This window comes from Vigna unguiculata, chromosome 1 (assembly GCF_004118075.2).
Source record: "Vigna unguiculata cultivar IT97K-499-35 chromosome 1, ASM411807v1, whole genome shotgun sequence".
In the NCBI taxonomy this organism is placed as follows: domain Eukaryota; kingdom Viridiplantae; phylum Streptophyta; class Magnoliopsida; order Fabales; family Fabaceae; genus Vigna; species Vigna unguiculata.
Genome location: NC_040279.1, coordinates 40482546 through 40603783, shown reverse-complemented (window position 1 = coordinate 40603783; position 121238 = coordinate 40482546). Strand labels below are relative to the sequence as shown.

Here is a 121238-nt window from a genome sequence, read left to right as displayed (position 1 = left end):
GGAAGTAGGTTGAAATATTTAAGGAGAAAATTACCAAAGTGGAAGCACAATTAAGTGATGTGTTAAAAAATACCTTATATTATTGTTGAAAAGAAGATATTCACATGTTTGCAAGGTTCACGTTCGATATGACAAACATAATCATGATATTTTAACCTATATAGATTGATTATTGATTCCCACATCAAAAATAATAATTCAAAAGAAGAAAGCTCGACAAAAGAAAAAAGAAAAGTTTGTAATTGAATAAACTAAGAAGTTAATTTCCTCTTTCCATGGTCGGGAGATACAATATCTTGATTGACAAATATAACTAAGGTTAAAAAAGCCTAGTGAGAAGTAGAGAACTGCTAAAGTCAACCATTTCACTTTTACACACAAACTCATCATCATTATATATGCATCTTTAATTAATAGGTTTTTCTCTGCATTTTTATTTACTTTGTGAAAGCACATGAGCTCATTTACTTTGTGAAAGCTATTCTAATTTATTTATTTTTGACTCATTGAGTATTTCATATGTGTTGTAATAGGAGTCACGACGGGATGACAAAAATAATTTTAAAATACATATGAGTCACCATAGTTTATTAAAGAAAACTACAGAAAAATCTTGAAGATTATAATCTTTAAAACCAAGTTTGTGTTCAGGATTCGGTTATTGTGGAAAAGATATTATAGTACCCAAAACGTCCGTCCAAAAACGCTTTCTTTTAATTAAATGTACAAAATTAATATAATTTTAAAAATATTTGTTTTGTCCAAAAAATCAAACAAATAGACAAATAAAAAATAAACAAAGAAAATATTGTTAAAGTTTTTATTTGGGTCACATAAGGATTCAACTTGCTCTTACGTATCTTCCTTTACCCATTAGCAAGATATATGTGTGTCATTGCAGACACCAAATAACAAGTCTTTACTATTATTTATTTAACACTATAACCAATGATAAGGAATCTTAAGTGAGATAAATTTGAGGACAAATTCTCTTCAAGAAGGAGGGAATGATAGAGGACTACCCTAAGATTTCATACAAGAAGAACTTGAAGATGGACCTTTACAATTTAAAGGACCTATGACAAGGGCAAGGAGCAAGAGATTGAAAGATGAAAACTATTCAAGGCTCCTCATGCTATAAGCAATTTAAAATTTAAAGAATATGAAGATCATGGCTTGAAGCACATTTGAAGGATAGTTTTTAGGAAAATTAGTTTATGTTTTTAGACTTTGGGTTTCCTCTTAGAAATTAGTTATGTTCTATGTTTTGAGGCTTTGGACTTTCTTTTATAAATTAGTTTATGTTTTTATGTTTTGGGCTTGTACCTTCTTGTAGGGTTTTCAGTTTTCTTAAACTTATGTGCCTATATATAAAGGTACCAAAAACAATGTAGACATTTTTAGTCATATATTGAATTTGATTTCATTAAAGAGAGGATTCTCTTTATTCTTGACTTAGGCCTTCGGTTCTTATCAAAGATGAACATCTTTGTGGCGAATATTCACTTGACTTATCAATCTGCTAGATTGTGGTATTCTCAATCTCTGTCTTATTTCACCTTCTTCTCTGATTTATTCGTGTCGTGCCTCTTGAGGATTCAAATTCAGAAATTACCATACTCTTTCCTGGATAAGATCGTATCAAGCAATTTTAATAATCTAAATTTGTTAGTTAACATAATAAACCATTTATATACTAATTTACTAAATAAAAAATATTGATTATTAAAACAGTTACTAAATAAATTTATGAATAAAAAGTTATAATTGATCACTAATTATTTAGAAACTAATTTAAAAATCAATTCTTTTGGTAACAAAAACCTTGGTAGCTAATGTTTAGTGACTAATTATAATTTTTTATTCATAATAGTGACTATTTTTATTTTATAAATTGGTATCTAAATTGACCATTTTAGTGACTAATAACTTTTGATTACTAAAATTGATTATTAATGAAACATTTTTTTTTTGTAGTGTAAAATATAGATAGTGATACTTTGACCCACTTTTAACCTAGCATTCCAATCAACCTTAGATCATCACATCCAACTACTACAAAAAATTAAATATATATATATATATATATATACATATATATATATATATATATATATATATATATAAAACTTTGGAGTTTGTGTACATGGATGAAAGAAAGAGAACGGGACTTTTTTTATAAAATATGATAAGTAATTCATGTGATGCAAATGAAGAAAAAGATAGAAAAGAAACATATATAGCATTTAATTAAAATAATTCTACTTGTGAAAAACATTAATATTAACATATTATTAAATGTGTCGTTTTTTGTTAAATATTAAAAACTTAATTAAATTCATTCAAAGAACCTGTTGCAGAAATAAATATTTTTCCACATTTTAAATAATTATCATAAAGCTTTTTTAATTACTGGAAGAAACTAAAGAGTTTTAATTAATAATTCATTAATTCATACATTTGAAATAAGAAAGTCCTGTACCGTTAAATTTACACAAATGGTATATATTAATGTATTAAATTTTTTTTTTTAATTCAATAGTTTCTTCGGTTTTCTTCAGACAATCAGTAATATTATTTGAAATTGTATAGATAATTAATTAATGTATGGATAAAATTATCTTTTCCCATGTGAATTGTCTGAGTCAGAATGAGTGTGATACTTGGATAATCATGCACCTCGGTAGTCCTTAACCCTGCATATAAATTCACTCTTCCTCATCCTTCAAAATTATAACTTCTTCTCTTCTTTGGTGTGGTATTCTCTTCTGTTTCACTCTTTCCCTATTTTCTCTCCTGTTCGCTCTTCTTTCACTCCACATTTCAGTGTGTATATTTCTCTCAGTTTCTGCAAATCATAGTCTCATGTATTTGGCATGTTGTTTTATGTGAAAGTAGTTATTGATATACATTTAATCTATAAGTAAACATTGCAGCAAGAATATGCTATAAAAAAATAATCTATGTCAAACACCATCACCTGTTCTTTCTTAATCGTCTGTTTGATTATGCAGTATTTTTCACAAACTGTGGTTTAATGAAAATATTTGTATGTATTGAAGGAACGAGCAACCGATTGAAGCCCTAGAGGTGATTTGTGAACAATTGTGTAACAATGCAATTCGGGTTAATGGGTCCAGAAGAGCCAGACGAGAACTTAATCTCTCGTGGATGCATCACCGTGCAGTTTAGCTTCCACATGAGTGAACTGAGCTTAATGGAGTATGAAAACGAGAGGAGAGTGAGAAGAGTGAACGCAGGGGCATTTACCCTGAAAACAATCAGGCAGATAAATGCTCCCATTCTTGCTCAAATTTGCTGTGTTGATAAGTTCAAGTGGCCTCTCACAAAGGACACTGTGATCCTCCGAGTCACCGCTCGAACTTTCGTCATTGCCCTCCCTGGCCTCTTGTACGCCCTTCAGTTTCCCGGTCTTTGTGATCGTGAACGCCTCAGAATCCTTTCATACCACTTCAGGGAAAGTGGTCACTACCGGGATCTCAGAAAACTGAAGCTAGGTACTCACAATGTTATATATTACTGTTTTCATGTTTGTTCCGAATCCTACAACGTATTAACTTGTCTGAAACTTCATAATTGGTTGTTCCATGCAGGTGGATATTCCCAGGAGTGCAACACTCCGGGAATGCTGGAAATGTTGCGGCCTCATTTTGAACCCATAGCACATGAAGCTCTTCTGGAGGTAGGGCACATCCCTGGGATTTCGCGTTTCTGCATGAGAGAGCAGAACTCGAGCTTCCTAAGGGCGTGTCGGATGTCGGTGATGACGAAGGTGATAATGGAAAGCATGCGGGTGAAGATGATGACAACGAGCCTTGTGGACATCCACGATCCGGATCCGGACCCACCCGAGGAGGAGCAGCTACCAACTAGAGCCTGTGCTGCGGCGAGTACCTACACTCGCCTTGTTGATGCTGCTGAGTACGCTTGCCTGGTTTGCTGTGGCCTTGGTGAGCGGCTGGAGAATGTTGAGTCACCTCTTCGGTTCGCTTCGGTTGATATTGGGTTCAAGGTTTGGAATCTGAATGAGATAGGGCTTTTAACTTTTATGTCTCGCTTTGAAGCAGATGTTAAAGAGGAAGTGGAATATGTGACTGCCCAAGAAAAGTGGTGGAATGACATGGAGAAAAGAGTTGAAGGTCGAGGTTCTGCTCGAGGCAGGGACGTGGGAAACTCCAGTCAAGGATGAGGTTGAGTTTATGTTTGGGCTAGGGTTTGGATTCTCGCATTCGTGTGCTCAGGATCATGGATTAGGATCATGTTGTGTCTTTATTTTTATTTTCTGTATTTTAATTTTACAGTTGTAATAGATTAATGTCCTGGTTAGCCCGCATCTCATCTTTTGTCATAGTTTTCTTAATCATCTTGAAAGTCGCAAATATTGTTTTGAGGTTTTCAATTGACTTGTTTATCATCTCCAAAGATTGTCATATTGATTCTTGAAGATAAGAGAGGGTCTTCTTATACGATCCTTACGAGGTTCAAGCTCCCATTTCACCATCGTAACTCAGCAAAACTGATAACAATTGTAATACGAACTACCCACTCTAAGCTATAATAAGCCATGGAGGAAAATAGTTCTTAAAATTGTAATATTATTCCTACAAATTTGTTGAAAATCCAAGTGTAAGTCTAAATTCCATAATAAGTAAAAATGAGAAAGTTGAACACTATATAAAAATAAGGATCTATAAATTCATCACTTTAAGGTTCTGGGTTGAGCTTATGTGTGGGTTAGACTCATGTTCATTAGTGTTAGATCTCTCTGGTGATCCTCTCTCAAAAGAGACCCAATAAAATTACACAAGAATGCTTATGGTCTTATTTTAAGATATTAATTACAAATTGACAGATAACAATTGCCATTTTTCTCTATAACTATGCTAACAGACCCTTAATACCACATCTTCTTGTAAAAAATGAAATATATGTAATAAAAAAATATAATGATTTTTAACATAACGAGGGTTTTAAGTGAAAGTTAGAAAGAATATAAAAAGGTTGAGATTACATATGATGAAATGATTATAGGGTTTAGGGTTTACAAAACAAGGCATGAATGGAGATGGAATACTTTGTTTGTGGTCTATGAGTAATTCTTGATATTTAATGCTTATAAATTTTATTTTTAATTTATTGTTTCAAATGTTGTGGTGATCACCTTTGATTTTACTTCATTTTGTGATTTTTTTTCCATCTGCTTGAGAGATATATTTTAAAAGAAATAGAGCGAATATTTCTGAAAAAAAAATTCTAAACTACAAAATTTTTGTATATTTTTTTATCCGCAATAAAGAATTAATAATATTTAAGGAGGAATTGGATTGTTCCGACCTATATATATATACACACAAAATTATATATAATTAAAGTGTGTAAATACGTAAATCCCACCCAACAACCTATCGTTGAAGTGTGTATAAAATTTATGTCGTGTTCTTATTTTTCAAAGTACCGCTGCACTTGATAAAATTGAATCAATCAATTTAATGAGCTAAAGCGTGAGTGGTATTATCTATTTTGGAGTGATTGAGTTTCGTCACAGATTTGTCCTTAGAAGGCAGTTCAGAGAGTAGAGGGAATAAAGGAATATTTAAACTGCGCTTGACCTCGATTCTTAAGCAATGTGAGACTTATTGGATATACCGGAACAAATATGATGAAGATGCTGCATAAATTTCCATTGGATCAATATAAACAATAAATGAGATACGAGTTAAACTCACATATAAAAAATTGACACAATTTTAACTCAAAACCTTAAGATAATAGTCATCGTCCTTATATGGTATTCAATTTTACTCGATATGAAACTTTAATTTACAATTAGATTTCCAACATATTTAATGGAATTAAAATAGTTAGTTGTGTTGCATGTGTACGTAAATACATTACATTATAACCCGATCCGCTAAATCTTTCATAATAAACAAATAGTGCAAAGAATAAGATGCTTGATTAGATAACAAGATTGTGAAATATTTAATAAGCTCAACTACATCAATAATGTCATCAATTAAGTCTTTTAACTCTATAAAGTCTTGTATACGAATTAAACGACATCTAGTATTTTATGGTGAATCATATCCTTAAGTATTATTGATCTTTTTGTTCCATTTAATGAATTAACCATACTCTTCTACCACTAGTAATATAATATATATATATATATATATATATATATATATATATATATATTGGAACATTAGGGGTGCTCCAATCCGTATACAAATATAAAAAATTTTCATAATATAGTGTACCTACAATACAAAATGATCGGTGCATTTATAAGTCAAAAAATCCTAACTTATATTCGTCTATCAGGACAGTCCAATTGTAAATTCAAACACCATATATAGCAAGGTTGAGTCTAATTGTAGTATGGTCGATGTAATGTATCATGTTCCCCCACAAAATAATCTGCCTAATTATGCTTTGCATCATGTTCTGTCAACAAGTGTCTGCAAATATGTTTTAGTTCTCGCAGGTGTCTATGTATGCATTGGTCTATCAACATTCCTCTTTAGATAATGTCCACCACAACCAATTACCAATGTCTTTAATCTGTATTTCCTTATATGCTCATTGCACTGCTCAACCATCAATTTTATCTCGATGGGAAACACAAAATTATAGTAAAATTTCTTAATGAGCAAAAGTTTTGACACTGATAGGTAGAGTGGAAACATAAAACCATGCATATATTATACCTAAGAATCTAATGATACTTTTCATGCCTACAGTCGCGATAATCCCATGCTACCTTATAGATTTTAGGCATGATAAAGGATTAAGACACCAATCAGAGTAAGAAAATTGTGCTTTTAGAAATTTTGTAGTTATCCATTCCATTCCCATGTTTTCAATTGTGCAACAATGAACATTTCTATTTTGTCGACCGTTCCACCACTAAAAATAATATTATTTCTTTGTTTCTAGATAACCCAAATTAATGCCATCCACACACATTTCCATGCATTATTTTGTTTACCATCTAGACAAAAAAGATAAAAATGATTAAAGTGTTGTCTTGGCATGAAATGATTGACATCGCTAACATCCACCCATTTGTTGCACATGTTCCACATCGCCATGGCCACATCACAAGTAAAAAATAAATGACTCTTATAAACTATCAGTTATATTTATTTCCATCCTACCCAAATTATCTTTTGTAGCAACTTTGTTCAAAAAAACTTTCCAAAAAGCAAAATGTTAAGAAGAAGGAAGAGCTTTGACTTTTCAAAAATTGTCAAACTCTATTGTTTCTTCGAAAATAGTGACGTCTAACAATTTTTTATAGATTGAACTAACAATAGTGTATGTGAATCCTCGTCTACCAATACCCAACAATCATCATTCTCCTATTTGAGAGTTTTAGTTTCCAATTGTTGCTTCAAGACGGTTAACTTATAAATACATATGAGATCCTAGCATTTTTAATTACCTTATATTTTTTATAAATTATATGTTTTGTTGTCATGCATTATTATGCACTATCCCTTTAGTGTATCCACATATGTAGGTCTCATAATTGTTTGTTTGTGTTATACGATTGTGAAGACAATTTTGTTTTTGAGGTTATTGACACTCATTTATTATCTATCGTGTTCAAACCTTAACGAATTCGAAAAGCTATATCTTATGTCAATGTGCATATTTGTTTTTCAATACTGAACATATAACTGGTGACAATTGATATTTGATATGCAATTTTTGCATGACTTAAATTAATTTCTTCAAATATTATTATTTTTTATTCGTTTGATACTTAAAAAATATATCATTCAACAAAAGATATTATTTTTCAAAATTATAATATAAACTAATTCAACCCGTATAAGAATGGATTAAATTAAATTTGAATTTAACTTAAAAAGAATGTAGAAATTCAACCCAATCTGTAAACACCCTAAATTTATTAGAGTACACATTAAAATTGTACTTATAAAGTGAAGTACATTTGTCCCTTAATAAGTGACACTTGTTTCTTTATAATTGTTAATATATATCTAATTTTGGGCGGTGGGTAAATCTAATCTCATGTTCAATTTTATACTGTGAAACAAAAAGACCGTGTTGTATATATGATGGTCGTAACGTGCATCAGCGGAATATTGTTTATAAAGAATAGCATAAGCATCTTTGCCCACCAATCTAATGAAATATTGTTCTACAGAAAATTTTACATGTATTTCTTATACTTAATAAAAATATTAATATTCTTACTTTTTAGTTAATTCATTTTAATTATTTTATATTTTAAAATAAAAAGTGTTATTTTATTAGTATTGAGTAGAAAACGGAGTGATTGTGTATCATTGATCCATAACAAAAATAAAATAAAATACTTGTTAGTGTTTTATAGACAAGAAATATAGATATGTAAATAAGATTTGTAGTACATATGCACAGCAATGAGGCTTTTATTCTGATCATACATAAAAAGCGCCAAACCGATCTTTGACACAACACGTTAAACTTTGTGACATGCATGTTACAAACAGCTCAAAAGCACAAGCTATTAACATTAACAGTGTTTCGTCCCTTCTATATAGTAACTAAACAGTGTTTTCTTTTTTTAGTTGACCTAGTGAAACAGACATTTAAAAGTTTAATAACACATACAAGATGTAGAGGATAAGGAAAAAACATATAAAAACCATTTATGCCCTAAAGACATTATCGGTTGTTGCTCCTTGTTCACTACCTGGATGTACTTTGTTCTTCCCCACACCAGAACTACTCACCTTTCTCTCTTCACCACTCACCTCACCTCTTCGTACTCTTTCCTCTTCCATTCTCTTCATCTTCTCCTTCTGCCTCTTCTCCAAAATGTAAATTTCAGCTGAACGTGCTCCAATGGAAGACATCTTAACTATATTGTCTGTGAAACACAAAAGAGTTGGCTAATTAGTACTCAGAAATGGATGCTCTGTGAAATTAGCATTGCCAAAGACGGTATTTATAGGAGTTGAAATGAGTAGTCACGTTCATTTCTCTAATGTCCTTGAGGTTGTGGCATTGCTTTTTCAACCAACCAAAGGAGCAATAATTTTCTTAATTTCACACACACTAAAATAATAGAATGCCATGCTGTCATCATACTTTGCATGGAAAGAAGTTTTGGTCCGCGCACCATTTTGATGTGTTCCAGACATTCTAAATATAAGATAGACAATCTTAAGGTTCCAACTGCGACAATTTGTATTTATATATTGTTGAAAATGCAGATTGTGGTCTAGGGCACACAGGAAGTGGATTAAATATAAAATTTCAGAAGTGGGCTTCTTAGTAGTTTAATTAGTGTGGCATCCCAACATTAACCACTATTGTCACACAGATGACAAGTCAGCTTCAGATGATAATATATTCTGTGCAAGAATAGTTGGATGCTGCACAATCACACCCATATTGCGTTGCATGCTGCTTACTATACTCACTTATACTTAATTACCTCCAAAATAAATTGACCTATAATATTCTGCTTCCATTTCAAATTCATTGTTTTATTATCAATTATTAGATTTCCAAGTTCATATTAATTCGTTAAAACTACTGCTTTTATCAGAAACCTACTGATTTAATGGAGAGGGAGTTTGGATTAGGTCGAAGGAGAAACGAAAAGGTTTTGTTTATTAATTAGTAGTAGTATAGTACATACACGGTACACTTTAATTGATAACCACTAATCGTGGAAACTACTTATGTGCAGCTTTTGTATAGCATTTTCATATAGGATTTTAATATTATGCAGTGCACCAACTAAGCTTTTAGATGAACATTATTAAACGTATATCTTAAAAGCATAAGCCATTAACTGACAGCGAGGTTATCGTGAGACCAGAAGCTGCATTATGGAAATAAGCCGAAACTTCTGCTTTCGCCAATCCTTGGAATTGCGAAACCATGTATCGGAATAAGTAATTAGTTTATCTTTCAATCCACGAACACTTTGAATATTCATGGAATTCCTGCTTGTTTTAATTTAAGTTCTTCTTTTTCTTCTGCGACTATTAAATAAATTCTATCATATAATATAATTCATGCTCTCCATTATTAGATCAACTCATCGTCTATAAGATTGGACATTATAATTAATGTGTATATTTTTATATATTGGTGGAGTTTACTTAAAACTAAAAATAATGTCCTTTTCTACCCATAGGGGTACTGTATAAGAAAACTAGAGTCAATATCACTTAACGTAATACTTATTGTGAGATTTTCAGGCTTTCTTTATATGGAGGGATTAATCCTAAAACTATAAAGTTTATTTGTCTCACTTATTTAAGTGTAAAGAAATAAAAATGAATTTATGTGAAAGAGACTCATTACTTAAAATGTCAATAAATAAAGAGAAAAAAAACCATTTTATTTTTCACATTTTTACAGCAATGGCTAGGAAGAATCATGTATATCACACAAAGGATAACAAGTTTTGTTGTTTAGGAACATGTATATTGGTTTTAGGAATGTTGTATTTAACTCTAAAGAGATATTTAGTGTGACCCAAGTGAAAGTTTTGGCATAGTTGAAATATAAAAGTATAAATATCAATTTTTCTTTTTTTGATTGGTATCTCTCCCACATTAAGATCCATGAACATACACAAAATCTCTATGATAGGAGTAATATATATGAAGATATGAGAAACAACTCTTGAATCTATAACCTAGACTTTGGTATCTAGAGTAACTGAGTTTTTTGCTTGCAGGTGCAATCTTAACAAACACATTCTAGAGTGGAGTTCATGTTGTTGACTTGTTGTCAAGGGATTCATGAGAATATTTATCCCTACAAATTTACAAGAGTAATGCACAAAGGTACTATAGGTCCCTACATTGTGCTGGAAACATAATACAAAAGCAAAGTGTGAAACAATAACCTCGTGAATTCACTCTAGTCATAAAACACTAAGTAGAGTTTTTTGATAAAATTTATAAGGAGATTAACATGGTTTTGGTAGGTAATATTGTTTGATTGTATTTGGATATGTAGTGAAAAACTAAATATATTCTTTGTAAAAGAGTTAGAGTACCACAAGTGCTCTACAATCAATATATTTCTTTGTTGATAAAAAAAAGTTTTGATTGTCGTAAGAATTATATTAGAAGAGTGTTGAAGAAATTTTAAATGAAAGAGACTAAGGTGATGCACACTTGTTTGCTATTCATTTTAAATTTACTTATAAATAGGGTTTACAAAATAAAATTGAAAAATTATATGTACAGATAATTTCTTGCACGTCTTTATAGTTGATATTCTTATGCATGCAATCATGTGCATAAGACCAAATATACCAAACATTGTTGGAAGTGGTAGATTTCTATTAAAACTATAGCTTTTGAATATTGTGAAAATGATTTTGAAGTATTTTCATGATACTACTAGTATGAAACTTTGCTTTAGCTATATAGCTAGAGATATTGATTCCAATAAGTTCAATTCAAGTATTTGATTAATTTTAAAAGATAGAGGTCTTTAATAATAATAGGAATTGACATTACTTAAGCGTGGAAGGAGTTTACAAATTCTTATATGAGCTTAATTTTACTCTCAAGAAAAATATGTATTATGTAAATAGTCAATATATTGTTTATTTTAATAAGAATTTAATTTTTCCTTTAAAATACAAGCTTATTAATGTGAGAAATATCATTGTATATAAAATGGTTTAAATTAGAAAATATTCATGTTAATCATAATAAAGATGATATGATAACTAATGTATTATCTAAAGAAAAAAATTAAAGTTCGTTATTTGATCACCGATTTAGCTGGCATCACCACATAGCTGTGAAGAGAGGATATGTTAGATATTTGTATTATTTTCTTGTGTGTAGAATATACTCAAAGTGGAATGGAGTTAAGTTAGGATTATGTGAGAGAGACTTGTTACTAAAAGTATAAAAACAAAGAGAGATATAAGAGAGAAGAAAACAAAAATTCGGCATGTCCACACCAAAGTATTAACTTTAAAATTTCATCTAAAAATTAATTCACCGGTATATTAGACTAAGTATTTATAACAATTGAATTGTCGAGTGAAAGTATGTATTAGAGCTGTCAAAACGGATAATCTCGTCCGATCTGGTTCGATCTACCACGGGTTGATAATTTAGTGAATCAACCCAATCCGGCTCACTTTTTAGCGAGCCAAACAAATTCAAACCCAGTCTGGCCCACCACGGGTTGGCTCACGGGTTCACTTAATTAAAAAAATATAATTTTTTTATTTTTGTTTCCAGTCAAAACTAAATTGTAATTCTAATTAAAATCTTAATTAACTTTAATACAATCAAAATACAAACCAAAATAAAAAAATACAAATTATTTATGTGTTGGATAAAAAAAAATCTAACATGACCTAAATGTAAAGTCCAACTTAATAAATAAAAAATAAAAAACACTTGTGTGACCGTTTTATCTGCGGGTTTATGAGCCAACCCGACTCACTACAGGCTCAACCCAGATGAACCGGATTCTAAATGAGCCGGGTCAAAAATCAACCCGTATTGAAATTTGTAAAAAAATTTTAACCTAACCCGACCAAAACCTGTGGTGTGTCAGGTTGATCCGCGGGTTCCAACCATTTTGACAGCTTTACATGTAAAGAGATAAATGTTATTAGTAATATTAACTTTTCAAAGAAAAATGGTTTTATTAATAAGGATTGTTAATTGGTTTGTTTTAACTAATTTTGCACGGTGAATTTGTTGAAGATTTCTTGTACAATTTATTTTATCGTATTTCTAATTCTTTGGTATAACTCGTAGTTTTTATTCTTGGATTGAATATATTAAAATGTTTTATCATGTTATATTTTACTTTTGATTTCCACGTGAATTCTTGTAAGTAGAGAGGAATTTTATATTATTTGTTATTAAATTTTTTATTTTAATACATTTTTCATTCCTATTGATATTAAAGGGATGTTTAAATAAGTTTCTCTAGCAACTTTAGATCAATTCATAAGTTAAAATAATTTATTTTATCGAAATATTAGTAACATATATAAAAAAAATTCACTCTTTTTAATGTATTTTGTATTATTAATTAAAAATTTACTGAAAAAAATGAGATATATGTATCCTATTCATTATTTAATTAATCTCATTAATAAATTTTAATCAATAATAAAAAAATTATTTTAAAAAAAATGTTTTACAAATATCATGTGTATACTCTTCAACTTTGAAATAAAAGGAATGTGAAAGGTAAACAAATACGATAAAGGCGATATAATAAAAAACTATAACATGTATAAATAAGAATAACGTCCACTCATTTTGGATAGATGAGGCGTGTTTTTTTTTTTATCAATAAAAAATAAAAATAATTAATTTTAGGGATGTTCTAACCTTTAAACAAAAGGTGCAAAATCTATATATGCTTACAAATATCAAATTAATATATAGTTTTCTTATACTTACTTTAAAATGTAAACATGAACTACATAAAAAAATGATAATTTAATTATCACAAAATATTTTTACACGTGTGTGAAGGCTTTCAATTTCGACAATGTCTAGCCTGTAATAATATCACTTATGTTTGGTAACTGTATTTTTTTCTTTTCTTGCAGCAAATTAACGGTTCTTGTTAATTTACGAATAAATTAAATTAGTAGAAAAAGTCAACATGTGGTGTGGTTTACATTAAAAATGCGTAAAAATTTAACAGTTGAGCAATTATTTTATGTTATGGAGACGTACGTATCTACACTTCTTATAGAAATTAAACGTCAAACAACACGAAAAAAATATGAAACATATTTAAATTAATTACAAATATTGAAAGTATGTAGAAAAAACATTCTTTCACTCTCTATACATTAGTTGTTGACTAGCGCCACTTGCCACCAATTGTATCATGTGCTTCTGACTAAGTCCAATTTTCTAAAAAATACAAAATATAAAATTAAATAGCCTTATTATAGATTGATGTGATTATTTGTTTTTGGCAGCCCCAAGACTCCAAGCAAGGATCAAGAATGGATGCATCTTATCCTCCCAACATGTTCCGTGTAAGCATTCTTCTCCTTTCGGTTTTTTTTTTTTTTTTTTTTTTTTTAAGGTTTAAATATATTTTTAATTTTTCAAAACTTTTAGTAAAATTTAAAATAAGTTTTTTTTTTCAAAAATTTTGAATTAAATTAATTTCTTATTTTTAAGTTTTTTAAATTATATTTTTTAAATTTATTTGACATTTCAAACATATTTTTCAGATAACATTAAAATAAATGTGTCAAACAGTATAAACAAACTAAACTACTGTAATGAAATATGTTTAAAACATCAAATACACTTAATCAAATTTAATTAAAATAACTAAATTCATATATTTACATGATTGAAAAATTAAATTAGTTTAAATTTTTTTTAAAAAGAGACTAATTTTAATTTTTTATATAAGTTGAGGGAAAAAAATATATTTAATTTTTTTTTAATGACGTTTTTGGCTGCTGAAGACGTGTTTTGCGTATTTTGTTTTCTACTCAGAAAATTGAGATATTTTATTGGACAAAAATGCCACCCAACAAGTCTTTTTCTTCCAATATTTATATTACAATGTCGTAGTTCTTACTATATTGATATAATTTTGTCACTTAATTTGACCACCTACACATTCCAATTTCCAATTCTTGTTTTCCTCAAACAGCGTACCGTTTTTATTCCTAGTCATTCCAATAATTTTATAATTCTATATTTGCATTTTAATAACATTTTCTCCTCCGTCATTTTATAATTTTTTTTTCCTCGTTCACAATCAAATTACCATGTTTTAGTTTTACGGTATCCTGATATCAAATTTATATTACTATTTTTCTACATTTCATCACGTTATATTCTTCAGCAATACAAAAAGACACATCTGTGTAAATACTTCTTAAACTCAACGAAATAACATTGTGGTTGCAGTGAAGACAAAAAGAAGTTGCTGTTACATATAAAAGGGAAAAAAAGAACAGGATTTGTGCATTAAAGAATCGCTGAGTGCATTTAGCAGGAAGCATGACACCTCTCTCAAAGCTCTTTCACAAGTTGTGCGCCGAAATTATAATCCTATTAGCATCCCTCATAATAGAACTCATCATTCTGATTCAGAAAGTAAAATCATCGTCACGCGCAATCAGCACCCAGCAGTACCTGAAATTGATCGAGAAGAAGAACCCCACGATCTGCTACACCAAAGGGTTGTTGAAGGCGGAACAGGGTGGTGCAGAGTGCAGGGTATGCCTGTGCGAATTGGAGGAAGGGGAGAAGGTGAGAAAGCTGCAATGCCGTCACATGTTTCACAGGGATTGTTTGGACAAGTGGTTGCAACAGTATTGGGCCACGTGTCCTCTTTGTCGGAAACAAGTGGTGCCGGAAGATCTTGTGTTCAAGCACCGTCAGCATCAGAATCAAACAGAGGCAGGTTTTGACGGGAATCATGAAGACAACCTTCCCTATTTTTTATCAGCATTTCGTCGTGGCAACACTCTGCACAGATATTTCTGAAAATTTTACCCAGATTTCTCCTCAACTAACTCATTTTTAGAGATCCAAATTTGTTATTCTTCTTCCTCAGAACAATATTGTTACTGATGTAAACCCTGTTTTATGGAACATGAATATTAGAACACCGATTGTACCTTTCTTCTGTTTCTCTTCACTCTTCTGCTTCCTTCATAACAAGGATACGTTTGTTCGACAAAAAAAAAAATAAAGTTTAAGGTTTATAATTTGTTGATCTAGAAATTGTTATGAAATTTGTCTGTGAGTGGATGAATTTTGGCACCGAAACATAAGATCCAGAGATTGTGGTGGAGGAAAGGCAAGTTCTTTACCACTTATAATTGGATGGTCAAATGAAGTAGTGGAGAAGACATTCATGCTTTAATTTTCTGGTTATGGCTATCTATTCATAATCTACAAGGACCTTTATTAGTATTCTCATAAATTGCTTATTCAATAAGCTTATGGTTCCACTTCTAGAAGCAAATTTTTTGGATTTTTAAGAGGGAAAGAAAATTAAAATGAATAAATTTGAAAATATAAACGACTTGACTTTGAGAGAGAAAATAAATTTTGGCATAAAGTAATTAAATTGAGAGGGAATACAAAAAAAATCTCTGTACTAAAAAATAATTACTGATATAAATTTCGTGCTTTAGAAAAAGAAAATAAATTATTAACATAGCATTGAGAAAAATAAACTAAATTAAATCATTATGCCTTTTATCTTCTGACTTTAAAGAAGTTAGTGGCTGAAATTGTAATCATAAAGCTAATGTTTGGCCACCAATGGATTGTCATCCCAAACCACGTATATATCGATGAATCATTGCCTCTTTTAGAGTAATGAGTAATTAGGTTTAATAAATATTCTAGATATTTTTTACATGTATTAATCTATATCTATAACAACAAAGATGATTTCTTTTTTTTTCCACGTTTCATAATACCAGTTTTATCTTTAGTTATTTTAAAAATTAATTATTTTATAAATAATTTACTTTTAATCATTTTTTACAAATTTCTTTTGTCTTAAATTATTATTTAAATTTTCTTTTTACATATCTTATTTTTCTTTAATTTTATATTTAACAACTATTTTAAAAATTATATATTTATTATTGATCTTAAATTTTTTGAAAATTAAAAAATGCGAATACACATGCACGACAACGCCTGTGTATTCGCTAGTTGTGCCTAATAATTATTTTGAATTAAAAAACATAAACATTTTCTCAAAATAAATAATGTATGTTCAGTTATTAATATTTTGTTAATGTGAAAATGAACCCTTCCAAAACCCTACAAACAAATTTCATAACTCTTAAATATTAGGAAAGAAATTTAACTTTTCCTTTTTAATTGTATCTCTAAATCAACTCGTAACTCCAATAATTCCAATAATGTACCACAAGATAAATAATACATAAAATAATTTAATCACATAAATACAATAAAAAAAGCTAAACAAATGTAAAAAAGAAAAAAAACTACTCAAAGTACACCTAACAGGTCAGTGTTGATGGAAATTATTAGTCTTTCTTTTCTCTACCAACTTAATTAACTGTTGATATGATAGGATGAACTTGTTAATAAATACTCACAAACAGAAAATAAAATAAATGCGTTTTTTCAAAAAGTAAAACTAATTTATGAATAAATTAAAAGAATTTTAAAAAATTAGTATGCTTTTATTCACAGATGAGATGAGATATAAGCTAATTTAACTTTTTAAAACAATTTAAAAAAATGATCTCATTCTTTGTTTATTAGAAATAAAAGTTGGCATAGGTGTGATGTGTTGTGTAGAAGAATAGACGTGGCATTAATTATTGAATGCAGTTGAGAGGTAGATGAACAATTTCAACATCATAGGACACAGAGATGCATCAAATCAAATTGTGTTGAAATTGTTCTAACTTGGTGGGACAATTGCCTGCTAAGTTTCTAACAACACTCTCTCACTTTCACGTCTAAATAATTTCAACACATTTTTACAATTTTATGTAAAAACCAAGGTTTACTCTTAACAAGTGATATAAATATTTTATTATTAATTATAAAATGTTGTTATTTTTCTAAAATGAGTTACAAATATTGTCTATAATTACAATAAATAATTACATTTTTCTCATTTTCCTCTTAAAAATATTATGGAGTTGAACTCTTCTATCTTCAAAAAAAAGTGTATACAAGGCAAAGAATAATCATTGAATATAAAACAGCAACGTGGACCTAATCCAATAAGCCGACACCAACATTCAATAAAATGAATCGGACCAATGAGAAAATTGTGACGTAAACTAAAACAGACTAAAATTGTATAAATTGTATTGTATGTGGTATTAATCGTTGTGACAGAGGTTAAGTGGATCGAATGTTTCGGTTATAATTGGATTATTACGTTTGAATTTTTGTTAAGTAAAAAAATTGTACTCTAATTAATATTTATAACTTTTAGTCTAATAAAAAATGTTGAATCCTAATACATTGATATATTATAAACTAGAATATTTTTAAAGTGGTAATTATAATTGAAAAAAAAAACGATATAATGGTAGTGGTGTTATCTTTGATTCCAGTTTTTATTGATGTCAATTTGAAAACATTTATTCTTTTTCTATCCTACTAAACATATAATAAATTAAAGTAAAGTAAGTGGATTTTATTAGTATGATATATTGGCAGTGGTTGAAATGGTAGGACAACCAATCGATGTGACAATTTACTACTGTGGGTGAATAATTGATTACAAAACCTGCAACACTATTTCTACTCCACCAACTAATCACCACGTATTTCAAACGCAAATTTTTACAATGTTAATTAAAGGAAAATTACACAAAAACATGTTCAAAACATGTGTTTTAGGTTGTTCACCCTCGTTTAGCCTGTGTTTATATCCACTGATGTCAAAGTGGTTTTCTTTACTTCTATAAATTGAGTGATTTTGAGTGATAAGGATGGAAAGTTTATCTTTTTTCCAATCATATGATTTTATTTCTTCTCTCAAGCGGAAACATCGGAAGAAATAACAAAATTTACGTTCTTTTTGTTTTTGTTTTAAATGTTCTTTTAAATTTTATTCAAATTCGTTAAAAAATGTTACACAATTAATTCTTTTTAAAGATATATGTTTCGAAATTTTATCTTATTCTTACTAAATTTGGTCAAACAATCTGTGAGAGCTGACAATATTGATGATGTGTTTCTTCACTTATAAAGATTTTGATGGTTAAGTAAATAAAAAGTTTTTGAGTGGGTATACGAATAAAAGTGGTTATAAACAATAATAATATCATAAATATAAGTTGAGTAAGTACACATACTTATTTAGAAATTTAGGTCATAACTCTTGATCAAGTTATGGTAGTTAAACTATAATTGACTATATACACTCGTGTTAAACGAAAGAAGTAAGTTTTTTTTTTTTTAATTTAATATAATATGAAATATATATTTTGGTTATTTAAAAAAAATATTATTATATTTTTTCTATATATCAAATTAATCATATTTTTACTGAAATCCCTTCACTTTGGTACAAATTATAAGGGATAAAAACACAACTAAGAAAAAGGGTGAATTGATTGAAAATTATTATTTGAGAAATTCAAAGAAAAATAGTAGAAGAATTCCAATATAATGGTTAATGAGCATAAAAAACAACGATGATAATAAGCAAAACCAAAAGTCAAGAACGGACGAATTATTTTAGACTAGATCGTTTTTTTTCTTAAATCTACATAACTAACTTGTGAAGCAAAATTTTTTAATATAATCTTAAATTATCCGATTACAAGAAACGTCTTTGTAACTAAAACAAGATATATAAACAATCCTCTTGAAACATTTTTCAAGAAAATTTACAAATGAAACACTCAATTGTCTTCACTAACTGGTGCACAAAATTTGAATTCAAAAATAAAATAAAAGAAATGTATCACTTGTACCGTGATTGATTTAGAGCGAAAACTATAGCATGATCATGAGTTTTGATGAATCTTAAGCAACTATTTTTCGAACAAGATATAATGTGTAATGCTCCAAAATAATTTCTTTAGAAAGCCATTGAATTCTTTTGAAAATATTGAAAAAGGTGTTCTACTAAAAAGAAATTTGGAATCAACATAATCAGATTATTTACTAATTAAGGGTTTTTTAACATATTTAGTAGCATAATCAATTATTATCTAAAATAATTAATTATTTTTAAAATATGTGAAAATCAGATTTTAAACAACATAATCCATTATCTTTTATATTTTACAACGTCAGTGATTATTATGCCCATAAAAAAACATAAAATGAATTTTCAATGCAAATACACAGTCAAACTAACATTTTTCACTTTTTACATCTTCACAGTCGTGTAAGTGGAAGTTATTTTTGACTTCTGAATTGTGTATTTTTAATTTCTGAATTACACAATCCAAAAGTTATTTGATTTTTATACTGTAAAATGCAAAAATCATATTTTACTTTTAAATTAAACAATTTTTTAAAAATTATATCTATATAAGTAAATAATAATAAAAATCTATTATAATTTAGTCATATTTTGCAAATAATCAATTTACACTAAAATGCATATATGTTACCATATGACTGTTGAAAAAATTCTTTTTTATAATGTTAGAGGCACATTCTAAGCGTGAAAGTGGCTCAAGTTAAGGTGAGTTTAATATAATTTTTTCCTCAACTCAATCAAATTTAATTTGGATAAGTTAGATTGGGTTTATCTTTATTTATTTTTTATTTGTTTAACAGCCGAACTTAATTTGTAATTTGGTTGTGTTAGATAGGAACGGAAGGTTAAGTAATTTTAAAAAATCATTTACCGAAACACTTCTAAATAAATATTTTGCTTGTTTTTTTAATAATTATATGGTAAAGACTATTTATAATAGATACATAATTAATACGTTAGATAAATAATATTTTTAATATATATTTATTATGCAGTTAATTTGTAACAGATTTAATTAGATTTGAGATTCATGAATCTATTTCCCGTTCAAAATTTAATTGAATGCGCCTAAATAATACTCAAATCTTAATACTACATAAGTTACGTTTTCCAAAATAGGCCTATCCGTTAGGGCTCAATAAATAAAAAAGATTTTTGTTGGTCTTCATATCATTATTAAATGGGCCGAAAAGCCCAAATAAAAAATAGCTTCGCAAAGGTAGCACGTCAATTAAAAAACTACTGGACCTAGCCCAAGAAATTTAGATAGTTATATATATATATATATATATATATATATATATATTTCTTGATGAAACCTAAATAAGAAAATTTAAATTTTAACCTTTTTTTGAATTGTATATAATTTGAAAGGTTTTTTTTATACTTTCAATTAAATAATTCAGAAAAAATTAAAATGGAAATTTATGTGTATGGAGGTGCAAGAAGAAACAATTTTAAAACAGGAAGGCCCACTGAGAATCTGGAGATCAAAGCTAAGGCTTAGCTATTTGTACCTTTTATAATGCTAAGTTCATATCCTACAAATCTTGTAAAATATTGTTGACTAAAATGTGATTCCTTTGCGACAACAAGAAAAAATAAAGTGTTATTTTGTACAATGCCATGGAAGTGTGTGAAGCAATAAATTACTAAAGGAGATTAAAATTCTTCACAATAAATGGTGGTAGAAAAAGTTTTATTGAAGCAAATAGATACAAAATAAAAAGTGGTACAAAAAAAAAAGCCATTGTTATCATCATCTACACTTATTATTTCCTTAAAAAAGTGACGTGCATCTGTTCATATGCCTTTTTCTATAAGCATATTTTAATAATGAAAATTAATATAAAAAATTGGAGTAAATTTTTATAAACTAAAATTACATTATGCACAAGTTTTCTTTAATATTTTAAAGGAAATTCTATAAATTAATTTGAATACACGAATATATTGATTTCATATTTCTTCTCTAAATCAACCTATCTTATTATTTGCTTTTACTCATAAGCTAAACAGTTAATTAAACGAAAACGAGCATATCGTTCGGAAAAATGTTTTCACAAATGTATTTTAGAAAACACGTAAAAATGAAATAATTCTTTTCGTAAATTAAAATTAGTTTACCGATAAGTTACCTTACAGAAGATTTAAAATATAATTTATAATCAGAAATGAAGTAATTTTAGTTTACAGATTTGTTTCACATTTTGTTGATACATGAAACAGCAAGTAAAAAAAAGAAAAAGGATGAGCGGGGATTTTAAAGCGGGAAGAACAATTCCCTTTAATTCCATACAATATACAATTATGCACAGCAACACAAAGAAAAAGGAAGATTACAAAAGCAGAAATGACCAACTTGGAATTCAAGCAGAGAAGAAACTGTTAGAAGCAGCAATGGCGATTTGGGTTTTAGGTTCCCAAAGCCGTTTCATAAATTCCTGCTTCTGAACCTCAATTTTGTCCTCCGGAAACGACGATGAGAAAGAAGAAGAAAAAGAAAGGGTGTGAAATTTGGTGGCTGGGAAAGCTTCTTCTCCTTTCTTCAAACATTTTGTTCTCCTCTCGTATTCCTCCGCTACCAACATGGCGATATCAGACATTGTTGGTTGTTGGTTCTTTCTCTCTCTATCCCTATGAGGTTTGTTTGTGTTTTTTGTGAAATCATGTTTAAAGCAAATGTTATTTATAGTGAGAGACTCACCACGCGTGGCCGGTCAACACTTTCAGATAAGGCTCACCCAATTTTTCTTATAAAGTTATACATCATTTTATAGATATTCTTAGAATTATATTTTCCTCCATTATTTGAAGGATAACTTTTTAATCGGATGTTATCATGTATATATTATTTTCTGATAAAATTCATTAAAAAAATAACATTAGCAATATCGATATTTATAGTGGTTTCTTATAGTGGGGTTGGATCATATGTGTCCTTTCAGGATTCCGAAGACTTTCAGAGGAAATACAGAGGACTAATAATGGCCCTTCATCCCACCAATTATTCTATTCATCGTCAGGGCAGGGATGAAGCAACACAATAAGAACAAACAGAAAGAGAAGCGAGAAGTTAAAATTAATTAGATGTTTTATGCGATTAAAAAAATAATTTTATAAAGATGTTTAATTGAATAAAAATATAAATAAAATAGTTTCAAAAGCATATTTAACATTTGTTCTATTACAGCTCTAATTATTGTTTCCTTAAATTGATTATTATAAATAAATACTTTTTGAGGTGTACTTTTATTTATAGGAAAGTTAAATCTAGAAAAAGTAAATTAAAGTTGTAATTATGGAAGGAAGAGTTTAACATAAACTATTTGATTGGTGTGGTCGGTTTGGAATCAGAAAATGACAGTATTGAAACGTGGGACACGTGTAAAATACATGGTATAGAGACGGTATGCACTAACGTCCAACATGCACATGCCCAAACCCGTGTCTGTGTCTGCTTTTGAGTTTTTTCATAATGGATCATTGTTTGGAATCCTAATACCCGGGCCCATTTTAATATGTACGTTTGGATGTAGAAATAACTAAAAGCAATAATTCAGTAAATCAGATTATATGTTGAATACTTTTATTTTTGTCAACTCTATTTTCTCAGTGTAAAAAATAAATAATAGAATAAACCAGGAAAAGAGAGTATACTGTAACGTCCCATTTAATTTAATACGTAAAATTAAAGAAAACGTCACGTGATAAAAGCATAACAACGCGGTCCTGGGGTCCTTAATATCACTCCTACAAAACTAGGCATACCACGATGCCAATGAAGGTGGGATAGTTGTTTAACTAAAAGATTACAATCCGACAACCACGAATACAGGGGCCATAGCCCTAAAGAAAACATGAAAGAAAGAAGCGCGAGATCTAGCCCAGGTGACTAAGCTGTTGGATCATCGTTCCCTTGCTGGCCACGTGAACCTCGCCCATCTGCTCCCATCAACCAAGTTGATGATCATCGCAAGAAAGAACAGCCACATACATCACAACATTACAACAAAACGGGTAAGCTAGAGCCAATCAACATATTCAACATGCAATCAAATATATTTTCATCATCTCATCCACATAGCAACCAAACATGTTATGACTCTTCATTCAATACACTACGACTCGACTCATCCGGATACGTATAACTCGGTCGGATTCAGCGGATGCTTGCACTTGTGTGGATACCTCTGCTCGAACCTGAGCTGCTCGATCCCTGAGCTTTGTAATACAAGTGTTATGATGAATCAAAATCTCTCCCACCACAAGGTTAGCCCTTAATGAGTTTCAGGCCTCCTGCTACTCCCACCACAAGAGTCAGTCCGCTCTAAGTGAGACTAACTGGCTCCTCGGAGCGTCAGGATGCAACCTTACCTTGAATCCTTACCTAGTTATACAGATGGGGCACCACCATGGACACCCACTAGCAGGGGCCATGGAATTACGTCCCGACCACTGAAACGCAACCCCGGAGGTCTCACCTAGAGACCCTAAGGAATTACACGCTGACACGGACCAACATTCATAAATCAGCAATAAGCGAATATTAAATTATATTTTTCAATTCCATCTCAACCCTTGAAGTTCAATCCTCATATCAATCACCTCTCAAAATCCATACCTCTGATCATCACCTCCCCGATGAGTCTGGGGTCTAGTTTCATGTTTATACCATGTTCCTTTAGTTTCAAACCACACATTCATTTCACATGTTAAGTCTCATACCAACCCATTCATCCACAATTCATGAATCATGCCAAAAATATGTTTCGTACTCCATTATATACGTGTCCATCATCACACAATCATACCCAATCAAGACAGATCACTCGGGAAACATCAAACGTCCAAAATATAGCACAGTCTCGCCCAGCATCTCGCTCAGGCTGAGGGGTCTCGCTCAGGCGAGACGTGCTCGCTCAGGCGAGCCTCCCCCTCGCCTAGGCGAGAGCGCCAAAAACAAGGGCATGGGCAACACGGGATCTCGCTTAAGCGAGATCCCTCTCGCTTGGGCGAGTTGCCTGCTCGCTCAAAAGTTGAGCGAGCCGCCCGGGCGACGTTTCGCGCAAAAAACTTAGGCGAGCTCCCTGTTTCATCTCGCCTAGGCGAGATTGACTCGCTTGGGCGAGATTTACAGGTCTCTGTTCTTCACTGTAACAGTCATGCATATCCAATCAACCAGGCATAACAAGCATTTAATCACACCAAAACGAAGGATTCATTCATGAAATCATTAACTCACTCAAGAATAGCCAAGACAACACCTAAAATACTGGAACCCTAACTTCCCGTACCTGGAAAAGGGTTAACAGAACCTCGACACGGGACCTCGGAGCACAGTAACTTGGAAGGCGGACTTGCAAAACTGGCGAAAACAGCGGAGGACACGATTATTTTCGTACTTTAATCGGTGGAAAACGAATGTAAACCTCATAAGGTAAGTACAGTAGGTTAGAGTTACTTACGTGGAGCAGAAATCACTAGACGAGCTCTTGGGATGGACTGGTTCGAGACGAAGAATCGGAATCCTAGCAGAGGGGTGGCGGCTGCTGGGTTCAAGGCAAGGCAAGATCCCTGAAAATGTAGGGTACCCTAGGTTTAGGGCAGACCTAAGGCTTATATACTATGGGCCGGTCTTTAGGCCCAATACTGTAGGGCAGCCCACTAACTTTTGGGGCAGGAAAAATGGGGCCTTACATTCTCCCCAACAAGAAAATTTTCGTCCTCGAAAATTCATCGATGAGATAGGAAGGAGCTATGTTCTCCTTATCTCCTCTGGAAACCACTACTCAAACACGACATATACAACGACTCCCACACCTATAGTCATTGGAAACTTTGCCTCTGTGCTAAGCGACATGCGTCCAACTATGCAAATTAAATTAGTCACTACTCGAAGCACTCCAAATCCTCCAACCTTAAAAATCCGAATGCTCCTCCATGCATGCCCCTCTAACTTGTATCTAACATATTGACTCTCTTTCTATGCGTTCTCTGCTACCTCTTGTAGGTTTTTATCAACTTCTCAGATGACCTTAAGTCTCCAACCAAGGCACGCTCGTATCACTTCACATCACCTTGTTCACTCCTTTATGCATCACTCCACTGACTTGATCACTCTTGAGTGTTGGCCTACTGTCACACCATCAACACTTTTGACCACTTTTATGTATATTGAAACTCCTACATCTTCTTCTCATTTAAACCTTCAACTGCTTTCTTCACCATATCGCATCGGCATCCTATTTTCATCTTTAATCCCCCCCTAACTTATAGGCAACATTCCACAAAACCTCAGGACCATAACTTTTATTGACTTCAAATTTCTAGTCTGGTTCGTACCACGCAACTTCACGATACACCTCAAACTAAGATATTCCGATTTGGTTTTTCTCAACCTTGTTGAGAGGTTCACTAGTGCTAATAAGATGACGAGACTAATGAAATCCCCTCACACATTCTCTTCCCAACCCAAACACTTATGGTTCTCTACCAACTCTCACTCTTACTTCGTCAAATCAAGGATCCTCAATTCCCTTCTCTGACCAAACACCTACTCTCACTTCCTCACCTCCAAGTTGGCACCCTAACTTAAGATCATAACTCAAACCATCCCCTACTTCTCTTGCACAATTCTCTTTGAGCAACTTCATAATTCTAACTTTAACTGGTAACTGAACATCCTTAACTAATACTCATAAGAACGACACCTTTGTTGTTCACAAGTAAGATAGTTCTTTCCACACACCTTTTACCCCTCATAAGTATCACTTGCCATCATCCCGCTGCGCTACTCTGATCACCACAAAAAGCCACTCATTTATTTACTCAAAATGATGCCCCTTTCATGTCTACCGTGACAAGGAATCAATCATCACCGAGAAACCTTCTTCCAAAACTTCTATGCAACTTGTAAAATCATTTGGACTTACCTCTTTATAGTCTTAGCGTCTCATTTTCGCAACATTGCATCCACCCTTCCTAACTATGCGTCCTATTAGGCACTTCATCCTTTGTCAATACCCCTTTCTTGCACATTTTAAAGACTCTGTTCGCACTTGGATACTCGCCGTTAAACCTTGAAGACACAGCTAACATGTTTGAGATTGCCTTACCTCCATCATGTTTTCCTCTCTATACGACCATAGGTCCGAAAAGTCAATCCTCCCTTATCTAACGTTTTTCCTTGAACAATCTATTCCACCACTACCTTTCCTTTGATGTTCACCAAATCTGCTGTCATCATTGTGGTCGTACTCAGCATAAGCCACTACTCCTCCGACATCTCCTCTACCTCCGTGTTTATTTCAGACTCGCTGTAGAAACCATTCCATTAGGGACTATTGTCTCAAGTTTCCTCTTCAGGCACCAATGCAAAGGGGAATTTTATCACACCAAGGTCAAAACTCTGGTACTTGTCCCACAGTACGTCCATAACTCCTTTTCCACTGAGATCCTCTTCGTCTATCATCGACTTTCCCTCGTCAGATGTCTTTGATTCACGTGAAGCTTTGTCTCCACTATTTAGCTTGGTCCATACCTCACACGCCACCATTGAATCATCTCTTTTTAATCCAAGAACACTACCTCGTGGGTTGTCCAGCTCATCAGGATGAGATTGAGAAAACAACTGATTCACCCTTGAGACTACGTCCCAACACCGCATAATTCAGATCGGATTTAAATTTAAATACTTTGATCATCCCGAAGGCACCATATCCTCGAGCGGGTCTCCACTTGGTCGCAATTTTAGCAAAACCATCGTCTCCACCTAAGTCCTCTCTTAAAGACAACCATGACTCCTTTACCATACCGACGACATCAAAAAGTACACGACCTCAAGAAGATTGGTCCTTAGTCCAAACATCTCTCCTTAAGGTGCATCTCTGTATGAGATTCTTTCGTGCTAACCTCTTTAGCATCAATTATCGTAGACATCGTGTCAACCACTCAAAACTTCTCTTTTCATTTCCCTTGTCATTGTGTTATGACATCAGTTGGGTTGTCCTTCCATACGAGAATAATCCTTTAAAGGCTTGCCCTTTCTTCTAGTACGTGAAACCTTTCACTTTATACCCAAGGTCAGATGTCCTACTCATGGGAACTACTTTCCCCTTGAAGCATCCCACTCACAAATTTGGAAATACCCCTCACTACCTGCTGACTATTAATCCTGGTATGAATCCCTTATGCCACTTCCTCCCTATCCATCAATTGTTCCTTCCCTTACTTTGGAACGTCATCTTTCCTGGCTGACCAGTAACCCTCATCCATCCCAGCCTCTCATTAGAGGTTTGCCATCTTTTGCACTTCTCAATCTCCTCCTCTCTTACCCTTCTTGTCGCTAAGCAATTCCTCCACTTTTAGCAACCTCAGATTTGCCAATTGTTCCTCTTACACCACTCCAAGAAGCACTAGATGTGACCATGTGACTATATTCAATGACACTCCATCTAACACCGTATGCATTTTCATAATTCGGAACCCCACCATCGTCGGGGTGTAGAACCAGCTTGATTTCCTCAAACGACGTGGCACTTGCATGCACTGATACTCCTTAATGTTATTACCCTTTTGATTCACTCTCTTTAGAAAACTTGTAGTATCTTTATTTTGGGAACTCTAGCATATTCTCCAGCTTATTAGTCCAAGACGTTAAATCTCAATTCCCTTATCTCTGTAAATACTAGACACAAAGCACAGAGGCGCAGCAAGACAAACTAGACCATACCCAGCAACAATCTATCACTTACTGACAACGAACCCCTTTTTGTCTGTCGCCCCTATTTCCCGAACCATCAGAATTAAGAAAGGAAAACAACCTTTAATCTAGTCATGAGTGTGCACCCTCATTACTCTATCAAGGCGTCTTCTGTTCCTAAACTTTTGGTTTCATTGACAAACTCGACTAGACATGACTACTTACGCCCGCAAAGCACGATAAACCCACAACCTCAGGTCATCCTAAGGACGAACTGCTCTGATACCATAAATGTAACGTCCCATTTAATTTAATACGTAAAATTAAAGGAAACGTCATGTGATAAAAGCATAACAACGCGGTCCTGGGGTCCTTAATATCACCCCTATAAAACTAGGCATACCACGATGCCGATGAAGGTGGGATAGCTGTTTAACTAAAAGATTACAATCCGACAACCACGAATACAGGGGCCATAGCCCTAAAGAAATCATGAAAGAAAGAAGCGCGAGATCTAGCCCAGGTGGCTAAGTTGTTGGATCATTGTTCCCTTGCTGGCCACGTGAACCTCGCCCATCTGCTCCCATCAACCAAGTTGATGATCATCGCAAGAAAGAACAGCCACATACATCACAACATTACAACAAAACGGGTAAGCTAGAGCCAATCAACATATTCAACATGCAATCAAAGATATTTTCATCATCTCATCCACATAGCAACCAAACATGTTATGACTCTTCATTCAATACACTACGACTCGACTCAACTCATCCGGATACGTATAACTCGGTCGGATTCAGCGGATGCTTGCACTTGTGTGGATACCTCTGCTCGAACCTGAGCTGCTCGATCCCTGAGCTTTGTAATACAAGTGTTATGATGAATCAAAATCTCTCCCACCACAAGGTTAGCCCTTAATGAGTTTCAGGCCTCCTGCTACTCCCACCACAAGAGTCAGTCCGCTCTAAGTGAGACTAACTGGCTCCTCGGAGCGTCAGGATGCAACCTTACCTTGAATCCTTACCTAGTTATACAGATGGGGCACCCACTAGCAGGGGCCATGGAATTACGTCCCGACCACTGAAACGCAACCCCGGAGGTCTCACCTAGCGACCCTAAGGAATTACACGCTGACACGGACCAACATTCATAAATCAGCAATAAGCGAATATTAAATTATATTTTTCAATTCCATCTCAACCCTTGAAGTTCAATCCTCATATCAATCACCTCTCAAAATCCATACCTCTGATCATCACCTCCCCGATGAGTCTGGGGTCTAGTTTCATGTTTATACCATGTTCCTTTAGTTTCAAACCACACATTCATTTCACATGTTAAGTCTCATACCAACCCATTCATCCACAATTCATGAATCATGCCAAAAATATGTTTCGTACTCCATTATATACGTGTCCATCATCACACAATCATACCCAATCAAGACAGATCACTCGGGAAACATCAAACGTCCAAAATATAGCACAGTCTCGCCCAGCATCTCGCTCAGGCTGAGGGGTCTCGCTCAGGCGAGACGTGCTCGCTCAGGCGAGCCTCCCCCTCGCCTAGGCGAGAGCGCCAAAAACAAGGGCATGGGCAACACGGGATCTCGCTTAAGCGAGATCCCTCTCGCTTGGGCGAGTTGCCTGCTCGCTCAAAAGTTGAGCGAGCCGCCCGGGCGACGTTTCGCGCAAAAAACTTAGGCGAGCTCCCTGTTTCATCTCGCCTAGGCGAGATTGACTCGCTTGGGCGAGATTTACAGGTCTCTGTTCTTCACTGTAACAGTCATGCATATCCAATCAACCAGGCATAACAAGCATTTAATCACACCAAAACGAAGGATTCATTCATGAAATCATTAACTCACTCAAGAATAGCCAAGACAACACCTAAAATACTGGAACCCTAACTTCCCGTACCTGGAAAAGGGTTAACAGAACCTCGACACGGGACCTCGGAGCACAGTAACTTGGAAGGCGGACTTGCAAAACTGGCGAAAACAGCGGAGGACACGATTATTTTCGTACTTTAATCGGTGGAAAACGAATGTAAACCTCATAAGGTAAGTACAGTAGGTTAGAGTTACTTACGTGGAGCAGAAATCACTAGACGAGCTCTTGGGATGGACTGGTTCGAGACGAAGAATCGGAATCCTAGCAGAGGGGTGGCGGCTGCTGGGTTCAAGGCAAGGCAAGATCCCTGAAAATGTAGGGTACCCTAGGTTTAGGGCAGACCTAAGGCTTATATACTATGGGCCGGTCTTTAGGCCCAATACTGTAGGGCAGCCCACTAACTTTTGGGCAGGAAAAATGGGGCCTTACATATACCATGTCATGTTAGGAAAAATAGAGCATAAGTAAAATAACGATAAAATAAAATCACACTAGTGATACTAAACCTGGACTCTAAAATGTTGGTTTTTTGGGATTGCGAATAAAAAGATAAATAAAAAATATTCCTAACAATTATAAGATGAATTTCATAACTGAAAATCAAAAAATATACAGAAAGTATAATAATAGACAATAAAAAATATAAAAATTTAGTAGGGCATATAATAAAAAAGATTGTATAATAAATAAAATGAGGAGAAGAAACAAAAAATGCGATAAAAGTTTTAAAAAAACGAAAATTATTTTAATTGTATGATGGTCATCTTCCTTTGTTTTAAACGTAAGAAAAACGTGCCCCCTTATCATTACATTACAGCTTTAGTTTCTACCAAAATAGTTTTACGCGTCAATGTAACTCGGTGGCTATCTGTCACGTGCGCAAAAATATACACGTGACTATCTTGTAAACTATATCCGAAAATAAGAGTTATTCTGAATTTTAATCTGTTCCTATATACTGTCCGCGTAGAAAAGTTATTCAGTCACCGAATGAGTCTTTAGGAAATCATTGGTTTGTTACAAGCTTGTATAAAACATGCAAGACCAATGTACTAAAGCAGCTTTAATTTTAAATAACTTCAGCTATAAAATTAACAAAAGCCGCATGAAGTAAAACGTAAAAGAACAAAATGGGAAAGAATGAACTGTTGAAATAATGAAGTTTTAGGTATTAAAGAAGGATAAAGTATTGTATCTATTTGTACTCATAATCCCAACTACATAAGAAAATCATTCGTGAAATATTAAGAAACACGAAAACCAAAGAAATGGAGAGAACTAATCATCAGATATAATCTAAAACTCCAAGAATAAAATAACGATCCTGAGAAGACAAGATATACAAACAAACTCCAAAATTATCAATTTAATCTCTCTTTGTTGAAATGAACAGCGTTTTCGTATGCTTCATTATCAACTTAAGAATGATTAAAATGACGTTATCGCCAGGTAGATGCCTTCCATTACGTGGGACAACAGATTAAACAGAAACAGAAAACGTTGTAGACTAAGAAATAAAGTTAAAGAAACTACAATACTGAGAAAGAGAGTGAAACCAAACATCTTTCCTTGTATCACGGAGCAGTTGTAGGCATGAAATTTTACCGTTAGAATTATTTACAACAAATGCAACAAGCAACCAATAAAACATGACTAACCAAGCAGCAACGCATCAGGGAAAAGAAATGGCGATGTACCTGTAACCGGTTATCGGGCAATCAAGAATCCTCTTTCATTTTCTTTACATAAGTAGACTGTAGGCGTGTGTCAGACATTCACAATTTTCCACATATCAATAGTTCAGCATAAGTGTACAACTCTAGCCAAACTGAATTGAGTGGCTATTACACAATTATCAATTAATAGCAGGTCTTCACGAAAATGACCAGCTTACCAAAACATGGGAGAAGGCCAATGTATCTCTACTGTCATTATTGTCATCAAGTAGATGACTGGTGACTCTTACAAACTCACAGTAGACCCAATGTTTTCAACTGCTGAACATGCTCGGGAGGGAGAGCTGGGGGAGACCAATCAGATCCTGTCAGCTCTCCATCGACGTCTTCAACCACATACTCCTGAGATGAGAAGTGATAATAATTCATAATCAACAATTCAATATGATGTCAGCTTGATCCAGGGCATCATGATGTTTTCATAAAACACGCAATTAACACATGGGATTATTGGTATTATTCATAAATAAATTATAACTAATCACAAATTGTTTGTGGTCATATATAAGCCAGAAGATGCTTCACTACTAACCGCTCCCCGGTTCCAAAACCTCACCCACACAAGAATAGAGACACAGACACGATTAAACACATTTTCGAACAAAAACACAACACATTTTCGAACAAAAACACAGGACAGCACAGCTTGAACATAGCATGTAAAATAAAAAATTAATTTTTTACAATCCCATAACAAAATATTTAAAACATAAAAATTCAAATCTTCATGATAAGAATTTTGCTATTTTATATTTTATGAAGTAATGATAAGGGTCTTTAATAAAATCAAGGTTTATTGGACATTGTTCACGTGATTACATTTGAGGTATTGTCTCACAATTTTGTCTTTAAGATATACTTGATGAGACAAGGGTGTATATAAATTACCATTGACTTTGACTTCTAAGATATAGGAGACTTTTCCGGTATTGTGGAACAAACCCTAAATTGAGTCTAAAGGGCTAGAGTGGTCAGGCTCCCCCTATCTAAAGCATCAATGTTTTGACTTAAAGGTCTAAAACATATAATACCTCAGATGCAATAATACTAATGTGTCCAACGAATCTAAAGTGGATGGAACATTGATATGCCAAGTAAAGGGGCCCAAATTTAGCTCCCTAGCCTCAACAAGGAGGCAAGTTCTAGTACACCCGAAAATCTCACCTCATTTAGAAGTCAAAGCCAATAGTAGTCACACACAGCCTCCTCCCATGATCTACTCAAACTTATTTTAAGGACAAAACTATGATAAAGCCAAGTCTGAACTCCAAAGCATACAATACTAGGATGCAGTGACCCCTAATGAGGTCTAAAAGCCAATAGTAGTCATACACACTCTCCTTCCATGATCTACTCAAACTCATTTTAAGGACAAAACCATGATAAAGCCCAGTCTGAACTCCAAAGCATACAATACTAGGATGCAGTGACCCCTAATGAGGTCTAACGAACTTGTAGTATTCAGAACAACTAATTAAATATTTTTGGTTTTGAAAAGTAACAATTAAGAGGCCCAAAATCAGCTTTAAGGCATCAAGATACAAGACATAAATCAAGCCAAATTACTACAGCCATTTTAGCAACACACTCATACAAAATGAGGGTTGCAACACACTGCCACATACCCCAACATGTCGCCACAGTATCTATGTAAGAGACATGTCCAACACTGGTACATCAGCCTTGCTGTCCCACCAGTTATTAGTAGTGTCCCAGCCCCACCCTAGCTAAATTATACAAGCAATGGAAGAGTAGGAAAAGATTGCATAATGCATGCTCATATGTACTTGGGAGGGCTGTGTGAATGAGACTGAACTTGGGGGATTGGTTTGTAACAAATGCACACAGCAGGTGCATTTTGGTTTGAGAGCAGACTCGGAAAAATGGGGAAGTGAAACAAGCATTTGAGCAAGAGTTTGGAAAGGAGAAAGTAGACCAATTGAAGAGTCTGTCATATCTGTATTTTTCTCACCTATTTTTATACAAAATTTAAAAATCCCATCAATATAATACTATCATATAAGTAGCAGCAAGGATGGATATTAAGAGTGTTTGGCAGTAATTTCCAAATAATGATTCCACTTTTCTATCTATCATTTATTAGACAACAAAAAACTCTTTTCAATTCCATCACAAGTTTACAACAGCTACATAATAATGCATTATAAACGTAAGCTAGTCGCTGAAATACATATACGTTAGCAAAACCATCAGAAATGCCTCGGTCAATATGGCTCTAATGCAAGAGAATCTTAAAAGCAAAGTCAATTATAAAACAATAAAATTTTACAGTTAAGTTTCTTGGCTATCCCATCCCTAATAAATGTTTCTGTGAAGAAATCATATGGGGCTTAAATGCTACAAATTAAACCAAGCCACAGCTAAAAGGCTAATTGTAGATATTGGTTAGTAATTAGCATGACTTTTCAGCTGAATTGCAAAACACTTTTACAGCTCATATAAATACACCAAAGGCACAAGAGAAGATAAAGAAAACCAGACATACCTTTGTTAACATCCTTTTTGCAAGTATGTGATAATGACGTTGCCATATCCGCTGACCTACCATGGTAGCCACCAAAACGCTGTAGAATATCCCAATTACAGTAAAAAGTCCCAGAACAACCAAAGCCATTATGAATAATAATGGTAGCCCAGCTTCCCCGGCACCACCCAAACAGCCACCACATTCAGTTGCCATGGTTCCACAACTCTCAAAGCAAGTAGTGCAATCAGTCCACATACAAAGAGTGCCTGGCAAATGACAGTCTGCACAAACCCTGCAGCAACATCATTTGACACAAAAGTTAGACGTCCGAATCACAAACTCGCTGCTTCATACACAACATTGCAAATTCCTCCATTTTCAACTTAGCATAAGCAACCATGAATAATTAGCAACGTAATTTTATACGTCTTCGAGAAAAAGTTCTTAAAAGAAGGGTCCGCAATATGGTCTAAAATAAATCTTATATATTGCACTCCTAGCAAAGTTTTTGGCATCCTAAAATGAAACAAGAAAACAAGCATTATAATGCAGCCCTATGAAGATGCTGAGAGTTCCATTATGTGTTCTAACAATGACAGAGGCTTGTGAATAGGTAAAATCAAGATTACTACCCAGGTTGACAGCAACAAAGACATAACTCTCTACACGGCTGAGCTAAATCATTGCGAACTCTTCGATCATAACAAGTAATGAAGCACCCAGAAAGACCAAGCAGTGCGAAAAATAATAGAGCTCCTGCATTAGAAATTACCAACAAAAAATTAACCAAAACCAATATCTTTTTGACTTTGGAACAACGAAATTGAACTCAAGGCAATGGAGTCAAAGTAATTCGCAAAAAACAATATCGCATTAGCATTTGATGACACAACTAGAGTTAATCGTAATTTACCACATATGTAGTAAAAGCTCATTTCACTGTCAAAACCCCAGAGAAGACGAAGCCAATATTGCTGGTAACCATCTATTAGATAAACCAAATATGCCAGTGATGCAATGACCTGCATAGGTAATGAAGGGGTTGAATCAGATCACCTAGACACACTCACAAAGTACAAATGGACAAGTATATACATGGCTAGACAAATCGAAACAAATCACCTACAAGCTGGACAGACAGAAAAATAAACAGAATGTCTCTGGTGACAAAAAACCGAAATTTCAGGGTCCGCCATTTCCTATCAGCAGCAACATGAACACGCAAATGGTAAGGAGCCTTGCATGTTGTACAGTGAGCAAAGGCAAACCCTTCCTGCAAAAGAAAAAAAAATTAAGTAATGTATATTTCATAGGTAAGCACTGTAAACTACACCATTTTACACATGGAACTGTTGAGTACAGGAAAAAAAAATTCTGCCACTTAAAATTGGCCACACTTGAACAACTAATGTTTAAGCGGTTGCATATCATAAAAGTACAGATTATTGTCAGAGCTTTTCATAATACAAAATATCCAGGTGTTTCTCCATCTGCGGTTAGTACTTTACACCATACAATACACCAAGTGCACTGGAGGATTTTTTTTTTTCAAAGAAATAGTTCATGGACTACAGGATAAAGACAAAAAAGTTAATTCTAAAGATAATTAATTGGTTACAATATCAAAATATCATCAAAAAAGGGAGAATAGAGTGGAAAACTAAAGATAGCCACTAAACCACGATGTGTCAATGGCAAGAGATTCAAGAGCATGAGAAACATGTTAAAGTCATGGAGAGTAAATCAAAACTGTAAAAAAAAAACCGGGTAAAATAAAATAGGCAAAAAGTACAATTATCACCGAAATAAATGAGTGATGGGTAGCCAACAGACACAGTTATAACTGAAGGGAAAGAATCAAAAGAAAACCACTGAAAGTGACATGAAATGCTGCTAAGCCAACCACATGCTAATACACACAAATTGGAAAATATAATGAGACCAAATCAACAAATGTGAGCATAACAAAAATCATTGGCTAATTGATTAATCAAACAAAAGGTTTACTAACCACCACAAAATCCTCCAGTAAGTTTAGCATATACACTTGCTTCTTGCCACGCTTACTAACATTCAGACAATTATCATCACCTATAAAGTTGTAATGTAATGTAATAAATCATAAAACATTACCTTAATTGCTCGCCAATGATCCAAACATTCTCGGTGTACATATTTGGATGTACCTTTGCACTTACAAGGGGCTATGAAATCTCTACCTGGGTAAAAAAACGGAATGCAGCTGATAAAAGATATCATATACTCCAAGAGTTGGGGATCAACATTCAATAATGAAGCTCACATTAGCAACCATTCTCGACATATTTGCAATACCCCACACATGGAACAACAATAACAGTCCAAGAGCAACTACATACATAATTGCTAAAATAACGAAATTCAAATTCCAACGAACAATGATGTAAGACAGTACTGAATTACTCAAATTCAATAATTAATTACTTTCTCCGTATAATTGACCCAAAATGGGCAGAGCTAGGAGAATAACGTGCCTCTCATCAACTCACACGATTCACGTTTTTGAAGTCTGAATTCTTAAATCAATAAGTAAAAGCAATTTTAAGGACAAAAGTAGAAAAAATCGAAATTACAATATAGAGTCCTTAGAATTACGAAGTGATTGATTCTCACTTCTGAGCACATGAAAGTGCAACTTGCCAAAACCTGAAATCGAAAATCGAAAAGGAAAAAAGTAGGGAAGTGAAATTACCATCGGTTTCGAGACAAATTCGGCATTGGATTTGTTCGGAGGGACCAGCTTCGAGGTCGATCTCGGAAGGGTCAGTGAGAGGAAGGGGAGGGACGAGAGGAGAAGAGTCTGAGTGATCGGCCATTAAAATCCAGAGGGTAGAAATGTCAAATGATAGATGCTGAATCAACTTTTCTTCAGCGAAGCCATAATTCTAATTCATAATCCTTAGCTTAGATTACAATTTAGAACTCAGGAGAAGAAGAAGAAGAAGAATCTCCCTGATCCTTCTCTCTCTCTCAGACTTAGAAGTGAGAATTGATTTTTCAAGTGTTCGTTATCAGCGTAAACAAGGTTATGCGTGAACCGTGAGATCGTGAATTCCCAAAACTAGCCATTGGATTTGGGAATGATGAAATGTTCATTTTCATTTTTATTTAATTTAAAAAAAAAAAAACTTAATTACACGGTTCACGGTTTTGTTATTGTAAAAGTATCAAAATAATTATAACTGCAAAACACATAAATCAGGTGTGAGATTATTCCTATTACATCAATATTATTTCAAATTAAAGTTTTTGAATATAAATTTTCATAAATTGAAAGATAACTTTATCAGAGCAATACTATTTTTAATCGGCGTCAATGCTAATATATATTTTTATATTCCCATTGCATACTGGTTGTTTTTGGTAGTAGCAATTTAGCCCTGAGCGTTTGAAGAGAAGAATTATTCCTGGGCTTAAACGACGACTTCAATCGTTTGGGCTTCAACCATAACTAGATTCTGGGCTCATTACAAATCTGTCTCTGAAAAATAAAACTACATTTGTTTAACGAAAATAATTCTGATTTTACATTTTTTTTTGTTTTTTATGATGAATAACTTGTACGACGCTTATGTATAAATTTATTTTCATAACAAAATTCTTAGTTAATAAATTTCATTAGCACTTTCTTTTTAAATTAAGATACTAATGTCACAATTGTTGTTAAAAACAGTCATTGTTTTTTTAATTACATGTCATGGTAATTTATAAAACAATACCAAACGCATTTCCGTAACAACTTCTACACACACACACATATATATATATATATATATATATATATATATATATATGAGTGTACACTCACTTAATAACTTGATATAATAATGTTAATAATATTTATTTTATATTGTGTTCCTGTCTTGTATTGTATGTTTCCTCTTGTGATGATCACCTATTCGGTGGGAGGAAATGTGGTTGCAGTGCCAAAGGTGCTTCTAGAGGATGAAGAGTCATCGTTTTAGTGTTGAGAAGGAGGTTTCCAGTGGGAGCTTTAGCAGTGGTCAGTTTAAGTATAGAGTTTATTAGTTTAGTTTAAGTGTATAAGTGATATATTTTTATAGTCATATCTTTTGTAAGACTGTATTAATATATTGTGTACACTGGATTATCTATTTTTGAACCATGATGAAACTCCCTATTTTTATTAGTTTTAAGCTACTGAACTTAGGATGTTACATATATATATATATATATATATATATATATATATATATATATATATATATATAATTTATTAAGCTATTAGAAAATATAATACACTATGATTTTGTAAAACAGTACACAATATATTTTGTTGTGATTAAATGGTTCAATCTACAAGAAAAATCGATATTACTGACGGTCAAAATCCGTCGATAATGATAAAAATTTGTCGTTAAATTAACATTACCAATGGATCATCGACAGTCAAAAATCTGTCAGTAAAATGCTTGTCGATAATTAATTTTACCGACGAAAATCATGTTCCGTCGGTAATTATCAATGAAAAAATTCATCGGTAATTATCAACAAAAAAATCCGTCGATAAATCTATCGGTAATTACATATGCAAAAATCCGTCGGTAAAATCTGTCGATAATTATCAACCGAAAAATCTGTCAGTAATTACTGACCGAAAAAATCGTCGGTAATAACCAAAAAATTCGTTGGTAAATTTGTTGCACTGTTCATCTTCTTCCTCCTTCCTCTTTCAATTTTTTTTTATTTTTTTTCGTGGTCACCGTCGCTGCCACCGTCAATGCCGCTGCCGCCATCGCCGCCGCCGCCACCACCGCCGCTACCGCCGTCTTCTTCTTCTTCTTCTCCTTCTTCTTCTCCTTCTTCCTCTTCTTCTTCTTCTCCTCTTTCTCCTTCTTATTCTCCTTCTTCTTCTTCTCCTTCTTCTTCTCCTTCTTCTTCTCCTTCTCCTTCTTCCTCTTCTTCTTCTTCTCCTCTTTCTCCTTCTTCTTCTCCTTCTTCTTCTTCTCCTTCTCATTCTTCTTCTCTTTCTCCTTTTTTTTCTTTTTCTTCTTCTTATTTTCCTTCTTCTTATTTTCCTTCTTCTCTTCTTTTTCTTCTTCTCCTTCTTTTTCTTCTTTTCTTCTTCTTCTTGTCTTCTTATAAGGAGAGATTTGGGCGGGAAAATTTTCGCTTCCTTTACCGACGAATTTTTTCATCGATAAATTTTCGATAAAAAAATTTGAATTATCGACGAATTTTATTGATAGAAAAATTCGTCGCTAAATAAAATTTGTATTACTGACAAATTTTTGGTCGATGATTAAAGTTTGAGAATCCGTTGATAAAATCTGTTGGTAATTCAAATTTACCGACAAAAATATATTCGTCGGTAATTTCAGTTTTTTTTTTTTGTAGTGAATTCATATTTGATATATATCTCTAATTATATTTTTATGAAATTTTAAACAATAATATATAAAGTAATAATTACACGTATATGAAATATGACTAAGTTAAAACCATAAAATCTTATTATCAAAAATAGAACTTAATCCTAGTGTATTATTCTCAAAAATATGCGTGGGCCTTACTTCTTGTTGTAATAATAATTCAAACTAAAAAAAGTTGTCGTTTTGAAAAATTGACTTGATTCAAGGTAAATTGATTAAAGTATGCTCTATTTTGAATTAGGGTTCATCTTTAAAAGAAAAAATAAAACGTACAAGACTCAAACTCTTCCTTTTGTCAAGTAACTATAATGTTTTAGTTTTAACAACACAAAATATTAAATAATTTATTGTATCAAATCAAGATGGAAAAAGGTTCACAATGGTTAACATAAAAAGAAGGGGACAAGGGATAAGGTGGGGTTACTCGAAACACTTCCGCATGTGAACTATTATTTAAGGAAAGACATAATTGTTGTTTTTATTTACTTATTTTTTAAAATATAATTATATTTCGAAATGTGCCGTGTATGACGTAGTTTATTTTTCTTATATATAAAAGAATCTGTAACAAATAATAAATTATAATTTTTTTCTTAAAAGAATTTGTATCTTATATTTATATCTTTCCTGGCACATGCTATTTAAAAAATAATTTAAAAATTTTCAAATTTAAGTTATCTTCACGTTTTAATAAACTGAAATGTAAGTTTATTATTGTATTAATTTATTTTAATTAAAAAATTTAAATTTTTGTTTTGATAAATTGTATCAATAAAAATAATTCTTATTTCTAAGGATTTAAAAATATTTAATTTAAAAGTAAATTATTTTTCTATTTAATATGATAAAATATTCCTTGCGACGACTAAAATATATAGTATCTATCCTTCTGATACATTATTTTATTTTCCATCTTTTTATAAAATTCTCCAATGTAATCCTAAATGCAGTAACATGACTGATTGAATAAAAGATCTCCCAATTCTTTAAGCAGTCTTTATTCTTTAAATAAAGAAATAAAAAGATGGAGAATCAAATAAAAAGTGTTTTTTTTTTCTACAAGGATCAACCAAAAAATGATTCCTTTAAGTATCGGTTTATATATTTATAAAACATATAAGGTTATTCTGTCTAAAAAATATATGATCGTTCTTAATAAATTTATTTTTCATTAAAATTAAATAAATAATCTCAATAATTATTATATTTTTTTCATTAACTTCTCTATTATCAAAAATCATTTTTTTTAATATTTATCTAATTATAAGAACAATTGCTTTTACACGTTATACTACCATGCGCCTTTTGAGGAATTTGCTTATTAATCAATATGATATAGAATTTTATTTATTTATTTATTTTTGCAATTTCTTTATTTTTTTGGGCACATACTTTGTTTCTTCTGATGCCATTATTCTTTAAATATTAACTTTTTTATGATTAAGAAAACAAAAATGTTAACCAATTAAATAATGAAAATATACGTGTAATACCAAGAATAAGACTAGTTTGCATCATCAAACTGAAATTGTGTTACCAAACATGGTTGTGTGATATCACTTATAACATTAAAAGAAGATTCAGTGACGCAAGAAGAAAACATGATCCATAGAACATAGAAGCAGCCATAAAAACACAATTCTCCTCCATAATCTGCAGCATGCAAAACTTTTTGTTTACGTGAACATATCTCAAATTGCAAGTGTCTTCAACAAATCATGAAAGTAGTGTTAACAACCTCTTTCATTTTTTTTTTCCTTTTTCTTTTCGTAAACATGTAATGTTCTTGTCTCTTACTTTATTTATTTTTTTGGTGTTTGGAAAAATACCCAACTTGAGATGCTGCTGTTTGAGAATCTAAATTCTTGCATAATATAGGTGAGAGGCCCCAATAGCCATTCTTAGTGCAACCCACTTTGTTTCGATTGCCATTTGGAATAAAAAAAAAATGCCAATGGTGTGTTTGGTTGACCTATCATTTTTCATCATTGATTATTCAAAGAAAAAAAATATATACAGAAAATAGGGAATATGGGAAAGAAAATCAGTCGCAAATGCACCCACCACTATCATTATAGCTTTATACACATCATTTGACACCGAGACCTAATTGCACACAATTATTTAAATTTATCGAATCTTTTTTAAATTATGTCTTCTTTTTGTTAATCACGTAATCCAATTCATATCCATTGCTTATTGATTAGGCTTCTTTTTCCTTTTATAATTACAACAATTTGTCCTTTTTTTATTATTAGAATTATTCAGTTGACGACGCCATTGTACCTTACAAATGCACGAGGCCATTGTCCCTCACAACAAGTACAATGGTCGACCCTTCTGCTTCCATGATTGTCTCTTGCCTTTTCCAATGCACGTATGGTTCATTCCTTTCAAATATATTTTAGAATAAATTAGTTTTTTTTTTATATGTATATACTAACCTTTTTATTTTGTTTAAAAATGTTACATAAATATTTTCTATTATTCGGATCTTATGTCCACTTATATTATTAGATTATTGTATTTGAAGAAATGGGTAACTACTAGATCCCAATAATTTAGCAAGAGTAGTAGAAGTTTCTAGACCCAAGACAAAATGGGTAATTTTGACTAAAGGGTGTTTCCAATTTTACTTGAAAATTAAAGTTTTTGTAGGGTAGTGTAGTTTAGGGATGTCAAAGCGGACCAGGTTTCGTTGGGCCGACCCGTCGACCCGCCAATCCGCTAAAAGAAGGGCGGGTTGGGTTAAAAATTTCAACCCGTCAACTCGTTGTAATCTGGTCCGCATAATTCGCCAATTTAGCAGGCCCAAACGGGCCAGTCTGTCCTGACCCGCTAATCCTTTTTTAAAAATTTTATGTTTAAAATTAAAAATAATTAATTAATAAAACTTTTTATATTATAGAAATAAATTTAATATATATATATAATAAATTTATAAACAAAAATTTTAAAAATTAAAAAAAAAAGAGACGGCCCAGTCTGCCGACTTGTCAGCCCGCCCTAAAAAAAGACAGATTACAATATCTAACCCATTTATTAGTGACGAGCTAGTCCAACCCAGTTCGACCCATTTTTGACGGGCCACGGGCGAACCAGACTGACCTGTTTTACCACCCTAGTGTTGTGGGTGGCTTGGATCTTCATTTTACTGTGTTGTTTTCCTTTGTGGGATTAGGATCTCTACATACACTTTGTGTTTGACACTATTGAAACTTTCGTTTTTGTTTTATTTAAAGAAAGTGGTGGCGCAAGAATAAAACTTTTTTTTTTCATAAATCAGTAATAGCAAATGTCATGGTTTTCCCTTCTTTCTCATCCATTATTTTCTACTTTCTCTTTATCCTTTCTTTGAATGCATTAATTCCTCATTATACACTCACTCACATTCCTTTTTCTCAGTTTCACTTTTTCTGCCCTTTCCTTCATACACATTAACCTCTACCAGTAATCTAATCCAACAATGGATGGAACTAAAAACAAAATTAAACCTTCAAACTAATAAATATATTCTGTTTTATTTTCATAAAAAAAAAATACTAGTATTATCGTAAACTTTAAACACGTTTAAAATTCTCTCTAACACAGTTTATTATAATATTACCATTAGAATGTCTTTATTTGAAGTGTGTTCAAATTTCTTTACATGTTGATTAGATTTATTGATAAAATTCAAATTTAAAATCTTTTTTAAGATTCCAACAATAACACATAAAATAATTTAAAAATACACAATTTCGTATGCAATCACCTCAGCATTTTCTTTTCCTTAATTAACAAGTTATTAATTCTTTTACTTTGCAAGTGAATACCTCTCCTAGTGCAATTTCTGACTCAGGCTTCTCCATATTAACCAAACTCTAATAAACAATCTCCACTGTCATCCTGCCAAATTATTTCCACGGATTCTTAACTCTTTATTTCTTTCTCCGCACTAAATTATTTTCACAAATATATATGATTAGATGTAAAATTATGTAAAATTGATACCATTGAACCCTTACCACTAAATCAAAAGTTATAGTCATTAATCAGAATATAATTTTTTTTATTTAAGAGTGTAACCGCCAAAACGTTACACTTAGCCTTTGTCACGATACAATTAATGTTATCTACAATAAAAAATATATGATACAGACAGATAAAAAGAGTGTGACATTGGCAATGGGAGTAAATAATTTATATATTTATTGATAGTTTTTTTTTAGAGAGAGAAAATAGAGAAACAATACAAATGAAACATGAGTTATATATATAAGGGATTAACATCCTTTATATTAGGAATTCAAGTGTGAGTCTAAGTCCCACATTGACTATAAATGAAAAAGTAGAGTACTATATAAGGATAAAGATTCATAAACTTATTGTTTTAAGATTTTAAGTTGAGAATAGTGTCAATGTCTTATATGATTAGACTCAAGTTTCATTAATAAAACTTCCTCCTTAAACCTAACACCTGGTACCAGGTAAGTGTGTCCTATTAAGATGAACGACATTACGATAAGGGAAGTGATATTTATTATTTCTAATACTAAAATACCAGATAAATTAAAAAGAATTTTATTTTTCTTATCTGTTGACTTGTGGGAAAGATTAAAGTGTGATTGATCTCTTCCAATCTTGTCACTAGTAAAAATCAAGCAACAACAAAGAGAACAAGTAAAAGAAAATGGGGAAAGAAAAAAAGTATGAATTGTTAGTTGAGGAATGTTGGGCCTACTTGTGCTGTTAGGCTTGTAGAGATATTGTTAGAACCAAAAAGTGTGCAAAAGTAGATTTGGATTCTCAAGTTTGGAAAGAAGGGTTATTTTAAAGTGGTAGGCAAAGGTAAACTTCCAATAAATTAAACAAAAGCGAAAGAACCTTACCAAGGAAATGACTCACTTGTGACTAATTATTAGTATAGAAAAATATAGAATTGATTATTCAAAACATTAATGTAAAAATTTTCAATTACTTTTTTGGGGTTACTATTATTATCACAACAGTGTAAAATTTACATACATTTAAAATGAAAAAAAGTAAGAATATGTTATTAAAGTGTGGATTCAATATTAACTCGGTAAATTTTTGGTTGTGGTAAAACAAAATTGCTAATTTAAAAGTAATGGAAAACTAATAAAAATTAAAACCCATTCTTTTAACAATTATTCCTACGACGAATTAAGTTTCTGGGTGTCAAGCTGTACCTGTCAGACAAATTATCATGTTCTTTTCGTTTTATTAGCAACAAATTTCTAATGTCACTTTTCCTTTTCACCTCTTTTTATGATAAAGTTGGTAAAAGTTTGTCCAAGCCAAAATCGTAACGAAAACTTGTATGGATATGGGTCTAGAATCCTGCAAATTCACGGAACCGACAACAACATTTTTAATAGTCTCAACCATTATTCTTAATGATTCTGGTTTATGTTTGGTGAATACGAGAATTTATACATGGTTGGAGATAAAAAAGAAAAAAAAAAAAAGAGTTGATCCCATAAGAAGGGAACTGAAAAAATGTGTGATGATGGTGATCCTCGTCCCAACACTATCTGAAAGGGCAATATGTAATATGTGACACAAAATAGGTCTGTGGTTTCGAGTGATCCGTAATTAAAATATCGAATGAAAAGACAAAAGGGACAAAGAATGACATGTAGATAACAACTTAGGGACCGAGTTTTTTTGAACCCTTTTGTCTCAATGCAAAACTTTGTGCGCGCTGCATCGCGAACCATAATCTACATTTTAATTAATAATCATATCCTACACGCAACACCCATCATCGTTCGCATTCTAACTGGTTAGTTTTTCACCAAACAAGATCGTGTAAAAAAAAAAATTAAACATGGAGAAACTATTGCATAACAAAATATTTCTCAGGTTGTGCTCTTTCCATATAAAAAAAAGATGTGGGTCTCATGCTCATTTCATCTCTGATATATGCTCACGTCATTTTACAATAATATAAATATTTGTTAGAAATTCAAGTGTGAATCTAAGTTCTATATTGGATAGAAATGAGAAAGTGAAGCACTATACAAGGATAAAAACTCATAAATCCATTATTTTAGAATTTTGAATTAAGAGTGCTCTCAATGTCTTATCTTATATGAGTAGGCTCAGATTTCATTGGTGTTATATCTCCTCGTGAAACGTCTCTGAAAATTGAAAGATTGGTTGAGAGGGGTTTCTTTTGTTTTCTTTTCTTTTTTATGAATTCATTATACCACTAAAGTGTTCTTTTTTTTAGTGCAAGTCTATTTCATTTTCATTATTATAATGCCCCTTTCATTTTTTTTATAAGCTCATTACATTGCACGCAACGTAACTTATATAAGATTTAAATACCGTATAAAAATAATATTTACTTGACAAATGTGTATTAAATTATACATATGCATTTAATATTTGGATGACAATTGACATGTGATATTTACCGCATTCCGTAATTGGAACTTAATTATTCCCAAATTATGATACAGGAGTTTAAAAATATTTATTTTCTCATGTAGAAATATTTTTAATTACAAAAACATTTTTATTTTAATATTTATGAGAAAAGACACGATAAGAGAATAGATTTCATGAATAAAATTATAAAACACTAGCAATAGGTTTGGACACGTACCCATTGAGTAGGGTATAACATAAGTACGGATTTATTTTGAAGGCTGAATCATGATTCTAAACATTGCTTTACGCATTGATGTTAAGTTAAGAAAAAATAAAATCTTAAATGCGGATATTCGTATATGGATACCTATCTACCATTCCTAATTAACAATAAGAGTTAATATAACAGTTTAATAATAATAACATATTTTTGTCGCAAATCTCAAGTTTAAGAAATGACACAATTCTTATTCTGAAGACAACTTAAATCTGAAGACTTCTAATTAAGTTAAAATGAATTAATGATGTGGATTTACTAATAATACGATATATGATTATGGAGGATGGAAATGATTAATATTTGTGTTAGAAATGCAAGTGTGAGTTACATTGGTTAAAAATGAGAAAGTAAAGTACTATATAAGAATAAAGATCCATGAATCTATTGTTTTCAGGTTCTGAGTTAAGAGTGATGTAAATATCTTATGTGGTTGGGTTCATGTCTCATTAGTGAAACTCCTTTATAAACCTAACAATTTGTTGATTAAAAATGAAAGATTAATATTGTAAGATACTAGAATCCATTTAAAAGATGTATTTTTTTTTTCATGTAAGAGGAAGAATTGGAACATCTAACAGCATTTTTAAAGGAGAAAATTATCCTAAGATGTGGCAACATGGTGGTAGATAGGACTAAAGATTAACGTTAAAGAAATGAAAACGAATGAGTTAATGTGGTAAGATGGTATGTTAGTTGCATTCGATGCTCTGATTTATTAGGCAGAAATGCTTTTGGTATATTTATGGTGGAGGTGGTGAGGTCAATGGTTAAAAAAGTAGAGTGGGATGCATCGAATCAGAAGGGTAGAATAGGGAGAAAAAAAAACATGAAATCACAATTATTCCAATTCCAACAGGGAGAGACGTGAGGATCTGCCAATCCTATTTTATTTCAACAATAATCTAAACTAATAGTGCTAACAACCATGGGATGCATACGTACAAATATTCGTATTAATTGGCTAATAATTTATACGTTAGGGTTTGTGTGTGTATAATGTAAGACATGAAAAAAAAAATTGAAATGATTAGGTTTTGTCCAATCTGGTGTGAAGGTGTGACGTCTTCTTCTACTCCAAACACTCCACACCACCCTTCGTTAATCATATAAAACTCATAATTTCTTGACTTTCTAAAATTGTTGGTGCCCGCATTCTACCTTGGTTATCATTTCTCACAAATTAATTTCGTGGATGGTGACACCAATAATACCTTATAAACCGGATAATTAAATACAAAAATAGCAAGTACATTAATTAATTATTAAATATTTAGATAGAGTGATGGGTGTTGATAAACATTCCGGTGGCGGTGGAACAGTAACAGGAACAGGAACAGGAACAGGAACAGGGTTGAGGTCTACCTGGTGCGCACATTAGCGATAGTGGAAACATGACGATGAGTGTGACACTTGGGTTGTGAAATATATTTGACTCTCTGTAGATCAACATAAGCAAGCAATTAGTAATTAGTAACAACAACAACAACACACACAAAAAGAAAAAAGAAAAATAAAAAAGGTTCCACCCTCTAATAAGAAGGCACAAAAAGTCGTCTCTTTCAATTTTATTTGTATTTGTACATATACATAAATAATGTAAGGGCATTTAAAAATGGGGGGCTATGTTTGTGTATGTTTTTTTAATATATATAATTAAAATCGAAGGAAGAGGTGTGTCTCTGAAAGCGTCGTCTTCCGAACTAACAACGCAATGATGGAGTGATAGGAAGGGTCTAGCGTTCTGCGGTTCTTCACCACGCCATGCTGGCATGAGGATTTTGAGCGGGAAAATAATAATAAGACAACGTAAATAACGTTTCTGAAAGTGGCTTTATAACAAGGTTTGGCTTTTTGGATTTTGTTTTTTCAGTTTTTGTGGATAATTGAGTAACTGTCGAGGATGGGAATTGGTACAGATCAAAGTTTGTTTGTTGTACTTTTCCAACTCAATATTATCATGACATCAATGGGTGGAGGAGATACCTGGGGAGATTGATGACTTTATTTATCTTTGTTTTGAACTGCTATGATTACCGGTACTTTCTTCCGGAGGTTGTTAAAACTTTTGTTGCCTTTGGGAAAAGGGAAAAAAGGGGGCTACGTAGGATTTGGTTTTGCGTTCCTATATTTGCGAAAAATGATGAGGTGGTTTGTTACCTTATTAATGGGAAAATCGTACAATAGATTCTTCTGCATAGGCGCTGTCTGTGGCGGTTGTCGTGCAAACGTGGATGAGGTGGAGGAAGGAACTAAACTAAAACACGGTTTAGTTAAATGAATTATGCGACTTTTGTGCTTCTCTTTACCTTGTGATGTCTGGTTTTTCTTGAGATTTATGGTTCTGTATGTTCCCGTGTGTTTTTAGCTAGTAGTTAAGGAATTTTACTCTTACTTCTGCTGGTTTAAACAGTGCCAACTACATAATCTACTCTTGTTCTACTTCCTGCTGGTGCTATGATGTAGGATTAACAGAGTATGAACTGGGTATTAATCTTTGAAGTAATAACGGTGTTTGGCTTATAATCTTGAATGCATTTTTTGCTGTATAGGTATACGGTGAATGGTTATTCTTGAGTTGTGGCAGTGATCGATACTAAGAGCATGAATTCAGCATCCCCACAGTTCGTTTCCTCGAGAAGGATGAGTGTGTACGATCCAATCCACCAGATTAGTATGTGGGGAGAAGGCTTCAAAAGTAATGGTAATTTAAGTGCATCCATGCCTTTAATAGACGAGACAGACATGAAGTTAGATAGTCAGGTGCGAGTCCACTACTAAATCTGTGCTTTGTTTCCTTGCCAAATACGAAGGCTTCTTCTGCCAACTAACCAAATTTGTTTGTGCTGTTTCATACCTAGTCAGAGGATGCTTCTCATGGAATACTGGGAGCACCTAATAAGTACGACCAAGAAGCTAACAAGCCTACTGATAAGGTAAGACCGTGTTTTTTTGCCCCTTCTTTCCCCCAAACAAAAGAAAAGAAACAAGGGTTATTTCTTGGTGGTGTTTTGTTACTTTAAACTTTGTGAACTCTGGTATACTTCCTGCAACTGATTTGTCAGCTCAAATTCCCTGCAAATGCAGATGTAGACAATTTTGAGCAATACAATTTCAAATTTCTTTCATCGGGTCATTTGTCTAGGACTAAATGTTTTGCATTTTAGATACGTTGTCATTTTGAAGGCTCAAGGTTTGTTCTGTAGGGTGTTGTTGTATAATGCAACGAAGTATTATTCAAGCCTTGAGTTATTGGGAATGTTTTGGCTCAGCCTTTTCAGTTTTGTTTCCTTTGTGTGAGTGAAAAGTTTAGTCCTGCCATTTTGAACTTTGAGGAATCTGTATTCAAATTGGATCCATACTCTCTTTTATGCCCGTATATGGTGGAAACAAATAGGAACCTAATATGATGAAACATGCAGATACAAAGACGTCTTGCACAAAATCGAGAGGCTGCTCGAAAGAGCCGTTTGAGGAAAAAGGTTTGCATGTTTATGCATTGATGGATTGTGGTATTTGGTATTAGAGACTAGATACACTAATGTTGGTGTTGTTTCTGATATTGCCCCACAGGCCTACGTGCAGCAGTTAGAATCAAGTCGTTTGAAGTTGATGCAGTTGGAGCAAGAGCTTGAACGTGCAAGACAGCAGGTGTGGGGAAGATGAGTTAATATACTTTTAGTTTCTCTAATGGATCACATTACGTTGATCATCGACTTTCTTCCTTTGCCTTTCTCTTTAATATCTCGATGCAACAAAACTGCAGGGAATGTACATAGGTGGTGGGTTGGACTCTAATCATCTGGGTTTTGCTGGATCGGTAAATTCAGGTTGGTACTGCAACTATATATTTCCCTGCACAATAAATTACACATACATCTTCTTTTAAAAATATTATACTTATTGTATGTTGATATTCCTATGGCATTGCAACTCCTGAATTGTTCAGAAATTTTCGTGTTGTCATGCAAGATTACCATAGATTGTTATGGTTGGTTTGTAATATTGTTCCTAGTTTGCATGAGTATCCTTTCTTCTTGTATTAGAATCAGTTTTCCAGTCTGTTCTTGCATTCTAATAATACCATATTTGCAGGAATTACAACCTTTGAGACGGAGTACGGACACTGGGTGAACGAGCAGAATAGGCAAATCACAGAACTGAGAAGTGCTTTAAATGCTCATATCGGTGACATAGAGCTGAGGATTCTGGTAGATGGTATGATGAACCACTACGCTGAAATCTTTCGCATGAAATCTGCTGCTGCAAAAGCCGATGTGTTCTATGTCATGTCTGGTATGTGGAAAACAACGGCCGAAAGATTTTTCCTCTGGATCGGAGGCTTTCGCCCCTCTGAGCTTCTAAAGGTGACGGTTCATATTTAATAAATGCAAGATGTATAAAACTTCATTCCTAGAATGTGTAGTATGGTTGTTGCTGACATTTTATTTTAATTGCAGGTTCTTGGGCCCCTGATTGAACCTCTGACAGAGCAACAACGGTTGGATATCTATAACCTTGGACAATCATGTCAGCAAGCAGAAGATGCCCTGTCACAAGGTATGGACAAACTCCGGCAAACTCTTGCTGATAGTGTAGCAGCTGGACAGTTCATGGAAGGAACGTACATTCCACAGATGACTTCTGCAATGGAGAAATTGGAAGCTCTGGTGAGCTTTGTGAACCAGGTAATGTTTCTGCAGACAATTGTGTAACTTAATTTGTAGTTTTCTTCCGTTGTTAATCCATTCCAGAAAACAAACTACTCTAGGACTTTAAGATTTACAATTCTCATAATATAACAATAGGATATTAAACTGAACCCGGTAAGATATCCTATTAAATGCTGAAATGCGTTCTTTAATTTCTCTATCTCCGTTTGTCAATCTATCTATTTGTCTTTCTTTTTTCTTTTACACTTTTCTTGTTCTTGGATAATCATGAAAGAACTTTATGATCAGAAAGAAAACCTAATCTCTTTCATAAAGCAACATTCCTCAAGTTAGTTTTGATGGATTCATAGTAATATTTCACGAATCATATAATAGAATTAATTCTATAAGTTTTTAAAAAATTTCCTTTGTGGGAAACAATGGTGTGTGTGAAACAGGCTGATCATCTACGGCAGGGAACGTTGCAGCAGATGTCTCGAATACTTACAATCCGTCAGGCTGCTCGATGCTTGCTTGCTTTGGGAGAATATTTCCAGCGCCTGAGGGCTTTGAGCTCACTCTGGTCTAACAGACCCCGTGAACCTGCTTAGTCTCATAAACAAACAGGTTAAAGGAGCCAAAACTTGTAACATGAACGTGATGTGATGATGAACAACATTGGTCAGTTTCTTTGGCCAAGAGCATCACGTGAGGGTCCAGGTTGCTCACATTTTTCCTGCAGTTTTGCGTTATGGAGAAGCTGTAAATACCACTGCTCGCTCATTTTATGCATACCAGTCTGTAAATAAATTAATTTTGGACGCATGGTGTATATTGGATTGTTGCAGAATGAAATATTTAGAATATGCCATGAGCCTGTGTGGAAGTTCGTCATGTAAAATTCATATAACGTTACTTTGTTTGCTTTTCAAAATCAATCCACTTTTAGACTCTCTTAGTGGACATAGTTATTTTTCTGATGATGGAGAGTGATTTGTTAGAAATATCAGTTAGTCTGTGATTGGTTTTATTAGTATGCTGTTCACTCTAATAAGCTTTATAATAAGAGTATTTATACAGTTTTGTTGTATCTTTGTTCAATCAACTACAGATGGTACTCCTTTCTTCTGCATCCACACCAAAATCTGCACATGAGGAGGCATGTCAGTGAACTTCAACAAAGAATCTGGACTCTGCATCATGGTTAAATAGCCAGAAAGAATTGTGTGTACCGGCATCATTGTTGGTGAAACACATTGGTGACTTAATCCTGAAACATTTCCATGCATTAACTAGAATACCGAGATCTTCAATTTATAGGAGTAAACAGTTTCTATGTTTGGAAGAAATCTTGGAAAAGAAAGTTTCTATGCTATTACTTTTATGCAACCAAATTCATTACATCTGAATTTTTCATGCATAGCTACTGTTTCAGCCTTTGCAGGTGTCTTCTCTTTTTTTTCCATCGGTGACAAACAGTTTCTATGTATGTATATAATGAAGCATGCATATAGGTAGCAGAGAAAAAATTATGATACAAGAAAACTGAATGACAAAACAAAAAAAATAAACGAATATTTCGGGGATGTAAAAATCAAGATAACATACTGTCATGTACCTGCATCAGAGATCTCAAACGCTGGAATCAAGTGAGATAGTTGTTTCTCAAGCATAAATAATTCATAAACTTCAGAAAGTGTACGTTGTCGATACCACTTGACCATGATTACCCTGTCAATTATCTTTCCGTTAATCTTTCAAAACATCTTTTGCGAATAATTAATACAATAACTAGTTTTAAATATGAAGATTACTTTTATTTTTATATCAGAAGCAACTAAATGAAACCTCTCCTACAGTATGGTTATGGTAAGAGAAAATATTGAAAAGCATAAATATTCTAAATTTTTGTAACTCATATTTGTTGATATACAAGAAGCGATGAAATCAATTCCTGCATTTCGACATTGTTTATAAATTGAATTAAATAAAAATTATGAATCTAATTAAATTTTTTATAAGTATTAAATAAAAAACAAAAGATTTTAACCACATATAACAACTGGTCTTAGTTTTCCTTAAAAGAAAACTAGTTTTAGTGTATTCTTCGATTCAATTTTCAGAAAGAAAAAAAATACATAAAACTGAGAGAAAGGTTGTCATATATCTGAGAAAACTTTTGGTTAATGTTGGATTCTCACAGGTTTTTGGTAGAAGTGGAACAAGGAAGGAGCAAGAAACTTTTTTCTTTTGACAAAAACATCATCACCAAAGTCCTTTGTATGGTCGAGGTTTGTAATCAAATTGCAGAAGCTGAAGCCTCCGAGAAGTATCATTGTCAGTTGTTGCACCTGAACTCAAACAAGAAGAACAAAAAGCCTTTTACAAACATCTATGCTTTCTCTTCACCATCGCCATGTATAAACCACTTTTAGTAAACACTACACCTTTGTCTGAAAAACTCAAACTTATCTGTTTTGTAATGATATGCATGGCCAGGCCTTATGATTAACTGACCTAGAATCTTCATTGTAAATCGAGCGTTAACTTGGGATTAGCTAACTCTTAAAAAACATTATGCTGAAATTTGTTTAGTCATGTAATTAACAATAATCCCATGTTAAATAACTTTACAATGGTGTACTGATGGAATTAACTGCAGGAACAGGAGTGTGTAAACCAACAGACAGAAAAACCACTAGAAAAAGTGCAGGGAAGTTGTGGAAACCTGAGATACCCGGTAGTATAATTGTGTAGATCTTTTATTTCAACCGTGGAAATACAGAAAGCAGTGAATTATGAAAAGGACAAACTACGATTGCTTAGATGAAAAAGAGATATCACAATGTCAATGAATTATCTCAAAAGCCTGCAGGAAGACCACCCTTTCTTGGATCACTCACTGCCACAAGCCTTCCATTTCCATTCTCTTTACTTTTTCTTGATGACACAAAATCGTCTATAACAATAAATTGGCAAATAGTCCCACCGGCAAGGCCCTTTAGGACATGACCCTTACTTATAAGGACTTTCCTGATATCAGCGCTAAGTTCAAAGTGGTCACCGCTCACAGTTGTCCAATTCTCATAGTTAACCACGTTAGGAATTAGCTGCATAAAACATGGGGAGTTTCTCAGTTAATCAGTGATGGAAATGTTGAGACAAGTATGCAGTCAAAATCACAAATGGAACAGTTTATTGAAATAGTTTACAATTTATATGTAAAACAGTTTAGACTGATATACTGTTGTTTTATAGAAAAGTAGTTTATATCAGTTTGTGCAAAGAATTTAAAAGTTTAAGATACCTGATGATAGACCCTTGGAGCCGTTACAGAAGAAAAAGGATCGAGTCCTTTACCGAAGTGATTCAAAAGAACCTCTGAAGTTCCACCAATAATGAAAGCACCTCCACTTGCACCTACTACAGCTTTTAGCTTCCCATTCTGCATGGACATAGTAAGAAATCATTGCAAGAGAACAATGAGTACCTTAACTGATAATAATGAAACATTTCAAAACCACATAGATGATAATGTGGAAAAAGATAGCCAAATTTAAGAGTCAAGGATTTGATACCTTGAGGGCAATAGTTGGTGTCATGGATGATAGTGGCCGCTTTCCTGGCACGATGAAATTGGCCGGAGCTGGCGGTGGAACATCCTTGGAAACATTTATAGGCATGGAAAAATCATCCATCTCATTGTTCAGTACTATTCCAGTACTTGGTGAAAGGATCTTTGAACCAAAATATGCATTTACAGTAGTAGTCATGGAAATGGCATTTCTCTCAAGATCTATTACACATAAATGACTTGTACCATGATCATGAATTTGATTCCACCTGCCAAGACAGTTAAGCAAAACTTAGAATTCTGTATCACCACAAATAAATTTAGTTAGAATATTAATTTAGACCTTGTTTATTTGGATCTATATATATATATATATATATATATATATATATATATATATATATATATATATATATATATTCAATTTAGTGACCACACATACAAGCATTTTCAAATGTGAGGCTTCTAATAAACGTGTGAATCAACCTCCTTTTCACATAGTGTAATGTGAGGCTTCTAATAAACGTGTGAAGATTGAGTGCATTACTTCACTTGGCTATTAGAACTCAATCACATAAAACATTAACATCACTTTCAACTCAAAATTTTAAACAATGGATTTATAAGTCTTCATCTTTATATAATGCTTTATTTTTTCGTTTCTATTCAATGTAGGATTTAGACTCGCACTTAGATTACAGGTCAAATGCCTAAAGTCAACCCATATAACAATTATGGACATCTGCTCAATCAAGTTGACTAAATGCCTATAACAACTAAAGCCAACCAATTGATCATGAAACTGAAATCATTGAATCTTTCAAAACAAGATTGTCGAGCCGCGCATGTTATGATGCATTATTTGCCAACGGTTGCTGCATTTGTTTCCGTCATTCATTCGTAAAGCTGAATGTTCCTAGTGTATGAGGAAGAAGACAAACATGGAGTCTGAAGAATGTCCTTAACTAGCACAGGCATGAATGAAGCCTTGTGAACATTAGTGTAAATTCAAGGAACTAAGGAACTTACTTGCCACCGTAATGACTGGAGTCAAAAGTCTTATTATCATTGATGTCATTTTTCATCTCTTTAGCAAACCAACGAGAAAGCATATCAGAAACAACCCCAGTAATATTTACAAAATCAGGATCACCAAGATTCATTCTCACGGCAAATACATGTTTCAGAGCTTCAATTTCACGATGGACCCCTAGGGCACCAGAAATGCCAGAAGGGAGTTTATATTGATCTAGAATGTTCAGCAGCTGAAACAAAAAGATAACATTGGCTAAATGATTTAGTTTCCTATCGATGAGATCGATATAAAGAAAAAGAAAAGGAAAATATTATTAACAAGAACACCATTGCAGTGAAGCAGTTAAACTTACGAGTATCATTGGAGGTCCACCTGAAGGGGGAGGCATGGCAAGAAGATTTAGTCCAAGAACATTAGTAGATAAAGGTTTCTTCTGTTTAACAGTGTAATTTTTGAGGTCTTTCGTGCTCAATATCCCTCCAGCATTCTGAACATCCTTAACTAAATTACGACCAATCAATCCATCATAGAAGGCTTTTGGACCAAACACAGATATCGCTCTGAGAGTGTCGGCTAGCTTCTTATTGTAGCATGTGTCACCTATGTTCAAGAGTTTTCCATTTGGTGCAAATATGCTACGAAGACCCTTGTCTTGCAATATATCTGACTCTGTTGCCTTCATCTGCATGTGCAGGTATGCTGATATTTGAAACCCACGCGCTAGTTTCTCAGCTGGATTTACAAGCCTTATCCATGGAAGTTTCCCATACTGTTTCCACGCCTCGTGAAGCCCAGCAAGTTCTCCAGGAACTGCTACAGAGAGACCACCTTTGGCCTTCAAAGTAGTATTTCCACCATACATATTCTGAAAAATTGATATACTAACACACCTTAGTACTTGTTTTTAACTGTTATTATGAGATGAAAGGAATTAAAACAAACAAAAACATAAAATTGAGACACTTTTTGTTTTCTCTCTCTTTTTCTTTGTCCTGCAACAAATTCATGAATTGAAAGTATAACCTTAGAAGCAAGAGCAGGGGCAGTTTCTCTCATATCAAAGGCCTTGGACACCCCATTAGCCTGCCTGAGAAGCATAAAGGCTCCACCGCCGAGGCCACTGGAGGCAGGACTCACAACCCCCAAACAAAGGGCGGCGGCCACCGCAGCATCCGCAGCATGTCCTCCTTCTCTGAGAATATCCTTCCCAATCCTTGAACATCGACGATCATCAGTGGCAACAGCTCCATTGCGGGCATAGATCACCTCTGCGTTAACTTTTTTGGCATCAAGGTTTGAAGCATACCCCAAATTCACCACAGCAACCAAGGCGATGACATGCCATAACAACACACCTGCAAAAGTTGGCATGTGTGGTCACAGAATTTGATGTCGGAAATCAAACAGTGGCTGCTGACTTTTTAAGTATGAAGCCGAGAGTGAACGCTGCTTCACGTTCACCTCAGCTTTTTGCAGTTGGATGGTAGTGACTCTCTCACACACAGAGGGACGTATTTGTGTTCTATCTTCTGTGAAAGCACAATATTTATAGTGAAAAAGGGAAAGGACCAGGAACTGACGTTTATTCTTGAATGCTTACAGTTACCATGGTCCATGGTTTTCTTTCTCAAATTTCTAATTTAGGTAAAAAAACATAAATAAATGAAGGTTGGTAAGAGCTTGTAATAGGAACATTTTTCCAAACTATTCTCAATCAATATTTTTAATAGACATAGGATCAGAACAAAGGAATGCGATTTATTTCAACGTTAAAGCTGGATGTGGTATTTGTATCAGAAAAAATACCACATCCGTTGAGATATTTTGTAGAAAAAGAAAGGGTCATACACCACATCCGTTAAAGAGAGTTAATACATATTAAATTTTATAACATTTTTATGATTAAATTAAGGGTTAAATATATTTTAAATTTTTTATAGTAAAATTTAGAATTAATCTTTTATCAAAATTTTTATTAATTTAGTCTTTCATATCTAACAACAGATATCTTAAATCCTACAAAATTTTATAGTTAAATATGATATTAAATAAATTTTAACTAAATAATTATTAATACGGTTTTACTTTATTTAAAGGATAAAAATGTTCATAAATATAATACAATAATATTTTATTTCATATACACCAATAAAAAATTAAAAATAAAAAATAAAATAACAATATTTAAATTGTTAAAAAATTAAAATATAATAAAACTTGAAAAAAATTAGCAGAAAAACAACAAAACCGAACATCTAAAAATTTACAAAAATAAAACAATTAAAATATAAATTAAATAATAAAATAATTATATTTTAACATTATTAAAAATTTAAAAAAATTCTTTTTTTTTACAAAAATTAAAAACCGTACATTTCAAGTCTTCTTTCACCGAAAGACCAGGCAGCACATGTGTACATTCTCTTCTTTTTGTTCTATTTTTGTTTCTATTTAATGCTTTCGTGTTTGTCAGACTTAGGTTTCACCATCTCGACTACACCTGTTTCTATTCAAATAGTAAGTTGTCAAATTGTAGTAAGTTGTGAAATTGTAATAAGATACTGCATATTTTACTTTATATATATATATATATATATATATATATATATATATATATATATATATATATATATATATTAGATTTTATTTTAATTAAAATTTATTATGTCAGGAAGATGAAAACTGTAACAGAAAATATTCTTAATTCTAATTAAATTTAAGCATCCACTAAAAGAGTCAATTGGTAGTGCAGCCAAAGAAAAGAGTGAATTTTAATTGGGTGGTATCGTAACAATAAAATAATTTTGTAATTACATTAACTTCTTATTATATTTAAATTTTAATTAAGCTGAATCCATTCATCTAAAAAGATGAATAGTGATGCAATCAAACAATAATCTAAGTTCGTTTGAAAATATATCGGGTCTGATTTTTCAACTCAAACTTGTCCAAATTTTGAAACCGGGTTGGGTCGATAGATAGAATAGTAGACTGTCAACACTTCTAAATCTAAATAGTAAAAATCTATCAGAAAATGCCAAAAAATAATTATTGTTTGTGTCACACTTAATCGTCTCAAATAATTTACAAATTGATATTTAAGATGATTTAAGTATTTTTTATATTTTATTTTTAAGAATCCGAGTATGAGTCCAAGATTTTGTATTAGTTAGAAATGAGAAGGTAGAGCGTTATATAAGAATAAAAATTCATAAATTTATTATTTTAATGTTTTAAGTTGAAATTTGTATTATTGTCTTGAGTTCAGATTTTATTGATGTTTGTCCTCCTCAGATGCTATAGACATAACATTTACTTTACTGTGTATCTCAAAAGGTAGATGCTTCTTTGAACATCTGATTATTAGATTGTTTTGTTGAGTTAATGTTAAATAACTACAAAAAAATGAATGTTACACAAAATGTGAGGATACTGGTGAGAGTTATTTAATAAAAAGTGAGAGGGGTTGTTCAAATTATAAAATTATATAAGTAACGGTGGCCTTCTCTTATAATATGTTAATACTTAAACAAAAAGAGATGCTCCAAACATGTTATCTGATTCTTCTTCCAATAATAAAAGATACCTTAGAAGGAAATATCGTTCTTCGAATCTATTCACGCATTCAACTATCCAAATTATAGTGTTGCAAAGTATTCAAAAGGCATTACAATGAAGTAGTTTAATTTCCAATCATAGCTCATTAATATTGCATATTTTACCATTATACGGCAAGTCTATTAAATTTGGCTAAGATAAATTATAATACCATATTAGAAAATTAAATTAAATTAAATGTATATTACCTTTAAAAAATCAATTAAAAACATAAAATTTATTATTGTTTGATATCATCCTTTATGATTAAAGGTATAATTAAAGTTTGAAAGCATATGGTTTATAGTTATTTATTGAGAAATAGTAATTGAGTTGGTTTGAAGATGAGTGGTTCTTGAAACAAATGGCACGTGTAACTTTAATGAAACAACACAAACACCCAAACGCATTATAAAAAGTGCTGAAGTGGGTCCACCACCTAATTCCCAATCATTTTTCTCGTCAAACAAATTATAATTATCGCCGTTTCTTGTTTAATTTAATTAAGTAATGGTTAATAAGTAAAAATAGTTTATTTAAAAAATAATTGGATTTGAATTTGGCTGCGAAAATTTTATTTTCAGCTGTATTTCGACTCTACCCTTCAACAAGCTGTTTTTATATAAGAAAGAAAATAAATTTACTCAATTCTTAAATTTGGAGTACTTTAAACTATTTATTCACAATTGTTTATTTTATAATTCTATAATAAAAACATTTAATATCATGTGTTCCTTCATTTTGCAGTTGTTTAAGATTGTGCAATAAAATGTTATAGCCTGAATGAATCTACCAGCTGTGTGGACCACTTGTTAAGGAACTCACCCAATAATTAGTAATTAGATATTGACATAAAATATTTAATAATTTTTATTTCATAACTAATAATTTATAATCCGTATATTACTAGTTAAAGCTTAACATGTAAAAATGGATTTTAATAATGTTTTACCAATTTTTTTATTCTTTAAATGTATTTATTAAAAAACTAGTGATGACTCAAATTATAAATGTTAAATTATTTTAATAATTTAAATTATTAAATAAAAAGATAGAAATAAATCTATACCTATTAATAGAAAATTTACTTTTAATAGTTGTTAAGTAACTATCCTTTAGTAAACTCATTTTATTACCAATTTTATCATTATTAAAATAAATTATTTTATTAATCAATATTATAATAAAATCCCTCGTAAACAACTATTTTTAATAATTAAAAGTTGTTGGTCACAATAGTGATTAATTTATATGTCAATTTAAAAATAAAAAATTATTAATTACTAAAATAATTATTGTTATAAATAAAAAATATAATTATCTCTATATTGATTTTTAAAATTTAGTTATCAAGATTTTAGTTACCAAAAGAAATTGATTACTAAACATTAATTACCAAGATTTTTATACCAAAAAAAGTAATTTTTAAATTAGTAGCTAATTAATTACTGACAAATTTAGTAATTTAATAATTAATTATAATTTAATATTTATAATAGTGATTATTTTAATAATCAATAATTTTTTATTTTATAAATTAGTAATTATAATATATAACTTTTCATTACTAAAATTGGTTGTTAATAAAACATTTTTCTTGTATCGTAAAATTTTACAATTATTTTTTAATATTTTTTATTATGGATATATATATATATATATATATATATATATATGAAAGTACTTTATTTATATTAAATAATAAATATATTACTTAATAAATTATATTTGTAAAAGTATAATTATATTAATTTAAAAGAATTGTTATCTTAATTATACTAATTAATACTTTTTATTTTTTTATTAAATTAACTATAGTTAATTGCAAGATTGAAAAATTTTAAATTTAAATTTCTTTTTTCTAATAACATAAACTGAAAAGTACATTAAACCTAATTTGTTAGGCTGGATGAATTTGATAGACCGTATCATACTCTATGATTCACGAGTAGATTTTATCCCAATAAACAAACAGTTGACTGCTGTATCATTTTTATCAAAATAATCTTGATAGTTTAAATAAAAAAATAACAACAATTGACCTGGGAAGGGTTAAACTAATATTTATTTTTTTCAATTTTCTGGAAGATTGATAAAAGTATAATGTTTTGTCGATAAATTATTATTAAAGTAATATACTTTACACCCAACTAACACTTCTCGTTGAAGCTAGTTCATTCTGAACATGTTACTGCTACTCATTTTCTCAACTCACGTAACTGTAACACATGCAGTGATCAGTTCTAGAAGAATAAAAACATAACTGTATCATTCAACATCGGCATTAACGAAACAGTTCCTGAAAGCTGCAAAGATGAAAAAGAAAACTGACACGACAAATGTAATCTCTTTATTTGATTTATTAGTTGTTGTTAAAAAATAATAATAATAATATTATTATTATTTATTATTATTATTATTATTATGTGTACTCAATATCATCAGTGTTTTGGAATAATTAAAAGGCCATCCACTTACTACAAGTTCCATTGTTCAGCAATGCACGAGATAACATTGGGATATTTCTTATCATAAAAATAACTGGGTCCACACTTTCTTTCTCAAATAGACTATTTATCTATGGAGTAAATTTTAATTTCCAGAATACTTATTCCCAAATGAAAAATTTATCACTCAAAAAGGTAACTTTCTCAATCTTCCTAAGCAAAACTAAATGTTATCAAAATCTATTAAAAGAAGGGTGTCAAAGTTTGAAGTTTCTGTACAAAAGGGAACATTAAACATTAATTGCATAAGCGGGTAAAAGAAAGTAATAGGTAGAGCCGTCAAACTGGATTATAACCCGTGAGCCAATCCGGCTCATCACGAATTTGGGTCGGGTTGGGTTGAAAAAATATTACAAATTTCAGTACGGGTTAAAAATGAACTCAACCCACTAAAAACCCAGCTCATTCGGGTTGAATCCGTGATGAGCCGGATTGGCTCACCAACCTGCCAATAAATTTTAAATATTAAATTAATATATATATATATATATAATATAATATTAAAAAAATAAAACCTTAAACCTAAATGTTATTCTCTTTAATTCACCATTGCACCTTTTTGTTTGTTGCTGTCGTCTTGAAACCGCTGCTTCCAGACTTTATATTATTTGATTGTTCATTCTTTTCACAGTTCTAATATCTATCTCATCTTTCTCTCTCACTTTCACTTCATACTTTATTTTGTTTTAAAGTTATGCTACTTGACATTTTTGGTTGTTTGTTTATATAGTTAATGTTTATGGTGATTACGGAACAAAATGAATTTTGAAACAGTAGATGATCAACGTGTTAATGATAATTTGAATGATTCTTTGCCACCAACCGTAGAAGAGATTGATAATGAGGGTACAAATTTTGGTAGAGAAAGTAAGAGACCTAGGGAAACTACTTCTAAGGTTTGGGATCATTTTACAAAAATTGGTATAAAAGAAGGTAAAGAAAATGTTGTGGATTTATCCATTCAAGACTTTAATACTACAATTTGATAAGTGACAAGAATGATTTTATGTTAGATAGTAATTTATATTTTTGTGATTTTGGTTTGTATTTGGAGTTTAACATAATTTGGGATTTTATTTGGATTGTATTAAAATTTATTTAGATTTTAATTAGAATTATAATTTAGTTTTCTTGGGATTGAAGAAAAAAAATTGTGTGTGTTTTTTTTTAATTAAGTGAGCCAGTGAGTCAACCCGTTTAACCCGCCAACCCGTGGTGGGTCGGGTCAGGTTCTAATTTTTTTGGTTCGCTAATAAATTAGTCGGGTTGGGTTGACCCACTAAGTGACCAACCCGTCGCGGGCCGAGCCGGGTTGAATCGGGTGACCCGTTTTGACAGCTCTAGTAATAGGTGGTTAATTGTTACTCAATTAAAATCTAAAGGAAAAAACAAAAAATATAAAAGCAATTCATATATTGTTTCCAAACAAATTTATTTGAAATGTTACATTCAAATGTATTCACAAAGAACTTAATTAATCTACTGATATTTTTACAAATAAATCAATACAAAGAGAATAATTAGTTTATATTAAAGCAACCTTTATTTTGTTTACATCAATTATTTTATAAATGCCGATGAAAATGAATAACTTTTGCATATTATATATTTATAAATACTTTTGTGAATTTTGCTGCTACTAAATTGAAAATAATATTCAGATAATTTTAGACTAAAAATTATGGACAATTTTTTTCATTAAAATTGTCTATTTAAATTAATTTTATAAAATAAAATTCTAAACTAAAAAAAAAATAAAAATCGGTTGACTAACTTGTCATCTTCTCAATCAATCCTTGAATGAGACGGTTTGAGATTTTTAACTCACGGATTTTGACAAAATATTGGGCTCACAATATGTTATTGTCCAAATATCACAGACATACACTAAAGTGGGCTTACAGGTTTTTTAGTAATGATGAAAGCCCAATCCGGTTGAAGCCCAATCTGATTAAAAAACATATTATGAAGTATGGATAATTTTAAACTTAAAATTCAAATTTCAATTATATTAGCATGTTTATGATACTTCGCAATTATATTAAAATGGTAAATTTATGAGATATAGATATTTTTAGGGAAGTTTATGGTGGAAATGATAGTGATACTATTAATCATGAAGAATAACAATAGCTAATATAGGCATAAGTCAAATTCATGGAAAAAAAAAAATCTTAAATGCTATAGAAGATCAATTACCAAAACAATGTTAATATTGTTTTATCACTTGTATATATAGCTCTTTTCGTTTCTTATTCTTAAAGCACATTTTAACTTTAATAAAAAAATATAACAATTTACCGTCAATCTAAAGAATAAATAGTAATAAATTAAAAATAGAAATCCAAAAATTGGCCTTTTTATTAAAAGTGTTTTTTTTAGTCTAAACAAATATGTTTATTTAAAATTACTTGTATTTTTTTAAAATTTGTAAATGAAAAACGTTTTTATAATGTTACAAGGTAACCGTGTTAAACATAAATTTTAACTGAAAATAAGTATTTTTTTTACAATAAATAGACACATGTCAAAATTCTATTCATACAGAAAATATTAAAAATAAATCTCTTTGATAATATTACTTTAGCACCATCAAATTCATTTAATAATCATATCTAAAATCATAAAGACGAGATAAAGTAAAATAAAAAAAAAATTATAATGTGTCAAGAAAATGAGATACGAACTACCTACGGCTTAATTCAATGGAATTATATATTTCCTGGGGTCAGTTTCACCAAATTTTCTAAATGAAGAAGGATTACATTAATAGTGACAATTCAGAGTTTCTTGATGAAAATAATAAAAATATCATAATCTCTTCCAAGGACTCAAGGAGAATAATAAAAGTTGCTCTTAATTTTATATTAATTACCATATCATATTTATACGTAACCACAATGCACACAAATAATTAAAAAGACAAAATAAAGTAACAATCACGTCATTTTATTAAAAAAATTAAATAACTGAATTTCAATTAAAGTATATAAAAATGGTGAGTATTTAATAGATTTTTTTTTTCAAATAAAAAGTTAATTAAAAATATTTTAATTTATCTTAAAAACTTAATTAAATTTATTTTTTATTGTTAAAATAGCCTAATCACGAGTCGTAAACAATTCTTAAATTATCAAAATGTCTTTCGAATGATAAAATAGTGTGTACATCTATAAATTTGTTGTATATGATATTTGTAATAAACAGATTCTACATAAAACATTTAATTGGATTCTGAGCATAGTTAAAATTTTATCCTAGAGAAATTTCTAAAAAATAACCCTCCAGCATTTAGAATACAAGCTACGAAGCCTTGCATGATTTTCAGGCAGCGATCGCTATCCTTGTCACTTTTTTTGGCATCCTAGTGTTTATAGAAAGAAGAGGGGAAGTACAGAATCAACGAGGTTAAAGGCATGGAAGAGAGAAAGTACTAATTAACACAACTATATATATATAAATTGTGAGGATCTCTACAACATTAAAACAATGCAGAATAACAAATTTCCAACAATCAATTAAACTATAACTAATCCGCACCATGGCTTACATTTACGTTCCTGATCATGCTCCCAAAAGGATAGCACCATCTAAACCCATTGGAACATTTGTGTTTCAAAGGGTGTGAGAAGGAGGGGCTTCTTCCTTTGTCTCTGAAGGAAAACGAGGGCGACGAAGAAGGTGACCTAGAAGACGTTGGTGGTGAGTCATGATGAGACTTTCTTTGCCCTAAAATCCTTGGAAAAATGGTTGAGAAGATGTTGTTGGGCTTGGAGGTTGTTCCCTTGGCACTGTGTGAGTTTGAAAAATAGGAAGGTGGGGGTGTGAGAGGTGGTAGAGATGTGTGAGACAAAGGGTGTTTGGGGGTACCAGGTTGTGCCTCCCAGGTGAAAGGAACAGCAACCGAAGTTTCTCCGTAATAGAAGATCCTCGAAGAGGAGTTTGGGGTGGTGGCTTCCTTCGCCATTAGCCTCGAGAAAAACCTATCATCTTTTGTTATTCTGAAGGACATTTTGGATGAGTGATTGTTCGCACCCTCACTCAACATTTTGGTGGATAAACTCAGACACAAGTGTGTGTGTTGTGTTGGCTTAAACTCAGATCTAAATGGCTCAAGATCTGAAAAGAGAGTTATTTTCTAGCAATGTTATGCTTGGTTTGCAGGACCCGACAGTTGAGAAATATAAAATTGAAGTGTTCACGTTACTCAACAATGAAAACAACTAGCTTCTTCTCCTACTTCCTGACAGGATCATTATTTTATTCATAATCATTGTGAACTGGACACCTAGTTAGATTTTTAACTATATATACAAAACTGAGGTATATATTTTTTTTTATTAAAGAGGATAACATCTTAAAAAAAGCTACGTATATATAAAAACTTTTGTATTCATTTAATGCATATATAATTTCTTTTAAAAGTATAATAAATGTTAGTATAAAGTATTTGAAAATGAAATTTTTGAAAGGACCAAATTAATTGCGAGTATATTTAATGGCTTATATAGAGGGCAGACAAACCATAAAACCTAATACAATGGGTAGCTGCACAATTGTTTTTGAAAGCATTTGGACCATAGATTTTGGGATTGATGAATATTATGGGAGGCATGCATTTACAAGGGCATCATTTATCACCCGAAATAGTTGATGTGGTTTGAAGGAAGGAGAATCTGCGAAAATTGGTGATGTGATGTTGGACACTAATAAATGAAACAAGTGACAGGAAGTGGGGCTGGGACACTCAAGGCAGTGCCTACACTACACGTAAATGTATAACATTGATGTTTTGGCAAAACCTAAACATTATATTAACTTTTCCAACATCATTGGTGATTTGAAGAGTAGACATGTAAAGTGAATGAAGATAGGATTAGCGTAAGGGTGTTTATGTTACAGTGAAATACATGTTGTGGAAGATGGAAAGTAGTATAGAATGATGGATATGGAGGAAGACGATGATGAGTTGAATAGAAATTAACAAGTGAAAGTGGTTAAATTATGAGAACAGACAAAATGCGAGTGTATTGACGTTGTACGTAATATTGTACTGCGACGTGACATGGTCATAAAGGGTTTCACGGTTTCACACCATGCACAACACAGACATCAGTTTAATGTGATACAGTGATTGCTGTACCTGTTTTAATGTTATTCAAACTTGTCAACTTTTCATTCTTATTCACAAAAGGATAAAAAGAACAAAGATATTTGGATTAAATACATTTTTGGTCGTTAAGTTTGAATGAATTTTGGAATTAGTTTCTCTTTAAAACTTGATATTAATTTAGTCATTTATTTTTAGAAATATGTAGGTTTAATCATTCTTACCAAATTTTGTTAAGTTTATTTGGCATTTAAATACATTTTATGATAATATTTAAGTTAACATTGAAGCGAAAATATGTCAAAATAGTGTAAACAATTCAAATACTATCATGAAATGTGCTTGAAACTTCAGATAAACTTAACAAAATTTGGTAAGAAGAACTAAATTCATATATTTGTAAAGATGAAGAACTAAATTGGTATCAAGCTTCGAAGAGGGACTAATTCCAAAATTTACTGAAACTTGAGGGACAAAAAACATATTTAACCCAAGATAGTTTAACTCACCTTTTTTATCTATTTTTAACCCATTTCTTCAATTATCATTAAATCATTTATTTTGATTCTCTCTAGTGATGTGATGTGATGATCTAATGGTGATTGAAATGGTGGATTAAAAGTGAGTCAAAAAAAGTGGGTTAAAATATCATTGTCTTATTCACAATGTAGAGCTTCAAAATAGAATTTATATCCAACATGAGTTGGTTCAGTAGACATATAGTTAGGAAAAACCACCACGTTCTCGAGGGATTGTCCGTTATTTTGTCACGATTGATATGAGACTTATTGGATATACCGAAATATAATAAAAGTTATATATATATATATATATATATATATATATAAATTAATTATATTAAAATCAATTATTATTTAGAACCCTCCGGGCCATGGGGTGTACAATAAATAATAAAAATGTGTGTGTGGCATTGAAATAGATGAGTGTGTATAATAGAAAGGAAAGGGGAATTGCATAGTCTGAGCAGAGAACATAATATTGGGAGTGAATGCAGAGACCCCACTGAAGCAAGAATTTGTTTTTCTTCCTCTGCGCGACAAGCATTAATTATGTGGCAGCTGGAATATCAAATGTTTACTTCTGAAAATTCCCATGTTACAATTTTGACGCTGTACTGTGCCCAGCATCATCAATTAATGCTAACCTAATCCCATGATATTCAAAATCATATAATCGACAAACGTAGTAGCTTTCTTCATCGCTTTATTATTGTTATTTTGGTCTTTCTTTTAACTATCATGGATTGTTTTATTGAACTCAACTAAATCAGTTTTTGTTGAGGGTTTTGGATTGTTTTTAAAGGCATAAAAAAGATGAGAAGTGTCTTTGGATTTAGTTAGTAATATGGATAGACTCCCAGTAAAAAATCATGTTTGATTGGATCGACCAGTAAAAGAATTGTTAGTTAATTTTGTTGGTCTGTCTTGCATGATATTTAATTCACTAATTTGTGAACCAGTCTTCATAAACAAAATTTAAAAAACATAATACAAATATTGCATCAATAATATTACTGTTTTAATGTTTCACTTGCACTACTGCATGAGTTTATATTTGACAATAAACTTGAGATAGGTGTTTCAGAGAAAAAATGGAGTGCGGGAAGCAGTAGCCTTAAAGCTATAAACGATGACTAAAATATGAAAAAGGCCCAAATATAACTTGAAATATATATTTTTTCACATCCAGAAATTCAAATTTTTTATCGGATGTTGACTTCCAGAAACACTTTTACCTGAATTAAATTTGGGAGTGCAATTTATATATTTTTTCTCTAATGATAAAAAATATTTTTAAGTTTTAAAAATTTTTTGGAAAGGCAGAAAAAATCTTGGAAGCATAGAAAGAAATTTCCTAATGACAACTTATATATAAAAAGGCTGAAAAGCTCTTTTGTAAGGCTGTGATTTTTTTTCTATATCTCATATAAAACATTTCTCATTTTATTTTTTTTATTGTATAATCCAAAAACATATTTTAAATTTCAAATTAAGTAATCTGGAAGTTAAAAATGATTTTTGGATTAAAATCATTATTTAGAAAAACATTAAAATTATATAATTCAAAAGTTAAAAAAATAATTAAATTGCGTAATTCAAAAATCAAATAACTTCTAAAGTTAGTTTTAACTTTCAAGTTATGTAATTTAAAAATCATTCTTTTACATGTTTTTTTAAATTACATTAGCTAAGATGAAAAAATGAATAGTTAAGATTTTATGTATAAGGATGGAAGAAAAAAAATATGGAGATGCAGAAAGAACTACCTATAATGGGTTGGTGAAGATTAGTCGAACATAGGCTACCCATAAAAGAGTGGCATGACATTATTATTTTATATTCATACATGTGTATGTAATTGGTTTGGTTTATTTTATAATGGAAACTTTATTTTTAAATTTCGGTTTATAATAATAAAAAAATACTCAAAATATAAAACTTTAAGGCTTTTTAGTAGTCATTCTAAAACATTTATATTTATATTACTTGTTTTAAATTGTAAAACTTTAAAAGAGTATTTGGAATAAGATTTACATTAAACATAGAGCAATAGACCATGATACATATTTGAATTCGGAGTTAAGTTTCTCTTCACTATACAAGTGATAAAGTTCATTTTCAGTTATCCAAATTAAAAGCACCAATAATTATAGCTTTCAATAAATATTACGATATTCCATGTCGTTTCCCAACATCTCAATTTAATTTTAATAGCCATAAAAGTTGAAAAAATAAGAAAAAATTCCTGAAAATCATCACTCACCATTACTAATTAACTTGTTCATAATACATTGCATTGAGTTACATCATAAGACAAACTTAAAAAAAAAAAAAAAACCTCAATACAATCTAAACGTTTTATTTTATAAAATTATTATTTTCTATTTTATTATTATTGTAGATTAACATTAATTAATAAATTATATTATTTATAAATATCAATTATATTGCACAATTGTTATTAATTTATGGATAATATATATTGGGTTTATCATGAACTATTCGGGTTGGATTGTTCAACGAACAGTGTGATGAACTTAAGTATTTAAGAACTTGTTGAGATGTCTTTCGTCTCTACTTGTAAGGATATAAAATTGATATCCCATTAGTCAGTTTTATGAGACGAAGTAATATCACATTTGTAAGATACGTTCTTGGATAACCTCCTACCAGAAAAGAGAGCAGTATCATTTCACACGTAAACAACTTCTAAATCTTTCATTAATCAAGTATAATTTTTCATCTATATTGTGTTCCTAATTATTGTTTAGGTACACTTCCACATTCTACTATTATATTAGGAACTGCTCTTAATATTTGAAAATAATTGATTATATCGATGATTTGATGCATCTCATGATCGGTTTAATATTCATAACCTAACAATTGGTATCAGAGCCAAGGTCATGAGTTCGATTCGTAGTGGACAATTGTTAAGGGGAAGGTTGTTGTGGGTTGCACAATTGTCCTGTGGCGGAGGCCAGCTGGTCAGGTCACAATCGAATAAATCGTGACACTTGGGCTTGTGTTACACTCCTAAATAAAAAGAGTTGCGCCTTAACTAATTGATATAATTTTTGACCTAGTAGTGAGCACTCAGTCCTAAGATCCGAAAGTATATAGTATACCATTAAAGTAAATAATATTTAAATTCAATAAAGGACAAGGTTCTTTATCTCCCAATCAACTTCATGCAAATCTAATCAAATTATCAAATATTTATTTTCTTGGCCAGCCAACTTGCAACACTGCATGCATTTTCCTTTTCCCCGCTGAAAGAGCTAATCATGACAATTATGATGAAGAGGTTATAATAATATCTTTTTTATTTTGTTATGCACGTTACCTACTTAAATTATTTTCTCTGCTTTGGTAAAACGTGTTCGATTCATGTTTCTCTTACTAAGTGGGAAAAAATGGTAAACTAATTATTAGAGACTTCTTAAGTGATGATTTATCATCATTGAGCATCAAGATGCGATTCTTTTGCACTCTCATAATGAAAAGTTTGGTAGTATATGGAACAACTGTATAAGCTGTCACGCGTTAATTCATAAAAATGTATATTTATTCACACCATATAATTGTTAATAAAAGGATCCAATAGTTTAAGATTTTAAGAAATTTGAGATTCAAATATCGGTAATATTAAAAGGATATTACCGATAGTATATAACCTATGATCCATTGGCACTAATACTTATATCATGTATTCATATTTCTAATATTTTAATATATTTTATCGATATTTATCAATAATAATAATAATTTATAAATTTGTATTTTAAAAATGTTCAATACATTTGATTTTAATTTAGATTTACACAATAATAATAATATTTATCATGTTTTTAATAATTTTTATATAATTTTTAATATACAGATAATATGTATACTTATATCATGTATTCATATTTCTAATATTTTAATATATTTTATTGATATTTATCAATAATAATAATAATTTATAAATTTGTATTTTAAAAATGTTCAATACATTTGATTTTAATTTAGATTTACACAATAATAATAATATTTATCATGTTTTTAATAATTTTTATATATTTTTTAATATACAGGTAATATGTATCGTATCTTATTATTTTAAAACAAAATGTACCGATATAAAAATAAATATTAAATTGATACACAGTATAAAATATAACGTATCTTTTTTCTAACTGAATACACGATTTTTTTAAAAAAAACTGAGGAAATAAAATGATGAATCATAAGTACTGATTAATTACAGTTTTTTTTTTTCTATTCTAATGTTATTCGTAAACTTCTCTCTAGATATTTGAATCTCAATTTATTATGTCCGAAGTTTTAGACCCATCCCTTTTTGGAAATTTTGAATAATAAATTTACCATTTTAACGAGAACTTTACTGAATAATTACTCTATCTATAAGTTGGTTTTATAGATTCTTTTTTTGGGTAATGAGGTTTTATAATTATGGAGGCATGCAAAAATGGTAGTTACACGGCAAAACAGAAATGAGATAAAAATTGTTATTTTGATTTTTATAATGGATATGTTACTTATATGTTTATTTTTTTTTATCGGAATGTATTTAGATATGATTTTTTATAAAAAATATCAGTTAGATATGATTTAAAGGATTAGTGACATATTAGTCACATATATTTCTTGAAATCCATATTTATCTTTTTGACATATTTAGCAAGTACGTGAGAACATTTTGATAAATAAAATAATGATATGTTTAAAAACTTTTATTTTTTTAAAGCTGTCATGTTTAATGCCTTTTTAAATTGTTAACTGAACACATTATTGTGTCAAATTTAGCTTATTTAAAAATAACTTTTATTTGTTCTTAAAAACATATTAAAACTGATTAGTTTAGCAAGTGCTTTAAAATATTTAAGCTTATATAAAGAGCTTTAGTTAACACTTGTTTTTATTTTAGAAAAGTACTATTTTCATTATATGCTAGATATTTATATTATCTAGTCATATTTCATAATAAAAGAAATGCTTAAAAATATTCAAATAGAAATAGAACTATATAGTTGTTTAAAATAGTTAAGACATATCTCATTTACTTTTTAAAAAAGTATTGTACTGATCAGTGAACTTTAAAGGATAATATAAGTAATTTAATATTCTATCTCTATATTTATTTAGATTTTTTTTTATAATCGATATAGTTTGTTTATATTTTCGTAGTATAATTTTTAACCTGAGTTTAGTGACTTTCCGTACTTTGCATTTGTTTATTTTTAAAAAATTTTAATGTGATAACTGAAATATTAAAGTTAATAATAATGTCTAGAATATCTTATTTAAAAAATAGGTAAGAGATATTATTAGTCATGAATGAGAGAGATAAATATGTTTTCGATAAGTATTTTTCGTAAGTGTTTTTGAGATTTTTTAAATATTATAAAATAAAATTAAGAATTTAAAAAATTGATATGGTAGAAATTATTCAAATTAACTTGTATAGAATCTATTTTTAATTCATAAGAAAACTATTTAAAATTTGTTCTGTTTAAAAGTATCTGTTGTTGTTAGACCCAGGACGTGTTTGCATAGATTTAACTTTACCTATATGCACTGAATCCTGGGTACTCTATTTTAAGCATAAAAATCTAAAAACTTTTCTTAAAGCAACAATTTCACTGTAGCCATGGCAATTGGGAATGCTTTTACTGCGTGCGCACTACTGAAACTAATCGTAGCAGTAACCAAAGCGAGTTAGTGCTGGTGGGTCGACCGAAACGTCGTCGTTTCGTTCGGTACCACTTCAAACCTTTTCCCCGCTAAAAAGTCAATCACAACGCTTTTCTGCGCCAATCACGCTCCCAGTCAATCACCAACACAACGACCTCAATATCCTTATGACGTGTCACTCCCTCATTGGTTATCACTCGCACCAACCAACCACCTTAAAGCGCACCACCATAACCCATGGTTCTCAGCCCCACCCTATCATTCAACGGAAAAAGGAAAAGGTCCCTCGCAAAAGCGTCCTCTGCAACCCTTTCCTCTTTTCCTTTACCCGTTTGGCTCACCGAGTCGCGACTCGGCCACGCGACATAATCATCACGCCCCTCCTTCCATTTCCATCATCCTCGGATTGCATAAATTCCGCAATGGGTTCTTCGCGGAAGTCCAAGCTTCCACAAAGAAACAACCTTTTCGCGTCTGGGTTTTTTCCATGCTTCTTCTCTGAAGCCCGCGTTTGCGTTCCTACGCTTTTCTTGTTTTCGTCGAAATGGCAGAAACTCGAGACGCCGCCGCCGCCGCCGATGGGGTGCCCGGAACGCCCGCCATAAGGGAAGTCAGACCCGAGGCGGGGAGCCATGGCGGAATCGGGTCGTGCGGAATTCGGAGAGTGAATTTCCGAGCGGAGATTGACACGTCACCGCCGTTTGGGTCGGTTAAAGAGGCCGTGACCCGTTTTGGAGGTAGCGGGCCTTGGATACCGTTTTTTGTAAGTGTTTTGGTTCTATTTTTCTGCACCTTGGACTCGTTTTCTATTTTTTCATTTTAGCAAAGTTCTTACTAGAGTAATCGAAGTGGTTGGTTGAATGTTCAAAACTTAAATTCAAAATTATTAATTAAACTAGATTAATCGTGCATCAATTGATATATAAGTTCTGAATAAATCCTATTAAAATGAATTTTTGTATTTGTGTTTTACAAGATGATTTTTTACTTATACACTAATTTTATATTGCTCTGAATTATTTCATTTTTTCTTCTTAACACTAGGTTGTTGAGCATATTTTGTCATTTTGACAAAACATAAATGAAGATGCCTAAGTATTTCTGATGTTCAATTCAATTGATAAATGCCTAAATTAGTTTTTTAGATTGTAATTCATTGCACTTCAATACGAAGAATTAACAAAACTAAAGGAGTTCCTAAAACTAATATTCATCATTCATTTTTATCCAATTTTGAATGTGATGTGAGACGTGATTTTAGTATAATATGAATATATGAGAATACATGTCTAAAGATAAAATTAACAATAAATAATTAGATGTAGGACTTAAATAACGTGCATACACCTTCAGATTCTTTTAATGTACCTTAAAGTTAGAAAATTGTGGACTACAATGCAGCAGGACTACAATGCAGATTCAAATTTTTGAGTAAACACTGAGAAATTGTAGTATTTTTTTAACAAGTTTTTATTACGCGAAATACCAAAACTGGTATTCTAGTTAAAGAATAATGCAAAGAGAAAAAAACTTATAAGCATTTTGGATCTAAGTTCTACTCCTTTATTTATTAATGTTAGAAGACAATGAGATGCTTTAATTATTTGGTAGAGAAATTTGGTTGCAAGGTTAGTAGATTACTAATGTGTTTTAAGTAGGATAGTTCTTTGTACATTCATGATACATGCCCTGTGTGTTAGTTTACTTTCTGATGTAGAAGAAGATTATCATTAGCAGAACAGCATTGAAGATTTTGATATAAAGAAAGTGGAGGAACAGGCAGCAGAGTTGGAAAAGGATTTGATTGTGAAAGAACTTGAAACTCTTGACGTGCTGGAAGAACTGGGAGCTACTAAGAGAATTGTGGAGGACTTGAAGCAGCAATTGCAAAAAGAGGCTATGAAATGTTTTGCATCACGAGATGTAAATTCATATGAACAAGTTGGAACTCCCATTATTAAGGAAATGGATAAGGAAAATTGTGGAAACAATCTGAATAATCAAGAACAGATGATGCAAATTCCAAGCCCGTGCTCTATCATGTCATCATCACCTGATATGATCCTAATGGAGTTGAAGCAAGCCAAGTTGAATTTAGGCAAAACTATAAATGAACTTGGGGTTATACAATCCTCTGTTGAGTCTTTGAATAAGAAGATGAAGAAAGAGAAAATTTTTCTGGAGAGGACACGGGAAAAGCTAGCATCAAAGTTTGCAGCAGTTTCTGCTCTGGAGAGGGTCCAAGAGCAGACAAAACTAAATCCAGCAGCATCTCATGTAGAATGTGGCTCAGGTAACCCTACTAATACTGTAAGAAATCTCAATTCTGATTCCGGACAGTGCAATAGAATGGTTGAAACTAGAAGATCTGAACCTTCAAAACCCTTAAGTGTGTATGAAGAATATGGATTCAGTGTTAAGACTGCTGAGATGAGGTGGCTCGCTGCTAAAAAGATGGAAGAAGCTGCAAAAGCAGCAGAAGCTATTGCTCTTGCTGAAATCAAGGCTCTATCTAATGCTGACAGATCTTCAGGATATGTTCTGCCAGAGCCTGAGAAAGTCACTTTTGCTTTTGGAGATCGTTCTCCCCTAAACTCCAAGGCTCAGATACCAGAGGAGTCAACTTTGAAGAAGGTAATAGATGCAAGGTTTCAAATTGACGAAACAAAAGTTTCTAAACTGAGTATTTTGAAGAAGTTGGAGGAAGCAACCGAGGAAGTTCTACACAGCAAAAAAGTCTTGACAGATGCTTTAAACAGAGTTGAATCTGCAAACAAAAAGCAACATGCTGTTGAAGAGGCTCTGAGGAGATGGATTCCAGAGGATGATCTTAGAAGGTATAACACTATTTATTGTAACAAGCTTAATCATGGTGGAATCTGTGAAGATTCTGTGCATGATGATGTAACCAGGTCAACTCCAAAGGCAACATTAAGACCCACAATTTCTATGAGAGATGTACTTAGCAGAAAACAGGTTCCCGAAGGACATGCTACAAGAAAGGAAATGGAAGAGCACACTGAAAGACAAAAGGTGGCGTTAAGTCAAATGCTTGAAGCATTGAGGGAAGATCTAACTCTTCCAACAAAGCCTGAGAAAGATGGGAGCAATCAGAAGCAGTTCATGCCACAGAGGAAGAAATTTGGATTCATTCAAATATCACTCCCCCCATTGACAAAACCAAACAAGAAAAGGACATAAATTTCGATCCTCAATCCCCATGCTGGTGCATCTTTATGTTCCCATGTCATTCTTTATTGGTTCATGTTATGTCTGGTTTTGTAAAATATGTTGTTTGAGTGATTGGTTTGTAATTCTGTAGCTAGCTTTGATGGAGCTAGTACATTATATTATTTTGCTTGCTTGGATGCATAGAGTCAAAGTTGGATCATATTTGAAGATTTTATTATTAGAAGTATGTTCTAGCACCTGGTTTGTATCAGTATATAAGTTTAATAATTGTTGATTCAGAAATGTTGAAAAACGCTTTTATTTTCTTAACACACTCTTTCATACTTGTTAAAATTAATTAAAAAATGTTAAACTAAGAACAAAATTCATATAATTTACATTTTCAATAAATATTAATCAACAATATAGTATTTAATAGTGACCGGACTGTTCCTTGCATTTTTCTATGTTGAGCGGGGTACATTTCTTTGTCCACTATAGTTGGTATTCCATGTCTTTTTTTTTTTGTTTTTTATTTTTTAATTATAAAAATGTCATTAGGTTTTTAATTTAATATCAGTCCTCATAGGAATCATTAAAAACAGTTACTTTATTTTATTTTTTCTATTTTATTTTATTGCCAGTGACTGAAATGATATATTTGACATAGATTTAAGAAATTAATGAAAAAAAAAAACAGAAAAGAAAAAGAGTAGAAGTTGAGTGGAGATATTCTTTGGTTGAAGAGATATGATATGAAAGATAAAAAATTAGAAAGTTATTGTTTTAGATTGTTTAATTTTTTAATAATAGTAATTATTATTATTAAATCTTAAATACATTTTAGTTGCGGTAAGATTAGTGAATCTTGATTTTAGTGTTTATAGTTTTTTAAACCTCTGTAAAAATTTAAAATAACTATTTCTACTCGTTATGAAAATGTATAAACTTTTGTTTTAGTTTTTGTAAAATATAATTTTTTATTTTTATCCTTTTTAAATTAAAAAAGTACTAATTTTAGTCCGGAATATTAGTTTTTAAATAATAGTTATTTTATGAATTTTAAGTACTATTTTGCAGTGTCACATATTTATATTATATTACAACACTGCGGTGTCATATCATGATTATTTTTTTTGCTTAACCTTGAATACTATTTTTTTTAACAGAAGCAATTAACCAATGTTATATAATACTAGAAATTAAAAAAAATGATTTTTTAAGTTTTAAAAAGACTAAAAGAATGAAACTTTTTATAAGGATCAAAATTAAAAATTTCTCATTTTAAAATATATATTTGAGTTTTATTACGAAAACTCATCTATTTCTATTTAATTATTTTTATATTTTTATAATAGGAGAAAAGTAACCTTCTTAGTCCATAATCAAATTATGTTATACTAAAAAATATGGTATTCGTAAATTTAAAAAGAAAATTGTACATTTTATCACTCAGTTATTTTTTTTTATTTTATGATCTTTTTTTGTCTTAACCCATTTAATCATCAAAATTTTAAATTTTCACAATTTGTAATGGGTAGATATTGGGATGAAAAAATATAGAAAATACGGCGAAATCAAAATAACATCTTTTGAAAGAAAGAAAATACATAGTTTGTTTTTGTGTGTGTCATTTCTGGTCGATGGAAAATTGAAAAGTTTGATGCAGTATGCGCCAAATATAATAAAGTTAAGATAAATAAATCATATAAAAGGAATAAAAGTAAAATAAACAATATTAAAGCAATTGGGTAATGATAGCAATGAAAATAGTTGCTTTCTTATGAATTTTTCTTCTGCAGTAGCACGTATCCAAAAATAATCGATCAAATAGATACTCTATCTTTTATTTACCGATCTACTACACTTCTGAAAATGATTAAAATTCGGTTCCTGAAAAATCGAATTCTCACTTTTTTTTTTAAATTATCAAAAAACCAGTCAGATTCAGTTTCTGGAAAACTGAATTCTGGATTTTTTTTTAATTTTCGTTTTCTTCTAAGAAAACTAAAATTTAATTTTTTATTTGTTTAGTTTTATTTTTTATAGAAAAAGAAAAAATTAATTGTAGGAATTATAATAAATTAATTTAGTAAAAAATTGTAGGAATTAATGTAACTTTTTAGAATAATTAAATATTGAAAATATATAATTACATTTGGGTTAAATATGTTTTTGGTCCTTCAAGTTTCAGCGAAATTTGGAATTAGTCCCTTCTCAAAAATTCTGACCAATTTAGTCCTTCATCTTTCAAAATGCGTGAATTTAGTCATTTTAATCAAATCTTGTTAAGTTTATATAACGTTTCAAGCGCATTTCATGATAGTATTTAAATTATTTACATTATTTGACATATTTTTGCTTCAATGTTAACTTAAATACTATTATAAAATGTGCTTGAAACGTCAAATAAACTTAACAAAATTTGATTAAAAGAACTAAATTCACGCATTTTGAATGATTAATGACTAAATTGGTATAAAGTTTTAATGATGGACTAATTTCAAAATTTATTGAAACTTGAGGGACCAAAAACATGTTTAACCCATTATATTTTGAAATAAATTAAGTTGATTTGAAATGTGATTATTAAAAATTATATGTTAAAATAGAGAAATAAATAATTGATTGAAAAGTTGTTGTTGATTGTAAAAAAGATTTGATTATTATTTTGTTTTGGTTGAAAGTTTATAAATTAGGCATCCATAATTGTAGTTAAAATTTGATATTAAAATTTAATGTGTGCAGTTTTAAATAATTATTTTTAGTTTGAATTATTATACAATTAAATATTTTTCTCCTTCCACAAATAAATTTCAATCTATTATTTATTTTTTTATTTTCAAAATATAACTTTTACTTATATATACATTTTGCATGTCAAATAATAAAAAACTTAATTTATTTAAAAATATAATTATATATTTTTAAATATTTAATTATTTCAAAATATTAAATCAGTTACTACATTTTAAAATATGTTTTCCTTCCCTCTTAATTAAAACAAATTTAATAAAAATGAAAAAAAAATGTAATTCAAAATTCGGTTTCTCAAAAATTAAATTCTGACCGTTTTCCAAATCATTTTCAACATGAAGGTCAAAATTCGATTTTTCAAATAACGAAATTCAGTTTTCCAAAAACTGAATTCTGAACTAATTTAAAAGGGTGTTACTGCCGCAAATATTAGAAACAGTATGTTAAGTGGGAAAATAAAAAGAGTAACAGTGCTATTTTGAAAAAAAAAAAAAGAAGATCATTTTCTTATCCGGTGAAGAAGTGGAGCACGTGAGATGTCACGTGAGTAGAAAAGCAGGAAACAAAGGAAAATCCAGGAGGGTGCAAAATTGAGAGGCGGAAGGTGGCTTAGGATCAGAATTTAAAACATTAGGATTTGGATTGGGAACAGACACAAATCATATAAAGACTGAAACAAAACATCGTCGTCATCATCTTCTTCCCCTCTCTTCTGCTTCCGTAACATTAACGTTGCTGCCGTTTATCCCAAAACCATGGACTTCACCACTTTCGCAAATTCCATAGCTTCTACTCATGCAATTCCTCCAACACACCCTTATCGCCTTCAACCCTCTCCTTTTCCTCCCCACCTCACAGTATGCGATTTCCCCTCTCTCTCTCTGCTTCTCTCCACGTATATTCACGTATGTATTTACTGCTATTTTGTTTATGTGAGTTCTTATTTTTCTTTTGGAATTTTCAGAATTTAAAGCGTTCGGGTTTGGTTAAGAATCGGCTAATTGCTCGTTGCAGTTCTAAGTCCGATGAATTTGGCTCTGTGAATGGGCTGCAATTCACACCCAATAAGCTTTTCGTGGAGGAGGTATCGATTCTACTCATTTCATGTTAATTCTCAAGTGTTTTAAAAATCATCGTATCCATTTTTTTTCCTAATGTTCTACACCTAATCGAGATTCAGGGTTTTTCTTTTACGTCTGGCTAGCACTTCGAGCACCGGTTAAATAGTGTTTTATGTTTTTGGATATACGGTGTGTTTAAGGAGTTTATTTCGGCCTCTGAAAGTGGTTTTCCGTTCTTGAACTTAATTTATTAGGGTTCTCACTGAAGTTACAAAAAATGAGTTTATTAGGTTATTTGTAAAGCGTATGAATGAGCTCTTATTTGACAAGAGTATTGGAATAAGGGTTTATTTGAAAGAGGATATCTGCAACTTAATTGGTCTTATATTATGACATAAACACTTGTGCAAGAGTTTGAATGACCTTATTAACATAGCTTATGATGTCTGTAATGACTTAGAAAATATCGTACAGCGTATATAAAAACAATTTAATCCAATTTCCTCCGCGTCAGTTCTAACAACTTAAGCATAGTTGCTTATATGATAAGCACGTATTCAGTATGCCCTTGATGTTTACCTACGTGCCCAAGTACTCAATACTCACAAGCTCTTCTTCTGTAAGATTTATCCAACGAGTACTTAAATTGTTTACCAGAGCATGTTTGTTATGAAAAAGGTTATTGTTTTATAGCTACTTTTTATTTCGTTTTCATAGGGCAGGTCTTTTATATTTACACTTTTCATTTCCTGTCTATAGTACAAAATTTTGTTGGAACAGTGTGTTTATCAATTTAAAGTGATTGTAACTTTTCTAATTCGTTGTTTCCTTCCAGGCTATTGGAGCTGAATATGGGGAAGGCTTTGAGACTTTTAGGACGGATGGACCATTAAAAGTTGATGTGGTAAGAAATTTCTTGTCATCATAGAAATTTCTAGTTTCTCTTCAGATTTTACTTCCTTGCCTCTTTGTACTTATGTGATGCTAGTATAGTGTAATTTATGACTGAAGGTTGACAATTCTATTTGAAAATAGGACTATTTGAATGACAAATTGCAAGATGGCTTTCTTCACCGCATACGGTATGCAATGAAGCCAGATGAAGCTTATGGTCTAATTTTCTCTTGGGACAATGTGGTGGTAAGTACTTTTAGCTCAAGTTTGTATGTTTTATTATAATTTTTTCTTTTCTTCTCCTTTTCTGGGTTAGAATAAACGATTCTAGAACATTGTCTTTACTATAGTATTTTTTATCATGTTTTAAAGGGTTAAATAATGGTAGTTAGTTTATGAAATTTATTGCAATTACGCTGAAGATATGTATTTACTAATTTCTGGTTGGTAATTGCATGTGGGAATGACTGCTATGACCAAGTTTTGGGAAAAATAGTGCAGGACCTTACACTCACTTAATATCATGCAACCGGTTCATTTAAATCGATTCCCTGATAAATGCATGCACTTCATTTCAGGCTGGTACTCGAGCTGTAAAAAGGAAGGCGTGGGAGCAGCTGGCCTTTGAAGAAGGTATGTTAATTGTTATACTTCATTACTTTGGAGCTTTAGATGGGATAATCTTCAAAGATGCATGGTCTTTTAGACGGATGGTATAAAATAGAAACAAAAGGACACGTTCTCCATTAAATAATGGAGCAACTAATAAAAAAACTAATAAATAATCATTCCTTTCTTTAAGTTTAGATATTCAGTTGATATATATCTATTTGGGAACACAAATTAGTAGCAAGAAAAGGAAGATCTTTTAAATTAGAATTTTACATTATCAACTCATCAATTGTTGTTTATAATGTCTCCTCTTCATTATTGGTAGATGTTAATGGTTAGTGCGGAAGATTGTTGCAAAATTTTTTGAAAAACTGCTGTGGCATAACCGTCCCTGGCAGCCATTATTTTTAAATTACTTGAGTAACTACGAACTTTTTAAATAACAGAAACCTCTTGAATACCAAAATTTGCTTTAGTTTCCATGCTTCTGTTACACCAACAGTGTAACAAACACCGCTCACCTTTACCTCTTTTTGTGCAAAGAACTCCCACTCTTCTCCAACAATGTCTCCGGTGGTGCTCACTATTAACCTATTTTATTACTCTTCACCAACAGTCCCAGTGTTTTAAATCTCATATATTAGCCTGTACCATCCAACTGCAAAAATGCCATAGCAATATATGGTATATCGTGATAGTTGTTTTTTCTTTATTTAATTTTTGTATGGTTTATTTAATGTATACTACATACATACACACATACACACACACACACATAGATATATAAATAGAGAGAGAGAGAGAGAGAGAAAGAGAGAGGACAGGGATAGATTCTAAGAAATGATAAAATTTACTCAAAATTAAAAACATTGATATTTAATAATAAAAGATAGGAATAATAATGATATTCTATATCCAAGTCTTCTTTATCATTGTTACTATTATTACATCTATACATTTCGGCTTTCAAAATTAAAACCCCATAAGTAGCTCTCTAGAAGGACCCTAATGTCTCTGTTCATAGGGACTTTTTTGGAAGCAACACATAGTACCTTCCTTGCGCCACTTTAGCACACTCAACCTTATGCGTTGTTTTCTATGTACAACACCTATCTTCACTTTTCATTGAATGTTTAATATGTCTTGTATTTGAAATATGAATATCTTTTGAATTTTGTTTTACATGTATGTTTTGCTTTAGAGACCTATGACTTTTTATTTTAATTATGAACATGTCATGAATTCTGAGTATTTATATACATATAAATACTCACGTGGTTCTTTTACCTACACAATCTTTATGCTTTAGTCCCTATACTGAAAATGACTCATTTAGTCTTTTTGAAAAAATAGTTTTTAATTGGTTTTAGTCCCTGTTGTTTAGAATTAGGGTTTAGGGTTTTAAAATGAGTAGTTTCTAGGTTTATGGGCTAAAATGTAAAGATTGTGATGGTACAAGAACCAAATGAGTAATTAAACCTAAAGAACTCATAATAATAGTCATCCTACTATGGACTATCGCACCATAGCGTTTCTTGAATTGACTTCTGCATGCTATTGTCTGACATTGATAACTGTGATTATCATATGCAGGAAAGGATATTCCGGAAGAAGGTGAGATGCACAAATTAGTGTTTTATACAGGTGCTGATTATGTGTTGCGTAAGGTTAGTTTGCCTTTTTCTTGTGGTTTGTTGGTTTACACAGGCTTTCAATTATGAAGACATGCTTTCTTTAGAGATAGCATCATCATTAGAAGTCTAAAACATTGTTCTGAACATTTTTCTTCGCTGATTATCCTCCCTTCATTTGCAGTTTTTTGTATCAGATAATGCAGAGGAGGAGCTGAATAGGCTAAAGTTGAGGTTTTCTCAGATATATTATGATAATCTTCTCCGAGTAAGTTGCCTTGATTTATTCTAATGGCTTTTGTTGAGGATTCAGTGGGATAAAACCTGACATTTCTTGCTTGTAACTTTGTTCAGCTTGCCAAACCAATAGATGGCCTCGAAGACTGGTTGGAAGCAGTATATACAGCTCGCATCCCCTGTGCTGTGGTTTCAAGCCTTGATAGAAGAAATATGTTAGAGATTTTGGAGCGAATGGGGCTCAGCAAGTATTTCCAGGTTGGTTTTAAGAATAGTTTACAAGAAATCAATTTTTGCCTTGTTTCTCCAATTGAAAAAAATCAGTGGTATGCATAACTAATTTTGCTTGAAATATGGTTATACGGGAAGACTGCCAGGTCTTATTTCTCTCAGGCTGTCATGGACAATTATAAATACTGTGTAGCTTCATTTGCAGTTTGACTCATGGTCAATAGATTTTGAAAAATACTGTTCACACATTCTTTAATTAAGAAAACAAGCAGTTTGTTTTTGCTGCAATTCATGCTCTAGATCCATTACAGGGAGGACGAATGCTATTAAGGCACTATTATTGGGTAAAATCCATGTTGGTTACAATCCATATTGTTCCTTCACTTCTATGTTGTGGAACTTACGTGACTGTTACCCCCGATCATAGTGTTGTGCTAATGTTCCTCTTGAGGGAATTAGGGATACAAACCTTCATTTTGTGGGTAACCCCAATTTGATAACTTGGCCATTTATGGCTATATTTTGACCTATTTTATGTGGTAGATATAGTAAGTAATATTATGAATAACTCGACATGATTAAACTTTTCCACTTGCTGATTGTCTCATTTTATTTGCAGGCAATTGTGACAGAGGAGGATGGAATGGAGTCAATAGCTCATAGATTTCTGTCTGCTGCTGTCAAGGTACAGATTATCCATATGATTCAATTTTGATGAAATGATTCTGCCTTGAAACTATTACTATTCTATTACTACATATACTATGGTTTTTTAACATTTACTACATAGGTTGAGTGGTATTTTAGTTTTAAAAGGTTGAAACGTTGAGTGCCTTTGCTTTAATTTTGTGGGGTGATATCTTGTGTATTTTATTCTTTTTTTACATTAAGATCCTAAAATCATCTTAGTAGAACATGAAAAATTCTGGAATCATCGTTGCTAATTGTGTGCTCACGATAAATGCTAAAGGTCCAAAGTGCAAATAAATATGGGAATGTTTAGATGTAGCATTGCTATTATATTTAGGGTTTTTTAATATCCTGCAAGTCTTTCGTAAAATTCTCATTCTTATTACAATATTATGCTAGCTATTGACCTGTTTGCCTATTCCCTGCAGTTGGATCGTAAACCTTCCAAGTGTGTGGTTTTTGAAGATGATCCTAGAGGAGTAACTGCGGCGCACAACTGTACAATGATGGCTGTAGCATTAATTGGAGCTCATCCTGCGTGAGTAATTCACATTTATGCATAATAACATAGGATGTTGTACCAAAATAAGATTTGACGAAAGGTTTAAGAAATGCACATTTCCAATTTAGTGTTTTTCATATGCAAACAGTTATACTTTTCAGTAATTTAAATTTTCTGATGAAATTATTCGTTTAATATTTAGAAACTGATCGATGTTGAAAACCTGCAGGTATGATCTTGGGCAGGCTGATCTTACCGTTGGTAACTTCAGTGAACTTTCTGTGATCAACTTGCGAAGACTATTTGCCAACAGGGGTTCTTCATTTATGGACCTGCAGAAGCAGATCATAGAGAAAACTCCTCCCAAAAGGAAACTTACAATAGACACCATTTTTTAATACATTTTCCTCCTTTTGCTAAATTTCCTTGTAATTAAATAGTTATGAGCTCGTAATTTTTTTTATATCCAATAAAATTGCGATCAGTTCGATCTGATTTTTCACCCCCTATGTTTTATTTCAATTTCATTTTTGTTTTCACTTATTATCCTTTTCTTTTGGTATGTTTGGAATCAAGAACAAATGGTCACAACTTCCCTCAGCATAAGATTGAGAGGGGATTCAACTTAAAAGAAATTAGATACTTTGGCACTTAAATAATTTGGATTAGCCGCATCAAATCCTAGTTAAAAAAACAATTGTAGAAAGATAATGATGAAGCCAACAACAACCATTGTTGTTTCTTTCATATAAACCAAAGTTCCAATTTCATAAGTAAACTCATCAGCATTTTCTCTTCCAAACACGATTTTCCATCTTATAAAATCTCCCAAACTTTGCTCTGTTTTCAATAACCTATCTGCTTCTAAATTTTGTATAATATTACTAGTCCCTAAATACTTTTATCTAAATAACGGTTTGATGAATTTACTTATTAACAACAGCGCGAAAGTAAATTTAGTTGGTTTAAAAATAGAACTGGAAAGCAATTCAAAATAAATGAACTATAGCCGGCCCGTTTTGGCCTGCACAGCTCTTGGTTCATTAAAAAGGAGTTGGACCGGGCTACTTCACCATTGAAAAACGGGTTGAAATTGCAACTTATCCCACCATTTAAAAAGGCCCGTTTTTATATTTTTGTATAAAATTTACTTATATATACTTTAAATAAATATTTATAGTATATTTAATTATATAAATATTTTTTAGCTTAATTTATCAATTCACATATTTAATTGAATAAATTAAAATAATTATATTTGCATGTTAAATTGTATTATTGTAACTAATAATTGAAATTTAATTTATAAGTGTATTTAAATTATAATAATATTGTATATTTACATTTATATAATAATATAATATAGAAAAAAATAGTTTTTTTATTTAAAAAAATAAAAAAATAAATAAAAATAGTCTGTAGGCGGATTACTTCACTTTTGGTCTGTTAATTTGATGAGTTAGACATACCGAACTAAAATATGTTGATGAAATAAAGATTCTAGTATTTAAGTCTAATACTTTAATTATATTTAGGTCCAATATTTATCAAGAAAATTAAAGATATTGTTTTTATAAAAGTGCTCTTACGTGATTTTCAATCAACCTCCAACTTAAAAGTCCTAACTTTAATAAATAAAAAAATTATTGATTCATCGAACACCAATTAGCATACTCTATTTTTATATTCATCCCTTTTAGATACGATGTATAATTTTTTTTCTCCATTATTTTGCAATTGAAGTTTTCAAATTTTACAAAATCTTTAATTTTGTATACATTTACTTTTAATTCTTATCCAACTTAAGGATTAAAGTAATTAATTAAAGTATACACTAAATAAACATTTGCAAATTAAAAAATGAAACTAAAAGTTACATTTTTTTTCTAATACGAAAGTCGCCTATTATAAATTAAAGGAAAAGAAAAACAGAATTTATCCTTTGTTTGCTTTTATTTGGTTAGGTAATTGTACATGTGCTTATTTACATTTTATTACAAAGAAGTTTGATATAGCATAGGTGGAAGGGGAGTGTGTGTACTGTCAGAAAATTCCATGGAGAAGTTGGTGACATGGCAAAAGCGCAACAAATTGAGGATTGCAATTGGTGAATCAACTCTCCATTGCTGATCTCATTCATTTCCTTATCTTTCCTTTCTTCCCTAACCATATCACATCCTTCAAACTTCAATTTCTCTGACATACAACTTTTCAGCTCCACTTCACTCTGCAATTCAATTCAAAAATGTTGTGCGTCAACACCGCCTTCACTTCTTTCATACCCAGAAAACCAACTTGTGTTTTTCCCTCCAAATCAACCACCTCAATTTCCTGCACCCTCCAAGGTATTATCTTTATTACGATCCACTTATTAGGGTTTTTCATTTTCAGGGCATTTATTGTGCAATTTCATTGTTCTTCTCGACATTTTCAGCTTTCCACCAAGACCCAGATAACACATCGTTGACCTTTAACTTTTGCCCCCCATTTAAATGCTACCGATTTTTATTTATTTTTTTGTTATATTTTAATATCCCTGAACTCGTAGTTGAGGTTTTTTTATTCCTTCTATTTTGCTATGAACTAAATGTTATCGTTATTACTTTTTCAATTCCGTGCGAAAATGCAGTCGTCTCGTCGTTTCTGGTCAAAGCTCCAAACCCATTCTTGAACTTTGTTATCTGATTAATGGATTTTGTTTATGAGTTCTGGAAATCTTGTGCAGGAACCGTTGCTGAACCAAAATCTACAGCTGCTGCTGAACCGCTTTTGCTTAATGCAGTTCGTGGGGTAGAAGTTGAAAGACCACCGGTTTGGCTCATGAGGCAAGCAGGGAGGTACATGAAGGCAGGTTCATGCAGCTTTTTGTGATTTATGGCCTACGTAAAACTTAATTGAAGGTTTAGGGCATCCTAGTTTGGTATTTGGTGTCATAAATTTCTGTATATTGTGAAATTGTTTGTGCAGTGGTGTTATCTTGACTTTGAGAAAATTTGTACAAATTAACTTTTGTTTACACTAATTTAAGGTTGCCAGAAGCTGATTCATTTTTTCTTCTTATTTTTTTCTTGTAATAAGTACTTATGGATAAGTTTATCCAAACAAGCAGGTGTTAAAGGGTGTGTTTTTGTTAACTCTGTCACTTTTTAGTTACACGCCTCCTCTGAAACTAAACATAGCTAGCGGAGTGTCTACAGTTTCCAAAGTTTATCTCCATTTCAGAAATTTTCTGGACTTTTTTATGATGATCTTAGCCCAAGAATTTGTTTGAATTGTTTATGATCCATGGTTATCTGCTTCAATTGTAGATTTAAGTCCAACAACTATCATGATTTATGTTACTAAACCTAAAACTAGTTGGGTTCTTGTTCTTCATGAATTGAGTTTGGTGAGTATGTCTTCTTTACAGAAAATGAATCTAATTTGCCGATTTTTATTAACCAGAGTTACCAAACCATATGTGAGAAATATCCTTCATTCCGTGAAAGATCTGAAAATGTCGATCTTGTGGTGGAAATTTCCCTGCAACCATGGCATGTTTTCAAGCCCGATGGAGTAAGATAACACTCTGGCACTCATTAATATATCTATGTTATCACATTTTTAATGTATTGATTATGATTTTGTTGCCATTAATAATTTGCTGGGCACTGATTCTGTGACAGGTGATTTTATTCTCAGACATTCTTACCCCACTTTCTGGAATGAATATACCCTTTGATATTGTGAAGGGTAAGGGTCCTGTCATATTTGATCCTATTCACACAGATGCCCAGGTCAATCAAGTGAGAGAGTTTGTTCCTGAAGAGTCAGTTCCATACGTTGGTGAAGCACTGACAATATTGAGGAAAGAGGTCTGACTGGTCCTATGTTCCGTTGCATTTCTGCTTTTGTTCGTTTTACACCCCACTTCCTTTTTATAGCTGAAGCATGCATGTTTTGTCCAATACCAGAAGACAGGAAATTCTGTATATTTATGTGATTAAAAAGGAATTCTCTGTATTTTAAGAATGTTAATTGGTTGGGGGCTGTAATAGCATGGAATGATGGAGAAGAGGTGATTAGGCATACGTCACGTGGTACTAGGGGGAACATATAATATTGAAAACTCAGAATTATATATTTTATTGAACTGTAAACCTTGCTGGTGGTATTAATATACTGGGTTAATCTTCATTTCCCGTTTGTATTATAAAGTTGTTTTATGTAGTAGTAGAGAATGGAGCTTCATGGAGACCCAAATATCTTGTTATTGTTGCTTTATCATTATTCTGTGTCCTATTGATGTATTATGCTCTAATGTTTTCCCATATCATTCAATGAATGCTGAACTGTTGATTGCAGGTGAATGATACAGCTGCAGTTCTTGGTTTTGTGGGGGCACCGTTTACTCTGGCATCATATGTGGTTGAAGGTGGTTCATCTAAAAACTTCTCAAAAATAAAAAGATTAGCTTTCTCTGAATCCAAGGTAATCTTCAGCCATCTTCCCTTATCATTCAAGCTCACTAAAGTTGTTGCCCATGGAAACTCACTCACATTCTTATGTTTTAAATCGTTTTCTTTTTCAGCATTTTGTATCCTGAGATATACTGATCAATCCAGATAATCAGCAAATCCTTAAGTTGGTCATTAGTTAGAAAATTAGTTCTGGTTGAAATGGAAAGAAGTTAGCACGGTTCATGTTACCATATCTGTTTAGGTTTTTCTTCTACTCTATTTTGTGTGTGCATTTCCAAAATGAAATTTGTTCATTACGATTAGAAATCAGTTCTTAATACCAGCTAAGAGGGTAATTAATCGATAATAAAATTTGCACTATTTCTTTATCTCGTTTCACTATAAAACTGTGATTTCTCCACAGATCCTGCACGCTTTACTGCAAAAGTTTACAACGTCAATGGCAAGATACATTCAATACCAAGCTGATAATGGAGCTCAAGCTGTTCAGATCTTTGATTCATGGGCAACAGAGCTTAGTCCAGTGGATTTTGAAGAATTCAGTTTGCCTTACTTGAAGCAGATTATTGATACTGTGAAGAAAAGCCATCCAAATCTCCCCTTAATCCTGTATGCTAGTGGATCTGGGGGCTTGCTTGAAAGACTAGCCTTGACAGGGGTGGATGTAATTAGCTTGGATTGGACAGTGGATATGGCTGATGGTAGGAGGCGACTGGGACCAAATATAGCTGTCCAGGGAAATGTGGACCCTGGTGTTCTTTTTGGTTCCAAAGATTTCATCACTGATAGGATAAATGATACTGTGAAAAAAGCAGGTAGAGGGAAACATATCTTGAATCTTGGTCATGGAATTAAAGTAGGTACGCCTGAGGAGAATGTTGCACATTTTTTTGAGGTTGCCAAATCAGTCCGATACTAACCAGCCAACTATGATTAATTATTTTTATTTATCTTTTGTTTCTCTTCACTATGTCTGTTTGATTTTGATTCTCTAGTGCATTTTTTCAGAATAATTACATATCTGTCATCTAATTATGAATAGAAGCCAGGGACATGAACAATAATGTATGTACATTGCTTATACTTCACAGAGTTAGCATATCACAACACGAACAAAATAACATTTAAATAAATAAAAGCTATCAGTTAATCCATTAAATTGTTTTAGTTCAAAAAGTACTGTATCCTCTTAAAGCATTTGATTGTTGTCCAAAGTAGTTCAATTGGACCATCTAAACATGCCCAATGTGAGAATTAAAGGCTGGTTCGGTTCCAAGCAAATAAGTTGAACTCTGGTTCATGGATTTGCATAACCAAGTAAAGATTCTGCATCCTACTGTTTTACATAATTCTATCAATCAATTTGTAAATGAATAAGTATTTTGAAAGTGTTGTAGCTCCATGCCAACCAATAGGGAGCAGCATGTGGTGCAAACTAAGCACATATTGAGCCTCACATTGGTGTCTGGGTCCTTCAAGGAATTTGGGCTTGGTTTTCTTAAATTGAATCTAACAGTGTAAGTGTTGAACACTACACAAATAATGAGAAGATTTCATCTTTGGTAATGTTGATGGCTTGCTGATGCAATTATATAAGTGAACTGTAAAATGTTTCAAAAGCCCAGAGTACGTCAACGTGATCTTGGGTAGGAATACGTTGTGTTGTGTTGTATCAAACACCGTTGTTCCATTATGAGATTGAGGTGAAGATGCTCACACTTTAATTTTAGTGGTTCACTTTTAAGGTAAAAGTCTCAGGATTAAATTGGTGATGCCGACTAATTTAATTCATACCAAACATTCAAAACTACCTTTAATACATTGCAAGGTCCCATTAACTAGCTAAAATATTAACTTCATCAATAAATATATTGAAAAACCCTGATAACCAGCTGAAAATAAACCTCATGTGCAGTGCTAAGTGCTGATATTAACAGCTGCTTGGGAGATTGTTTGAAATACATCGTTTTTTTTTTTTAAATTTGTTTTCCAACCTTCAGTGTAGATTTTGAAAGCAAATTTGCCATTAAGAAAAGTTTTATTTTTCCAAATTAAATTATACATGAAATATCAACACAAATCAATTGCACGAAAATCATTCCATAATATGGTTTCTTAGGTTTAGCATTTCAATACTAGAAATATTTTTCAAAATACATGTGAGAAAAAAAAGGATCTAATAATGTTTTTTAGTTTTAAAAACTTAAAATACCTTTTGGAAACTAAAATCAAGGCCTTGATCTCTATCATAAGCGTACAAATCTATAATTGCATTTGAGAGCTTTAAAAGCTTATCCTTTAGAAAAAAAAAAAAACTTGGTTCCTAATCGAAAAGCTTTCGGAAACACGTTTTATTACTTTTTGTTATGAGAAAATTGATATACTTCCAAACATGATGGGCATATGAGCTAAACTAAAAGGTTTCCCATGAGTGAAACTTGTAAATACTTTATGTAAACCAATGCTTATGATATGTATAAAATGAGACTTAGGTTATTACATGTCACATGAAATGTCTTATACATGGATCTTAGATCATGTGATTTAATCTAAAATGGTTCGAGAACACCTTTTTAATGAAATGATAATAATGTCTAATTCGACAATATTGATCACATTTTTGAAAATGTTTTCCTTTATGGAGAAATATATTAATTGAAAAATACCTCAACAATGACGAGAATTATTTCTCGTAAATTCATTATTTATTATATATGTTTAATAATATTTTCGCACTTTTCTTCTCGAAGGAGATTATCGTGGCATTTTCATTGAGTGTGTTAGATACATGATAGTAAAATATATCCGTTTTGCAAGTCACGGAAACAAAAGGATATAACCTATTTAGAAATCTTAAAAAAATTTGAATAACTCATGTTGTCTATCCACAAATATCTTATATTAATGGGGATTGGGTAGGTTGATGCACTTTTTTCATGGGTGCAAACTTGTTGGATTGGCGTTTTTATTAATTGAAAAGGTACTAAAAGCAAAGAAGTGAAAGAATTAAGCTACCAACATTGAAGAGAAATACACACATACGTGGTCTTTAAGTTATGTAATAACTGATACAACGTAATATGATACCATAAATCAAATAAAGTGATAACCGATAAGGCACCAAATCCAGATCAGATACATGTAAGCACTGGTCCCACTTTACCTTCAACTACACCAAAAATTCAAAACCAAAGAAAACAACTCAACCATATTAATGACACCTTAAATCAGACACTGAAATTTTGAATTTATAATAAAGTCTCTAGTGTATATTTTTATATATAAATATCGTATCATAGCTCAAACAAATACAGATATAATCATAAAAACTGTTTATGTTTTAAAACTAGGCGTTTCCCTGTACCTATAAAAATTCAAAACTGGGGTAGTTTGTGTTTGTTTCCCTCTGTGGCCAAACAGAAGCGTACAAATTTGTTTTTTCCTGAAATAGTTGTTGTGTATGTTTTTGCTTATGTTATCTAGGGTGTGCTTGAAACACAACACGAGTGTGATGTTTCATTAGTAAAAATTAAGAAATTGGTGAACTTTTTCTGAATTTGCTGAAGGCTTTGAGGAAGCAGAAAGAGTTTGGATTACGACAATCCAGGTTTTGATTACTTTTTTCTTTTTTCAAATGATTGATTTGTATACATTAGTAAACAAAAGGAAGTTATTATTCTAAAAATATTTTTAAAAGAGTTATTTTTTTCACAACCAATTATTTGCTTTTGACTTAATAGTTATAACGGATGATGATTTACTTTAATCCTCAGATTAAAAAAATTAAAGATAAAAAAAATTTCTCTTTCATCATGTAATCTGTTATTGTTTACTTTATTTGTCTGGAGATTTGGTTTGGTTTATTTATGTAGGCAGAGTTATTCTACGAAGTTAATAATGTTACTAAATTACTTGATTGATATAGAAAAATAATAAAACTGATGCATAATTAAAAATGAAGAAAGGGAAATAAAATAATAAAATAACAGAATTAATACATAATGGTAATAGGAATTTAGAGTTTGCTACTGGAGATTGAGAAAGTGATTAGGTAATATACTTAGAAAAATAATAGGATTGAGAATTATGCTACTGTGCTATTTTTGTATTAAGAATTAAGAGTTAGTTTTTGTTTTAGTCAAAAGAGTTAGTAAGAATTAAGGATTAGGTAGTTTGTTATATGTTAGTATAATGATTTTAAGGAAACACTATGAGGTCAACAAAATGTCTGTTGTACAGAATCAAAGGAAAAATGAATTGCGTTTTATAACACATCAGAATATGTTGGAAAATTATTAATAGCAGGAAATAACTGATATAAGGTTATTTGAATGTAAATAATAATTTTGATCTAAATACTGGATAAAAAATATAATAAAAAAAAATGAAGAAGAAAAAAACGTAGGCATTTTTGAATGAGAAAGAGGAAAAGACAGTGAAATATGACGCGGAATAAACGCAAAGTGAAAGAAAGTGAAGAAAGTGGTTTATATATACCAAGCTAACTTGTTCACTCCAATTCCATTATGCTTTTTCCCTCTCTAACGTCCCATCTTCCTTCAAACGGTAACACCTTCTTCTGCTTCTTCTTCTCTTACTCTGTTCTTCACAACCTTTCTGTTATCTTCTTAGGTTTGTCAATGTCGTAATTCAACTCAATTCTCCTAAACTTTTTTTTTCTTATTCTTTGATTGGTTGATAGATCGAGGGAAAGTGACAAGGTTCGTTTGGTTATGCCTTTCTTTTTGGTTGTTGGTTGCAGAGGATTATGTGGTTGAGTCCACGCCTTGTGAATGATCATGTTTTGATTTTTGTGATGTCTTTTATTGTTTCAGTCAATTGCTTTCTATTTTAATTCTACTTCGTATATTGTTTGCGTTGGGACCTTTATGTATGTGCTTTTTTTTTAACTGTTTTTGTTTCTCATTCTCAGGGAGAGTATTTGAATTGAGCCCCTTCTCTGAAGCCATTTTTGGTCACGTTTCGCGCGTTTTTTGGTGGCTTCTCGAGGAGGTTGAAGGACTCAGGTGAGAGAGTGGTGCATTTATCGTGTTGGTAATACGCTCTAGAATTGGTGCTGGTGGTTTTTTTTTTCAAGGTTAGACAAATCGGAGAGAGAGAGAGAGAGAGAGAGAGAGAGATAAGGTTCCTCACTTAGAAAACCAGGGTGCTTTATTTTTGTGTCTGAGGGTTTGTGCTTGAAAATGGGGAAAAGAGGGAATGTGTTGATGCAGAAGTATGAAATTGGGAAACTATTAGGGCAAGGAAACTTTGCAAAGGTTTACCATGCAAGGGACCTCAAGACTGGGGAGAGTGTAGCCGTTAAGGTGATTGAAAAGGAGAAAATTTTAAAAATTGGGTTGGTGGATCAAATAAAGCGAGAGATATCTATCATGAAACGGATTAAACACCCCAATGTTTTGCAATTGTATGAGGTCTTGGCCACCAAGACCAAGATTTACTTCATCATGGAATATGCCAAAGGGGGCGAACTTTTTAACAGGGTGGCTAAAGGTAGATTCAGTGAGGCTAGGACAAGGAAGTACTTTCAACAATTGGTCAGTGCAGTTGATTTTTGCCATAGCAAGGGCGTTTATCACAGGGATTTGAAGCCAGAGAACTTGCTTTTGGATGAGAATGGTGTTTTGAAGGTAGCGGATTTTGGGTTGAGTGCATTTGTTGAATCGCATCGTCAAGACAACATGTTGCATACAGTTTGTGGAACTCCTGCATATGTGGCGCCTGAGGTTGTAAGTAGAAAGGGCTATGATGGAGCAAAATCTGATGTATGGTCTTGTGGAGTGATCTTATTTGTTCTTTTGTCTGGTCATTTGCCATTCTATGATTTGAATCTCATGTCACTGTATAGGAAAATAGGCAGGGCGGAATACAAATGTCCAAACTGGTTTTCAATTGAAGTGCGCAGATTGTTAGGGAAAATCCTTGACCCCAACCCAGATACCAGGATATCCATGGCAAAAGTTATGGAAAATTCCTGGTTCAGAGGATTCAAACCCAAGTCCGGTGAAGAGAAAAGACAGTCTGCAAATATGGATTTAGTTAATTCTGATCAAGTTTTCGGTTTGTGCGAGAATACAAGCACTGCTTCTGTTGAGGCAGTTCAAGAATTGGTTGCACCTGCACATTTAAATGCTTTTGACATAATTTCTCTGTCTTCAGGGCTAGACTTGTCTGGCCTATTTGCTAACATCGGTGAACAGGAAGATATCAAATTTACGTTCATGAGCTCTTCCTCATCTATCATGTCTACAGTGGAAGATATTGCTCGCATTTTGAGGATGCTCATCATTAAGAAGGATGGAGGGTTGCTGAAATTGGAGAGATCCGAGGCTGGTAGAAAAGAATCGCTTTCCATTGATGTTGAAATATTTGAAGTCGCTCCATCTTTCCATTTGATTGAGATGAAATCCGGCGGTGATACATTAGAATTCCAGAAGATATTGAAGGAAGATTTAAGACCAGCTCTCAAAGATATTGTTGGTGTTTGGCAAGACGAGCATTACTTGCAGTAACAGGGTTGTACTCCTTAAAAGATTCATTGACTTTTCAAGCTATGAATTAGTTACAGTTACGACAATGTTACCGTGGTAATTGAAATGTTCATATTCATACTCTACAATAAATATGGTTTTGGTTGAGAATGTTTGCTGAATTGTGAGATGCCATTACATCATACCTTTGCTAGAAATAGTTTTTTTGTTTTCGCACCAATATGTGAATTCGAACTTAAGTTGTAATGGTTTCCAAAGGCTATGGTTGTTTAGTATGCAACTGCTGTAAGAAACTCCATGCCTAGAATGTATATATTTCAGTCACAGTACTAATACAAAGAAGAAAATAAATGAAGCTTATTTGGTTGTTTTGTAATCAAGGTTGTTTGTTGCTGTCATACATAAACATATTTATATATTCTTCTAGATTTTGCTTAGGTATGTATGACTAATAGTAAAATCACTTTGCCGTCCATATCATTTGGGGAAACTTCCACTATTTTGCTAACAGGTCACTGCACACAGTGGTAGCTAAAGTAAATACAATTTGATCAGTAAATTTTGTGCTTTGTATCAAAAGAAATAATTTTTTTCCTTGATTGTTTATTGTATCACTTATTTCTTTTGAGTATGGATAACATGGTAGAATGAGAAAAATAAATATGTTAAATGTTTTCACATAACCATATATATGCTTGTATTTCATAAGAAAAGAAAAGAAAATCTTGACTGATGATTTTTCATCTACAACTATTAGCTACCAGCTCCCTATTTTACTCTAAAGGATGCGTGGTGTACTGTAATCTTTCGCAACCCCTTTTTTCAAGTTAGGCTATAGCTTTTTAAGGTTGAAGTTTTATCACAGCTTACCTGAAACTCAAGCTTTAATTATGAACACTATTTACTTATCAGTAGTTTTCTAGGAAGAACCTAACTCTTATAATAGAGTAAAGTTTACCCCACACTTTCAGCTATGTTAAGCAATGGATCTGAGTGGTTATTTCTTACCTTTTAGTAAAGATGTTATGCTGTTCATTGTTGTGTTATGGGTCCTGACTCTTTTGGTTACGAAACAGTTAGTGGGGACATTTCACCCCCAGTTTTCTTTCCCATATAAAAAAGGGCATAAAATAATATTTATAGTGTCCTCACCTCACTTTAAACTTTGTATAGTTTTGAATTGATAAATTTTCAGGTATCTTAAGGTTAGAATTATAAGGCTGAAAACAAAGTATAGAGTTCTGTCAAAATATTTTTCTAGCTTAAAATTTTTAAACTTTCATGGAAATCTCAGAACTCAAGTTACACATGTCTAGTTTTTGCGATGGTCCTAGGAAAAATGGATTCCCTCTTTCCACGTTAATAGCAAAGCAACCACTTGATTGCTCATACTATTTACCCGTGTTAGCTGATTCCAACGCTAAACTACGCACAGGCTTCATTGCTGAGTCTCTGTATTAGGTTTAGATCGTATCATTGTGAAGGACTTGAATATTTTCATCACCAAATCAACAGAATTTGTAAAAAATGTAATCCAACGCGTTCTTCGTAATAGATACATTTCGTTGGTATATATAGTGATAAACATTGCATTTTCACTTGAAATTCCATCAGCAAAAGCTGAAACAGAAAATGCTAACATCACGAACATTTTACAATATAGCACACATGGTGTGGTGAATACTGAGATATTAGTTTATACATTCATAAATTCTACACAAACTCGTGTATCTGAATTTATTGGGCTCTAACTTCACTTTCAGGTGGAGCCAATTAAATTCAAAATAACAATCATTCATCAGTTTGTGGTAGAATCTCAAGTAAATTTAAGCTTCATATCACACTACCTGTTATTTGTGGTGGCCTACAACACTAATAGCTAGTTTTCACACTTGTAAACTAAGAGAGGCGTCCAAAGTTGGGTTCCCCTCCATTTGAACACAAAGGCCCTCTTTGACCCTTATTGATTCCCTCTTATAAATGTATCTACTCGAAACCCAAAGAAAAACCACCAAATTGATACTTGACAGGACCAACAAAAACCCATAATAGTAGTCCAAGTGAGAATCATTCAAGTTGTCCCCTATCCAGCTCTTTTTGTCACCCCTTCCTGATATTTTATCAACCATTGTCACCAAAAAGCTGTTCAAGAAGTTCCCAACACCGATCCCACTAGTGAAGAATGTCGTTCCTAGGCTCTGCATGTCTTCAGGGGATTGATCATAGAAGAATTCTAGTAACCCAATGGCATTAAACACGTCTGCTATCCCTATTAACACATACTGAGGCATCAGCCAAAATATACTCATCGGGACAATATCTTTAGGACCAGCTACGTGGTTTGCACTGATAACATGCATTCTTCTAACTTCTACTACGTAAGCAATTGCAATGGCTATGATCTGGATTGAAAATCCAATCCCTAGCCTCTGAAGCAATGTGATTCCTCTGGGGTGACCAGTTTTCTGGCGCATAAACGGCACGAAAAACTGGTCGTACATTGGCACTGAGAGAAGCATGGAAAGTGTCACAAAGCTTCCAAGAGAGGCCGAGGGAATTTTAAAATTAGGTCCAAGGTTTCTGTCCAAAGTGGTTCCTTGTTTCACAAAAAGAGTGTTGATTTGTGCCCAAATGGTGCTTGGAATCAGTGTCACGAGCCATACAAGGGCCATACCAAAGATAAGTTTAGAACCTTCTACTTGGGTTACTGTCAGCGGTACCCTTTTGGAACCAGCACTGCCTTCTTTAATAGCAGCTTTGTCCAGAAACCTGCACAAACAAGTTTTCAGTTTCTAACAAAATTGGTACAAGTAAAAGATATTGCCTTTATGTGGCAGTGGAATGTTCCAACATGATTCAATCTTTTGCTGATGAATGTGTCTTATGTGTCTCTCTATGCACCAAGAATGCAAATGGGGACTATATCGTGTTTTTCATGCAATATGTGATAGCTATTGTTTGTAGTAACCTGCAACAGTGGTCACAATATGGTTGAAAGATAGGGACTATGAAAGAAGGACTCAAAGAAGATAGTGAGAACTGTGCACATGGAAGAAATTGTATGCCTCACTATTTTGCCTCAAAGAGTGGGTTCTCTGGTTAAGCACAAAAGTTGTATTGAATGAATGAGACTCCTTTGGACTTTGACTGCCTCAGAGCCAAGAGATTGAAACGGGGAACATGGAATCAGTAGACATGGCCCATTTTCTAGATTCTCTTTCAAATTGATGAGTTGGACAATGATGGAAAATGCCATTCCTAGATGCTTCCAAGTTTACTAGATCAGCTATTAATACACAATAATCTTTAAAACATAGAAATTGTTATGTGACCAGGAAAACTGGTTTCCATGTATATCTATTTTTAGATGTGTATTTATGAAAAAACAAAGTGGAAGGTAAAAGATAAATAATCATATACAAAAAAAATTTCCCCACTTTGCACCTTCCTCGTTTCTTTTGATCGTTAACTTTTTTATAAATATTTTTTCTAGTCTCTTTGTTTTATTTTCTTATCACACGTTTCATCCTCTGTATAACCTGAAGATAAATGATATGTTGATGTCAATTTTTTTTTCATACTCTATCCCTACAAAAATTACACTAAAAACATAAAACTATTTTTTACCATAAAAGAAAAAAAAAATACAAAGTAGAGTCTAAATCAAATATAATATCAAAGACATTATAGGATTGGAAAAAAGTTGAATTGATGAATTCATGTTTTTTGAATCCTATAATTTCTCTTTACTTTCTGTAAATAAAAGTGTATTTTTTTTTCAATCTCGTTCTTATATTTTTATTTTATTATTATTTTTATGAAGTGTTATAAAGAGAGATTTACAGTCTCGGGTGTTTTATACATAACTTGACTCGCAGATCAGGATCTATCAGATCCAAATTTTCTCAATTATGCTCGATATTTTCACACGAAGAACCCGGAAGTTTTACATGTGAAGTTGATAAACGTTGAAGTGCTTTGGAAGCTCTCTTAAGAAGGTATTTATTAGGGAAAAAAAAACAAATCTTTAAATATTTCATCTAATCTTCCATCTATATATTAATATATCTGAGAGTTAAAGAGAAGTTACTTTCAGATGCACCATTGCTTCCACGTCATTCATATGTCCTTACAAAGGCAAGAATGACACATGGCACTCCAAAACTATAAACAATATCATATGAAACATCTTACCCTATGTCACTTATTATTATATTGCCATTTTTCAGTTTCATTTATTTATTTCTGTCTGAAGATATGGACTAACCTTGAGTTTCTACCAAGCATTATGCATTTTAGAGGGCGTAACGTAAAATGAATAATTCTAACACTGGTTTTTTTAACTGAGACCAGATATGTTGAGATATATGTGCTGACCTGAGTGTGGGAGTGTGATAAACCTGACGTTTTCCGGTACTAACATAATGGTGGAGGTTGTGCTCATAGAGATCAGAGGGGTTAACAGGGAGTTGAAGTTTTCTATTCCTGAATGCTGCAATGGGGACACGAACGAGGTCCCTAGCAGGAGCATTGGTTGTTCTTACTTTGTGGCGATATATCGGTGTGCCTATATAGAATATAAGCAATGAAAGCATGAGACCAGCAGTGGGGATACCATAACCGAGTCCCCATCCCAAGTTCTCTTGAATGTATACCAATCCCAGACTCGCAATCAAAGCACCCAAGAATGAAGTGAACATCCACCAGTTGAAGAACGAGGCCTTAAGCTCTTTCTCGTTGGGGTTGAAGTCATCAAACTGGTCGGCACCGAAGGTTGAGATGTTGGGTTTTGTTCCGCCTGCTCCAATTGCCATTGTGTAAAGGGCTGTGTAGAAAAACGCAATCTGTGAGGTTGAAGCCTTGTTGCATATGCCATTGCTGCACGTTGGTCTCAGCCTCTTCAGTGACACTGCTACTGTCAGAAGTGTCATACCCTGTCATCAAATAATGCAACTTCTAAGTAAAGGAAGAAAATTTGGTGCTGTCTTTTGGGCTCAGAAACATGGTTTCAAGTTTTAACCTACACTGCATGCACATCTCTGCATCAAATCATACAACAACATCATTCTAAAATCACCATTTAGAATAATTTGTCAATGGCTTACAGTATTCTTTCATTACCAATCACTTGCAATATAATTTCTAATCCCATTTTTATAAACTGACGGTGCACATTAATTCATTTATGGAGAAAATTTTTCACTCTTAGATATTAGATATGTCAGGTTTTACATAAGGGTTCTTAAGGCGATGAGTTTATGGGTCTTGATTCTTATATAGTGTTCTATTTTCTCATTTTTCATCAATGTAAGACTTACACTTGAATTCTTAACAAGATCATTCTTAACGAGTTTTATGTAATCTTATACTATTTTTTAATAAATCTTAATTAGCAATAACGAATATATTATTTACTATCGCCTCGTAAGTATTAATTTGAAATAAGAAAAACCATGCTATATATATTGAAAAAAGGTCATTTTTTGTAGGTAACATTTTATATAAGCCTCTATTATTTTTTTTCCTCTTTTAAAAATTAAACTAAAAAAATAAAAAAGAGAGAATATTGCCAAAAATATATGTAATGCTTCATTATACACATCTCACATTGAAAACGAAAAAACATATAAATTAATTAATTAATTAAAATTTAGAATTGGAAATAATTTTTTCTTGACAAATCAACCACAGAAAGGAGGCCACATATGGGTTCATAGGTGGGGCTATTTTTGAATCATAAATAATAATCTTGTCCTATCTATGACAGTTAACAATCATATACATTGCCCCCACAAGTGCAAATGATAGAATGGAAGTATTTGGTGGATGAGGTAAACTCACAAAAAGGTATACAAAAAGTAATTAAAAAATTGATTAAAAGAGTGATTTGAAAGAAATTGGAATAGAAGTTACCAAGACATAAATGAGAGATGAGAGTGTGAAAGTCCAGAAACGACCCAAGTAAGAATCTGCGATGCAAGCTCCAAGAATTGGCGTTATCCACACAGATCCTGACCAGTTATTCACATTCCTCACTGATGAAACTGTGTCTTCATGAAGTTGGCTTGTAAGATAATTCACCAAGTTCGAAGCCACTCCATAAAACGCCATCCTTTCAAATGCTTCATACCCTGAATTCAGAATAACCATACCATATCATCATCATATACAGAAACATGATATATCTGCATAATGCAACGAATACGATAAGAAGAATTAAGAAAAGTTGAAGGGTATGAAAAAAGGCATTGATTGTTCTGACCAACAAGAAAAGCACAAGCCTTCCATTTGCCGGTTTTGGATGAGAGTGCAGGGTGGCCACGAAAATCAACAGTGGCATCTTGGGTATAATCTGCATTGGCTTCCATTGATGATGATGATAAGAGATATATTACATAAACAAATAAGCAAGAAATAAGAGATGTATAGAGAAAGTTAGTGATGTATCAAGGAGAGCAATAAATGGAGAAAGAGATCGGTGCTAGAAAAAACGGGAGTAGCTGCTATCTCTATATATATACTGCGGAATAGCTTTATTATCCATCACGGCATCTTTATATTTATTTTTTATTTTCTTTCTAACCATGCTTTTAAAACCCAAATACATTTCAAGTTTCATTGTTACATGGGCTTCTACTGGTATTAACACAATTATTTTAACAATTAAAAATTCATTAAAAGTTAAAATTCAAGATAAATTTATAAGTTTTTAATGTTTCACATAACCTAAATAATATATATGAATATCATATTTAAATTAAAATTTCAATAATGTATATCAATATAATTAATAATAAAAATAATAAATATTATTAGAATTTTTCATATTACTTAATATTTTTCTTGTAAATTTATAACAAAAATTTATAAAAAAAATATATTTTTTTAATTTTTTTTAAATATTTTAATTAATAGATGATATAGATAATTATTTCTTATAAAATTTATAAATATTTTTTGCAAAAAATATTTTATACAAAATATTTTTGTAAAAAATTTAATAATAACTTTTTACAATTTTTTATACCAAAATTTGTGAATATTTTTTATGAAAAAATTTTAAAACAAAATTGACAAAAACTAATATTTTTTAATAATGAAAAATATTAATGTTTCAAGTAATTCTTTAAAATTGAAATTAAATAATTTTTTGTTTGGTCGTATTTTACTAATTTGACTGATTTAATATTGGATTTGTGTATCATTACTTTCCTACCATAACGCAACCAGATAAAGACCTGTTCCTGGTTGAGATAGTTCGTTCGATTTTAACGTATTGTCTCAATCTTGATAAGCATATATTAGTTAATATAAATTAATATATAATTATACATATAATATTTCTATATATTATAAAGAATATTATGTATTGAAAGGATAATAGTTCTCAAAAAAGTGTGTTACATTTTTTTCTATACCACATATAATAAAATAATAATAATAATAATAATAATAATAATAATAATAATAATAGTTGAACTATAATTTAATTTATTAATTTAATTTAAAAATAAAATATATGATCCATATACCATTTATTACATCTCATTACTATTTCAAACTACACCTAAAAAACCATCATGTATGTAATATATAAATCACAAATTACTTATGATATTGTGATATATATATATATATATATATATATATATATATATATATATATATATATATATATATATATATTTCAAATTCCACCATTGTCCTTACGATATGATCTGTTTCCATACCATCAATTGAGTTTATAATAGCATCTGGGAGTTGATCGCGATATCCTTTCTCACAGATATTTTCGGCAACTCAATTAAGTCAGACTCCGGTCCTTTCTCCCCACTAGCCGACCCTGCCCCACTGGCCAACTTAGAATCATTAACACAATTTAAGTAACAAACAGATACTTTCAATATCTATAATCGGATGCACCCGAATTATAAACTCTAACTAAGCCCTTAGTGGGCAACTTATCAACAAACTTCATTAAGATCTCCACCATCGGTCCCCATATCCTTGTACCGAGAAGGGGTACCCGTCCAGCTAAATGGGAATTTTGTACTCCCATCTGCGTTCAAGAAATAAGGCTTGCCTTCTTCCTTCACCACAACTTTGAAGTACCCATCCTTAAAGTGCTTGAAAGATTGGGAAAATGCGTCCAGTCTGCTGATACTAGGACGACTTATCAGAGACAGCCAAGTAGTCGGCTAGCGGGGTCTGGTGTCATAGAAGTACAGGAAAGCGTAAGGAGAAGACTCCAGGTATAGAGATTGGCACAAGATGCGGAAGGCTTGGAAGTAAGCCCAACTATTCGGGTGCAACTGTGTAGGTGCCACGTTCAGCGCACGCAACACACCTATAGTGAAATCATCTAACGGTAGCCGCACATGTAGCTAAGAAAAGTGACACATGTACATGTAGAAGAAATTCTCCGTAGCCCCCTCCTGCCCGTGACACACACGGTCAATAGCGCTAACCCTCTCCAGGGAAACGATATCCCCGCTTACACCCTTTGAGATGACAGGCGTACAGTTCAACCAGGAGTTCAATAAGCAAGACCACCGGAATAAAGATGATTGATTGCGGACATCGGCAGCCACACACCCATAACCGCCTTTGGCCGGCCAGTCACTCTCGGCCAATTCCTCAGGGGATCTTCTCGGACCTCCCTCACCGTTTCCATGGGGAACCCACTTACCATACCTCCAGAACTGGTACCCTCTTCATCAACTTGCCTACCTCTACTCCCCTCCGACCTATACTCTCACTACTAGATGTGGACAACGACACGCTATCACTACTAGACATACATTTTCTCGTGTTTCCAGAAAGATGTCGGCTGAAATTGAGAAGTAGTCGGACAGGAAAATGCACACAAGACCTCTGAATACCAAACTCTCGCAAATTAACCAAGTAAACCCTCATTTGTTTTGAAATTCATATTTATAGGCCAGAATCCCAAACGGCGAAAACCCCTTCCTGCCAAAACAACAACTCATACCAATCGACACCATCATTACAAGAGACGTGACTCTTAAAAACGACGACACCAGAACTTCCTGATTTGACCCCTGACACCCATTCACATACCTTCAAACGGTTACCACTTTTTAGCCTTAACATTGTTCATCACACTTAAAGGCTAAGGGACTGGTGTATCACACCTAGCCGGTTTCGCTAGCATATCAACACATATTACCCTTGACCGACACCTATGTCGGTCAAGGCTGGGGGACTGGTGTACCACACCAAGCCAACTTAACAAAATAATGATAAAACGATCACCATACTAAAGCATTCAAGTAACCGGCCTAGGCTGGCCTAACCGGCCAAAACTGGTAACCTAGACGTCTAGAGGAACAACCTGCCTAAGACAGCACATGAGCAACACAAACCGCCAAGGAAAGTAGTCGGTTTAGGCCGACAACCTCAATATACTCAGTAAAATTGAAGCCCCCCGTGTTCAATAGGTCCTAAGGGCCTGGGTTAGGGCCTAGGCCCACTTACAACCCAAGCTAGAGCCCAAGCCAAGGCCCGACCCATGGGATAACCAGACATAATTAATGCTCTATAAATACACATGGACCCCAGTTATTAAAGGTACGCATTCATTAATCACAGATTTGACCTTTTGAGAGTTTTGACTCACTTGAGCTTTGGAGTCCCTTATGCAGGTAATTCCTCCTGGGTCCAAACCGACATGTACCAATCGGAAAGAGACCAACTGAGGAGATAACGGACTACATGGGTAAGGTGACGCTTGTGCCTAACTTATCTGTTTGTTCTCTGCAGGAACAATATATATATATATATATATATATATATATATATATATATATATATATATATATCACATAAATCAATTTAAATTTAAGTATATTTATTCACACGTTACCTAAATAACTAATTATCACTTTAGAAAAAAAAGATATTCCACTTAAAAAGTGAATGTTTCATATTCTTTCTCTTTCTCGTTGAATGTTATTCACCTTTGAGAAGAGATAACTGTCTTGTCGTAGTTTTTTCTTGTAAAAAATGAAGTTTTGACAAAATTCACAATATTGATCCAAAACCCAAAATTATCAATTATAACTCTTTCATTAAGTTTAAAACATAAAAATAAGTTTATTCTTCGATCAAATTAGTAAGCATACTCACGAAAACAAAGTGTAATTATTCCACATTTAAAACAAACCAAAATTATCACTAAGTCATATAATATAATTAATTATGTAACCCATACAAATCAACTTGACCATGTAAACTCAATTCAAGTTCAAATTTTGAGAATTAAAGTGTAAAGTTATTACAAGTACCTAATATCTCTGTCAATGACTAAAATTTGATCAAAAGAAATTGGTTAATGATCTTTAACAACAGAGTTATTGTATGAGGTTATAGTTGAGCTGAACTAAAATAATATAAATGAAACTAGAAAAATCTGTGGCCATGACTCAATTAAGCATTGACAAAAATTGGAAAATCTGGAACCACATAAGAGTGGAAATGCCCTAACTTTTGCAGTGCATCACATAATCAAATTTTCAAATAATGGTGGGCACATGAGGCATGGAGGGTACAAATTTGCACCGACCCATTATCTCTGCAAAATCAAAATAAAAATGACATTATCCTATAATTATATCATCTTAACTCGTGCACATCTTTGACCCAACTTGTACAATACAAACTACATATGAACATAAACATCATAAACATTTGGCTCACACCCATGTAGTCGTCAACATCTTCCCCACCAAAGTTAAGAGTGATAAGTGATTGATAATGTAAACAAAAATTTAATAGTTATATATATATATATATATAGTAATGTTTATGTATTATCACTAGTTTCAAATCCATTAAAACAAATATAGTAAGTAGAGTTTTCATAAAGTTTTAAATTCAAATTCTATTGTAACATATTATAAAAATAAAAAAAACTAGTTTTTTTTTTTTTCTGTAAAAAGACTAGTTTATGTACATGATTGTCGAAAATATATTTTTGACTTTGAGAAGACTATTTTATTAATATTTTAGCCGTCAATTTTATTTTTAAAATATTATTCTTTCACCTGAGTGGTTTTTAAAAGTGTAAAATTACTTATTTAAGAGTTTTGTTTGACAAAACTTATAATATATAAGTTTCATTATGTAATTAAATTCATGTTTTTTAAAGGAGTATTATTATTTAATAATAATTTTAAAATTTTTCAAAGAAACTAATTCTTTATTAAATATTTTAGCACTTCTATTTATTTTTTAAGAATTATATACATTTTTTATTTATGTAAATTGATGTTATGAGTATTAATCAAATTTAAAAATTTTATTTTTCGATTTAAAAGATAATTGTATTTAATTTGAATTTTCACTATGTGAAATTTTCATATAACTATCATGCAGTACAACATTAATTACTTTAATCTATAATGTTATTTTTTTAATTTGAATTACATAAAATAAATTAAGTTAAATAATAATTAAAATGGTGCAATAATTAATTGTCCCATTAAAATTTAAAAAAAATATTAACAGATAAAAGAAGGATAACAAAAATACTTAAATATATAGGATAGTAATAAAAACAAATAAGTTGCATGCTATTGCATAGAAACTATTTGTTATCGCTTTGTAATAGATAGAATAGATTTGAAAAATAATGAATTTAAGAGGAACAGGAAGACCACTGTGATATTGTTTATTTTAAAGAATAAAGAAGTAAAAATAAGAGGTTGTAAATTATTTGACGAATATAATAAATTAAAAATATTTTAATAGATAAAATGGTTAGATTATAATTTTATTTTAATTAAAATTAATATAAAATAAAATATATTTATCTTATTATTATTATTATTATTAGAGTTAAAAACATTTCATCACATAATTAAAATTCACTTAAAAGTGAAGGAATTTAATTAAAAATAAAAGATCTTTGTGTAAAATAATGTATGTTTAATTTGCTTTCTTTAGTAATTTTTCACGCATACGAAGATGAAAGTCTCTTTTAAATTCGTTTTCACAAATCAATATAAATAAACATTAAAAGTTCTCCTTTCCTTATAATATACTACATAGAAACAAACACAACATAATTAAAAATAGCTTATAATTCATGATTAGAAGTTATGAAATATGATAAAATAGTTTATAAGCGGATAAAATAAGTTAGTAACTAGTTTAGTATTCTTTCCAAACACACTTGCATTTATTTTAAATAATTAAAAAATCCTCTTAACTAATCTTGATCTTTATACAAGTAAATCAATTTAATAATTAAAGTGATAAAATATATTTAGACATAACATCCAGTAATTTAAGTATTTCCTTGAAAAAAATATGTAAGAAAAAGAGAATATAGTAGTTTAAAGAATATATGGGTGATTTGTTCTTTTTCTTTGGACAATTTAATGAAAAAATCTATTCCGATGATTTTTATAATGAAGGTACAGGAATGTAGTGGTAGCCAACAACCATAAACCTGTTTCTGAGACAAAAGTTGCCTATATTCTAAAGAATGACGTTTTCTCGTTACCATTGAGTTTTCCCATCATGCCAACTCATAAATCGTTACCGATATCATTTATTTGTTTTCAAAAATATCATGTCTATTAAAAATAAAATAGTTTTATAATATATATAAGTAAAATTTAAATTTTACTTTATAAATTAATTTTATAAAATTAATTAAATTTTAAATTTATTTTTAATGATATAATATAGATATAATATATGGGTAACAGAAATCAAAGTCTATAATTTTGTCTGAAAGATTTTTTTTTTCTAAGCACAGAAGTATTAATAAATATTCAGAACTTAATTAAGTATATATAAGTTGAAAAATTAAGGTGTTGAATACAGTATTAGTTGGGTAATAATGGACCACACTTTGTTGGCTCCATAAATGAAGTTCTGAATGCAATGAGATATTTTCTGAGAATCTCATTCTCATAGCTTATATAGGTCAATGCATTCAATTACAACATTTTTAAGATACTATACTCCTCATTTTAAATGGCTAACCATTATCATATTATTTATATTATATAATACATAAATTATTACAACTTAGTTTAAGTCTAACTTACTTTTATACCACAAATATTAAAATTATTATTATTTTTATCTATATATTGTAAATTAACTGGTTGATATAAATCTTTTATATATAGTTTTTAGATGTTAGTTGTTAATAAATGAATTATAAATATTACTAATTCAATCAACATAGAATGAAAAAACTAGTAACGGTCAAAAATTCTCATAAAAAAATGTTTTTTTGACACCATAAGTGTCATTTAAAACCCCACTTTGAAGGGTAGGATGATCATTAAAAACGTAAATTTTATATTTGTAAAAGTATCAAATAAAAAGATAAAATAATAAATATCAAATGAGTGTAAAAAATTTTAGCTTCAAAAATAGTATGATTCAATCTTATATATCTTCCTATATTTTTTATCAATATAACAAGTTTCTCATTTTTAATTATCATAATCTTACTTTATCTCGATTTTTGTGATCATCTTTGTAAAGAATCTTTTATTTATATATAAATATTATTTGACATCAATAACTATCATTTGAAAATCTATTATAAAAATAAAATAATCTTAACAAAAACTAGATTTTTGTATTCGTAAATTAAAAAAAATGATAGTGTCCGATAAATCTAAAAATAATTTTGGTGCCAAAGTATTACTTCCTTGATATGTTACAAGATCAAATTCCTCTGTTCTCAGGTATTTTTTTAATAGTCTTACTCCAAACTTTGTTCAGTATTCTAACAAAACTGTTTCAACTTGTATGGACATTTTAACTTAAAAGTTTTTTACTCATTCAAATCATCTTCAAATACCATCACCCTATAGATTTTATATATGTTTCTTATTTTCTCGAAACGCAACATCGTTTATTACAAATTTGATAATTTTTAGTTTTAAACTGTATTTGTGTGTTTTTCTTGCAAATTTAGAGGGTTTAATAGTTACATTGTATTACTTAGATTTGTTTGAAAAAAAAAAAAACTTGGAGATTTAGAAAAATAATATCATATTTAAAGAAGAAGAAAAAAAACTGCCATACATTACATTTCTTAGTGCTCTAGCCGATATTAAAGTAACATATTTTATGTCACACTTCATAATCGATATTAAAATTTACCTTTTTCCAATACCAGTTTACAATTTTTTATCAATAGTTGAAGGAAGGGTATATATCCTGTATATATGTGTGGTGATGCCAAGAAACAAGCACTGCAAGAATCTGTGAAAACTTTTAGCTACGAGAGTAGAGCATAATTAAATAATTAAAAAATTATACTTTTAACACTTATTTTTTTAATTTTTAATTTTATTTTATGACGTGATTTAGTATGAATCATTGATTCTTAAAAAATAGTGAAATATTAATCGATGATTATCGTTAAATCACATAGAATAAAAAAGGAGTCAAAAAAAAAATAAGAATTCTAATTTTATTGTCCTAAATAATTAGGTGTTGCATAGCAAGGAGGGCAAATAGGTGAATGACATAAACCCTACCCAAGGCCAAACCTGGTGAAAGATGTTTGCCCTGGTGGCAATGGTGAGGAAGATAGAGACAGAAAAAGACTACTTCTATGGCTCACACAACAACAGTACAAGATAATGCTTTCCCTCCAAATTCAACACACCCATTCATTCCTCAAATAAACCATACACATCACTGCTTTCTACGTACTTTCCTTCTTTCTTAGCCTCACATCTTTCAACTTTCATTACACCTTAATCAATACCCGTCTTGTTAGGACAATGCCTATCTAAGATTCTTATCACTTAATTACAACAAAGTTAAGAGTTTTGAAAATTTGTTATATGATCGAGTACTACCGTCAACTTTCACATCATATACATATATAATAATAAAAAGAATGAGTAAAATGTGTCTTCATTAAAGATTGATGAACACCATGATAGTTTTTGTTGTCCCCCTTAGTGGTGATATGAATAATAGAGGTAGTAATCGAAAGTCAAAATCAGAAAAAGTATACGTAATTGTTATACCAATGATTTAGGATGCGTGTGAAATGGTGGCTCCTTTGCAATTGGCAAGAAATGAAGGAGTAACAGAGAAACGGCATAAGATTCATTAACTCATGACTACTAACAATCATGGGAGACATCAAAGACAGCATATGCATACAGCATCTTTAACATGGATCGTTGGATGTCAAGTCACAAAAGAATAGAAATTACAAAAGTGAAGTAGACAGCAGAATAGCATAGCACGGAAGGAATCACTGTCTCTCACTCATAACCTTCCACCCTTCCACATTCAGATCCCAATTCTGTAACTCTGAGATACCAATCACAAAATTCGGGGACACAGTTGGAAATTTCCGTGCGTTAAAAGATGCCACATGTTTTAATATGTAATCGAGTGTAAATCTTATCCTGAAAACTGGTTGTATAAAATTGAGTTGGACGTAAAATTTAGTTACTAACATCATATCAGAGTCATTAGTTAAAACACATCTTAACAATTTAACAAAGTTTGTTATTTGTTATGTTTATTATTTTACCCGCTATCGTACTACCTATTAATGTTTATTCTCACGCTTGAAATGTATTTGTCATGGCGTGAAAAATTTTTTTGAATGTTTCATCGTGACTAGAGATAAACTCAATTTGTAATATATATATAAATAAATTGGTATAAACCTAAAATAAAATAAATGAGATTGAATTAGACTTAAAATAAATTTTTTAATTATCTAAAGTAATATAAGTTGGATATTATAGTGACAAAGAAAAAAAGTTGAGATATAATTAGAAAAATACAAAACACCGTATGCGTATATTATTATTGAAGATGTATTTAGATGAAACAAAAAATAAGTAAAGTAAATGAAATAACAGAAAAATAAAAAAGTGAAAATTATATATAGATAGAATGTATTTTTTATTCAATAAAAATTGAAAAAAAAATGAAATGGAAGACGAGATTAGATCGAATAAATTTATAAAACACAATCAATTAAAATATAAATAATGCTATGTTTTGTGAACAGTATTTACTTGTACATGGAAACAATGAAATTAAATATAATTTAGTACATAAAAGAAAAAGTAGCCAAATTAAATAAAATCGACCAAAATATAAACCAAAATAATATTTAAATCTAAAATTTTAACTAATTTTAGTATGATTTTTTATTCGTGGATAATTTTATTCTCTGCAAGTAACAAGACTAACTGATCAGATAAAAATAGGAATAACGTTATAATGACATTTCTTATCTCTAAGAATCTGACATCTAGCATTAATATATATAATTTCTTTTAAAATTATGTTTTGACGAGAAATTGTTTATTTTACTCTCCTGCAAAAATGGAAATATTTTCCATTTTGTAAGTGTCTCTCCAGTAGACAAAAGAAACTTTCCTTTTTTTAGGGGCTTTTTTATTACATACAAACTAACACCAAGATCTTGTGGGTTTGAAAAACAATCAGGGGAGTGCCAATAGCTGGCCCAGTAGTAACTACTTGACATTGGTTAGATTTATAAACAGGTCCAAAAGCAAATGTGAGTTCTGGGCTGATCTATAACAGTCTTCTGATCCACTAGATCCCTTTCTAGGTTTTCGGGACCCTTCGTATCGAAAAATAACATGGATCGGGGCCCCTATATGAGCAACCAAGTCAAAATTGATACAATCACAGCACAGGCACTGCACTGGTACAACCAAGTCAAAATTTGATACAATCAAATTGATACAAAATTTGATCAAGACAATAATTGTGCATTTAATTTATCAAATTTCTTAGAATTAAAACAAACGGTGAAACTAAATAATAATTAGCCTTATACTCACAAATTTTTTGTTACATATCCAGAGTCAGGGTAATCATGAAAAAGAAAAAAAGCAAAAAGTATACAGACACTTGTATTGCCAACTATCCCCAGACTTCTACTCCAGTAGCTTTGCCTATAGTGAAAAAAGGAGTCACAAAAGGCATTAAAGATGAAACTCGCATAGGAGCTTCCTTACTCAGATTGCATTTCCATGACTGCTTTCTAAACGTTAGTATATACATTAATTTGTGGTCACTTTAGTCTTCTACTTTGCTTAATTTGGCGTTACTTAATACAATAATAAACTACCTCATTTTATATGACTCTTTTAAGCTTCCTATCTTCCCTGACAACATATTCGATCAGCAGAACCTGCAGTCTACACGATCATGAAGAAGTGACGTAAAAATAATATCATCGATGCCAATCCATAAATTTTTTTGCACTGAAATACAGTATTTGGATCCTATAACTGATCCAGGAATGCAACTAGATGAAATTAAACAGTTGTCAAGTTAAAATTCCAGAAGATCTATATGTATATATTATAGCTCAGAAGAATCATCTATGTCAAAAAAGGCAAGTCATATCCAATCACAATTTCTTGAATCGTTAGAATACTCAAAAATCTCCCAGGAGAAATTATCAAAAGTGAAAAAAAAAAAAATCCAAGGCCAATTAAAGTGTTAATTATAACTGGTCAGGGTCAAACACCTTTTCTTTGATTTCTAGATTAGAAAATTGGGAAGATTGTCCTGAACTTACTGTCTCACATTTATACATTAACCTGGTTACATCACATTTTCATTAGAACCAAAACAAGGATTAGGAGACTCAAGCTGCCAGTCCCACTGCTGCTCTACGTTCCTCTTAATCCAGTTCATGAACAGATTCAACCTCCTCTTCTGGTAGTTCAAATTCATCAACCTCTTTAAAGTAGGCATTTTGTTTTTCAATATAATCTTGAAGTTGGGCATCTTTGGACACGTCTTCTTCATACGACACAGCACTCTTCTTCTGGAAACTCAGCAGATATCATCAAACACTTGAGCAAATTATCCATTAAGAACCATATAAAATTCACCATTCATGTAAACTACTCCAGTGATAATTAATTACACCACACTCAATTATGCCTTACAAATCTGCAGAACCATCATAAACAGAGTGTATATTAAAAATCTATACCTTCTTGCAAGAAACTGTTAAAATCCTAGCCTTACGTAGACCCAAACCTTCAAGTTCAACTCCATCACTTTTGTCCCTGCTAGCCAGCAAAGAAACTTGGATGACAAACGAGTAATTAAAGGAAAAAAGACGAGAGAGTAATAATTGTACTTGGTTCCCTTACGTATTGTAAAATTGAACCTAATATGACTGAAAACAGAGAATAGTTATTACTAGTTACCGAATCTTAGAGATTTTTGAATTGGCTATTTCCTTTTTTGCATTCCTTTTCTTTTCATTCAAAGTATGTATTCGGGTGCAGAATGCTGAAATTGGCTCAGAAACATCAAGGCCAACAGTACCTGAAGTCAAAGCTCGAAATCACCGCGTCGTCGAAAAGTAAGAAACAGATATCGTTAACACAGTGGTATTAAGCTATAATTATTGGCTTGACGTGACAAAAATTGATGCAAAATTGGAACACGGGTTACCAGAGCATAAACGATTGATTATACAGAGTAAGAAAAGTTCAATATGAAATTTAGATGCAAAGGTAATATATATCGTAATATGTGATTGCATAAAAATGAAAGTACCGCGTCTGGAATCGATTGTGGAGGAGGAAGAAGATGATGGAAGGAGGTTGGAAACATTGAGATCGGAAAGAGGTTTTCGTTTTCTTTCCCTGCCATTAGCGTTTTTCATTTCAACGATTGAGTTTCTGAGAGTGTGAAAATCACTCACTCCCACTTCTCATGCTTTTTTCTGTTATATTGTCTCTCGTGGTGGCGGGAAATGACAGTTGGAAAACAACCATTTGCTAATGCCGTTTCCATGAATTCTTTTTCAGTGCCACTTTAAATGTGTCTATAGGATTTATTTGAGTTCAAATTGATTTTCAGGTAAAGTTTAATCCAAAAAGAAGATGGGTCTGAAAAATTTTCAACTCAAGGTAAAAGTTGTGTTATGTTATGTTCCTTTTAATTATATCCAAGTTCATTTGACATTTGTCGATTTTTTCACTCCTCTAATTTCGTAAAGAAATTATGCCACAATGGAAGATTTCTTAAAAAACTATATGAAGTTCACAATTTTTTGTTGAATAAGTTAAGTTTCCTTTAAGTGGAGTCTTGATCTAGAAATAAAAGAACTAAAGTAGTAATTGTTATATATGATGGAAAAAAATGTCAAAATCATTTTATTTATGTGTTATATGTATTACATGTTAAATTTTATATCAAATGATACCTAGTCTTGATAAGATGTGTTACCCATATACAAAACATAGTTATGATTAAATATAAGTTGAGATTAAAGGAAAAATCTAAAAATTTTCAAAACATGAATTAAAAAGTTCAATAAATGTTTGATCTCCCTATTTAATAAATATGCCTGTCAATGTTGTCATTTTCCCTCGTGTCTCTTTCCTAAGATTTGTTTGATCTCCGTACAATTCAACCTGCACTCCCCCGGAGTGAAATGACCTATTTGTCTTTATTTTCTTCATTTAATCTTCTTCCTACACCAATCTTGCACCTCTCTCTCATTCCTCCTTCAGTTTTTGTCTTGGACCCACTGTTGGAACACCTTACCACTGTCAATAAATTCCTTAAGCATTCATTGCCGCCCTTGCACATGTTATTTTTCTTCCCTTCCAGTCATTAATAGATAAAGGACCCCCAAATTATATCATGACTTCTGATGCTTCCAAAATATATGGTTTATATTTTGTACAATCTCCAAAGCGATAGTTAGAACTTATGAAAGGTGTGGCTGTAGGAATCCAGAATTCAATACAAATTGCTCCATATTCATTTTGTTGATCAAAGCTAGTCATTGCTGAGCGTAGCGTCCTATCATTGCTCAGGTCCCACATACTCAGCTAGCTATCAAAGCAACTATGAGAGTGACTTGATGAACAATTCTTACTTTTCATCTTATTCTGATTAACCACACATGACTCCTTAATAAGAATTCATACAATTTTTGCTCAATACGCAGACTTTCTTTATGAAAATAACATAGAAAGTTGATATCTGGTTTAAAAATCTCATATTTCTGATAAATGTCTCCCAACATTATAAAGTCAAAACAAATTAAACATTCTTGCCATAAAATAGTCTTAACAACTGCTACCCAATCTCATTACTGTTCAACCTTACAAGTTGGCACCCCAATCTACTTGACAAACCATCTTTTTAGTCTCTCAAGTATTACTCTCACCTGAAAATGTACAAGTAATCCTTAATACAGTGAATATTTTATCAATTTGCTTTTCACGCTGATATATGTTATTAACACCGAGGAACTAAATTAAAGGATTCTCAATTCTTTGTTTTAAGGAAGGATTCTTCAATACTTCAAACCTCTAGGAAGCACTTACATACTTCCATTACTTTCAAGATGGAAGGTCCAACATAAAATAAATCAGTACATAAAATTTCTATATTGATGGGTTCCTTCTTCGAAGGAACGAAATGCATTTTCTGCAAGAATTTGGTATTCTCTATCAGAGAACACAAAGTTATCTAACAACACCTGTACAACTATTACAGAGAAAAAATGATTTTGTAATAACATTGTTAAATTCTCTACCAAAATCTAGAGATGGAGAAATAAGTTAAATATCTCGTCATCTCTTGTGTGTACACTAAAAGAAATAGTTCAAAAGTTCATAACCTGAGAAGAAAGGTTTAGCAAGGGCTCGAGGGCACTGGGATCAAACTTGCGGGCAAAGAGGTAACAAATGGAAGTCATCTCGGAATTATATCGACAGAGGGATCCGTTGTTCCTTAAAGCCTGAATAAAATCGGCAGTGATATTGGCTCTGCCAAAGCTTGCAGGATGAGGACCCAACATTGACCAGTCAACCCATGTGATGGTTCGGTTGGCATTAAGAGGACCATGGAACATGTTCAAGAAGGTTGGAATGTAATGCTCATCTGGGTAGCAAGCAGGCTTACAGTATTTTCGGAAGAGGGAAAAATATTGGGTGTCAGAGATTATATACACAGCAAGAAGACGATTGAGTTCAAACCACTGAGAGCCTTTACGCCAGTGTCGAAGTTGAATATGAGGAAGCATGCTGCGACTGTAGCGACCGCGGCCATAGCGGGTGGGATCATCGTAGGATTCAACAAAGCTGTGGGCGGAGTCAGTGAGATATCGGTAGACAGTGGGGAAGTTGTAGATTGGGATGCAGCTCTCGGAAAGCAGAACAAACCGCTCATTGGAGAAGTCCAACAGAGCATTTGCCAAAAGCCGTCTCTCAGCCTCTGCCAGCGTCACTGTGCCCCACGAAACATCCTGATCACAATCCAGTATCATGTCTGAGCACATCATGGAACCAAACAAAAAAAAAGAAGAGTATTTGTGATTTACCTGGCTGGGGATTTGGCGCCTGTAGAAAGGGGAAGACTCAGAGACGTTGAGATGGAATCGCGGAGGGGCGTGGACGTAAATGCTGAAGAGAGGGGCGTGGCCGTTGAAGAATCTCTCCCAGAGGGGCAACATGGGAAGGGGACCCCTGGTGAGAAACATGAAGGCCACCTTGGGGATTCTGCGGAAAGGGTACTCTTCTTTCTTCGGCATCAAGGAAGCCCTCCAGAAGAGCTCATCGTCCGACAGAGTATGAGTGAGGTTGGGCGGATGAAGGAAGTCCCCCATGTCGAGAGGCGGAGGAGGAGGAGGGGAAGGTGGTGGTGGTGGTGGTGAGGAGGAGGCTGCGGCGGAGGAACAGTTGGGAAGAGGGATATAACTGTTAGGGTGATAAGGGTTGCGGTAGGGCTGGGATATGAAATTGGTGTTGTGGATGTGAGAACTGATGGTGAGACCTATGACGACTCCCCCCGCAAAGACAACGAGGTATGTGAGGATTTGGGCCAATTTGAGGAGCCCCGCGTGCTTGTCTACCTCCTCCCTCCCCCTGTAATTCCGACCCATCCTTTCCTTTCCCTTCCCTTCTGATCCACCGATCCAGAACACCACGCCGCCGCAGCCACTTTCACTCGCTCACTTGTATCACTGGCTCACTTTCGCCCTTGAATTCATACACCGTTGTAGAAGACTGGAACAAGCAGAAAACATCTTAATTTACGTCAACTAACCATACACGGTTACTGCTATGCCCCTTTTCCAAATAAATACTGTTAACTGAGCGAGTCAATAGTAAATGCGAACATATATGTTAAAATGACCTTAATATAGGCTCTGCACATAAAATTTAAAATGTCGTATTTCAATCTATCTCTCTAACGTGTACTTTCTTGAATACAGATTACAAGATATTCCATTGATAGTTTTCAATCAATTTCTCTAATGAGTAACATGAGTTAATTAAACACGTCGTGTTTCAACTTTATAAATTACAATTCGTTTTATTAGATGCAAGAGTTGTCTATATCTACACATCTGTTTTGGACAACCAGATGCCAAAGTATAAAGGAATCAGAAAGTGATAAAATCATTACATGGGGTGTGATCTAAAGAGGAGAAATGAGGAGAAGGAAGCTAAATTGAAGCCATGCAAAGTTAAAATTACAGAATTGATGTAAGAATAAAAGTTTCATATATGAATAAAGAAATCAAATACATTATATAGAAAGGTGCAGGCAAGTATTAAAGAAGAAGCATAAAAACAATAGACGAGGATGGCGAATCTATCTATCTATCTAACAATCTTGATTTCTTGAACAGATTGAAATTAAATAAATGAGAAAGGAAGGGTCTCATGAAAACGGAGAGGGCGATCCAGCAGATCACGGGAGCACAGAACGGTGAATGACGGAAGTGGAAAAATAGGCAAAACAATTGTAATAAAAAAAAAAAGGAATAGATGAAACTGAGAAGAGAGAAGAGAGAAGAGATAGTACGGAAAGCATCAGAAAACCTTCGAACCTGAATCAGCGGTGGCCGCGGCGATCAAGTTGGGCACAGTCGAGTGGAGTTAGGGTTTCAGTCCAGCCTACGATTTTCTTTCACCCTTTCTTATCTTCTTTTACAATTGTATACCCTTTGTTAACCACACCCTGTTTTAAACATCACCTTCAAAAACAGAACATTGTATTAATCATCAAATGATATTTACAATTTACAAAAAGTAAACAGATCTTTGTCTGTGCCTTTTAGTGTTGTAAGAAGTAGAAAATTAAAATAATCCAACCATTTAATAATTTCTAGGAACAATTTTAAGAAACATTTTACCAATAAAACTTTTTAAACAATTTATCAAAATCTATAATTTAAACATTTTTATCATTCCATTTTCTATCTTTTATATTTCAAATTTGACCTTATTCATTTTTTTACCTTGTATATTAGTTTTTATGATAAGTTCTTTTCGTATAAGATATATCGTTTTTCTTTTTCAATATCAACGACTTTCATATATTTTGTATTAGACAAATGGTATATTTCGTTAAATTTCGATTCAATGCAATTATTCTAATTTTATTAAAATATTTTTTTGTATCGTATTCAATTGTATAATATGTCGTGTCCATAAAGTGTACTATGGAAAAATGTGCCCTGACATACCCTTATTTATGTTACCAATGTATATGAACAGAGTGGTCCTAATATTATAGGGAACCTTTCAAAGAACTACATTGGACATATGACCTTCCTGTAAGCTTTTTCAGCTTATTTCAATTAAATACATAAAAAAGAAAAAAGCTTGTCACAGTAAAATTTTTAAAGCTTATTCATATGACAAAAAATCAGCCATCATCACCCTCCACCGTTTCAACTGCCAATTGATTCACTCTGTTTCTCAATGCAATGACCCGATCACTCTTTAATCGATGCGATCAACGTCTCTTTCTCTGTCTCTTTCCCTTTCTCTTTCTCACTCACCCTTCTCTCTCCTTTCCATCTGCCACCTCACTATTCCTCACCTAAACTAATTTCAAATTCGATTTCACTTTTATCTATAATCGTAATTGCCGTTTAACATCAAAGGATAAAGATAGTTTAATGTTTTTTTTATGAACTTTTAATTTATTTTTTTAATTATTATTAGATCATTTATTTTGATTTTTTAAAATGATGTGATATAGTAATTTAATGATGACTGAAGTGGTAGATTAAAAGTAAGTCAAAAAATATAGGTTAAAGTATCATTATCCAATATTAAATTAAAAAATCATTATTTATTATACTAGCATACACACAGGCTATCGTTTCTGTGTGTATGTATTTTTTAAATATGTGTGATATTATATTAGTAGATGATAATATTGTAATATTATTAAGTTAATATATAAAATAAAATTATATTTATTAAAAATAAAGTGAAATATATCATAATAAATGAAAGAATGACCATTGATAAATAAAGAATAAGAAAAAAAACAGATAATCAATTTTATAAAAAATTTGTAAAAGTAACGGTCAATTTTAAAAAATTTAAAAATTATTATATTTAAAAAATAAATTTGATATTTTAAAATATGGAAAAAAAAATTCCATTTATATAGTGTTATAAATTATTCATTTATCTTCATCTATATTTAAATTTAAAAACTCTTTTATGTAAAATGTAAAATGATATACAACCAAAACTTAAAAGATATAATATTTTACCTTACCCGAGTACGGTGATAAAAAAAAAGGCAACCTAATTCAAAGTAAACAATTTCCTAGGTTTTGATAGTAAGGGTTGGTCCAGTTTTATTAGGTCTCATCCTTATTTGGCTTGTAAAATATATATCGAGTTGATCCCTTCTGTATTTTTATTATAGATCGAAAAGTTTGGTTTATTAAGTATAAGTGTGGGTCTGTAGGTTAATTTTTTATTTTTTTTATTTTGTAATGACGTTTTTAATGTTTAATAAATTAAAAAATTTTAAAAAATTTACAAAATTAAGTAAAAATTTTAGAAAATTGAATAATAAAATGATAATTTCAATATTTGCATCATACCTGTATATATATACTTTGACATATACATTATATTTTTCAAAATATATAATACATGATACTTTATACTTGTCTTTTTTTATCATATAATAATTTTGAACATTTATATAGAAATGTAGAAGAAAAATAATCAATATACGTCAAATACAAATTTTCTTATACGAATTGGGTTTATGTAGATTAATGGACTCAATATCATAATCCATTCCATTATTTTAGCAGGCCAACCTGTCAAGTTAAATCCAATTTGTCACCTATCTACAATTTATACAGACTGAAAAAGAAAAAAAAAATCACTTGGCATAATTCATGTGTACACAAATTATATATTGATCGTGTTAAACAAATATGAAGTAATTTACATTTATATTCCACTTTCCACTTTAGTTAGTTGACACCGGTTCTATTTTAAGGGTTTCTCTGTCATTTCATGAATTGATATTAAGTTTATACTCCTATT

General features: G+C 31.8%; 12 protein-coding genes and 1 long non-coding RNA gene across 16 annotated transcripts; 6 read left to right on the top strand and 7 right to left on the bottom strand.

Moving 5' to 3' along the window:
* Positions 1–14885: 14885 nt before the first annotated feature.
* On the top strand, positions 14886–15759 carry LOC114180432 (probable E3 ubiquitin-protein ligase XERICO). Its single transcript, XM_028066753.1, has one exon. It carries the CDS (start codon positions 15039–15041, stop codon positions 15525–15527), a length of 489 nt encoding a protein of 162 aa, XP_027922554.1. The 5' UTR covers positions 14886–15038; the 3' UTR covers positions 15528–15759.
* A 7417-nt stretch (positions 15760–23176) lies between these two features.
* On the bottom strand, positions 23177–25166 carry LOC114181261. The gene is made up of 3 exons (XR_003603777.1): positions 24963–25166; positions 24792–24862; positions 23177–23439 (listed from the first exon to the last, which is right to left on the bottom strand). It is a non-coding gene; the product is annotated as an uncharacterized LOC114181261 (long non-coding RNA).
* A 6477-nt stretch (positions 25167–31643) lies between these two features.
* On the bottom strand, positions 31644–37365 carry LOC114196042. Its single transcript, XM_028086542.1, has 7 exons — positions 37049–37365; positions 36451–36536; positions 35444–35590; positions 35231–35339; positions 34950–35073; positions 34336–34609; positions 31644–32171 (listed from the first exon to the last, which is right to left on the bottom strand). The coding sequence occupies exons 1-7, from the start codon at positions 37170–37172 to the stop codon at positions 32064–32066; spliced, it is 972 nt and encodes a 323-aa protein (XP_027942343.1). The 5' UTR covers positions 37173–37365; the 3' UTR covers positions 31644–32063.
* A 10600-nt stretch (positions 37366–47965) lies between these two features.
* Positions 47966–52434, top strand: LOC114181758 (transcription factor TGA4-like). Of its 3 annotated transcripts, XR_003603917.1 has the most exons (10): positions 47966–48251; positions 48960–49170; positions 49269–49343; positions 49830–49889; positions 49981–50058; positions 50174–50237; positions 50503–50774; positions 50868–51095; positions 51518–51821; positions 52171–52434. XR_003603917.1 is itself a non-coding variant. In XM_028068305.1 (9 exons), the coding sequence occupies exons 2-9, from the start codon at positions 49012–49014 to the stop codon at positions 51668–51670; spliced, it is 1089 nt and encodes a 362-aa protein (XP_027924106.1). In that variant the 5' UTR covers positions 47966–48251; positions 48960–49011; the 3' UTR covers positions 51671–52046. The 3 variants fall into 3 exon arrangements, 2 of the variants coding, with proteins under 2 accessions (XP_027924106.1, XP_027924116.1); XM_028068305.1 differs by lacking the exon at positions 52171–52434 and having other exon boundaries at positions 51518–52046; XM_028068315.1 differs by lacking the exons at positions 47966–48251; positions 52171–52434 and adding an exon at positions 48325–48446 and having other exon boundaries at positions 51518–52046.
* A 1366-nt stretch (positions 52435–53800) lies between these two features.
* Positions 53801–57204, bottom strand: LOC114181751 (glutathione hydrolase 1-like). Its single transcript, XM_028068297.1, has 6 exons — positions 56693–57204; positions 56022–56534; positions 55663–55898; positions 54638–54902; positions 54367–54504; positions 53801–54169 (listed from the first exon to the last, which is right to left on the bottom strand). The coding sequence occupies exons 1-6, from the start codon at positions 57038–57040 to the stop codon at positions 53921–53923; spliced, it is 1749 nt and encodes a 582-aa protein (XP_027924098.1). The 5' UTR covers positions 57041–57204; the 3' UTR covers positions 53801–53920.
* Positions 57205–65195: 7991 nt separating this feature from the next.
* LOC114164404 lies at positions 65196–66031 on the bottom strand. The gene has a single exon (XM_028049076.1). The coding sequence runs from the start codon at positions 65819–65821 to the stop codon at positions 65303–65305; it is 519 nt and encodes a 172-aa protein (XP_027904877.1). The 5' UTR covers positions 65822–66031; the 3' UTR covers positions 65196–65302.
* Positions 66032–73358: 7327 nt separating this feature from the next.
* Positions 73359–76588, top strand: LOC114186341 (WEB family protein At2g40480). The gene is made up of 2 exons (XM_028074413.1): positions 73359–73867; positions 74842–76588. The coding sequence occupies exons 1-2, from the start codon at positions 73649–73651 to the stop codon at positions 76303–76305; spliced, it is 1683 nt and encodes a 560-aa protein (XP_027930214.1). The 5' UTR covers positions 73359–73648; the 3' UTR covers positions 76306–76588.
* Positions 76589–79602: 3014 nt separating this feature from the next.
* Positions 79603–85392, top strand: LOC114173934 (5-amino-6-(5-phospho-D-ribitylamino)uracil phosphatase, chloroplastic). The gene is made up of 11 exons (XM_028058625.1): positions 79603–79889; positions 79997–80116; positions 80929–80997; positions 81129–81233; positions 81566–81620; positions 83193–83266; positions 83415–83498; positions 83585–83725; positions 84318–84383; positions 84817–84926; positions 85120–85392. The coding sequence occupies exons 1-11, from the start codon at positions 79788–79790 to the stop codon at positions 85286–85288; spliced, it is 1095 nt and encodes a 364-aa protein (XP_027914426.1). The 5' UTR covers positions 79603–79787; the 3' UTR covers positions 85289–85392.
* A 1578-nt stretch (positions 85393–86970) lies between these two features.
* LOC114164330 (uroporphyrinogen decarboxylase) lies at positions 86971–90394 on the top strand. The gene is made up of 6 exons (XM_028048968.1): positions 86971–87235; positions 87616–87737; positions 88335–88445; positions 88556–88744; positions 89235–89360; positions 89754–90394. Exons 1-6 carry the CDS (start codon positions 87136–87138, stop codon positions 90267–90269), a joined length of 1164 nt encoding a protein of 387 aa, XP_027904769.1. The 5' UTR covers positions 86971–87135; the 3' UTR covers positions 90270–90394.
* Positions 90395–93808: 3414 nt separating this feature from the next.
* Positions 93809–96001, top strand: LOC114186700 (CBL-interacting protein kinase 2-like). Of its 2 annotated transcripts, XM_028074683.1 has the most exons (3): positions 93888–93916; positions 94053–94071; positions 94284–96001. In XM_028074683.1, the coding sequence occupies exon 3, from the start codon at positions 94555–94557 to the stop codon at positions 95881–95883; it is 1329 nt and encodes a 442-aa protein (XP_027930484.1). In that variant the 5' UTR covers positions 93888–93916; positions 94053–94071; positions 94284–94554; the 3' UTR covers positions 95884–96001. The 2 variants fall into 2 exon arrangements, with proteins under 2 accessions (XP_027930478.1, XP_027930484.1); XM_028074677.1 differs by lacking the exon at positions 94053–94071 and having other exon boundaries at positions 93809–93916.
* Positions 96002–97512: 1511 nt separating this feature from the next.
* On the bottom strand, positions 97513–102344 carry LOC114186691 (protein NRT1/ PTR FAMILY 5.1). The gene is made up of 4 exons (XM_028074668.1): positions 102125–102344; positions 101776–101993; positions 100240–100796; positions 97513–98631 (listed from the first exon to the last, which is right to left on the bottom strand). Exons 1-4 carry the CDS (start codon positions 102228–102230, stop codon positions 97749–97751), a joined length of 1764 nt encoding a protein of 587 aa, XP_027930469.1. The 5' UTR covers positions 102231–102344; the 3' UTR covers positions 97513–97748.
* A 10996-nt stretch (positions 102345–113340) lies between these two features.
* Positions 113341–116182, bottom strand: LOC114165176. Its single transcript, XM_028049841.1, has 4 exons — positions 114457–116182; positions 114102–114222; positions 113882–113957; positions 113341–113710 (listed from the first exon to the last, which is right to left on the bottom strand). The coding sequence occupies exons 1-4, from the start codon at positions 114563–114565 to the stop codon at positions 113564–113566; spliced, it is 453 nt and encodes a 150-aa protein (XP_027905642.1). The 5' UTR covers positions 114566–116182; the 3' UTR covers positions 113341–113563.
* A 103-nt stretch (positions 116183–116285) lies between these two features.
* On the bottom strand, positions 116286–118973 carry LOC114165168 (glycosyltransferase BC10). The gene is made up of 3 exons (XM_028049833.1): positions 118757–118973; positions 117242–117926; positions 116286–117166 (listed from the first exon to the last, which is right to left on the bottom strand). The coding sequence occupies exons 2-3, from the start codon at positions 117800–117802 to the stop codon at positions 116525–116527; spliced, it is 1203 nt and encodes a 400-aa protein (XP_027905634.1). The 5' UTR covers positions 117803–117926; positions 118757–118973; the 3' UTR covers positions 116286–116524.
* Positions 118974–121238: the final 2265 nt, after the last annotated feature.

Bases quoted from the DNA above. Each gene is read 5' to 3' on its own strand.
- LOC114180432 (XM_028066753.1), top strand. From the start codon at position 15,039: ATGACACCTCTCTCAAAGCTCTTTCACAAGTTGTGCGCCGAAATTATA.
- LOC114196042 (XM_028086542.1), bottom strand. From the start codon at position 37,172: ATGGCCGATCACTCAGACTCTTCTCCTCTCGTCCCTCCCCTTCCTCTC. The intron at 35,340-35,443 runs GTAGGTGATTTG...TTACCTATGCAG, and splicing joins TTTTTCTGTCTGTCCAGCTT to GTCATTGCATCACTGGCATA. The intron at 35,074-35,230 runs GTAAATTACGAT...TTTCTAATGCAG, and splicing joins GAGCTTTTACTACATATGTG to GAGCTCTATTATTTTTCGCA.
- LOC114181758 (XM_028068305.1), top strand. From the start codon at position 49,012: ATGAATTCAGCATCCCCACAGTTCGTTTCCTCGAGAAGGATGAGTGTG. The intron at 50,059-50,173 runs GTGTGGGGAAGA...ACAAAACTGCAG, and splicing joins TTGAACGTGCAAGACAGCAG to GGAATGTACATAGGTGGTGG. The intron at 51,096-51,517 runs GTAATGTTTCTG...TGTGTGAAACAG, and splicing joins TGGTGAGCTTTGTGAACCAG to GCTGATCATCTACGGCAGGG.
- LOC114181751 (XM_028068297.1), bottom strand. From the start codon at position 57,040: ATGCCAACTTTTGCAGGTGTGTTGTTATGGCATGTCATCGCCTTGGTT. The intron at 54,903-55,662 runs GTAAGTTCCTTA...CTGTCTTGGCAG, and splicing joins TCCAGTCATTACGGTGGCAA to GTGGAATCAAATTCATGATC. The intron at 54,170-54,366 runs GTATCTTAAACT...TGTTTTATGCAG, and splicing joins CTCCAAGGGTCTATCATCAG to CTAATTCCTAACGTGGTTAA.
- LOC114164404 (XM_028049076.1), bottom strand. From the start codon at position 65,821: ATGTTGAGTGAGGGTGCGAACAATCACTCATCCAAAATGTCCTTCAGA.
- LOC114186341 (XM_028074413.1), top strand. From the start codon at position 73,649: ATGGCAGAAACTCGAGACGCCGCCGCCGCCGCCGATGGGGTGCCCGGA. The intron at 73,868-74,841 runs GTAAGTGTTTTG...TATCATTAGCAG, and splicing joins GGCCTTGGATACCGTTTTTT to AACAGCATTGAAGATTTTGA.
- LOC114173934 (XM_028058625.1), top strand. From the start codon at position 79,788: ATGGACTTCACCACTTTCGCAAATTCCATAGCTTCTACTCATGCAATT. The intron at 83,267-83,414 runs GTTAGTTTGCCT...CTTCATTTGCAG, and splicing joins CTGATTATGTGTTGCGTAAG to TTTTTTGTATCAGATAATGC. The intron at 83,726-84,317 runs GTTGGTTTTAAG...TTTTATTTGCAG, and splicing joins GGCTCAGCAAGTATTTCCAG to GCAATTGTGACAGAGGAGGA.
- LOC114164330 (XM_028048968.1), top strand. From the start codon at position 87,136: ATGTTGTGCGTCAACACCGCCTTCACTTCTTTCATACCCAGAAAACCA. The intron at 88,745-89,234 runs GTCTGACTGGTC...TGTTGATTGCAG, and splicing joins TGACAATATTGAGGAAAGAG to GTGAATGATACAGCTGCAGT. The intron at 89,361-89,753 runs GTAATCTTCAGC...ATTTCTCCACAG, and splicing joins TAGCTTTCTCTGAATCCAAG to ATCCTGCACGCTTTACTGCA.
- LOC114186700 (XM_028074677.1), top strand. From the start codon at position 94,555: ATGGGGAAAAGAGGGAATGTGTTGATGCAGAAGTATGAAATTGGGAAA.
- LOC114186691 (XM_028074668.1), bottom strand. From the start codon at position 102,230: ATGGAAGCCAATGCAGATTATACCCAAGATGCCACTGTTGATTTTCGT. The intron at 101,994-102,124 runs GTCAGAACAATC...TTCTGAATTCAG, and splicing joins GGCTTGTGCTTTTCTTGTTG to GGTATGAAGCATTTGAAAGG. The intron at 98,632-100,239 runs GTCAGCACATAT...TTGTTTGTGCAG, and splicing joins TATCACACTCCCACACTCAG to GTTTCTGGACAAAGCTGCTA.
- LOC114165176 (XM_028049841.1), bottom strand. From the start codon at position 114,565: ATGAAAAACGCTAATGGCAGGGAAAGAAAACGAAAACCTCTTTCCGAT. The intron at 114,223-114,456 runs GTACTTTCATTT...CTTTGACTTCAG, and splicing joins CACAATCGATTCCAGACGCG to GTACTGTTGGCCTTGATGTT. The intron at 113,711-113,881 runs GTATAGATTTTT...CTGAGTTTCCAG, and splicing joins TAACAGTTTCTTGCAAGAAG to AAGAAGAGTGCTGTGTCGTA.
- LOC114165168 (XM_028049833.1), bottom strand. From the start codon at position 117,802: ATGGGTCGGAATTACAGGGGGAGGGAGGAGGTAGACAAGCACGCGGGG. The intron at 117,167-117,241 runs GTAAATCACAAA...GATTGTGATCAG, and splicing joins GGCGCCAAATCCCCAGCCAG to GATGTTTCGTGGGGCACAGT.